The 106,029-nt window shown below is 38.1% G+C and overlaps 2 protein-coding genes and 2 pseudogenes across 3 annotated transcripts; 1 reads left to right on the forward strand and 3 right to left on the reverse strand.

The window, feature by feature from the left end:
* Positions 1 to 12,117: 12,117 nt before the first annotated feature.
* Positions 12,118 to 36,438, reverse strand: LOC122144562 (annotated as a pseudogene).
* Positions 36,439 to 44,752: 8,314 nt separating this feature from the next.
* On the reverse strand, positions 44,753 to 56,953 carry LOC109105911 (annotated as a pseudogene).
* A 118-nt stretch (positions 56,954 to 57,071) lies between these two features.
* Positions 57,072 to 64,006, forward strand: LOC109105912 (NADH dehydrogenase (ubiquinone) complex I, assembly factor 6-like). Of its 2 annotated transcripts, XM_042755573.1 has the most exons (9): positions 57,072 to 57,320; positions 57,979 to 58,078; positions 58,253 to 58,375; positions 58,873 to 58,929; positions 59,113 to 59,215; positions 59,603 to 59,736; positions 61,300 to 61,401; positions 62,130 to 62,186; positions 63,657 to 64,006. In XM_042755573.1, the coding sequence occupies exons 1-9, from the start codon at positions 57,145 to 57,147 to the stop codon at positions 63,783 to 63,785; spliced, it is 981 nt and encodes a 326-aa protein (XP_042611507.1). In that variant the 5' UTR covers positions 57,072 to 57,144; the 3' UTR covers positions 63,786 to 64,006. The 2 variants fall into 2 exon arrangements, with proteins under 2 accessions (XP_042611507.1, XP_042611508.1); XM_042755574.1 differs by lacking the exon at positions 57,072 to 57,320 and having other exon boundaries at positions 57,979 to 58,082.
* Positions 64,007 to 69,198: 5,192 nt separating this feature from the next.
* On the reverse strand, positions 69,199 to 72,599 carry LOC109105914 (beta-2 adrenergic receptor-like). Its single transcript, XM_019119200.2, has 2 exons — positions 72,132 to 72,599; positions 69,199 to 71,434 (listed from the first exon to the last, which is right to left on the reverse strand). The coding sequence occupies exon 2, from the start codon at positions 71,314 to 71,316 to the stop codon at positions 70,255 to 70,257; it is 1,062 nt and encodes a 353-aa protein (XP_018974745.1). The 5' UTR covers positions 71,317 to 71,434; positions 72,132 to 72,599; the 3' UTR covers positions 69,199 to 70,254.
* Positions 72,600 to 106,029: the final 33,430 nt, after the last annotated feature.

Consider the following 106,029-nt stretch of genomic DNA (forward strand, 5'->3'; position numbering starts at 1 on the left):
GTAGCTTCGATCCAAGCAGGTTTTGTTTTCGTCATTTGGTTAACTGACAGTTAAGTGTACCTAAATTTGGGGCACCGTTAGCGGAAGGTTACCATCGAGGTGGAACTCTAGTTTTTCTGTTATTGTTATGAACATGAATGAATTAATTTGAGCAGTGTGACTACTGTGAGTTTAGCAGACCTTGCTGCCACAATGTTTGAAGTTTACAGGGCCAAACGATAGGTTCATAGCAAACCCACCCTGTTAAGAGCCAATAAAACCAGTGGTGCTGTAATAGATGGTGTCATTTTACATTGTTGTGTGCCTTGTCCTTTTAGTTCATGCTACAGAAGACAGAAGCCTCGTTCACGTCACCACATAGTCTGTACTCCCACAGATGCTTACAATATAATTTGAAATCTGGTTTTCAAGAGAGAGAACAGTGAGGCACAGCGCGCAATGACCATTGGGAGTCGTTGTACCTTCCAGATTATTTTCAGCTTGCTGCAGGAAAACATTCCAAAAAATGGGACCAACAGATCCCCTAAAATTCAACTCTTGCATGTAATATGTGCTTAGGTTTAGTGTGAGAAAACGCAAATTCAGGATAGGGGATATCGTGGTCAGGGAGGATTTGTGCTTATCAGTATTTTTGTGGAAAAGTTCAAAAGTACAGCATTTCATTTGAAATAGATTTTTAATGTATAACAAAAAAAAGACTGGCATACTATGCCATACTTGTGCTAATTGAAACTTATTATATTTCTTTTATAAAAAAAAATGAAACCACGGAAGTGGGTACTGTGATTTTTTCTTTTTAAGCATAAAATTTTAAAAAACAATTTAGTGATGGTTTATACTTAAAAGCAAGAGATAAAAAATGTTTGCACAAGATGGAGCGATCTTAAAAATGCAGAGAAGATAATACCCACTGTGACCTAGACAGAGAAGAAGTGTATCCATACAGAGAAGAGATAAGAACGTGAATAAAGAGAGGGATTGGTTTGCAGTCCAGATGTTCCTGGGAATCTCTTATCAGAAGTAATACAGCAGAAGTGTCCCTGTTCATGGGTCATCACATCAATGGAGACGGAGATCAGCAGTTGACATAAGTGCTTTCACTGATATCCACACACTTGCCGTAATAATACAGCTTGTAGTGGCATCTTACAGCATCAATTGCTGCTCTCTCATGTGTGAAGAGCAGGAATGAAACTTGGACATGAATCTTCAGTTACTGTTTGTCTAAGTTTGAAAGGGATTAAGTTCCACCACAAAAATGGAATATATTCTGTAGCACACATTTTGTCAACGTCAGTGTTGGTCCAAACCCATATGATTTTTCTACCATCAAACACAGAGTTGTCAGACAGAGAATGTTGACATTGCTCTTGGTGCTGTTGAACTCCAGCATAAACAAAAAAGCAACATTTAAATAATTAAAAAAGGCTTGCTTCGTATGTTCTTATACACTATATTCCATGTTTTCTTCCTAAAAAGAAACATCGCAATTTGTTTGCATTGAGTGAATGATAAAATTCAGTTTAAGTCCTCCATTATTATAAAATATGTTAAAGGTAGTTAATTGAGATGATTCATAAAAAATACACAAGTATGCATCCTTTTTGTAATTGGTCATCCTTTTGCCCCAGTGAACATTGCAACAACAACCCCACAAGGCATGGTTCAGCTTGGGAACCAAAAAAAACACAACGGTCAGCTGAGCACCTAGGAGGGAAAACACCAAGCTGGATTATACAGCCTGGGTGAGGGTATGGCAGATAAGAGGCTGGCCCTGACGCAAACCCTCATCGGGCCGAGGGGTCACGGTGGATGAAGCTGGAGGAGGACGCGCTGAAGGGAATGCTGGGTCAATCAGACTGGCCAGTGAGTGGACTCTGCCTTTTCCAAAAACTAATATATGAATAATATAGACGCGAGCCTTCATTTTTGTTTTGATTTTATTAATCTATTAATTCCTACTCATCCAAAAACTTACATTCGTGTAATAGATTGTCACGTTGTTGATGTTGTAACCGGGATGTTGCCCTGGTTGTCAAGTAATAAGGAATGGCCTTCATAAAGAAGAAACATGCTGATAATTGACTTTCTTCTGCTTAAGGTTCGTCACCACCTGGTTGGGATTTCCAAGATTTTTTTTTTTTATAAATTAGCTTTTATTCCCTCAGTTAAGTCATTACGTTTGGTATTTCTTTTTGTAACGGATTGGTCCTAGGCCAAATTGATCTGAGCTTAATGGATTTCTGGTGTTTTTTTCCCTCCCCCCAGACACTGGCGGTGTCTATGCCTCCGACCCGAAGAAGCCTCCCAGGCCACGTGGGGTCAGTTGACAACCCCGAACCAAGCAAACGCCTTGGCTAAGCGACGGAAAAACAAGTGCTCACGAACGGTTGAATTTTTTTTTTGCAATCCTTCTGAAATCAATTGACTTCCTGATATTATGAAAAAAAAACCCACACTGCCTTTCCAACACTGGCAGATAGGTATTTGTATCCCTGTATTGCCATTTTCAAAAACATTGGGCCTATGTTTTATGTCCCAGGTCATTTTTTGGTTTGGACGCGCTTAAAAAGTTTGGGCTTTTCACAGGTTCGAAGTGCAGATTGTTGTAAATCTGTCACATGGACATGTGGAGGCTGAATATTGATGAAGTGGGATAGAAAATTGGCAATCCCACAGCTTGGAGTATTGTATTGAAGTGGCTCTTACTCATTTTCACATTTGCATAGAAGTCTTAGCAGTAGAAGAGGGGACAGCATGAAAAAGAAATCTTACAAAAATAGGGTCAGAGGAGGAAAATCCATATGGGCTAAAATAAATTTCTGGAACAAGGAACATTTTAAATTGTTAAAAAAAATGTTAAGGAACAGATGTGACCATATTAATAAATATGCTTCAATTTTACATTGAAAGTCAAGTTGCTTGTATGTGTTTTTGTTGTTATGACGCAGACCTGGACGGCAAATGAGTTTTTCGGAGCATCAACACACTGAGGAGAGACCGATACGTGCGTCTCCCGGCCGCGCTCTTGTGCCGACCTCTTCCAGACTGATATGGCAGAATGGTGACATCTTTCAGCCTGGGCTGTAGTGTGTGGCAGCCAGCCAGTTCAGAGCATGTCACCTCAGAATGTGGTTTGTCGCCGGCCATGGCTCACCATACCTACAAGAAGCTGAGAAACTCCCCGGCTACGTGGCAATGCACAAAGCTAAGGTGAACAAAGACAAGTGCACAAAAACTCACACTTCACACCAAATCCACGTCTCCTGTGTTTCTCACATAGGCACAGACATGGAGTCCTATGAAGCCTTTACATTTTACATGCACTCTCACACCTGCACACAAGGGTCAATAAATATTTCAATTCCATGTAAGGTAATGAGGGTGGTGGGCTGTCGCTTTGGGCCAGGGAGGCAAGCAGGATTTCTGAAAGGGAATGAGGGGAGGATTGGAGATAGGAGAAGAACATGGGTTGCTCTGTGCCTGTGCAGCAATACACCAGTCTATAAATCAGGGGTAGAGTGTGGGGGCGCGCTTCTGCACAGCCCAACGTAGTGCTAATGCTCTCACCGAGATGATGTTGATGCATGACACAGGGGGAAGCTGCTCTGACATTTTTTAAAGCCGCTGTTGAGGGGATGTGATGGACTCTGTCTTTGAGTCCAGAGAACAAAACAACCAATCAACACTCAAACTTAACAACAGACATGTACAGAAATGATTATGGTGAATCACTTGTGTTCGCTTGTGCTCCTCTTGTGAAATTGTTTTGGATAATAAGTGTATTGGATTATAGACAAAACACTGTATGCTAAAGAAGCAAAATTAGTGTTCAACCAAAAACAAAATGGAAAGGGAAAGAAATGGCGTGGCCTCCAAACCTTTAGGCTTCTTTTGTTGTTCCGAAACACCTGTATGGCGACATTTTACTGTTTAATATGTTTCGCAAGGTGCGTGTTCAACAGAACCAATTAGTATTGTTAGTTATATTCGTTTCATTGTTCTCAATTTTTATTGGCTTCAGTAGAGGCTGACCAAGGGGGTGGTTTTTTTTTATATTAAATTTAGTGTATACGGGAATGGTCAAAAAAATAGAAAAGGAAAATAACAACGGGGGGTAAAAATGGTGGGGAACAACACTATTAAAAGGGGTCAATGAAATTTTTTTAACAGTAAACGTATGGGACATGTCCTTGAATGTTATTTTGTATTTTTATCTGTTCATTTTAAATTCATTTAATTTGCTAATTAGTTGTAAAGTTAATGTTGGAGTGGCCGGGGGAGGTTTCAAGAATGTTTGTTGCAGGTTTTGCTTATGTATAGAAAAAATCATCTTTAACACAGTGTATAAATCAAAACAAAGTATAGAGTAACAAAAAAGGAACAGTTGTGGACACAGTACAACATTAACATTAGATAAAGTTCAATAAAGTAGTTCAATTAAGGATTTGTTGTTCTATTTTCAGGGATGGTTGCTGCTGAGGGTGGGGACCATTATAAGGTAGGGGTGGAAGAGTGCGCCGATCGCAGCCTTTGGTTCAGATCCCAGGGGGGATGCTCTAGCCAATGGTGACATTTTCAGGTGGGACGAACTCCTCTAAAACACGTGTGGAACGACTGGGAATCGTCTCTTGGGTGTCGTGTCTCCAGCCAAAACGCGAGCGAGCTCAGTGTGTGGCTGCACCGCTGTCGATGAGGCGCGTTCCAGGCTGCAAGGGCTCTTGATACTGTCAACAGCAGTAGCGCCCTTTGCCTGGAGCGGAGGGGGTGGACTGTGTGGAGGACAGTAGGGGGGTAACAGTAAGCTATAAAGATAGCATTTCTAGCCAATCAGGACTTGTTAAATTAAATTGATTGTTTTTTTATATGATTAGGGATGATTATAAAAAAAACATTGTAGTCTTGTCTATAATTGGATGTTCAACTATTGGGGAGAGCAAAAGATGGGCAGTTGATCGATTACGCTTCTGTTGCAGGGTACATGTCCCCCTGATTGTTTGGAGGGACCACGAATGCCCATGGCCAAAGCCAACGGCATGACATTTTCGCTTGGAGTAATGGTGGTTTTATTGATGGTTCCCATAAGGCCTGGTCAGAGCACACCTTCTCTGGAGTTTCACACAGAAGCAGGAATGGGCCTGTGGTCTTACAAATGGGCCCGAATGGGGGAACACAGCCTCAGGGCCCGGAGTAAAAAGAGGAAGAGAGCTCTTCATGGCACTGGGTGGTTATGGTATGCATGATGTCCGCCGTTTCAGTTTTTGGTTTTTTTTTTTTTGCCATGGTGCCTAGTTTTAAGAGTAGGTTAAAGAAATGGTTTTTGTTCTGTGCTGGGTGTCAATTTTGTATGCAACTGATTTGATGTAGATTTATTTAAATTAGATTTATTTTTTGATTTCAAGTCATATGAGTTTTAAGAGTATACTAGTTTGTTAAGAAGCGTCGAAACTTTGTAGTACGTAAGGGGAGCTACTTAAACTTGCTGTTGCATAACGAGTGCCTAGTAAAGCTTTGAAATTGTGTACGGTTAATGTTTTAAAGGTTGTGAGAAGCTAAAATGTTAAATGTTCTATTAGATTGAGGTGGTGTCAGATGTGTATTCAATGGTCATAAAATGAATTTCTTTTCAGAGTAAGGTTAACCAATTACCATATGGGAACCACATTGCGTAAGGATGGGAAAAAAAACGAGTGTATGCGATTTGTTACACTTTTTGCTGTTCAGCTGTGTTGGGGTGGGGGGGGTGCCCTGGAACAAAGCCTGTATAAAAAAACAACTCTCAAATAATAGAGGACAAAAAAAAAGCTGTCTGAGTGGCCATCATTCATAAAATGGAAGTTGGCGATTTCGTATAGGGCATGAAAGTAATGTCCTCTAAGTACAATGAATTGGGGGGCTAAAATCGATTAATTGGAAAAAAGCGAAAAACACAAGCTAGAAAGTGGAGCCATTAATTAAGATGTTGTTAAATGTGGGGTGGTCAGGCAGTGGTGGGTATGGGGCTTGGGGCGGGTCAGTATATCTTTGACCCCCAGAAAGTCACTGGTGAAAAGGTCACTATTTCCAGATTCTGGTGGCCACCAGTCCCAATACTGTAGTTGGGCAAAATGGTCGGAGTGGAAGTGCAGGGAAGAAATATGGGACCTCCGCCTTTGGCTTTGGCGCTGCAGTACATCATCATGGTTTCCGTACATGTTTTTAGTGACAGAGAAAAACTGGTTGGGCCAAAAACCCTCCACTGGCGTGGACAGGCAATTTCAAATATATGACGCACAAATGGGATATAAGAAATCAAGCATTTTTGTTGTACTGGCTGGTGTGTGGTTCAGAAACATATCTTAGGGGGGGCATTAAGAACAGCACTTAGACTGTCAGTGTCAAATATGGTTTTGCGCGGTTTTTACCCGTTGTCATTAGTTGCTTTTCCTATGATGGAGTTTTGAAGGAACTTGGTTAAAAGGGAAGTATGTAACTAGGTGGCACCAACATAGCATCAGATGGGGTCAAAATCTATGTGAATTGTTTGTGTCGCCTATGTTATCGCATTCCTCCTGGACAAAAGAAATCTTTATGTTTTTGAGGTTTTATTATTCTTTGGTGTGGGTAACAAAAACCAGGACAAGTTACCACAAAGTCTGCAGGGCCCGCGACAAAACGTGCCACTGTTTTAAATGGTTTATTCCTAGTTTCGCAACGAAAATTTCATGAAGGCACAAATGTTTTCAGCCCTGTGTTACAAAATCATGGAAAAAAAAAAAAAAATGGAGGCACAAAAATAAGTCTGACAATTTCAAACTTATTTCTAATGGGATGCCAGTGTGCCACGGTGAGGTCTAGGAGTAATGGCATACTTGAGGGTAATTCATCGTTGAAGTAACAGTAATTATAACATACATATGAAAACCTATTAAATGTGTGAGATGTAACTATTTCAATACAATGTACCTCTTTCTAAAGATACTTTATTGCAATATAAATACAGACTGGGGTGAGCATACAGGGGAGGGGTACTTTTTTCAAGATAAAAGCAGTAAAAAAGTTTACCCACCCCAAGACGTTGTCTTTTGTGAATTAGTAATGTTGTCACCTGCGTGGGCCAACTCAGATTAATATTCTGTGGTGTTTCAATAGAGCTGACAATATTGAGTTCCTGTTCGCTGAGTGTGAAGATCACGTGTTTCGGGGGGACCCTAAAACAGCAGGTCGTCCAGTAGAGAGCCCCAACTGGCCACAGGACGCGCGCGCTGGCTTTGTTCACCTGGACATCATTCAGCTGATGGAGAAGGTAAACAGGGCGTCGATTGACAAAGAAGAAGGCCCAATGTGGACCAGAATGGAGACCCCCCACTGGGGACTTTGCCGCATTTTCCTGGAGGGGAATTTTTGTTTTGGGATATTTTAATGTCCTGTAACCTCGACTCTAAATTTCATTTGAGATACACATGAAAACAAGCTGGGTTGCGAGGTAGTCCAGATCTATCTCACATAAGCTTTGAGGTTCACACTGGGTAAAGCCTGATGTGTGAGCTTTAGCGCCTCTAGGATTGGGTGTCTAACAGTATTTGTCTCATTATTTGGAAACTTGACCTTATCGTGCACTCAGAGGGTTAATACTTCCTTTCGCCTTGATGTAAAATCCTTTGTGTGTTGTGTGTTGTGTAGACGGCTGCAGTTGGGATTCTGGGGGGACCTGTGCTCTGGGGGCATGTGGTGGACCGAATTGGAAGGCTTTTGGGTAGGCTTGAGTGGCTGAGAAGTCTGTGGCGTCAATTTCGGGTGTGTAATAAGGTCGCTCCGGAGAGAGCACCACCAGGTCAGGAAATGGGGGTACAATTAGATTTTTTGTATTTGTTACACAAAAAATTACTCTGCTGAAAAAAGATCCGCGCACTTAGACCATTTGAGAGCGGGTTCCTAGGATTCAAAATTTTAAATTTACAAGTCCAGTTTAGAAAGACCCCATGTAAATAAGAAACTAGAGGTTTTGTTGATTTGATGGCCTCAAGAATGTTCAACAGCCTGTTGAACTTTAGTACAGCTTATCTGGGTTAGGTGTCTTTCTTTTTACAGGGACAACACACAAATGTGTTAAAATTAGATTCTTCCACTCAGGGCCATAGTTGCAAAGTATTTGCTTGTGCTAATGGGCTCTCTAGAATGTGTGTGTGTGTGCCTTTGACTAGGGCATGTTAGAAGTGAGCACAAGAATCATCATGTTCTGGGCTGTGATGGTGTAAAAACTACAAAATGCCCGGCTTTGCTGTTTATATTCTGCTGCAGGGGTTTTGGTATGTCTTACAAGGCTATCCAGGCGGGGTGGGTGGTTTTTGCAATGAGGACAACCACGTCACTTCCGTTGGGTGCCACACCCCCAGATTACATAATGATTGTGGGGTCAAGAACATTTGTTCAAGTTTCAAGATGCGTGAGGAAAACATTTGGGTGGTGGCACATGTAGTAAGGTAATGTTATAAACATATCAGTCTAAAAATAATGTCTGTATTGTTTCTAGGTGCCTATCTTTGGTTGTGTATAGTGATAGTCTTATCTGGGATGAGGAGCAGTATTTGGGACAGCAGAACAATACTAAATCCGTAACAACGATAGCAAAGTTAAGTTAAAAGGGGGAGATATTTCTTGGAAATTCGTTTGTATTAAATTGCTTGGGAAGGAAGTATGTACCTTCACGCTGACCAAAGTGGGAAACTGGTTGAGAGCTTTGTTACGATGTGTGCCTCACATCATAAGAAAATGAAAAAATGCCATAAACTTGTATCATTTATGTGCCAGATGGTTTGCGATTTTGGCCTTTGGAAGCGGTTAAGGCTGAAGTAATCGATATAGCCTTAAAGACAGTGATACTATTATAACGATTACTTTGCTTGCTAAAAGGTTCTTGTGGTAGATTAAGCGATGACATATGCAATTCCTCTGGCTATTTTTATTTCCCTCATACTGGAGAAAGAGGACTCACAGGACTCTGGTTATTGTTCATGTGCAAAGGAGAGGGTGGGCCGGTGTGTGTGATTTGAAACAAATAAGAAAAAATAATGCACACATACTCCCAAAAAAAAGAAAAAAATACAAGGGGGTGTGTGTGTAATTTATGCAGTTTGTGGTGGCGTAACTATTTTCAGTTGGATAGTTTGGTAGGGAACTAAATAGATGTGGAGGGATTATTTGTAACGGATGTACCTGTTGTTTTTAAAGTGTTAACTAGAATTGCCAGTTGATTAAGAGAAAAGGGTATCACCCACTTTAGTATCGTGGGACAATTGTCTCCATTTCAGGTAGTAACGTAGTGGCGCTATTTAGCAGTTGCCTATTTATGGAACAATAGTGTTCAACATAGTTATTTCGGCCAATGACCATTATTCATAAAGTACATAATTCCTATGCCCAATAACTTAAACTTAAACAACTAACAAGTCTACCTTAAGTATTTTAATAAATAACAGAAAAATTGGAGAAATTCATAGTTAGAATGATTTGTTTTTAATGGTATAGAAAGTGAACCACTTACAAAATAAGAGTGTGTGACCCAAGAGGATTATGCTTTCTAGTTTATTGACAATGGGCCTCCATTCATTTTGAGAAAAACGGATGAACCACAAATGAAATTCTGCTTAAAAAACTGATTCATAAGAAATGAAACCGACACTGCCAAAATTGTTACATAGGGAGCCACTGATCTTTGTTACATATGAAATGGCAGAAAAACTTAATTATACTCAAGCATTTCAATGGAATGAGAATACCGCGAATCTGTAAGTTGGTTCTGAGTACACACTGAAATGAGTGTTTCGACGGTATCGTAACGATCTTTAATTTGGACGGAAACAGACGTTTACCTGATGAAGCATACTTGTCGGTAACAGGCCAGTCGATACGGATCAATGATTGTTCATGGGATTTTTGTGTCTGACTTCAGGCCCTTTTTTCATGTGTGTGTGGTGTCGTGTGTTTCTGGTTCAGTGGTGGTACTGACTGCAGGTTACGACCTGGGCCAGCGCCAGCAGAGAGTGAGAACAGTGGTACAGACCCGGGGATGGCATGCTCTGGTGCCGTTAACAGATGGTGGTGTGTGTCTGGACCGCTCAGGGGGCTGGAGGACCCTCCTGTGTTGGTGGGGGTCCATGGGAGAAGTGTCTGGGGGGGAATGGGGAGGAGTGCTCCTTCAGTTGGACTGTCCCGGTCCTGGATATTAGTGGTTTTGTTGTACAACAGTGTGACAAAGCCCTTCCTGAGTGGTCGTATTTGAGGAAAGGGGACAGTGTGCTGATTTTTTTTTTTTTTTTTTTTTTTTGAGGTTACCAAGCTGTAGAGGGAGGGGCAGGAAAAGTCCACGCAAAAACCCCAAGCTCACTTCCTACTGAGAACCCGCCTCCTTTCGTGGGGCAGTCTTGCTCAGCCAATGGGCTCTCAAGTGACGCCAAAAAAAAGGATGTGGTCGAGTTATTATATTGGTAGTTGAGTGAGTGATTTTGTTTGGTCATGGGAATTGCCGTATTGAACATCACTCTAACAACTGCATCGCGAATCATTAGGTGGGTTTTTGAAATTTTTAGGTTTCATTGAAGAATGATTTTTTAAAGCTGTTAATGCTGTGCCTACTGTGCTTGTCTCTCAGGCTAGTAGATGGGTTTCCTCAATGTCCGTTTGCTCAACCTTGGGGGATAGTGGCGCGCGCTGCTTGCTCTGAAGCGGCTTGTGACAGGGGGTCAGGTCATCGCGTGAAACGTTGGCAGAAGTGGGTTTCTTCGTCACGACCCTTCACTAGCCATGACAACATAGTTCACCCTGCGACAGGGAGCCGGGCGGGGGTATCACTGATGCCGAGGTCAGGGGGGGGTCCTGGGCCAGAAGAGAGGTAGAAGTGTATTGAAGGTGTTTATTAGTTCACCCCTTCCAGGTCCGGTGTTTTGCTGGGAAAACAGCGCTGCTCCAAAACCCACAGGGAGCACTGTTCAGAAGGTGGGATGTTTATCTTCCCTTTCTGCCTCACAGCTGTTAAATTCAAATCAGTTTTTTCTCTGTTTGCTTTGTTGAAAAACTCCTGAAAGAGTGTGAATTTTGTTTTGCTCTCCTGTTTTATTTAGTTCATGCTTTTAAGAATAAAAGTCTTAATTTTTATTTTAACTTGGTTACCACAACGCTCTCTGGGAATGCTTGATTCTAATTGGTTAGTCTCAGCATTTTAAGGTATTAAAATATTGTTTTGTATAATTACCTCTAGACTATATAAGTAGACTTTGTCACAAACAATCTCCTACAATGTGCCACGTGTATATATAATTATGTTTTATGAATATTATTGTAATATTACCCCAATGTTCAAAAGTGTACCATTTTTTATTAATTTTAATTTTAATACTTTTATTTTGCAAGGACACAATAAATTGACTGTAAATACAATTATAATGTTACAAAAGATTTCCATTTCAAATAAAAGCTGTTCTTCTGAACTTTTTTCCACAAAAATATTAAGAGGTTCGACTGTTTTCCAACACTGAGGATTAAAGTTGGTTAAAAAAGAGTTATGTAAAATAAACTGTTTCTTGAGCACAAAAAGTTGTGATTCTGTGATTTAGGAATGATTTCTAAAGGATTTGTGTGAGACTGATGACTGGGAGTCCGACGGCAGTAATGGGTGCTGACAATTCAGCTTTGTCTATCATAGGACATAGATTGCAATTTAAAATTATATTAAAAACAGACAACTGTTATTTTGAAAAAACAGTTTCAAAACATATCAGTGGTTTTTACTGTAATTTAGCTGAAATAAATACAGCCTCGCTAAAGCATTTAGCTATTAAACATACCTTACACTTTTCAAAACATTTTGGAACAGTATTGTAAAATTGAATATATTTTTAAAAAAAATAATATGTTACAATACCTTTAAAATGTTCGTTTTATTTATTTAGGAAGTACAGTATAGGTGTAAATTGTTTGATGAGATTTATTATGCACAGTCAGGTGGTCATTATGCAAAATAAACCAGAGTGTTCAAAATTACAGTCATTATAAAGGTCCAAGATCAGGTGTATTATATTGCAAAATAAAAGTACACTAGTAACAAATACAAATCCTATAGCATTTTCACCATGTTTTTTTTTATACTAGGCTGTATGCCGGGGAGGTGTAAGAGTTGCTATGCAACGATACGGTCACTCTAGCTGCCATCTGGATGGTCAGGGCACAGACTGTTCTCAGTACTGTGCTGGAGCGCCGAGGGAGTCGTGCCATGGATACACTGCCAATCTGACGCCTCGCTGCAGTTGCCAAACCCTGACGGAGTTTAGGCGTACTGATACTGCGGTTGACCTGTGGAAGGAAACACCACGAGTGCAGGTGAACCACTCTAGTATGCACTCCCAACATGGTTTCCCACCTGTTCAGTCCTGTCAAATTGCTTTTCTTTCTGTTCATCTCAAACGTTTTTTTTCACGCTATAGTGTCTCACTCCAGGTGATGGTTCCAAGTCAATCAGTTTTTTTTTTTTGTTGCGGTGTGGGTTTGTTTAATGAGGTTTTTGTCACAGATCTTTTGCATTGCGCCCCGTTCCCCCTGCGGCCCCACCACGTGTCGTAACGGTGGGCACTGCCTGGCTCGCAGCTCCACTGCTAAGCTACACCAGTTGAAGTGATCGTGCTGTGTACGCAGTTGCCGCTGTGTTGGTAGGGTCTGTGCGTATGGAGGTTTCGCGCGCGCTGGTTGTGTGAGATTAGGAGAAAGTGTTTTGGAATTTTGTTGTTCTCACAGTCTCGCCTACGCTTCCCCATGCGCCCTTCTTTTCCTGAGCACACACGGTATCTATGCCCACCAGCCGATTGTGTTCTGACTCGATATGTGTCACAGCGCAAACTAGCAGTATGCCACAATCATCATGAAGACACTTTGTTCTTGAAACAAGAACGGAGCACACCGGTGTTTGTTCGATGTGTGTCCAGGTGGGATTATGTCCACCCTGTGAATGTGACAGGATTGCGAGTGCCCTCAAGGATTCCTGCTTCTGCAGCTCCCTCAGACCCACTTCCTTCGTCAGCCTACCATTCAGCAATTTTTGCTATGTAGTCGCTTAGATTTTATATCAAACCTTTTTGTAATTTTAGCATATGATTGCAGCCACGGAGAGAATTACGCAACTCATGCATTTACTGAAAGCAACAGACTCAAAAAGTGATGAACAACGTTGCTGCCAGTGTGTTTGGGTTATTGGTGGGCTTTGAGGTTCAGAAGATCACATTTGGCGATTAATTAGTTGATGGTTCTTTCTGGTGCATTAGTATTTTTTTGTGTTTTGCTTGTGTTTTAAAAGCAGGCTGTTACCTTAGGGAATCCATGAATGGCAGGACGTTATGTGTCAGTTTGAGTGTTTAGAATTTTGGATGCATTTGTAGTTGGATTTGTGTTGTTGTGGGAGTTTTTTTTGTGTTCGCTTAGATCGTAGGGTCTTTTTTGCAGACGAGACAGTCAAGATATAAAAATCAAAAACGACCCTGTTTACTTCTTGTTGTTATTGAGCTGGTTCGTCTGGTGGTTAGTATTGACTGATTGTGCATGTTATTCTCAGTTGTAAGTCACTAATGGGATTAAACTAGTGTCTGCTGTATGCATATTTTTTTTTTTTATCGTTTTTGTTTTTGTTTTTCTTATTTTTTTTTTTGTTTTTTTTTCCTGTTTTTTTTTTTTTGTTTTTTTGGATGATGTTAAATGTTATGCCAAAGAGCACAAAATGGATGTGTCCTTTGAACTGTTCATAAAAATAGAACTATTTTGTCAACAAACTGTCTTTCTGATCACGCAATCTAACTGATGCTGCGCAAAAATGCATTATTTAAAACCTGAAACTATATATTATTATATAGAATACTATAAATTATTTGTAAAATATAAAATACTTGTATTGAGATATCACGGTGTCTGAGTAAAGAAAATGGTGAATTTAAAATAGTTTGTTAGTGGAAATTACACCCTGTCATGCATTGACTTTGATCAAAAAGATACAGTAAAATAAAGACAACGAAAAGCGAATATGTGTGAATGATTATTAAAATTTCAAAATAGAGCTGTTTGTAATGTTTTATAGATTTGTTAGTAAATGTCATGATATCTCCGATAATAGCCAGAGCTAATCGGAATATTTTGTAGGCGTGCTTCCAGTCCTCAGTTACTCCTTTTTTAACACACGCCGCAACACGAGTGCCTTCAGATTATACATGATCTAAGTGTAGTGACATGATTTCTGATCAAGAAGACTGTGTTTGTGTCTTGTCAATGTTGGATGTACGCGGTGCGTTGCTTAATTCCATCAAGAATTCAAACGACCAGCATTTTTGTGAGTGTTGTTTCACATATAAGTGTTATAGTAGACATTATAGTTGTTCATTGTGGTGTTAAATGAATTTTTTTGTAGTGTCATTGCTTGGTTAATCAAGTATTAATTTCTTTTAAAATAAAACTAAGAACGATTTAGATAATGATTTGTTACTGACCCATAAACTGTGTCACGTTGTTGAACAGTTGATAACAGGTAAAAAAAGAGAATTAAAAAGAAAAATAAGAATCGGAATGTTGAGCCTTTGTTTTGTTGGTTTTTTTGAGAGTTTTTGTTGTTGTGTGTCTCGGCGTTTTTACCTTATTTATTTTCGTTCTCAGGAAACCCACTTTGCATGTTACTGATTATGGAAGTGTATGAAAGGACTGTTGCAGAGTATATTACCATATCATTTTAAGACATCCACACACTCCACCAACTAAAAATATTGCGTTTGTGTTAGAACGTTGGGTCTCATTATGATTGCTGTCTGAATAGTTATTTACCTCAAGTTGTGCGTTGCTTGTTTGTTTCTCGTTCTCCAATGAGCTGGTTGTTGGGTTGCTTCCGTGGGCAAAAGGACCTGTACTGGACTCAGCATGGAATCACGTATAGTTTTTAGTGTGGTTGTATTGGTTGTGCTGGCGCTATAGTATGTAGTGGTTTTTTTGTAATCGTATCGAGAGGAGCTCTCTATGCGGTTGAGCACTGACGAGTTGGGTTTTTGGTTAAGGAACATCCAGGGGAGGGGGAAAATATCTCTTCAATCTACACCGAGGGGAGGGAGGTAGGAGAGGCAGGAGCAGGATATTCCATTAACATCAGGGCAGCCGGGGGAGACTTTGACTTTACGTTCACATTCTACGACTCAGGTCAGGGGACTTAAGGACCTACGCCCGCGGCAGCTTACCAGACCTGGTACGCAGCCATCATCTTCTACGGTGGCGCAGCTTACAGCACTTATGAAAATGCTCAAGCATCTGGCACGAACAATTGATACACACTAAGAGCCAACAATGCTTAATAGCTCAGCAGGTGGCAATACTAGCATGCGCCACTGCGACACGATGACTATGTTGGTGTGACAACTGACGACATATTGTGTGGAGTTGTTTTTAGGGGACTTATTGGATGGAATGTCCGTAAGATTGTATGTAAAATGTATGGATGTTTTTAGCACCAAGCGCGTTTCACGGCAGAATTGTAAGAAATTGGGAAAGGTTAAATAGGGTCCGCACCAGAATACGCCCACAGAGACAGCCTCAGTACCACGAGCGATTTTTTTTGGACCGCTGTTGTTCCAGCTTTGTTTCCCAGTCGCCTCCTTTGACTGAACCCACCGCCCACCGCGTCTTTCTTATTTATTTAGTAGGTCACGAAGGTCTTTTCTATGTTAGGGAGGTGCAATGCGCCTCAACTCGCGGATTGTTCCCACTCGTTGCCTTTTTGATCGAGCACATACCACGCCAGCTGTAGGCGGTTTTGTCGAACTGCTCCGATGCGAACTGAGACGGATAGCGTAGTTTTTTTGAGAGAGTCTGGACTCAGGCTGGGAGGCCGGGATCAATGTTCGTAAATTGCCTAGGCCGTTCCAGCCATGAGACAACTTACCACCGAATGTAGCTGCAAGAGGGACATGGGCAGATGTGCTCCAGCTTGCAAAGGCAGAGGGAACCGGCATGACAACGACGTAATGTACTGGGATGAGCGCGCCACACGTTATCCAGATTGGCAGGCCTTCCCCACCACGCACTCCCTGCGGCTTCTGACGGACAGTTCACATATGGTCGAACACATATGTTTGCTACCTCAGCGGCTTTTTAGATTTTTTGTTTGTTTTTTTCTTTGTGTATCCAGCCGACACGTAGAGCTGGCCGTCCACCTACCATGGACACGGTTGGCAAAGCCAATAAGCAGAAGGTTGGAGCAAACGTATACAATATATAACGGAAACAAACTTCAAGCCCAAAGCGTTGTTTTTGGTGTTATGTGTTTTATGTATTGGTTAGCGGTTTGTTCTAAGTGTGTGTTTGACAGTCTTGAGTTTTTTTGGATTGAATATATATTTTTGTATTATAATTTATTTTTTTGTAGATCACCGGCGATAGCAGATAGTAAAACGGTGGTGACTAAGAAACGTTTTCTGTTGATTCAGTTGATATACGATCGGGACAGCGTTAAGGGCGTAAGGATTCTGTACGTGTTTTAGGTTGATGTGAGGTGTGAATACTTAGTAAATATAGCTAACTGTATTTAATTTGGTGTGCTGGACTGATCGGCGACAGCAACAATCAGGAGCCAGCACAATCCATAAGGACCAACTGTCCACATGATGAAACATGTGCTATTGCGGGTTCATCATCCAGCGCTTTTGCTCGGTCACAACTAGGAGGTGTTGTTAGAGGTGTGAAACAGACACCTGACGGTAATGATCGCGTTCATTCACCGGGGGGAAAAAAAAATTATAAAACAATCCCAGGCTTTCTTTCTTGGAAATTAGTGGCGTTTTTTTGTATAGGAATGCCACTTTATGTAAGAGTATTTTCAATCTTGTGATAGAAGGCTCAGCGCGGAACTATGATTTTGTCAGGTTATGTGGAGGTTCGCTACCACTTATGCGTATTTCGCAATGAGGTTTAGTCTTGGCTCTGTAAAGTATTTGCTTTTTGTTGTTTAAAAAATAAAGTAAAACATTCATATTGTGAAGTTAAAATAACACATTGTTTTATATCTTTAATGTGTGTATTTTTTTTTTTATCTGTGTAGACTTGATAATTTATTCCTTTAATGCAACTGCTGAATGTTCTAGGTGTTTTTTTTTGATGAAAAGAATAAGTTAAAATAGAACCAGCTTTAGCGACAACAAACTGCGATTGTTGTTTTTGAGCAGCTGTTCGAGAAGGTGTTGATCCAAGTTTAATGTGTTATTGATAGAATTGCTGGAATGTAGTATTATTTTGCTTTGTTAGAAATGATTTATATTTATATTGTTTGATTTTTTTTTTTCAATAACATGTTAAACATAACTAAAATGATATAGATTGTAATTAGCTGCCTCCATACTTTAAACCTTTAAACAGGGAACACTATAGGTTACGGAAAACCTAAACAAAAATTAATAACTAAAATAGTAATTTAAAATGTTTATAGTTGATGGAGTTTTTGTGCTTTGTTTTCTAAGAATGTAAGCAACAATACATTAATTACATTAAAGAAAATTATACATTCATGTTCCAAACCTTTGATTTAACCAGGATAAAAAAGGTTTTGTGAATTGAACTAGAATTGTAAGGAGATGAGAAGTATTTATCTATAAGAATCTCCCGAAAAATCACCAGTTTTTTTTTTGTTTACAATATTTATTTTTATTAGTTCTGTACTGCATCATATGACGACATACTTTGCCTACTTTTATTACAAAGTGATTGAAACCTGTTCAGTTGCACTGTGAAACTCAGCCAGGTGATAAAACACGTAATGATCTTCTCCGGATCAGCATACACCAGCTTGTTGTTAGCCTATTTAGTATCTTTGTTTTTTTCTTTGTCAATGAGAATCAGACCACAAAACATGGTTGAAATTCCTGGAATTCCCACATTCGAATTTGACTGGAAGCAAATCATTATTGCCATTGCAGTTTATCTGATCAGGGCCGTCAGGTTTTTTAGTTTTTAGAGATCTGCACTTGACCAAAACTCTTGTTTTAAATGCGACCCAGCTTCAATTGCAAAAAAGACCACTTCGCATGGAGACACCGAATGCATAAATTGCCCAAGAAAGCCGAGCGTCATGAAGTGTGTGAAGGATTTTTTGTTGGGTGATTACTTTTGCAAAAGAACTCACAAATCAGTTGCATGCAACAAGAGCATAAGTTACATTACTTTTAGGCCAATGCGCGTTGTTGGTGTAATCTGCAATTTCTGCCGGAGAGTGTGTGTGTGGAATATTGCCAGTGCTGTAGTTGTTTTTTTCGTTTCTTACTTTGTCTTTTTTATAACTTATGGGACGTGAGGTCCCTGGTCTGAGATGCCAATTCTTCTCTGGATGCTTGGGTGTGCGGATAACTGTGGCGACACTATCATCTGTCTACAACAACACTTATGCATGTCGTCTGTACTGAGTAGCACGATATGATTAATGATTGTAATAACTGAACAGTGAAAAAAGTTCTGTTAGTTTAAAAGTTTCCAAATGTAGGTCGAATGACACAGCGCAAATACAATCATTAAAAAATATTATATGGCTATTTTAAGATGTTTGTTTCGAATTTTTATGTATACTTACTGTAAGGTGTTACTCGATGTGTATAGTCATATTTTTTGTGTTGTGAAAAACGGAATCTGTGTTATATGCTCAACTTGAAGGCTGGATTTTGTCAAGAGACAATGAGGCCATTAAGATTGGGTTTTCAGTTAGGTTTATTCCTTTTCGTAGTTAGAAATGTTCCAAAAGAAACCTGATATCAGAAAAAGTAACTTCTGAGTTGACGACACATGGCCATTGGTTCTATTTTTGGAATAAAGGTCCTATGGCTCACTGAGGTGTGGCGGTCAATCTCCAATAGCGCTCGTGGTTCGTTGTTAAACGAGCTTATCTAACCAAGAGCAGTGATGAGTCATTGGCACAATAGGCATTATGGTGTTAGATGGGATAGTTCCTTTTAGCTCGTCACAGGACCTGTGCTGCCTCGTTTGAACCATGTATATAATTGTAAAATTTTCCAGAAAATAATTTTCTAGGGCCTGGCACTACACACTTTCCTTTGTGTATATGAATTTTAATAACTGTTCGTGTTTTGACATTGAGCAAACGTTAGGCATGAGCGTTGTGTTTATTTTGTCGTGTTAGTGGTCCTCATGTCTACATGTGCACTTTACTGTTGAAGAGCACGTGCTCGTAATGTCACGTTTGTTTTTGTTGTTTTACTGACACCCAGCGGGTGATGTTACAAGCAACTCACATGGCTGTTTTATTTTTCTTTCTCAATATGTGTTCATCAGCTGCCTTGTGATCTTTACGATTCATGTTGATTTTTAGGTCTTCCAAGAATTACAGGTCGGTTTCATCATAATAATTTCCATGAGTTTTTTAATTAGGTACTTTTAGTCTGATATGTGAAACGAGTGAGAAGTCGTTGCGCTGTGACATTCGGTTACACTGGTTTTCTAGAAATCTAAGTTATTAGGTTGGGTTAAGTTAGTCAAAAGGTAAAGTAGAATATGTTGTGGATGATCGCGCAATGCACATTGACTCATTACTTACATGTTATGTATTTTATAATAACTGTTTTGTTTAGCTGTGTTTGGAGGTTGCTTTTATACATACACGCGTGTGTGTAATATATATTATTTTTTGATTAATTTATTATTTTATTGATACTCTCCATCTCTGCTCTAAAGAGTTCTCCAATTTGTCGCTACAACAGTATAGCAATTTTTTGTGTTTGGGTGTTATGTTTTGTGGTTTGTTACAAGCGCGCATTTTTTTTTGCTATGTTACAGATTTTGAGTGTTGTTAAAAGATGTGTAGTGTTGTGGGTTTTTTTGTGTTGTGTTTTGTGTTTTGGTCCTTTGTATTCAGATTTGTGTGTGGTGTCTTTTTTTTTTGCAGTGTTTGGGTTGGGAGCTTCATGGGTAGGAAGCCCACAGAGGAGGTGGGGGCGACACTCTTTCCCAGAGTGCCTACACGCTATATTTGTAGAAGTTTTCTTGTTTGCGCCTGAGTCAGATGTTTTTCATTTTTGTACATTTTTTTGTTTTTTGGCTATTGTTTTGTTTTTTTTTTTTTTTATTTAATGTTTTTTGTTTTTAAGTCTGTGTCTTCAGCGCCAGGCCCCAATGTCTGGCAGACCACTCTCTTTTAGTGTGATCAATTGACCTGAGCGCGCTGACCACTGAATAAAACACCGTGCTTCCGTCTTTGCAGTGGAGGAACTGTTTGTTATATGTACCAAAAGGGGACTTTAGAGAGACGAATTAGATTTTTTAGATGAAAAAAAAAACAAAAACAAGCTTTCAAAAAAAAAAACAAAAATTAAAAAAAAAATAAAAAACAAACTATGAGCTCTTTACTGTGTAGCCAGTACATGAGCCCAGTGCCTTCTGCAAAGATGCTGCTTTAAGGAGAGTTTCCATAGAGTCGAAGTGTCAAAGACGCTCCACAAACTGTGATCCAAATGGTTGTGTCTTCATCTGTCTAAGTCCTACTCTCAGGTTTATATGGAGTATTGGAACTTTGTTTATTGCGCTAGCGCCCTGTTAGGCGAGATGTGGAGGAAACTTAGCAACAATTCTTACGTTGGGACTGATCAGGGAACGGGGGATTTTAGGGGATTGCGAATTTGAGGATAAAACTCCTTCTTGCAGACTGCTAACAAGGACACCTCCCACTCAACACCCTAGTCGGGGACCACTTTGGTCACAATTTGTCTTGTGTTTTTTTGGTCGTTTGTTTTTTGTTTTTTGCTTTTGTCCTCCATCACTTTTTTTTAACAGGACATCAACTCCGTACTACATCATACTTTCTTTTGATTTGCAGTTTTTTTGTGATTTATCGCTTTATGTGTTACCAGCAAATAGGAAGACTGCCAAATTACCATGGCTTTCCTATTTCGAGGTTTCGTAGTTGTACGCGGCAAATGGTATCTGATGCAGTTTCTCGCGCTGATAAACCGGTCGTTATCGAGCGAGTTTTATTATATTTTGTTTTCAAAGGGTTCCGTTTTTAGTCGGTATGTAAAATTGCAAGTTCCAAGTTTTCAAAGTTCTAAATGGTTGCGTGTGGTTTGACGAGTAAAAAACTTGCTTATTTGAAATTTATGCTGTTCTTATTAACTTATATTTAATTAGTATCCTTCGGGGGAACAATTCAGCTGATTGACAAAAACAACAAATAAAATTTTACAAATTATATTTTATTAAGACGGCAAAGCCATAGAAATCCCACAGCAATAGAACGACATTAGGTAAGCACAATGTTGCAAACAACAAATGATTCTGTTGGATCTAGCAGCAAGCAGGGGTATCAAATTGACAGTTCTAGAAGCAGTTTATAGTTTGTGTTCAGGGATCAGGTTTTAGTGTGAGCATATTACTCGAGATGAACCTCCCTTCTGCGAGGATGCATGTTTGGACGTAAGACTACTCTGAGGATGGCTTTTTAAATAGTTTTTATTAACGTAACATAAGTAATAGTGAGCGGGGTAAAGGTCAGGAAGGAGAGTAAGCCTGATCGATATCAGGACAAACCATACACAGAATAGGAATATGAGTCGTTCAACTCTTTTTTACTAACCCTTACATTGGTAAACCTTACAGCAGCCATTAACAACGCTCTGTTTATGAATGGTTTGTATTTGTACAACCACATACATCCTATAGTACAAATTCATAGACCGCGGGTTTGTAATATTTGTTACCATCTGCTTTTTTTAAAGCACACCTCTTTCGCAATTTGGGGCTCGCGTGGACGACGCATCAACTTTCAGACAAGTTCTTCAAACAGACTGGCTCAAAGCCCCAGTTTTTTTTTGTCAAATTTATTCAAGCTATGCTACAAACAAAAGGCATTTTTTAAAATTCAGAAATAGCAAGCACCTCAAATTATTTACTATAGCATTTGGCATTATATGAGGCAACACATAAATTTGCAATGCCAAATATTTAAAACAGAAAAACTTAATCACAAATGAATGAAATATACAGACGCATTGGACTTAAAGTCAGTGTGGTGTTTAAAGTCCACCTTCTGAGGGGGGTGATTGAGCCAGTGTGAAATATTGAAATTGGAAACGGGTCGGAGGGGAAACGAAAATATGCACGTCGTACAGAAGGCCTATATCCTAATAACCCAAGCGGAAATGATCAATATCCTGCGCGATCGGACGAAAAAACATGAGAATAAAATATGCCTAATAATGAAATAAGTGATTCTGAATGGTTTGTGGCTGACAAGGCGAGCTTCCGGGTCCTGATTTAACTGTAAAAGACAACCATGCTATAGACACCACGCCACCGTGTTTACACGCGCCAATATTTAGGAACTATGAAAAAGTCATTGCTGAATCATTCCGGTGTCAAATCGCACGGCACAATCACAAATAAGAACTTAAAGTGTATTGTACATTTACATAACCTACTACAAATACCACGCCTGGTTAAAAATAGTGCATCTTGCTCTTAACATGGGACCCACGCACGCTCGTCAGCCATACTCCTGTGAAGAACGTAGAATTTGAAACTGGGCAAAACAAGAGCACAAGAAGGCTTCTAAGCAAGGTTTCAGCTGTATGATAATCTAAGTATTACCAATTCCTATAGCTTAAGGAAAATATGGAGATAATCCCATTCTATGATTGAAGGCAACGTTGCGAGTGCTTCAAAGACTGCTCTGGGAAACCAAACTCAAAGTTCTCCCTACAATTGCCAAAGTTCAGCAATGGTGTTTCCTCAGCTTGCTTCTTAGGAGGGGGTCAGTATTCCAAGCGACAGCCCAGGAAGACATCCGGGTGCCCAGCTGTACCCCGCCTGCCGCCGATCAGAGCGCTGTCACTCTGAAAGCGACCGCACACACCAAAAAAAAATAAATGTTTTATGATAGACTTGTCAAATCATTGGAAGGCAAACCTGGATTTGAGGAGGACAATAAAAAAGAGAACTCACCAGCCATGGGCCAGAATAGTCCCAACGTTGGGGTCCGGTAGGTTGTGTCGAACCTTCAGCCTGCCCACCATTTTTGAAGTCATTCAGCTGTTGGTCTGGGCCCGTATTCATGTAACCGCTAGAAGCAATCGGTTTTCATCCCCCGCGACCACACAGGCAGCCTGCACAAGATGCGCCGAGTCCCATGTGAGGCCTGGTCGTAGAAGAAGACAAGAAACATAATGAACTCACAAATCAAAGCAAAATGATTCCAAACTGTTTGTAGCACCGAGAGGAGAAAGAAACTTGAAACAAACAAAAGATTTAAACCATTAAATATTAATTCTAGAACAAATAATGAAACTCTCAGTAATGTAAATTATTGGAACACAATACAACAATATAGTCTCTAAATGTAAATGTCTACAGAGCATATAATTCATTCATCAAAAAAAAAAAAAAAAAAAAAAAAAAAAAAGAGATATAATGAGTGTCACCAACAAAAAGCAGCGTTCCTTCCCTCAGTATTTTGTCTTGTTTTTTGCAGTAGGCAACGCTCTAAACATTCAATAAAATCAAACTTACATTGCGTAAAAGCAAAGTGACAAGGAGTATTCCTTTCTAGTGAAATTGATCAAATGCGACTGAGTTTTTACAGTTTAAAACAGAGACAAGATTCTCCTGATCGGAGGTCAGACAAAATATACTTAATTCAAAGGGAAAACAAGTTTTCACGTCATACCCCAGAGGCCCGATCATTTTTGTTCTTTGTTTTTAAGCATAGTACACTCATCTTCATGTTGAAAAAAACAAAAGTCTAGATTCACTTTGCATCTCAGGTGAATTCTCACTCTGATTTTAAGGACTGATAGAATTTAAACCTGTGAAATCGAAGAGAAAGAAATACCTGTGGAAAGATGTTCGTATCTACACAGTGCACGTTACCTTTTATGCCATGGACTTTCATGAATTTAAGACCTTTTTAGGCGTTAATTGTAGAAAGAGCGTAATTTGAAGACTTATAAAGACCTTCTTTAAGAGCTGCAGAAACCCTGAAAAATCTTAAAGGAATATCCGAAGATCAGAAGGCTCACCTGATACTTTATGGACACGTTTCAAAAGTACATAAAGTGACAAAACGCAGTCAGTAGCAGCGAGGCACTCCATACTGGAAATCCAAACAATCTCATGTCCCACAAACTGCAAAGATCCAACAACTGCCGAGAAGATCTCAAGAGTCAGAAGAGGCATCAAGATAACAAAACAGCTATATACACGTTTACTTCTCAAAGGAGCTGAAGCCTCCCTCGCTCTCATTCGCGCCGGCCCTGTGTGATCTGGATGTTAGGTCTTTCCTGCGAGAAACTGAGCGAATGAGAAATTAGCATCTGCTCCTTTGAAGAGTCCACTTGTGAGTAGAGAGCTTCAACGCCATGAGGTATGACGGTCCTCGGGGACAGAGCTCCCCCTTCTAACGCCTATCAATATCACAAGCTCTTTAGCAAGAATCTCCTCCTCCATCGCAGGCCCCGTCCCGTTCCCACATAAGCAAACTCCTGGAGCTTTGGCGGCGTAAATTCTTCCTGTCAAACAAAGGGACATTTTTATGAAAAAAAAAAATCGGCACCATGGACTTCTGTGATGTGTCCTTCAGATGACATTGTAATATCATTAACAAATCTTACAGAAAAAAACCCTAGTTTCTGGCACACTCAATATTCAGCTGATGTCAAAGTTTAGAGCCCCGTCGATCTTTGACGGCGATGAAAGAGTGACGTTAGTTATGCCGATTGAGCTGCAGCTGATTCTTGCCGATGTTCTTTTCATTGATATGAAGGAGCATGAAGCGATCAAAGAGTGTCCTGAGTACCAAAGTAAAATGTTTCCCGAGGGTGGACGAGTATAACACTATCACGTGACTCGACACTGCAGATAACGAAACAGAAATTTAATATCAGCGAATTAACATCACACAACTGATCAATCAGGAGTACAAGACCATAAACCCTTTATCAAATTTGGAAAAGAAAGACAAACGACCTACCTCCATGAGCCAGGTCCAGCGACAATGGTACCCTCCATTTTAGCTGGCGCAGGGGTTGGGATGCTGCTGGATGAGACTCATGTCGTGTACATACTTAGCTCCATTGTTGCCCATCTTCTATCACACACATCATCTGAAACGTCCCGCCGCAACTGACATGATCTCCGATGGATAATTAGTTACGGAATGATTCATGAAACAACTCAACGAAACTTGTTTCATAGACTTGATATATGCATTGCTATATTGCAACACACATAGTGATAAAAAGCTTAGCCAAAACTAGACATGACATAACTCAGGAGGGTTGTTTGATAGTGGTTGCAATAATTAAGCCAAGCGTTTTCACTATGAGTCTGTATTGTGCCCTATCGGAAGCGAACAATCGGCGAACCATACGGGACCTGTGTTTTATAAACTACATTTGAGTTTCGAGTAGTTCTGAATCACCTGACGGTCCTGATTTTTCATGTACCAAATTCGGACGGGACTAAACATCTCTGTGGTTATTACACAGAGGTGGGGATGGGTCTGTTTTGTACATCTGGGCGTCACAGAGGTCATTGCAGGTATATCATACAGATGATTACCATTAGTATAATCACACAAATTCACGCAGGAAACTAAACTGGCTAGGTAAAACAAAACCATGTTAATGTGTGGTTGACATTAGTTCTACACTTCATTGGTGGGGTAGGTTGTAGTAAACCCAGGTTTCGGGGACACATACAAGGTACATATGCAATTAAAACATTATGTAATGAATGCGAGTAATCTTACCCGACGCGCGGATATTTACAATAGACCTCCACTCGGGGTTTTAGGATGTGTTATGTTTGGTATTAGGAGGTCTTTGCCCAGGAGGACAAAGTAATCAAACTAACGTGCGGCTGGTAAGAGCTCTATGTTAATGCAGGGGTGGCCAAACCACACAAAAAACAAATTAAAAAATTAAAATAATAAAAAAGCGCCGGCTGCCCCGAAAAAAAATCACAGGACATTCACATTCAGACGGAACGGGAGTTTTTCTCAGAGGGATCACTGAGAGGGCTGAATAACAGTAGGTACAATTGTTCTGGAATTAGTACAGCGGTGTGTGTGAGAAAAAAACATAGACGTGGCCAGATTCAGACAGGATTTTTAAAATCACCAAGTACGTCTGTGAAACACAGATTTCTCTAACGACACCCTGTTAAACGAGGGCCCATCCGAATTATGGTGCCTTTAGGGGTCTCAAAGAAACAACAAAAAAGGGGAGAGGTAATCAATGTGTCAAGGCGGAAAAAAAAAAAAAAAAAGGTGTTGATTGAAGCGCTTCGGTGGGGAAGATAAGACGGGAGGTTCTTAGCAATGTGTGCGGCGACGGTCTATAAAGGATAGAACACTGGAGGCTGGGTGTGACCGGAGGCACCGGGCAAGTGATCGTGTGTAGGGGGGCACAAAGAGGCTGGAAGTCTGAACGCGGTGAAACCAGGACACGATTTGACCGGTACTCCTGCTGATGAACCTCTTTCTGAGGAGCATCTCGATCAACACACTGGGACTAAGATCACCTGCAAAACACTCGGGTTCTAGAAAGAGAACAGCAGTGTTCGCGTTTAGATTTCGCCATTAACAGGACTTAGCCAACTAAATTACTACAGTAGGCATGAATAAAACAGAGTGCGGGAGGACGCAGCAGAGGGGTCGGTAGAAACCGGGGGAGGTACATGAGAAGAGGGCACGGTCCGTATATTGCCGCAAGGCAGCAAAAAACAGGGGAGCGGATGAACGTTTAGCAAAAAGCAGCTGGCACAACAAAACGGTGAAGAAGACGAAAGAGCTTCACAAAAGACGAAACGGGTGGTGGTGCCAGGAAGCCGAAGGAAAGAAAAATGGGGGGGGGTGGGCGCGGGCTGCTGAAGAAAGAAATAAACGCGGGGGGTGGCGCGACGGCCCCGTCACAGCGCGATGAGTATCGCGGTGGACAAGCAAGACTGCGCGTGACCGAAGGACTGACCCTAAATACGGAACCAGACTGCCGAGGGAAAAACGAGTTAGTGGGACAGCAAACCAGGAGACTTATTACACAGCCTTGGGCGCGTATAACAACCGTGGAAAAGTAATACGAAGAACTGTAGCACATATAGATGTAATACTAAATAAGAATACATTATCATCAGCTGACACTGAAAGGGCCAGATTGTTTGTGTCTGAGCGGGTGAAAGGCGACTACTTCTGGGCCGGGGCTGACGAACAAAAAAGGAAGTTGACGAAAGGGAAAGTAGGGGCGGAGATTGATTAAGAAAATGAGAAACGGCAGGGGCAGTAACGGAATATTCAAAATAAATCGAAATATCTCACCCTCGCCGTTTCTATTTCCTCTGCGGTTTTATTTTGTTCTGGTGCATTTCATCATCGCTCTTTCTTGTATGTGTTGCCGACTACTAGTAAAACACAAACGTTATGAGGAAATAAGTAACCTTATTGGGGTTTCTAAGGGTTCGCCTGGTAAAATCAAACATGTCGACGAACAAATTCAACGAAAATAAACTAATAATTCTTACCTGCGTCTTGACATGGGGCTAAACAAATGGTAGTGCTTTTCTCCTGTTTTGAAACAGAAACATAACGTTAAAACTATATTAACCAGCACATTTTCAGACTAAAGTAAGAATAGTGTTACAGTTACTACATATCTAAAACGTATTTATAAAAATATAAAAGCATTTAAGAGAAATCACTTACGAGCAAAAAGGCTGTGAACAATAAACCCGTTCAAGCCATTTGACCAAGAGAGAAGTTTACATACTGACAACGAATTTTTATAATTCAGGGACGAATTAAAAATAAATTTAAAGTCGAAAGGAACTGGGAGTAAATGCTAAGTTTACACAAGCAGGCAATATGATCGTCTGATGTGTTGTACTGAGTGAACCAGAAATACATGATAACCAGGTTTTGTAGGTGTATTATGAAAGGACAGTCCGCGCGCCAATTTACATGAAGCGGGAGACTACAGCTGCCGCACCCACAAAAACCCATCGAAGATGTATTTAAAGCGGCATTAAGCACCAGGTTAAAAAAAAACCCGAAATACAGTTAAGGGTAACTCTTTTGGTGTGCCCATAACGTTACCACTTTTCACCAATAGTCAGTTATTTTCACAATTTCAGAGGTAGTGACAACGCAACGTCCACGTAGCTACAAGGAGTCTAATCTGGCGCCTAACGTTAGACAGAGCTATGGCTAACTTTCAAGCAACATCCCCCCTCCGAGATCGACATTACATTAAACTTTTGCCTATGAGATACTTTGTAAACACAGTTCATTGCGCTTTCTGCCTAAATAATCTAGCTAAAAACAGCTGCGTTTAAGGGGTCGTTTCGACTTACTTAGGTCGTACATGACCAAGTTAAAAAGGCACAAAACTTCCGTTTTATAAAAAGCAAAGCAAGATAAGAAAAAAACAACAGCACTGTGGGCCTGGCTAAAACAGGTTTTTGCGACACGGATTTTACAAAACGATGTAAAATTAAAATAAAAAGAATACAGGTGAAAGAAGACTAAAGTGAGTGTCCCTTACCAGAGGCAGTGTTCAGATCGAATGAATGAATGGAGGCGCCAAAGCGTTATATAGGTCCAGCGGTTCTCGGCTTACTGCGCAGTGCGTGGGACTGCTCAGCCTTTCAAAACAACCTAAAAAACTATATAATAGCATTTGTGTTGTGTTTGGGGCTAAAAAATGACCAACGGCAAGTCGCACTGATGTGTGATGGTTTTTAAAATCTGCATGGAATTAGAAACGAAAATATTAATTGTCTGTGAGAAACCTACGGGTCTGTTTGTGGTTTGTATGGACTTGCGTCGAGCCGTTTGGTTTAAATATGTAAAAACGCGGTAGCCTCTTGTCCCTGCTTTCCCGGTTTAACGAATCCGGGGCTCGAGGACCTAATGCATCAATGCGAGTAGGTCTGTGTGTTAAAAGTCGGCAGTTGTAATGAAATAATTAAGGCTTTTTACTGACTTTGAGGAGACGCTGTCCTAGTGTTGACAGCTTCTAGTGGGCGGGGATTTGAATCGGTCTGACCAATCAGCGTTATTCGATTCTGCGAGAAACAAACGTCTCTCTGTTGGTAAACAAAACCCCTGAGAGGATTCTTATTTCTGACAGTGCAGTGATAAGCGTAGCCTTGAAAATGATACTTACCATTAATCTTATCATAATATTATTTGCATGTTCACAAGCATAGATGTCAATTTATCAAACCAAAAGACGTGTTTGTTTGTTGTTCTTAAAGAAACTTCTCTTATGTAATTATCATGTACAATTTTTTTGGACAAAAGGCGTGTGTATGTCCGTCCCTAACCACGGGGTACATTTTGATTCTTGATCTGAGCATTAAAAACAAAAATGACAGGAACAGGATAACAGACAGTTGACCGGCTGGGGCACCCGGCAATACATACAAGGGAAATAAACGTTAACAGTGCTTGTCGAGACATTACAAAAAAAAGCTTGTGGGGTGCCCGGAACCCCCCAGCTCTACTTACACACGTAATCAAACAAAATTGTATGGGGTTGGAAAAAACGTGCGAAAAACTGCAAAACGCCAGAAAGAGTTGGGGGAGGGAGGTGAAAGCGGCGCGAAGGCTTCCAAACAGTAATCCCCGCTCCACCCTTTGTGTTTGTGTATGTTTAAAGAACGTTCACAGCCGGGGTGAGGGAAAGAGGCTGGGGCGTGCAATAGAGAATAAATAACTTCTTGGGCAAGTAGGCGACACATGTCTTCCAAAGCAGGACATCCCCAACAGTCTGGGTGTGCATGAACATTTACAAAAGTTATGAAAAGGGCTGAGGAAGTTCCAGGACCTTTACAAACAATTCGTTCAATGACAAAAGCTACTGCCACAGGCAAGAATGGAACTTTCTTGATAAGAATGGAGCAAAAAATTGCAGTTTAACTGGTGAGGAAATAACAGTAACAGTGTTGCCATGGTCATAGAAACACAGTGTTGTAACCCAAGGACGACTTAAAATTATATGTATAGATCAGAATCAAGTGCTAAAGTTAAAGTCAGAAAAGCCAATATGGTATATTCTGATTTATAGATAATATTATATATATATATAATATAAGATATATATAGATATAGATATATATATATATATATAGATATATTAGATCTGATTGGGTAGGCAGTAATCAAAGCCACCGTAATGAGCTGCTCAGGTCAGCATTGTCGAGAGACTATAAGCGATACATGCTACAGGTCACTAGGCACAAGAGGAGTAGGAGTCAATATCAAAAAATACATCAAATGGTCCATAACAGAAAAAAACAAAATGTATTTAACTGACAGTTTTACCCTGAATGTTTAAAAAAGAAGTGGGCTGTTGTGACCGATCATAAACATCGAAAAGCACCAGCAGTAAAGGAGGAGGAACGAGGAGTGCAGGATGAAACGGGTACAGGTAGCAAATCTACTTTATTAATGTTAGAACCCACCAATGTACAATAGAAGACTAGGCTTGCCGGAATCATGGTGGGGGGAGGCTGTAGAGTATGAGCTGGGGGGAGTGACAGTTTTTGGGAGGGGGGCTGGGAGGAGAAAATGGGTTAGGTAAAAATGGGGGGGGTGGATGAAGTTCACAGGGGGAGAACTGACACATGATGCATGAACATGCAAACACCTACCTAGTCGAGAAGATGTATGTCCTTGATATTTTGACGTGTCGGGGGACGAACAGAAAAGGCAGAAACCGCCAAGTGGGGGAGGAAACGTTTATTTTTGTTCGAGAGGGAGCGGTCACATAAGGACAAATGGGGGGGGGGGGGAAGACGGGGAAATGGAAATGATGGGCACAGGATACATACTCATATAAACAGGACAGTCTGGTAGACAAGTATCCCAAAACATATCAGTTTTTTCAAGAAAAAGATAAATAAACAATGCGAAATAATGCTAAAACCCGAAAAACCTTTTGGCAAAGTGCGGGGGATTATTTCCAGTCCACTAAACAGTAAACGAAAAAAAAAAAAAAATGCAACCAAAGCATAGTCTAAATGCCACAGAGAAATTTTTCTTCACACATTAAACACAGAAAACAATTGCTAAATTTTGTGGTAAACAGTGTGACAGAGCAAGTGGCTCACAGAGACAAGGTAATCCTCCTGTGCATAGTAAAATTACATTTGTTTGTGTCCCTTTGGACAAATTTCAAGTTCTTCACGGATGCATTGTCATACTGTTCACCTGGAAGGCACATGATCCCCAAATGCAATTCAAGGGCAAAATTAAATCCCTGGTATGAATACCAAATATCAGGCGGTCTTCTGACATAGGGAAAGAGGGCCTCTCCCAGTATTACTCAAGGAATATGAAGAGAACCATACGTCCCCTTCCATTCCCTTCGTCCACCGAGAGAGAAAATGTCAGAAAATACAATATACGCTCAACACAGACGGCAGAAAGCAAAAGAAAGAAAGCTGTAGGTGTTTTCCCTTGAGTTGCTCCAGGCATGTAATATGCATTCGACTGAATGTCAAGAGTTTTACGGAATTCAGTTTTTCATTCGTATTAGGGAGACCATTTACCTTGGCAGTGTCACCGGCAAATTTCTAACACCAGGTCGCACGAGATGAAAGGAAAATAAAGAGTAACAAACATAACCTAAGAAGAATTTTAAGTTCATTGCTACTTTAATATTTCGCTCAGCATTACAATGTGTAACTAATCAAATAAAACATAAAAAAGGCATATACACAAAAAGTCACTACATTGAGAGAACTAAAAAAATGCTAACAGAGTCACTCCATCGTCAAAGACTTTAACAGTCAGTTAAGAGAAAGAGTTTGTGTTTCACATGTCCTTGGAGGAGCAAGCTTCATTCAAAGTGTGAGACACACGTTATGTTAAAGATGTACATCAATTACAAATATTTCCACAAGGTAACATACACAGGTTAGAGGTTCTCCAGTATGTACAGAGAACCATTTTACCGTCGCAAGTAATCTGCATGTTTTAGCAAAGAGCAAAGATGAACAGTGATGACCCTGAGACATGTACTGCAGATATAGAGCAAACACTTGAAATTAGCATTGCAACAACTTGATGTCTTTTTTTTGTTGTTTTTTACAACCTGTTGGAAAATTAGCACTACACAGTCATACATCAGATCACTCACTAAAAAACTGCTTACATACACATCCTATGCAGATAGCATACACTCTTATCAACTTCATACTGATATGTAATATATTCAATTTTTTTTTTTTTGAAAATAGTTTGGGAATTTTTTTTTTTTTAAAATATATTTTACATATTTTGAAATCTTACTGTGGAAACAATTGGGCTTTGAGTGATAATAACCCAGAGAAAAAACTAAGAGGAAGAAAAGCATTGATCTACAGAATCACAGGCAGTTCCTTCCTAACCAGAAAAGTGCTGCTGATGATTTCATCACTGATGTGATTGAACTTAGTATGGCTTAAAAAAAAAATTGCTAAGACAAGTTAAAGGCATTGAAAGTGCCAAGCTGCCTACACATGCTCCAACAGAGCACTACCAACATTGTGCTCACTATAAACAAAACACTTGGTTATTCAACCTTCATCACATATAACATAAGACTCGAAACAAACCAGAAATGGACTTATAAAGGAAAAACGATGCAGACACATTCAGGTCAAGCAGATCCTGCCGTGAAGTTAAAGTGACACTATGGGCATTGATTCTAAAAGGACACCAGTTCCTTCTGGCGAAAGACCAATTCTCCCAGTGTGTGAAGGGGGGCTTGCAGGGGAGGACGGGGAGTGCAGTGGGGACCGTCGCAGTAGTTGGACTGCCTTTTGGGCCCGGCTGGTGAACGTAGCCTCCAGTGGCTTTGGCCTGTCTGGCTCCGCCATCGCGCAGCAAGTTGAGGCCGGCGGAGGGCGTGCGGGACAGCTGCTGGTGCTTTCCATGTTTTTCAACGGATGCGCTGGGGCCAAGCATCCGTTCTTGGTCTGTTCCAGAAAACCCAGCGTGAGCCGCAACCGAGCAGCTGTGTAGCAGCCAGAAGGGTGACTGGGCCGGCGCGATGAACGTCAGATCTGCAAAGCCAGACAGAATCTGTGAGATTCAACTATTTCAGATTGTTTATATAACATTTTACACGGCCCTCTGACAGTTTTGATTCTGATGGGTGCAGACGCCAACATTTTGAGGTCTGGTGGTTTTGAGGATGTTTTTTTTTTTTTTTTTTTTTTTTTTTTGTAGATTGTAATGCATTATAACACAAACAGTTCCAATTGACATCAATACTTTTCAGTGTCCACATAATTATTTATTTGGTGAAATGCCATGTAATAAGTTATATGATTCTACATGACCCCCACATTTTTTTGTCTTGGCTCTATAAACTCGAACTAATCTATGAACTAATTTGTTACCATTTATTTATTTATATGGCAAGTAGCCGTGTAATAAGCAAGATAATGTACATCCAAACAGTAAACCCATTCAGAGTGATACACTTAAAAAAAAAAAGGGGCACAACGCTTTTACAGGGGTGGTACCCCCTAAAGGTACAAAGCTAAAAGGTACACCCTTTTACATTAATTTTCCCTAAATAAGACACGTTTATTTCAGTTTTGTACCATTTTCTGAGAGGGGTACAGTGGAATAATCTCCTGAACGGGTTTTATTCTGTGTAACCAGCTGGATCCTACATTAACACTCACAAACAAAGCTCTCAATCTGCCCTTTACCTTAAAATCGACTGGCTCACGGGTGCCCCGTCCTTGGCAGGTCGTTGACGGAGGGCTGTGAAAGGCATACACGGACATGCTGGGCAATGCTCGATCAGAAGGTTTTCTCCAGAGGACTGGTCTCCAGCAGGACCGGAGCTCTGCCTCCAGCCATGAAACACACGGCGGAGGGGTGATGAACCAGCTCTCTTCCAGCCCACATTGTCGCCTCTAGACGCAAGAAGTTGCCATCCTCTGCATCAGTGTTCTGCCGCCGAATCCAGAGAGGAGCAGGAGGAGCATCGCAGGGAAGAGAGTCCCAGGGGAGCGACCATCATCAGAGCACCACCTCCACCAATATCATCTCCACACGCACTGGAGTCCAGGCCTTCGCTACAGGAGCAGAGAGCAGAGGAGGATGTTATTGCAGTTAAAAAACGGCTTCCTCTAGTAAATCAGTTTTCATTAGATTTTACCCAAACTTCTGTCTGTAACATTGTAAACATCATGTGTTTAACTTGTTTTGCACTGTTCACCCACACTTTCAGAAAACCCCAAGTTTAGCATGAAATGGAAATTGTGATCAATTATTTTTCCATATTGGTCATGTTTATGGGGTGAAAGGCTTCTTGAGCAAGAAAAATGATGGCGAGGGCACATGGAAAGGAAGAATAATGTGCCCAGATACATGTTTTACTATAAACACGGCAATACTCCATAAAAGTGGTGAAATTGTGTTTTAGGTGTCATGGTGACTTCAAACTTTTCAAAGCAATCTCACTCTGGAAGACGATACAATAGGGAAAAAAAAATACCATTGACATTGAAGAAACTACTAGGCTTATAATTTCACTCTCCAAGTCCTTATGTAGAGCAGTAGAATCCACACACAAAGTAATTTGGAATGCTGAGAAATAATTCATCACTGGTTTAACACTGAAAAACATCTGAACACTTTTGAGATATCTGCATCTATATAATTTACGTATCACCAGTTCTATCGAAACAACTCATATATGTAGACAGAACTGAGAGAGTAGAATATTTTGCACACACTCCACTTCCGTTTGTACTCTTCGTGGCTCCTGGCAGGAACCAGAAATGGTGTAAACAGCTGGCTTTTGTGAGACGCTACACATTTAGTGTCCTCCCTAGAGGGCAGTGCAATCGAACTTGAAAGTGAACAAACATTGCAGAAACTTGACAGCCTACACATGAAGTTTAAGTGGACAAATTTGAACTTAGTGATAACACCCTTATAGTTTACACTAAATGTAACACAAGACCAACTAGTGATTGGAGGGGAAACCCACACCCATAACATGGTGTTATAGAACACACAGAACTTCCTTGCACAGAGCCACACCTTGTTTATCTGTAGCCTTGCAGCGTCCAGCCAGATGACATCAAACATATTCTCAACTCAGCTGCTTAAGAAGGCTTTTAACCCTCTTACAGCACTCTTCAATGTCCCTGAGAAGCCAGTTAACCCTTTGATCCTCTGACCATGATTCCGTCAAGCTATATAGTTAAGAAACAAGAAAATGTTTTTTAATCTCTATCCCTTCCTGTCTACCTCAGCCTTCAGGCAACGACTGATGCTTGTAATCGTTCCGTGTTCAAGGCCGACACACTTTATGCTCATAAAAGGTAACTTAATCTGTTCTATTTTTATCGTAGACCCTACCATAGACACTTTTGTCTGACAGGCTAAAAGCGTTGTTGCCCATAACATGTCCTGTCGCCCCCTGTCCTAAAACAGGGAACTGGACCATCTCGATTGCCTTGCACCTGAAATATTCACACACATAACACAATATGAGAAGAAGGCCCGTATTTTGGGCAGGCAGCTTATGAGAGGCATCATATAATGAGGGCATCGCGTCTGTGCCAGGGGGGGTTACAGAACCTGTAATATGGCTCCTGCAGACCCAGTCATCAGTATCAACCGAGCGTGATCTAGGGTCCGTTTTTTTTTGGGGGAAAATAAGTGGAATTCTGTTCAATGCATGTACAAAGTTGATGCAAAATGCAGTGTGCAGCAACCCCTTTTTTATGTACACCAGTGAACAAAATTGAGAGTAAAATGGGGATATTCTATGTATGGCAAAACTTCAATTTCATGCAGACTTTTATTTTCATTTCATGCTGACTTCAACATTATTTAATAGATGAATGGTATGGCCTAAGCAACAATCAGTAGAAAAAGAAAGTTGATTCAGAGTAAGAGCAAGTACATTTTAATTAAAGATTTCTGAAGACACTGGTAAAGGACAATTAGAACAGCATGTTTCACAAATGCGGAGAGAGACTGAAACACCCTCATTCTTTTGATACAAACTTCCTATTCATTTCTGCATTTAGGGCACAGCTCTTACACAAGATCCATATTTCAGTTCACTAATAGGAAAATTTTTTGTTTCACAAAAACAGTAAATGCAAAAAAGATCTCTCACCTAGATAATCGACCAGAATCCACTCATCGTCTTCCTCCTTCTCGTTGAAGTCTGGATCCACAGGACATCCATTGTCCTCTTCCAGGGAGTCTCCAAACAAGATGCTGGTGAACCTATGGAACATGATATTGTCTGGGGCAGAGGCGCGAGGCTGGATAGTCCTGCTGGGAGTGGGCGAGGGCCGGGCTCTTTGGTCATCAGCTGCGGGAGCCGCTCACTGAGATCTTGGTAAAGGTGCTGAAGTGCATTAGTTTACTCCTTCTCAGCCGAGGAACACCCTGATGAAAATCAGCCATAGCTCTTGCTGACTGTGCAAAAACAGGCCCTGGAGGACAAGCAAGCAGATAACAGTGTTGTTAACGAAAATGTACACAAAAACTGACCAGCCTTCAAGTACAGAACATTTCCTGGTTCTGTCATGTTCAGTTGCGATTATGTATAAATTACAGGTCATAAAATACAGATGGATATTCCTGAGAACAGACCAGCCAAAACAAAGCGGTCTAAAGTGTCTCTGCTGTCACAGACACTCTTCACACGAAGCTGATGCCTATGAAAAGTGATCTTTGTGCAGAGACACCTAGTCTCATTCAGGACTATGACTCATGAGGGTACCCTTATCCGTTGTTTTGCTTGCGACAACAAAGAGAGACAGCTGTGAAGTGAAGGGCTACAAGCTGTTCTTCACCCCACTACATCATTAAAACAAGACAAACAATTCATACTCCCTTCCACCTGCTCATATAGTCATGGCAGCACTCTTTGTTTGTGTGTTTAGGGGGATGGGGGCTATTATTGGGTCACATACATATAATAAGCACCCTTCAGAACCCCAAAAAGAGGATTATAGACTGACAAGCAGAGATAAGCAGGACTGGGATGGCCTTTGTGTCAACAGCCCAGAGGAAAACTGTATTGCTGAGAGGTCACTGTTTTATAGCTAAGGAGATATAAAAATTAAATACACCAAGAACTCCATTATGTATCAACTTGTTTTTTCATTATATAAGAGATCTTCACTACATACACATTTCTCAAAGAAAAAGCAGTGGAGTACCATTTAATCTCTCTGTTACTGTAAACAAAACAAAAAAGCTTGATTAAAAATTAATAATAAATGAATACAATTAATGCAGAATATATTGGAACTGCACTTCCTTTTGAAAATCATCTTAAACCAGACCAAGCCTGGTGTTAAGTTGGGATCCTACCCTGACCAAGATTGTCTTCAGCTGATTTAGCTGGTTTCCCCACCAGACCTGGTGAAAAACTGGCCAAAATCTTCTGAAACCAGTGAAAACCAGCAAACCATCTTAGACTACTGGTTTAAGCAGTTAATTTAAGCAGCTGTGCTTTTTTTTCAGGCCCAAAACTGACCACTGCCTGCACACATTTCAATGTTCATTCACTGATATTGTTCAGATTGCTGGTCCAAAATGGATAAAAATGGGAATAACATTTAATGTGGAAGCACAGAACAAAACAAGGTACCTTACACTTTAGTTAACTATCTTAGACTGTTTAAAATAATATTAATAACGCACCCATGCAATAAGAAAGCATGCACCGTCGTGATTATTACAATCTGAATAACTGTACAGGTGCAAACATAAACGAAAGCTGTATTTGCTCGTCATATATGATGGTTTATTGACCCGCACACAGAGCCTGTCCGGGGGAGGGATGAGCGTAACCCTACACCGAGCGACACTTGGGCGGACCTTACAATACGAACATGCTCACATTGCAGAAACAGCAAACAATGAACATATCAAAATCGCCTGCAGGCTTTGACATGTTGTGCTATGCAGAATGTCGATATATGTAAATATTTTTTTTCTTCCATTTTTAACATTTAGCCTACATGTTGACGAAAAATTCGCCTTTTTCACAACCTATATTGAGTAAATTTTGATAATACATTCTTACTATTCTTTAAGTCCAGGACGTTTCTATAAGGTATTAATGCAGAATGTCGGTCGATCCACAACAGAGGTTTTAACTCACCTGCGGCAAAAGTAATGTAAACAGGAAGAGGGTTGACTTCAAGAACAAAAACAGATCGCTTCAAGTGCTTGAGGTAGATTATTTGCCGTGCGATGTATAAAAATATATAAATACAGTTCTTCCCGGAAGAAATTAAAAAGTTTCTGGACCCTTTAGTTCGGAGTTCTGCAGTCGGTTCTTTTTTCGTTTCTTCTCCGAGGTCTCAACTGCTCCCTTTGTTATTGTTGTGGAAAAATTAACAGCTGATCGCTCGTTACGTAGCTGAGGACAGCCTATGGGCGGGGCTTGTCAGAACCCCCTCAGCCAATGAAAAGGCGCCCCTGACTATGACTGACTGTCACCAACCCACGTGACCTCATCCCGGGAAAGGCAAGACCGGGCAGAGCACTCCATGTTAAGGAGTGTCACTTTGTTGAGTTGTACAAAGTTTTTTGAAAATATTCTTTAAACATATAATGATTCAATAAGCCTTACATATTGTCATCTTAACTTTTATACCATTATTGACAGAGCAGGATCAGGTAAGTGATAAACTACTTATCTATAAAAACATTTGGAATAAACTACTCACATTACATAACTGAGATGACTGGAATTTTTTCATAAAGTTTATCTTCAACCAGACAGTGCTAAAAACATCCTGATGGCTCTTAAAACTTTTAACTATGTTAATGTGTACCTTACACAGTTTTCATCCAACTAAACAAACTGTTAAAAGAAAACAGCATGATATTATGTAGGCCTACAGTCAGCTGGTCACCATGACCCATAACATAGCATCCTAAAAGTGTATTTATTTACTTACCAAATAAATAAATGGACATAAAATATAGATTTGATTATTGGAAAAGAACATGATTACACAGCTTCAAAAATAGACCTATCTAACCACAGAACGCCATGACTGACCAATCAGAATCAAGTGCATCTAATAATTATTAAAAGACTTAAGTAAAACTGTCATTTTGGGGGTAAATTGTAAATGGTTTATTCTTTTAAGCTCTTTATTGAGTGAAAATGTCTAGAACAAAAACATTTAAATCCTCCCTATTATAGATGTAGGTCACCCCGGTTTTTGGGAACAAAGCACTCCACCCCCCTCAACACAGCTCAGATGGATGTATTCAAGAAGACTGTTTTGCTAAGAGAGGCCTGTTAAGATTCAGCTATGGCCCATTTTCTACCCTCGCTAAGACACCTATAGTTTGAACAAAAGGACTTACCCTGGTGAGTCAGCAGATCTAATAAAGCAAACTAAACATGTTATTGCATCATCCATATATTCAGATAGCTACATTAATCTATATAGATAATATATGATTATTATTAATAGCTAGTGATACACATTTTTAGGCATAATGTTAGAAATGTGCATTGTGCAATAAGAAACACTCAAAATATGAGTGATATGTGTCAGTGTTACAGGATTTGAGTATACTTAGTATGAATGTATTTAAAATAAATTATGGCATAGTTTTTTTTTTATATTACTGTATATACTGCATAAATTTAGGATATAAATTTCAGTGCTGCTTTAGAATAGCATTTGTACCCTTTTGTCCCGTCTTCCCTCGAAATGAGACAAATGACCTTTTCATCAGGATGGAAAAAAATTTATTTCCTGGTTTGGAATTATGTTTCTGACACTTTTTCTAGTTTTCATTCTAATCAGTCCACTTCTGCTATTTCAGACCACAACACGTGTCCCGTTTATGTACAGGAGGGACAATTTTCCTGTTGGATAAATATGTTCTAACCCTCCATTTTCCCCCTGTAGGATGACACGAGAGTGAATCAGCATTTCTTTCTTCTTCTGTTTCTGGATATTTCCTTTATTTACTCTCCAAAAACAAGGCCCACACCTGCTCACTCTGGGTTAAACCATAAAGATAAGCCACAACCCACCCTGACCTCGACAGGCCTTGTCTGAAGTGCTGTCAGAACATCCAGTCATTTAACTAACTGATTAAAATGTCAGTCAAGAGTTTGTTGACTATTTGGAAAAGTAACTTTTTGGAAGATTTTTTTGCACGCTATTTAATATTTGAGCATTTTTTGTATTATAATGAATTATTTAAAAAAAGCTAATAAAATCTGAACAAAACACACATGCCTAATTTCCACAACTAGTCTTAAGATTTCTAATCTGTTGTCTGAACTGATTCTTATCAAGCCCTGCCATAACAGAACATATTGTCCATTATGTGCATTGTTTTCACAGCCCACCATCCACCGTTCAGAGGTACATTCTGATGTAATTCTGTTAATGTTTAGGGCATGTACCAAACCTGTTGCGCAATAAACCATAGTCAAGTTATTTAATTTGACGTAAAATGAGCAAATGAAAACAAGGCTGTGAGGGATGGCAACACAATATAATCTCACAAATGGATGGGAGTTTTTGTGGTGGTCTTTATACAGGTCCATACACATATTCTCAGTGGTAACCTTTTTGTGAGTCATTCTTTGATGTGTGATACAAGTGTCCATGGATGACGAAACTCATATGTCATTGAATCCTTGTGGCATTTCCAGAGCCTCTTTTTCTGACGCAACTAAATGTCAAAAGAGGAGTGTGACGGAGAGTTTATTCACAAAAAGCACTACGTACACAGACATGATCTCTGAAATGACCTGGTTTACTACCTGACACTTAGGTTAAACAAAGCAGACTGAAAAATCAAAAACATTTCATAAACTTACAATGGCCCCAAAATGTATTTGGAGGATATGTGGACGCATGCATTAAATATCAAATTGTCAAACGAAATGACATTTAGTTTCAAGAAATACTATCACCATCACACCCATTGCATTTCAAATAATAATAAACCAAAATGGAAAACCAGATTTGGGACACGTCAAATGCTATGAGCTACACCTGTGAACTTGCATTGAACTCAAAATGTACATGACTTAAAGTGTGCCTTGAAAATTGTATCTAAAATTTTTAGTATATATCAATTTGAAGTTCTAATGCCATCCATATAGTCACAAATGTTACAAGAAAGCACTACAGTGAAGGAAAAATCATCTGGAATGCATTTGTAATTGTAAACATACTTGCATGGTCACAAATGTCAATCGTTTGACTCCATTAACAAAGTTCACTTGAAAGCAAACTGGTCTTATACCATCTGTAATCACATTGCAACACATTAGATTTATATAATATTAAAAAGCCGGAGTGAAACTTAATGCACCGAAGTCCCATGTGTGACTGTTAGGGTCGGGGGAGATCAGGAGTACGGATGATGATGCAAAGAAGCTTAGTGTGACATCTGTGTAGAGGACTGCATCATGTGAAGAGGACACACAGGCAGGTGGAGGCACGAGCGTGTGTGAGTCAGTGATCTGTCAGCCATGGCATCCTGTCAGTCAGAACCGGTAGGTCTTGTGGTTGTGTGAGACTGCTTTAATGTTGAGGCTTGTAAAGAAACTGCAGTTAAAATGTCGTAGGAATCTTGTGCCTCTAGAAATATTCCTCTGCATACCAACACCTTAAAGCATTTAGTAAAAAAGTGGCAGCATCAAGTTAAGGCCTGAAACACTGACTGAAAAGCCCTGAACAATTTTTTAAAATGTCAAATGAGGAAAGATATACTTTAAGTTATTATTGCCTTAAGGTGTACAGTATTGCACTTTTACTGTTGTTAAGATGGTGTCATTTTTTAGAGCTTGAGAGGAATACAATATAAACGCTTTTTAGACGATGGATGACCCCATCCTTAACCTTGTCAGATATGCAAAATATAACAAACAGATGAGTTTTGAGTAATGTAGTCATGGAAAAGTGAGTGTTAATTACAGTAAATAAAAAAATGATGAAGAAGAAATATTGTTTTTTTTATTAGTTTTTTTGTTTGTTAAATGTGACCTGATTTGGGACCCATGGATGCTATTTAACAACTTTTGAAAAGACAGTCTTGCATTTGCATAATGTTAACCATGATGTTCCAAACATATTGCCATTAAGTTTAATGGAATAGCAAGTGACAAACAATGCTACTGGCATGGTATTTAAATATTACTGACAAACCAGCACAAAATTAAATGAAACATGAAGAAGCACAAATATGTTCTTTGTTGAAATGATCTAGTCAGAACAACCACTTTTTAACAAAAATTTAACAGCACAATAAAATCCATATCTTCATGTTCTGCGACACACATCTGTTCCTGAACACAATTTTCTATTGAACACACCCAGGAGAAAACAGGCTTTTAACTTTTCTTTGGAAGTACACACCTTTCATTTGCAGTCTGTGCAATGACAACCAATTGTGTCCTTTAATGACCTGACAAATTAATTATCAAGTCTATCTCAAAACAGATAAATCAGCAGTGTTATTTGATTTCACAGCCTGACATGTATGCAGCAGTACATTAACAATCTTTATAAACCTATTAAGTTCAATAAGCTAAATTTTAGAAACTAATCCAATGTATGGGAAAATAGACATTTGGATTGTGAATGTATTTTGGAAGGGTGCTCAGTGGAAAACCAGCCCATTTAATGCAAACAAACAGATATACAATATGAAAAAATAATTGTCATTTCATATAGAAAAACCTCATAGTTCATATTATTTTGTAATCATTCTGTTTCATATATTCATTACATTCAAAAGGCTATCCAGCAATGATCCTGCATGAACCCAAGAACATAAACGGGTGAAAGTAATTAACAGGTCAAGCACATAGGTTAGGCTGTAACTAACCTCAATGTCAAGCCAATCTGAGAGCAACCAGACAATCTGAATTAGAGAGATCCAGCATAACTTTAAATCAATCAAATCCTTAATCGCACAAGGAATTGTGCAAACAAATGAAATGCAACATTATTTATAATGCATGTTTTCTTGATAGCAATTTCTATTGTTTAACAAAAGGACACGCAACATAAAATCGCTCACATCAAAAATGAGAGTCAGCAGCCTCTGATTAGCATCATGACTGAACCTTGGACAAACAAGTACCCTCTTTAACCTGTGCGGTATCTGCCTTGATTAGAAATAAAAAAATGCATCAAAAACCTGGATTGAAGTCTTTGTCCCTGTCAAGGCGATCAGCATAGAGGTCGCTTGCAGTGAAAAACATATGCAGAGCAGGCAGTGAGCTAGGTGGAAGTTAATAAACAGTCAAATGTTTCACACTGCTGACAAACACCTTTCACTATTGTATATGACATGATATTTCTGTAACTTTCTAATTAAAGACATCACTTTATGTGCGAAACGATGTACAAGCTAAATTTCACCTCAAAATAACAACAACAAGAAAAGAAATATTTTGCATCATAACATTATTTTTAAAGACAAGTAAACAAATTTCCCCCAAAATTCTCATTATCGTAATGTATCTAGGTGATTTGCTTTCACTGTATTTTATTTAAATTAGAATATACTGTATTAAATAAAGTGCAAGCACTACCAAGATGTTTATTTATTTATATCTGATTTAACGCCATTTCAGCAGCAGTGGCTATATTCAGCTATATTCACAATTCAGTCATATATCACTACCAAGATGTATAAATAATTTAATTTTTAAGGGGGAAAATATGATTATTTATTCAGTTGATTTGGGGGTTTAATATGATCTGGAATGTTTTGACACGTTTAATGATGTTCATGCTTCCACATGTCTCTGTGTTTGCCTGTGACACATTTTAAACTCTTAAAACAAGACAAGCCTAAATCTTTTTGAATGCTAAACAGGAAACAACACAGGAACTACACACTCGAATAGATGTTCCTCTTCCATAATATTCGTGTCATGCTTCAGAGCTAAAACAGAACCTGACAAAACACTTAATCTCAAACCTCTTCCCAAACTTGGATTCACTGCTTTAGAACAGAGAGAAAAAAAAAAAGAGCAACTTTGAGCTAAGCACAAAAGAAATGTCCTTCTCTTGCTTTCCTAGAGAGTGTGAAAACAATCCAGGCCTTGAATTTTTTTTTTCTTCATATCGTGTTTCTATGGCTGGTTCTAAGTGTCTAAGACAACACACAAAACTGGCAGGAGTTGGCAAGGCATTTACAGAAACAAAAGCGCTGGAATCAAAATAAACTGAATGACCTCTAGAGCCACAGGAGGAAGAAAAATCATTCAATAAAACGGTTTCAAAATAGCAGTTTGGCAAGTTCCTGCAGGAAGGATTTCTCAAAAAGAGTTCATAGTTCACAACACATCTGTTGCTATGGCAACAGGTGGAACAACTGGGCCATTCTGATCGGGTCGATAAAAAAGGCTTTTGTGGTGATATTGCTTCTCTTCTCATTTTAAGACTAAAATAAAAGTCTTCACTGAGGTCAATGAAATAGTATTTTAAACTATGAATGAGGTCACTTGAGGAACTGGTTCTTACATTGCTAGCAGCTACTATGAAAAGTGTACTAAAAACCCAACAAACAAGAAAATGTGCAAAATGCACGCAAACTGCACGATCAGGGCACTTGGCATGTGTTGAACTGGCGTCTACATGTGAACATGTGGAACTGAGCCCGTGCAGACAGCTGTTTGGATGCTAACGCCAATAATGGGGGCCCCAATCCAAAGACGAAGAGGGCCCTTCCAAAAGCTCACAGCAGGAAAAAAACAAACCCTTTCCTCATCCTCAGACTAATGAGGGCTTGTTCTGGCTAGCTAGCTCGCTTGCTCTCTGCTGAATGGCACACTTGCATAACCCTGCACAAATGCATACATTTTGAAACATGGTTATGAGGAGTCTTGGGAGTCAGAGTCTTCTTGCTGAAAAGGAACTTTCCCAGACTTCATCCCCTGTCCTCTGCTTCGCTCCACGGACCCGTTGATCTCTCCCAGCGGCAAGTAGGAGTACTGCCTTCTGCCCCCGTGCTTTGCCCCTCCTCCCGCACGTCTGGAATAAGGTTACCAGCGAGGCTGGCCAGCAGCGACGTTGCCAGGATAGCGCAGAAAACCAGCCAGCTTTGTCTGCACACATAAACATGACACTCTCAGGGGAACAGTTGCACTTTGACCTCTGACTCCACCTCTGCTGCCCACAGCCTCCACAAAGCACTTGACTGCAACCAAGGCCACACTGCACAATCCCTTACTTGCATTTGAAAGGCTGAGCTGACTATTAATTCATCTGTGCCACTCCACTGCTGCAGAGTTGTTTACCCAGTACAGGCGGGGGAACTTGGTTCAGATTTGTCCAAAAGCCCGTTCTGCTAAACTAGGGCCTGGAATTTGTCAAAGTGAATTTCCATGCAAATAATCAAGTTACTCAAACACGCAGATAGGGAATGGTATAAAAGACAAGTTGTTTGAGATAACAGATTTTTTTCTCATGTTGTGGAAACTGTGGCTTTAAAGAGTTACTCCACCACAAAATGAAACTTTTGTCATTAATCACTTACCCCCATGTCGTTCCAAACCCATAAAAGCTGATTCGTCTCCGGAACACAATTGAAGATATTTTGGATGAAAATCGGGAGGCTTGAGACTGTCCCATAGACTGCCAAATAAATAACACTGTCAAGGTCCAGGAAAGTATGAAAAGCATCATCAGAATAGTCCATCTGCCATCAGTGACTTACTGTAACGTTATGAAGTGACGAGAATACTTTTTGACTTTTTGAACAATTCCTCTCCTCTGTGTCTCTCCAAATCAGCGTAGCGCCATTTTGGCGAATCTGAGCAGTACACAAATGGTGTACGCTCTTCTGTGTCAGCCGCGTTGAGTCGATGCGCTGTTTGTTTTCAAACCAAAGCATAAATACATGTAAAAAACGTATCCTTGTGGCGCGGCTGACACAGAAGAGCGTAATCCACTTGCATACTAGTAAGATATGTCAAAATGGCGCTACGCTGATTTGGAGAGACACAGAGGAGAGGAATTGTTGAATAAAGTCGTTATTTTTGTTTTCTTCGTGTACAAAAAGTATTCTTGTCGCTTCATAACATTACGGTTGAGATCACTGATGGCAGATGGACTATTCTGATGATGCTTTTCATACTTTCCTGGACCTTAACACTGTTATTTATTTGGCAGTCTATGGGACAGTCTCAAGCCTCCCTGTTTTCATCCAAAATATCTTAAATTGTGTTCCGAAGATGAATAAAGCTTTTACGGGTTTGGAACGAATGGGGGTACGTGAATAATGGCAAAATTTTCATTTTTTTGGGATGGAGTATCCCTTTAAGGCATAGGAAAAACATGTCCTATAGTTGCACCTAACATTTAGTTTTTAAAATATCCTCTATGAAAATGAACCAGAGATGATCACTAGAATGTTCTAAACACAAATGCACCACTGTGATTTTATCAAAACCACCTGTCCTCAGTCCACAATTCAATATATTTCACATAGATTAAAATATCTATATTAAAGTATATATTTTTATAATATAAAATATATATTATTTCTTATTATATAATGTATAGTAACAATGTTATATATTACTAAATATAATATTGTTTTGATAAATATTTTAGTCTTTATAAAATACTGAGTTATGGTCTTAAAGTATATTTTCTGTGTCATATCATATCAGCTCTATTTCAGAAAATATAAAGAAATTATTTTGGATTTTAGACACATTTTTCCTCATTTAGACTAGGACTGATTATCAACCAGAAAACACCAAAAAAAAAAAAAAAATCTTACTGCATGCTACACTTGTTAATATTCATAAAAAATATTTGACATGAAAGTACAGATGATTTTTGTATTTGAATACTGACACATAGTAAGTAATAAAGGTTGACAAAATGTTATGGTTTTCTCAAGAAGTGGTGAGAGGACACATGTTGGCTGTGTGTGTGTGTGTGTGTGTGTGTGTGTGTGTGTGTGTGTGTGTGTGTGTGTGTTTGGGGTTTTTTTGGAGCACTTACTCAGACAAATAGGGTTTTGGAGCATGAGCGTTCTCCACTTGTCTCCATTCCCTCCACATCTGGTAGCCAGACAGTGACCAGCTGAAAGATTGTGGGAAAAAAAAACAATGTTTTTGAATCAAATCCCTTGTTAGGACAATAAACCCTCCATTACAGGCATATTTCTCCTTTCCCCCCTTTGCTAACTTCAGATGAAATTGTGGGAAACAGAAGCGCAAGTGCAACTGTTTTCTGTTTTTTGTGTGTGTGTGTGTGTGTTGGTAAATCAGTGTAGTGTTTATTACTGTCAATTAAATTACTTTTTATTTTGATGAACACCCAAGAGTAGAGTAGAGTATAGCTGCAGTCACACTGGTGAAAATTCAGAGAAAAAAATTTGCAGACCAAAAAAATGTCCATTGTCTATGATCAATAGTGTAGTGAGTATAAAGCACAGCTCACACAGAAGTTCGTTTCAAAACAATGTTGGTCAACCGCCAAATTTAAGTGACCAACTTACAATAGGTTTCAAAAAATCTGCGAGGGGAAATCTTTTGCACACACATGAGATCACATGGATTCCTGTTGAAATGACTGGATTTTGCCTGTGAAAATTTGCAGAAAGAGGTAAATGTCACCCGCACCTTAATTCATAGTGCACACTGATTTTTAATATATAATATTATTTAGGATCAAGAAAATATTAAGATCTATCAAATATCCTTTTTCTTTTTTCTCTTAAAGTTCAATTATAATATCAGTCAAGCGTTTGTAGCTTTTTACGACCATTTGCAACATACTCTCTGAACCTTGCAATTAAACAGGTTTTCTGCATCCATTACTGTCTAATACAGTTTGCACTGCCCTATTATTCAGTTACAGATTCTGGAAAGCCTGTGTTAGATTGTGCAAGACTGCAAAGATCAGGGACCTTGCTAAAAATAAAGAGTCCTTTTTGCAGTTCCAGATTCCAAAATTTGGATTTACATTTGGAGTTCAGAAAATTACAGTATAGAATGTTTTCAAAGTGCAACATATTTTATAACGAAACATCAAAGAAAGATCCAACTGGATATCAAACCTTTCACATAGAGCAAACAATGGAGAAGGCTATCACCTAGAATACAGAGAAAGATAAGCAGAAAGCTGTTCACGTGCACTGCAGATGGGATCGTAATGAGCCCGTGGTGTCAACGAATGGCCTGTTCCTGAACTCCAGAGAACAGGGGTTTGGGGTTTATTATTTCTCTGCAGGGAAGTCGGAGAATGCATCTTCTTCTCACGTTAAATGACAGAGGTCAGAGAGATGGGATAGAACGAGAGGACAAGGTTTTTTTTTCTGGTCATGACATAAATAGCTTCTCTGTGGCAGGGGTCATCAGTAACACGAGGGGCTGCTGGGTAGACTGTGATTCTGTAAGGTCTCTTTTCTCAACACCCGGCAGCTTTGTTTATCACAGATTGTTTGAGGATGTGTGTGTGCAAGTTTGAGTAGAGGGGTTGCAATCATGTGATAGTGAATGAGCAAAGAGAGAGAGAAATCATGAGATACTTTGGCTGTCAATCCATTATATTTTTAATAAATATAAATACTTGATATTCTGATAAATTAATTGGAAATAACTGCTTATTAATTAAATAAAAAAACCTGAATGATTATAATCTAAAAAAAAAAACTTAAAATGTGACTGTGTGTGCATGTTCCTATATACATGTTCCAAAATACATATATAACCTAAAAAAATCAAACCTAAAAAAATTATATTGGCAATTATATTATGTTATAAAAAATTACACTAGCAATGATATATCAAAACTGCCAATATGTTTTTTCAGGTTTAATTTTTTTGGATTGTAGGAACACTTGGTTTTATGGAATTTGCATAATTAAGATTATTTTATTTTATTTATTTATTTTTTATAAATAATTGTCCTTAATGGATGGGTTAAATGAACAGTCCTAGCAAAAACATTTCCAACAAAATCAGACCAAAGTTAAGTGGAAAAAGGCTGGTGAAAAATTGAGATCCGTTAAGGCTCGTATTTCAGGCAACTTGTGTGCCACGTTCTACAGTAGAGAACTGTGGACAGACACTAGCATACGCACACATATAGAAGGACAATGAGGAATGCTGGTGGCTGAAGCTATAAGCAGACAGGGTTGTGTGCTGAGAAAGTGTGAACATTAAACTGATCTATAGAGACGTCACATGGGGAATGTGGCTCAGTGGTAGAGCATTGCGATAGCAGCACAAAAGGTTGTGGGTTCAATTCCCAGGGAACACACATACTGATAAAACAAATGTATAGCCTGGATGCACTGAAAGTCGCTTTGGATAAAAGCATCTGCTAAATGCATAAATGTAAATGTTTACATGTGGTGTGAGTGCTAATAGGGGGTGTACCGCACCTCTGTGCAGGCTGATGTTTCTTTCTCCTTGGTATGTGGTGTTGCAGCTTCCTGTGACAGCGTCACATGGGCACATATCATGACATTGGCACGGCTGCTTACAGTTCAGTCCATAGAATCCAAGAGGGCATTCTGGGATGACAAAGAGAGCAAAGACACAGTTAAGATAATCTATTCTAAAGCAGCATTTCATGCATTACTCAAGGCAATTCTAGAAGGCATTGCAAGAAAGAAAGGTTGGTTAAAAATATGTTTTATGTTCTGGAAACATCACTTAATACTTGTGTGTGTGAGAAGTATTTTTTGAGTTTATCTGAGTATGTGTTAAGTTTGTGCTAAAGTCAAACTGTTGGACTCAATGAAGAGCATCAGTCAAGTATTTGCTGACATCAAGTTCCTGCCAATGAACAGCGTTTGAAAGCATTACAGCAAAAGCAATAAAATTTGCATTCAACTAACACTTTCGTCCAAATTAATTAATTTTTTTTATGTGTTGTTTGTCTCTGTGTACTGGAAGCTTTTGACACTAAATTCCTTGTATGTGCAAACATTCTTGGCAATAAAGCTCTTTCTGACTTCTGACTCAACTTACGTACATGTTTTATGACATAAGCTTAGGCGTCTCTTAAACATATATCTGGAAATATTTGTTGAGATTAGACTGCATACCTTTCTCACAGAAATCTCCATGGAAACCACCAGGACAGGTGCACTGTCCGTGAACAGAATCACATGAGCCCCCGTTTGTGCATGCACATGTTTGATTGCAGTCATCGCCATAGAAACCTGCTGCACAAACTGCGAGCATGCAGACAGATGTTATTCATTGTAGAAGTATAAGCATTTTGGTTTAAAATATCTAAAATAATCACTGCTGACTTTAATAAACTCTTATGTAAGAGTAAATGACTAAATGTAAATGTAATGTAATGATCTCCCAAGTAAAGAGCCACTCAGATCTTTATTTGATAGTTTGATCATTCAGAATCTGTATGACAAGCTGATTTTGCCCTTACCTTGGCTACAGTTTAAACCCATCCATCCAGCATCGCACACACATCCATCTGTTCAGAGAGAGGGATAAGAAAGGAAAAATAGAGAGAGAATTGAAGTTAACGGGTAAAAAAAAAAAAAAACTTAAATACTACCTTAAATGCAAGATCATTTTCTCTGTTAAAACATTCATTAACTACAAACAATCTGTAAGTTTTTAGCAATAAATTTCCTCTAGTGTAATTGATGTAGTTTAAGCTACATGCCTTATACAAATCAATGTCAAATGTCGGTAACACTTTATTTTACACAAACCTTTATGTATAAATCATTAGAAAGGCATTCATCGTAATGCATTATATTTACTTAACTGTAATCGAAGTTAAAATGCATAATAATATTTGCAGATTCCTTGTTACATTTGAAATATATTGTCTGTCAATATCAAGTTATGTGGCTACTTAGTCATGTATTTAGATAATGAATAATGCTTAAAGGGACCCCAGAATGAAAATTGTGTCATTAATAACTTACCCCCATGTTGTTCCAAACCCGTAAAAGCTTTGTTCGTCTTCAGAACACAATTTAAGATATTTTGGATGAAAACCGGGCGACCTGTGACTGTCCCATAGACTGCCAAGTAAATAACAGTATCAAGGTCCATAAAACGTATGAAAGTCGTCATCAGAATACTCCATCTGCCATCAGACGTGCAGTCTGGGTTATTTGAAGCAACAGGAACACTTTTTGTAAGCGAAGAAAACAAAAATAATGACTTTATTCAACAATTCCTTTGTCAACAGTCTCCTCTGTGTCTCTCCATATCACCGTATGACAGTCACAGGCCTCCCGGTTTTCATCCAAAATATCTTTAATTGTGTTCTGAAGACAAGCGAAGCTTCTACAGGTTTGGAATGACATGGGGGTAAGTGATTAATGACAAAATTTTCATTTTGAGGTGGAGTATCCCTTTAATGCGTTATTTCTTCTCAAGGTGTAACAATGAATAGATGTGTAATGTATTATAACTGTGGTTAGAATTATTAATGAGATCATATAATGCATAATAGGGTGCATTACAGGGCTCAATTAATGTATTAAAAAAAGCTTCAAGGAAAGTGTGACTGTAATGTCCTTTTGTGATATAAAGGAGTGTATGAGAGCAACTCACTCTCAGTGCAGATTCCATGCTCTCCACATTCAGTCTGGCATGTGAGACTGGCGCATCCCGGGCCGTTCCAGCCCTGCTGACACACGCACTGGCCCTCCACGCAGTGCCCATGTCCGCTGCAGTCCTCCGGCTGACACAGCCTCTCATGAACACACAGCACAGTGGAAACCGCCCGTGGGCAGCGCCACTCCGGAGTTTTGCTGGGATTTAGGTGAAAATGTTGTGATAAAATTGCCAAACTCAGCACGCTGTTGTTTGTAAATGTGTAGTTTTGCATTTACACACCAGTGGTCTGAAGGGTAATTGGCCAGGGATCCGTTGAGGATATAAGTGGCCGAGCCGCCTCCATCCAGATTGATGGCGTTAATGACATTCTGTTCCTTCAAAAACTTTGCCACTTGCCAGAGGTTCATACTGCAAAGATAGCAGTTTAGTAAACACGTGTAAAAATAACCTGAACTAAACCGTACCTGAACTTCTGGCATGCCCTAGTATGTATTTGGATTTAGATGGCCCACTTTGGTATAAATAAAGGTTTTAAAACTAAGCTGAAACTTAGCTGCAAAAATAGGTTATTTAGAAATCAGATGCCACAACCATAATAAAGGTACAGATAATTTATATATAAATCTTATGCATGTTTAATTTAATTTAAGGGAAACACTGGTTTAATAAAGGACCAGAGTGACAAGATTTTTCCTTTTCTTTTAAATTTTTTTTCTGAAGTAAAACATTATTCTAATCTCATCTAGAAATAATTGAAATATGCTGATTTGTTGCCCAAGTATTCTTATTTATCAATGCTGAAAACATTTTTTTTGTGGAATCCATGATAGATTTTTTTTCAGGATTCATTAATGAATAAAATGTTCATAAGAACAGCATTAATTTGAAACTGAAATCTTTTGTAACCTTATACAATTCTTTACAGTCAATCAATTGAACATATCTTCACTGCAAAAAGTGTAAAACCTTTCAGACCCCAAACCTTAGAATTCTATTGTATATTATGATGTTTTATTGCAAGAGACCTTGAGTAACATTACAAGTGAACTCAAAGAAACCAAAAAAGCTTATAAAGTCATGAATATACCCTCCCTGAATGAAAAAAAAAAAAAAAAAAAAAAAAAACGCATTCTTTTTAAGCAAGGTTCATTTTGGGTTATTTAGTGTTGTAGCATACACAGACAGACAGACAGAAGGGGAGGAATCAATGTTTACAGTGATAAACAGCTGAGATCGGCTCAGGTTCAAAGTCTATTCTCACCCTCTTTCACCCGTTTGACCATCGACGTGGAAGAGGATGAGTTTGCCCTCTGCATCGTGACCCACCGCTGTACGGGCAGATATCACGTCCACAAAGTACTGGAATTTTCCTGCAATATAAAAGATTAATGAGATACTGAATGTTATATTATAATCTTGGAGCACAGATGTATTCAAAAACAACAGGACAAGTGCCAGAACTACTATTGAAAATACAGTTTTTTATGATATGGGGTGTGTAACACATTAGGGAGCCAGATAATCAAGCTTATTATATGCTCACACTTCAGACAGAATCTTGTCTAATCTTACCGGTCTTCTGTGTTTCGTCACATTCTGCCTGGATGCTCTCACTGATGTAGATCTCACCGTTTCTCAGCAGCCACACCACTCCACTGATCAACTGCACGAAGGGGTTTACCTGATCCAGGATGTCATCCTCAGACAGGTAGCTAAGAAAATACACAACAAAGAGCAAGTGAGACAGATATAGCCTAATAGTTAAAGATCTAAACTGGTAACTGAAAAGGCTGTAGGTTCAAACCACATAATGGGGTTGCCTTTTGAAACACGTTTTAGGCACAATTTTCTTTCCTGTGTTGATGCATCTCCTATTGAAATAGGAAGGCGGGGTGGGATTTTTTTTTTTTTTGTAAATAACCAGTAGCCATTAAAATGTCTCTTGTTTATGCTCACCAAAGCTGCATTTATTTAATCAAAATAAAGAAGAAAAAAAGGTGTGAAATATTGTTTACTTATTAAAATAAGTGTTTTCTATTTAAATATTTTTAAAACATAATTTATTCTTGTGGTGGCCAATTTTTAGCAGCAATTACTCCAGTATTCACGCTCACATGGTCCTTCAGAAATCATATGATTGCTGAAATTATGAGAGTTATGCATAATAGGATTTCATGATACATTGAAGAACATGGATGTGGATTTTTTTGTAACATTATGAATGTATTGTAAATGTAATTATTAATTTTGATAAAAAAAAAAAACACACACCTTACTGACCCAAACTTTTAAACGGTTGTGTTCACCACATTTGACAGACTGCACTATGGACTAAAGCAATAAAATGCACTTTCAAAATAGATTAATTCTAGCAACTTCCTTTACAAAAAAGCTGACTGTTTGGAAAGGTAACAAAGTATAAATATTATCACAACCAAATGCACACCAACCACGATTTGCTATTTACTACTGGTAATCAGATGCTATTTTAGTGTTAGAGAAAAAAGCATTTACTTTGCTACACTGAAAGCTAACAGGCATGAACTAAAAGCCACAAAATGTTCATCTTTAACACCAGGCTGGTCCGGAAGATTTTCCCAATAATACCCGCATTGTATTTCACACTGGATAAAAGTGTGAACTAAATGAAAAACTTAGTAATTAGCAAAAAGCAAACATTTGATTTGATAATGATTACAGTGTCAGCAGAGCAAAACATAAATAATCCCATGCTAACTAGCTGACCAGGTGCACTATTTTATACTCTATTGACTATAGGCTGTTTTGAATTCCTTAAAGTTCATCCAGGTGAATGTCCAAATATGCTATATAAACACCTTATCTAACGTCAGAATATACCGGTTAAAGGCCCTTAACGTCATAATGAATGACAGACCGAAACACTCTGAGTACATAGCGTTCCAAAGTACTGCCTATTATTAAGCACACTGGCACGTTATGCAATATTGCCATGTTTTTGTAAAGTTTCTATTTTAGGAAACAGATGTTCTAGGGGCCCTGTGTTCCCACGACATACTTCCTCCAAAATCTGCACCCATATTTAGGCTGAGGTTTGTCACAGCACCCTGCAGTGCAGGAAACCACTTTGTGCTTATAGAAGTACGCTAACTGATAATGTGGGAGTTCACTCAAGTACACTTTACTAAATATCTTCTTTTGTGTTCCACAGACGAAAATAAATATCATATGGCTTAAAACAAGACTTTGAGAGAATTTTCATTTTTGGATGACCTATCCCTTTAAGGGTGTGACACAGATATAAAAGCACAGCTTAATTATAGGCAGGTCAAAAGTACACCAGCACCCAAACAGAAAGATTGTTTCTTGACTCTCCACACAAAAACAAACCATGTGGTATTGCAAAACATCACTCCAGCCAGGAGAAAGATTGTAGAGGATGAGACCTTTGGCTGTGTCCTTACCCAAACACTAGCGTCCCATCCTTTCGGATGCCAAACTGAGCATTTTGAATTCCTCCACTGTTCCTCACCAGTTTCTCATCACTTATGACATTCCCCAAACACTGCCCATTTGCAATGTCAAAGAAGCCTCCATTCTGGGCAACGAGGCACTTTCTAGTTTTGGCAGTGAGCTCCACCAGCTCTCTGTGATTCTTCCTGCACCCCCCGGGGCCTCTTGGTTCTAGAACGGACACGGATCTCAATGGGTCATGAACCTCTGTGATGTGGCCGCTCGCCCATCTGTGAACACCAGAGTCATCTGTGATGTCGGAGATGAATATATTTGACTCGAACACTGGAGAGTTAGAGTGTTTGCTTGCTGCCCAGGTTTCGTGGGTTACATTGCCATGAGCGACGGGCTGACAGTCCCTCACATGGCGGTGGGAATGAGATGGGCCGTGGGATTTGGAGTAGGGTAACAAGAGATCGTCATCTGAAGAATGTCTGTGGAAAATGCACACAATTATATCAGAGAAATAAAGAACAAATTGTTTTTGTTAAGCTAGTTAGGTTAATTTGGAGCATGTGTAACTGATTCAGAGAAAATGAATCCCTCTTCTAGAGCCTACATCTCAGAATGTAGATGTGGTTCATTGTTCTGTTGAGTAAGCACATTTTCATGTGTACATGTTACTTTCAGACACCTGTTGTTTTGCATACTTCTCAATCTAAACCCAAGACAACATAATCTGAGAAAAAAAGGAAGTTGAGGAGCAGCAGATGTTTAATTGCGCAATCCTTATGCAAGTCTGGGTTCAGCATGTGGTTGCTGGGATCCTTTTACACTATGCAAATTCAATATGCAAATTAACTGTAGATTCAGTTGGGAGTGCGCTACTGTACTGCAAGTGTGTACACAAAAACTAATAAAAACTCCAGTTAAGACAATAATGCTTAAAAATAACTATTTACTATTTTGAAAATTTATCTCAAAGTTTCTATATTAGGAGAAATTTTATATATATATATATATATACACTTGTACACTTGAATTTATATATATACACTTGTACACATATAATTTAAAAAAATAAGAGGATCAGAAATGAAGGAAATGGTTTATCTTATAGTATGTATAGCATATTATTTCTGCATGTTGATGGCCTGTGTAGATTATTTTCCAGTCAGTTAGCTGCAGTGTCTCCTGCGCCACTAAAGTCATCAAGAATATGGTGACATATAGTGAATTGCAAGAATGTTTCCTAACAAGCTTCCAAATTTTTTATTTTATCTTTTTATTTATTTTATTTTATTTATTTATTGCTGTTTGCAAACACTAGGTCTGTCAAAGAAACAGGTAATATATAATATGTTACATAAGACATTTTATGAATGCCACTCTAAAAATTACACCATCTTTAAGAGAAGAAGCAACCATATATTTTTCTTCCTTGTGCAAAAATTAGGCAACTAATGAGGGATGAAACTGAAACCTAATTATAAAGTGTTTTATAATAAAAAGCTCATTGCAAGAGATTTTCAAAATAAGTCAAAACTGCTAAATACATCAGTTGAAGAAGATGAGGGCACAGAATTGTAATTCTAAATCTCCATCCCAGCCAGGGGTTTGCAAACATTCAACTTCAAGAGTTTTGATCATCAACATAATACTCGTCCTTACCGGAGGTCTTTGCATTGGGACAAACATACTCCTAGGTATATAAGGACGAAATTCACATACGATTTTGCCATAAGACATACGTATGATACAATAAAGTTGCTGTCCCGTTTATATCCGTCTTCTTCGATGAAAGGACTTTACACATGTGCTGGTCATATGATGCTATTCACGTGATCAACAGATTTTAGCTGTCATTCATTTTTTCGCTCGTTGTAAGCGCAAACAACTGTGCAAAAACATTTAATGTATGTAAATTGCATTTAAATAAAAAAATTATTAAATTTTAAGTGCGATGAAAGTAATATGGTTCACTCCGAAACGAAACTTAATTCGATTTACCTTTGAGCGGAACGTACTATCAGAAGTGCTTGCTTACAGGGGAGTTGTAATATGACGCACACGCAAGAGGAGGTAACGTTACAGCTCAAGGATACCCAGATGCATGAGGGTTGCAATGGCATCCAGCATAAACCTAAAGAATGGACTTTTAACCACCAAAAATTCTCTCCACATAAAGATTCCCTATCCCACATTTATACAGAGGCCAACAGAGATCAAATGCTCAAGAGCACTGACAACAGGACAGCACAATGAACAGTACTGTATTGATATTGTAAGGTAAGTTATTAGTTTAAAACGTAGATTTACGTTTAATAGTTTTATATGTATCATGTTTATCCTGTATCCCAGAATACCTTTATTTTTCTCTGTCTATGTCAAATTGAATAAGAATACGGTGTGACACTTTTTAAATAATAATGTAAAATGCAATATATACAAACATTACATTTTTTTGTGTGTGTGCTTAAAGTTCATGTTTAAAATTGATGCTAGAAGTGTCTAGGTAATGTATCTGTCCAGAGATTGAAAAAAGAGAAAACTTTTCATTAAAAATCTGAAATGCATAATGCATAATGTATGTATATATGTTCTGGGACTTTTTAAAATGAGGAAAGCGATTAATTTATGACATAAGTGTGTAAATTCAGTGAACAAGGAAATCATTTCAGTACTTTTTATTTGATGGTTTCAGTACTTTTTAGACACTAAATCATTTGAAACTTTAAAAACTTGGCAAATATGCTTTAGGCTAGATATTCTCTTTTTTTATCATTTGAGAAATCTTTATTTGTCATTGACCCTTATAAAGTGGTCTATATGTAATGATTGTCATGCCTACAAAAATTTCAGTCTCTATTTAGGCTTAGTTTTGTAAATGTAGGTTACTGACACTACAGGTCACACTGAGTGAATAACACTGTACTGTCATCAATAGGAAGAGGGACTATGAGGGATTTCTGTGTTCATTGCTTTTTCCTGAGGCTGTTCGTCGATCTGCACTGGCACTAAGGGCATTCAATGTAGAACTGGCACAGGCAGGTATTCCAGCTAATGAGTGCAGCAATGCACAAACTCATTTAGTCAGTTTGGTTTAAGCTAATTTACTATTTGTACCGATATAAGTATCATAGTTTGAAAACCAACTCTTGAGACATAAAAGTGCCTGAAACTCTCATATATGCTCATATATTTGCTGCTTCGTTTTTTAGATTAAGGACTCTGTTTCTCAGAAAACCATTGGTTTAATGCGAATGCAGTTCTGGAAGAGTGCTGTAGAGGATATTTACAGAGATGACCATTCAGCCCAGCCCATCAGTGCAGAACTGTGGAGGGTGGGTCTTCTTTCTATAAAAGAAAGATTCTGGCATAATTTATGTTAAAACTACCATTCAAAAGTTTGGAGTCATTAAGTTTTTTTTCCCAAGACTTTAATGCATTAAATGGCTCAAAATAGACAGTAAAGACATTTCTAATGTTACAAAAGATTTGTAATAATGCTTCAAATTAATGTTGTTTTTTAACTCCCTTTTTATCAAAGATTTGTGGAAAAAAAACTGTATTTGTATTACTGTATCTTATGTCAAGTAAATGCAGTCTTGTTGCATAAGAGACATCTTTCAAAAAAAAAATAAAAAAAAAAAAAGATTGACAATAAAAATTGTTGGTAACAATTATTGTTACCTTTGAACTTGTATGACTTTCTTTTTTTCTGTCTAACACATTTTTGACAAATGTATCTATACAATGACAGTCAGTCAAATGTTGTTTGGATCAAAGCATTCTTCAAAATATTGGGCACTGATATACTATAACTGTTGTGTGTTCTCAGGCAGTGAGGAAGCACACATTAACAAGGAGGTGGATGTTAAGAATCATATCTGAAAGAGTAAGTAATTAGATTTGTCCTAATATATGAGTAAAGAAAATACTGGAAAGTTATCTTTAAATAAATGTGATAGCTGTCCGAGAGACATGCATGGCTAATTCTAGACATTAATCTGTCTTTCAGTGAGTTGGCATATTATACTGTCCTCTGGCAATTGTATTAAAAACATTATGTTTTGAAAAGGAGAAAGATCTGGAGGACAAAGCGTACAGGAACCTTCAGGAGCTGGAGGACTATGGCGAAAACACACAATCCTCTCTTCTTTACCTTCTTCTGGAGACACTTGGTGAGCAGACTTTTCTTGAACTCCAACTTAAATCAATAGTTCTTTCAAAAATGAAACTTTTATCATTTTATTGCATTCTTGCTTAATAAAACTCTTTTTTTTCCCCTTTTTTTTTAAATTTTGACCCCATACATTTAAACTGTTGTGTAGTTTACATTACCCCATCCTTCAAAAAGTCATAATAAGAAATTAGTCCACTGGGAATATGCTGCAGAAATTAAATTAAATTTAAAGGTGGGATATTAGATTTTTCATGATATGACATAATATAATCTGATAACGCTGTTTTTGATTAGCAAGACAGTATTGAAAATTCACTTTTTTACGCAAATCTGTTTAAAACTGGTCTCATAAAGTTGTATGCATTGTGTATCTTTTTTAACGTAGGTGTGAAAAATGTCCATGCAGACCATGCCGCAAGCCACATTGGCAAAGCCCAGGGCATCCTGACCTGCCTTCGGGCAACTCCCTACAACAGCAGCAGACGCAAGGTCTACCTGCCCATGGACATCTGCATGCTGGTGGGTAAATCTGCTATCAACCTGTCATCTATGTTCCTGTCTGTAATTCCTTGCTTTTCTAACATCAGAGGCACTAGTGAAGGACTAAAGACAATCCATGTGCCAGTCAGCATATACTGTATGTGGGTGAAGCTGTCCACTCCAGTGCCCTCTCATCTGCTAAGCCCAAACCCATTGGCTTTGTTTCAGCCATCTGTCGCCATTTCAGCATGAACAAGTCATTAGAACTGGGATTTAGAAGATCTTGCCCTTAATGTAACAAAAGAAAAGAATATCATCTGTCGTTTATCCTCAAATAATCTCAGATAGAACCAGTGTACAGTATTAAAATCAAATTATGTTATGTAGATTGTTTGCTCTGTGATTGCACATTCACCAAAAGGGGGCACTGTTGCTTCACCATAAACAACGTGGACATATTTGGTTTCTGAGATTATTGAATGCTCACTAAAACATAATGCATTTTAAATAAATACTTCTTTATTTGTAGGTTTTAAATGTTTTGCTACTTCATAGGTAATTATTTGATTGTAGCATGAGGAAATTCCTTAATAATTGTCTTTACTTATTGTTTTGAAATGTCCTTTCTTGAGGCAATAATGTACATATAAGCTTTAAACCTGTAATTGATGTTTTTAATAATGCATTGGATTATGTTGAATTAAAAGAGACAGCAAAACTTTGAAGGTTTATCTACATTGCAGTTGTGTAGAGAATGTTTGCTCTGGGAATTGTAAACAATATTAATGTGCAAAATGTCTAGATTAGCCAAATATGTTTGTTAAATTATGCAAGGTGTATGTGTGGGTGTTTCTTTGTTAAGTAGACCGTAAATACAAGCCTCTGGGTGCCATTTTTGTCAGTTTAAGGGCTCTGTTTGACGTGAAACCCCTGTTCAAGAATCAGAACAGATCAATGATAGCCTCCCGCCAGTTACACTGCCTGGTTATTCACAATGCTGATTGTCTTGCCAATGCTTTATTCTGCCATACTGCTTTTGTTTGAGGAACAATTGGCTTTTAAATCAAAGCTTCTGCAGTATGTGTTTATTGATCACTTGCTATCATAGATTTATTTGTGTTTGTTCAGATGATCACAGTTGAGGCAGTGCAATCACAGGGGACACTTGAGTGATGCAAGTATTTCACACTTGTTTGTTTATGTCATCGTTTGAATCAGTAGTTTCTCACATATAACTAAGTGCAATTTCAGTAAATATTTCTTCTGTAGAAGTCTTGGGATGCCGAGTCGTAAACACATCACCTCATGTTCTGCATACAGATTGTCACATTTTCATCCAGCAGACTAATCTCTTCTGCTGTTCAAGTATTTTTGTTGAATGCTGGAAAATCTATAAAGATGAATCTCATGAAAACTCAAGAAATGCCTGGGTCGTATTTCAATCATTTTTTCTTTATGTTTTTTGTGTAAAATATAGGTGTATTGTTGTGATGGTGCCTGAAATATGGAGAGATGAAGAAAATATTGTGGTATCATCAAGCTAATTTTTCTCTCTATCAGGATAGGGTTACTGATAATGCATTTTCACTGTTTCTCACCCAGCATGGAGCATCTCAAGAGGACTTCATCCGTGGCAGCAGGGAGCAAAATGTCAGGGATGTCATTTATGACATTGCCAGCCAAGCCCATGTCCACCTCCAGCACGTATGCAAAGCCCTTTACTTTAATATCCATTGCTAGATGGGAGATTTCGATGTGTTGTGTGTTCCCCAGTAATTTTCAATTTGCATACTAACTTCATTAGATTTCTTAAGCGATATCACCCCTCCTCCACCAGCAGCTCTGATGACCCTTGATTGTTGCCCTCTCCGCATTACTGAATTTATTAAAAGTCCAGTGTAACCACAGGGAATATCTCGAGGAAATGCTAATCAGAGAATTCGTCAGATATTGCTCACCCCACTTTGCATACTTAGTCAGGTGGTATGAGTCAAGGTTAGCGCCAAATGTCCTCGGTGAGGAATCACAAACAAGGGCCAAACTGAAATTTTATACTTTTAATCTAACTTTTGAGTTAAGCATGTTTCCCAGTAATACAGAAATGCATTCAGATGTTTAACTGTTTTTTGCGATTCCTATCATTTTCTGTGGTGATTCTTGTTACTATACTACAGTAAAAAAACAACTATGAGAAAGTAATGTAAAATACTGTATTTTAATAGAACATTTATCCAGATTCAGATAAGAAAATGTACAGCATATACCACCATTGGGAGTGATTATGAAATATGAAGTGGTAAAATATGATCTGGACATGTCCAGGTTTGTTTGACCTAATTTGATTCAACTAGTAAGGTTTGTGTGAATTTGAAGCTGTGAGAATTTGATATCTTGTTTTTGATATCTTGATGTGTTACTACACTGTCTTCCAGGCTAGATCATTCAGCGAGAACGTTCCACATGCGGCCATGCCTGCCTTCCTGCAAACGGTGAGTAATTTCATCTCTTTCAGCCCTTCTCCCATCCTTACGCCTCACTAATGTGATGTGACACAGAGAAGCTCATGGCTTATCCTCATTCTGCCTCCAAAAGAGGCGGAGCCCCATCGAGCCACATGACTCCTGCCCCTAGAGGCAGCACTACCAGCTCATGGTCTGATTACACATCTTAAGCCTTTTTTACTCTTTTACAGTCACTTCTCTTTAAGGGAGCCCGCCTCGGAGGAGCTGAGGGAATAACTCTTAGTGTATTACGAGGCAAAGCATAGGGAGGCAGGCTGTAATTTTCAGTCCAATTTCAGCCTGTTTGCCAACTCTTCAGTGTTTCAATTGCTTCGGCCAATGAAACGCTTTCTGTGAACTAAATGGCCTGTAAAGCATTTTTATATTACTTTATATTACTGTAATGTTCTGCTCTTACTTTCCATTTCCACATCCCTGTGTTTAACTGTCAGTCGCATTCTTTAAAGCCATCGTTTCCCTGCAGGCCATTTAGTGACACATTGCGCTCCACTTGCTTTGGCTGGTGTTAATCGTAACTGTGTTCTCACGAAAGGACTTTACTGTAAGGTTTGGCATTTACAGTCGCAGGAGAAAGTATGTGAACACTTAGGTATATTTTTATTTAGCTGGTCGATTAAGTCAGTAGCCTAGGGATTCAGATGCAGTTTTTTCACATGTGAATTTTTGTTTTGTTTTTGAAAGAAATTGAATGCTTTTATTCAGCATTTTAGCAAGTAACGATAAAATTACTTTTAAAGAAATGCTGTCCTGTTGAACTTTCTATTTATTCAAGAATCCTGGAAAAACATTATTTCAAATAAAATATTAAGCAGCGTAAATGTTTGCAACATTAATAATAATAAGACAAACTTCTTGATCACCAAATAATCATATTATTACGATTTCTGAAGGATCATGTGACACTGAAGACTGGAGTAATGGCTGCTGAAAATTCAGCTTGTCGTCACAGGAATAAATTACATTTTAATGTTTATTAAAATAGAATATGGTTATTTTAAATTGTAATAATATTTGACTAATATTTCACTACTGTTTTACTGTATTACAGTTTTAGTTAGCATAAGAGACTCAAAAACATTAAAAAGTCTTACTGACCCAAATTTTTTGAACAGTTATTTATGTTCAATGAAGACAAGAAAAGTAAATAAATTCTGTATATATTGTTATGACTTTTTATTTATTGCATAATTTTTCCTGCAGCTGTGTCTTAACCCCACAATATCAAGATCATTTAAATTATTTTTTGTTGTTAGATCTGAAAAATGCATGGCTGTGTTGTGTCACTGTGTTACTTGCAAAATGACCAGCTGTATCATTTTTGCTTTTGGTTCTTTTTCTTTATACTTTTATGTTCTTTCAATAATGTTTTATCCTCCAGGCTTGCACAAAAGTAATTAAATGAATAGTTTCTGATCTTCTTTGTGTTCGGTCCCTCAGGTTGTTTTGGAGGACTACCTGCAGAGAGTGAGGAAAGCAGACTTTGATGTGTTTCACCCCAGCCTACAAAAGAGGAATCCAATGCTGCCCCTTCAGCTATATATACGATCATGGAGGAAGATCTATTAATTTGCTTGATTAAATCATCATCTGACTGTTGACAGATGAGTCAAACAAACCAAGCAGTTGTAATATATGATCTAGCTTCTATATTTTGGGAGATAGTAGAAACTATGTCAAACTGTTCTGAATTTGTTGAAGTATCTGCATTGTGTTGGTGGCACGAATCAAACAAATATTTTCCCAACTTGGTCTATGGAACACGTTTCATAATAAATTCAATTGTTTAAGTCATTTGCAAACAAATTGGCATCAATTTTACATATTTATAGGAGAGGAATGTGTCACATGCCCTTTCTGATAAGCAAGGTCAATCAATTCCTTTTCACGCTGCAAGTGTGATGCAAGGTGGCATATTTTTTTGTATTTTTTATGGTTTTAGTTTGTTGTGTTTGGTTATTCAGTCCTCCCACTGCCACAAAAGCTCTTATCTGATCGACAAGAAAACAACTCCTGGCTGTTTGTGACTGCTCTTGAAATGCAGAGAATATTTTGCTGGGAGCGAGGTCCTCTGTGTTGCTTTGCTTAACTCATTCAGTGGCTTTGATAAAGGACTGAGGGCAATACAGTGACATGCGAAAGTTTGGGAACCCCTTGCAGAATCTGAAAATGTGAATAATTTTAACAAAATAAAAGAGATCATACAAAATGCATGCTATTTTTTATTTAGTTCTATCCTGAGTAGAAAAATTTACATAAAAGATGTTAACATATAGTTCATAGTCACTGCTGGAAAGGGTTCAAATATGCAAAAGATGCTGGAAAACTGAAGAATCTGCAGGACATGGGGGATTTTTTCTAAAGAACAGTGCTCAGTTTAACTGTTCAGAACAAACAAGGGACTCACGAACAACCATCACAAAACAAAAAAACAGTCGTGGATCATCCAGGTTACCACACACTTTTGAAGGGGGTTATTTTAATCATTTCAGCCTTTTTTCTTTCTTTTGTCTTGTGGACTATATGTAAAAATGTTACTCTTACTCAGGACAGCACTAAATAAAAAAAATAACATGCATTTTGTATGATCTCTCTTATTTTGTTAAAATTATTCACAGATTCAAAAAGGGTTCCCAAACTTTTGTGTAAGCATTGTTTTTTTGTTGTTGTTGTTGTTTTTCCTCCAGTAATTTGTGTATTCATAGCTAAATATATGTGCTTGTTGACTAGCTAAAGCAGTTTGTCCAGGCTGAGAGACCAGCTTAGACTGGTTTAGGATACTTTTTTTTAAAGGTTCATTTAAGTTATTTTCAACAAGTTTTCCAGATGAGTTTAGTTTCAGAAATAACACATATGTGACAAGACTATTAAAATTCGCTCATTAATTAAACATAGAGACTAGAAAAGCTTTTCAATCGCACTTATATAAACATAATTAGACAATATGCATAGATAATATTCATTATAGCATTCATTTGGTAAAATGTATAAATGATTATTGAGCTCCTATAGGGTTCAAATGATTTGGTTTAAAGCACATACTTTTAAGACAATGAATCTTCACATATTGTAAAGCACACACACATACACAAAAGGTATCTGGAGCTAGTTAATATACTTCTTATAGATAATAAGCACATTTAAAGCTAATTTCTGTTCCCAAATCTTATCTAGTCAGTTGGGGGTCAGTGATTCATTTCTGTCCCTTTGGAGGTGCTGAAATGAAAGGAGAAAAATTACAAGTAATTATCATGGAAATACTTGCAAATAATTGCCTCCTTCACTGAGATATGTTAAGGTCACACCAGATCTTTTTTTATTATTAAAAGTGAGCCGAGACGTTCTGATCCTGACATGTACTTTTAAGGGCTGGAATTCTACACTTCTTTATGGCCAATTTAGGGATCTCATCCAATGCTTTATAGCATTATATACTGTTTTTCCACGTTTAGATGTTAAGCATCACATTTGTATAGAAGCCTGTTTTCACTACACAATAAAAAATATAAATGTGCACTTCTGAGAAATTTTTTGCAATATAAACTGAGAAACAGAAATTCTAAGAAAAATCAGAATTGAGATATAAACTCACAACTGTAAGAAAATATCAGAATTTTCAAAGAATAAAAAGTCATACGTACTGCTTTTATTTATTTATTTTATTCTGTGGCAGAAACAAACAAACAAAAAAACCACACAGAATTACAAGATGTAAACTCAGAATTCTGAGGTGAGGTGGGAGAAAAAAAAAAAAAAAAAACTATCTAAATTGCAAGAAAAAAGCCAGAATTCTCATGTTATATTTTGCAATTCTGAACCTGAACTGTGATATATAAATTCAGCATTATGAGAAAAACGATTCACAATTTTTTATTTTTTTTTATTCTGTGGCATAAATGGTCTTATATATTTCCCTCTAAGGGTGAATTAGGAGAGGATGGAGAGATTGTTTTCAGAAAGTTAGAACAGGTTTACCTTTCATTTGTTTAGATTGTTCTTTCTGGCCGGTGGAGATGTGATGCATTTTGAAAACAGTTTCTAATTGCTGCACTGCACCTCTAAAATGGAACTGACAGCTTCTGTTGGCCCATCACGATCCTCGTATTCACATTCGAATCTTGGTTGCTAAGGTGAATTGATTTTCATTTCTTGACCCGAAGCTAATACCATGTCTATTATTTATAAAGTGACAACTACAATTCATCAAATTAGAAGATAATTGACAAAAAATTAAACACCTGTCATTACAAAACATGTCCAAATTCTTAAATACCCATCCATACCTGTTTACCGCTGATTGCCAGTATGATCTCTGTTCAAATTGTGATCTCAGTGTTTCATTGAGACCAATATAATTGGATGAAATTCCATTTATCCCTTTGAAATATTGGCTACAAGTGAACACCACACTTTTTGGATGAATGGAAACACATTTCTTTATCCTCTGATTTGCTTCATTGTTGGTCTTCAAGAACAACAGTGCATGGAGTTAGAAGCGATTTTGATTGTGTGAAGTCTTTCTGCTCTGAAAAACCACAAACATGAAAAGAACAAATTATAATTAGCATCTAAGCTCTCGTTGGCCGTTTGAATACTATAGAATTATATAGCACAGTGGACGAAGATTTGAGTAGCAATAGCACCAGATCTGCTAGATAAAACCTCTTATCTATAATTTCTGAAGACACTTATAAGACAGGGAATCTTAGGACAGATACTGAGAGCTATCTGAAAAGCCTGAAGTGTTTTCCCACAGGTTTTTATCTGCACGTTTTTTTTTTTTTTTTTAAATCACAATGTATTGGAAGTCCATGTGTTGTCATGAGGATGAGTAAACAATTTCAGAATTTTATTTTATTTATGGCTGAATCATCTCTTTAAAGTGTAAAGGAACAGTTTATTAAGAAATGAAAGAAATTGACATTTTTTCATCAGCAAAAGGAGAATCTTTTAAAATTCTGGCCACTCTTTTCCACATAATGAAAGTGAATAAGAATTACAAAAGGACAAAAAAGCACCATAAAAGGTTGTTCAAATGGATCGAAGTCTTCTGAAGTCATATGTGTGAGGAAATTAAGGAAAACAGAAGAATAATGTAAATACATTTTGAATTTTGGATTAATTATTTCTGTAAGAAATTAATTTTAAGACTGTATGAAGTTTAAATGCACTAAAACTATCTCCTACCCATACTTAAAACATTTTTTTTTTTTTTGTCATTTAAATGCTTTAAGTAATTATACAGCACACAAAAGCCTGAAATTTCTTCATGAAAGTACAATTATGAACTCTCTGAGCCTATCTACATTATTACCAGCCTGAATCAGCACTGAATATCATCACTTTAGGTCTTTTATTCTTTCAGAGACCATTATCATGTTAGATCACTGGCATATGAAGTCACTGAATGCATTTCATTCTTTGCATCTCTGCCATATAATGAGGGGTATTGTGTCTCTGATCAACTGTTCTGCCATTTCTCATTTTCGCATGGATTCCACCAAAGTGATATATTTAGGGTCATTTTCTTTAACCACAGACAGACCTGTAAAAACGGCATACTGATTGCCAAATAGAGCAGTTATGGAATCTGAAGTGGAGTAAAATAACTGCCTAAAATGCTGCTGGATTTGGTCATTGGTCATTAGTACACAATACATGTATAACTTTTTCTCCCTTATGTTTCCTAAGGTTTTAATTTATATACTTTAATGAATGAAACCGTCACAAATTAAACCAACACATCATATGTGACTTTCACATGTTCCATGCAAGTAAACAGCCACCAGCAAAGGCAAATTAGAGTAATGCGTCCTTCCTCCTAGTATGATGTGCCAGTTTTTATGGAGGCAATTCCGGGTCATATTTGTTATGGATGCCAGACACGCATCCTTCATTATGACCTCATAAATGTCAGATTAAATTGGCTTGTTTTGCAGGGCATAAATGGACAAACAAGAACTCTGGATTAATGAAAACCACTTCGCCCAAACACTTCTAGAAATGCAGCATTTCATCAACTCTATTAGGATAAAATATGGGATGAGTAAGATGAAATATAGTGCTACAATACCAGCACTAAATTCAATTACATTTATGGCACAGAGTAGTGTATTTTAGATATTCTATGACCTTAAAGTGAGGTGAACATATATATACATATGTTCTGTCCTCCTGCACATACGCGTGACTGGCACACTCTCCAAAAGGTTTCTCTCTGTTACAACGTGTAGTGAACAAAAAGAAAATGAAACATTGTTTACCAGAGGTCCTATGAGTAAGCAGCTGCCATATTTTGTTGTGATAAATAATCTTGCTATTGCTCCACTGAAATGACATTGAAAAAATAATGATAAATTGAAAAAAAAAAAAAAGCTAAAGCCAAACCATCTGCCCTCCTCCCAAGGTCTTATGGGAATTGGACAGCCCCTGGGTTCAAAACTGGACCCTCCAGGCTTGTCACATCTATGAGGGGACAAATGATTGGAGATTCACCAGACAGCAATCTCTGAAACAAGATTAAAGATGGCTTAGCAAAATTCTGATTTAAGATTAACATGGCTAACATTTGCCTACTCTGCTGGATCTTCAGATGCATCATGTAGTTGCATCACATTTGTGTGAGAGTATGTGCACGAAGAGGGATAAGAGGCTTTGATGGGTATGTTGTCCATTTGAGCCGTTAAGGCACGTGTAAAGCACTGAGTTTGAGCTGTTAGATATATTGCATAATTTTGATAAAATATGTATAGTATAGTTAGAGGGATTGTCCACCCAAAAATGAAAATTACCACCCTCAATCTCATGTCTTACTTTCTTTAGTGGAACATAATAGAAGATAATTTGAAGAATGTTGGTAATCAGACAGGTTTGTTTCTCATTGACTTCTTTTGTATTTTTGAACATACAGTGGAAGCCCATGGTCACTGAAATTGGTTACCAATATCTTCAAGTTCCACAGATGAAAGAAAGTCATACAGGATTGGAAATAACTGAGAGTGAGTAAATGATGACAGATTTTTGGGGTGGACTATTTCTGTGATTAGTATAGTCTATTTAGATATTAGAAGATAAGTTGCTTAGAAAATTTTAAAAGTAAATGGTTTAAAAACAGTCAATGTCAGATGTACTTTAAAAATCACATACTTTATTGTATATAGTACAAAACTGTGCAAAAGAATAATGGCCTAAATAAATAATAAACATCAACCATGGTGTTTTTGGTATAATGTCTTGGCCCTTGTATGATAAGAGTTACAAATTACACATTTGATATGAATACACTGATGAGAAAATGCACTTGTCTTTTATGACACAGCCTTCTAACACTAACCTAGGTTTTTATTATAAAAAATTACAAGCTAATAAACAATTAACCCTATAATAATGTGTACTTTAACACTCTCAAGTGTTTATATTAATCCTTATAAGTATCAGTTCTTGACCAATGTATATACACACATTTTATTAAAGCCACAATGTCTCAAAATATCAGTTCTCCACAATGGAAAAAAAAGATGCCAAATTAAAATTCTAGAGAAGCATCCATGTAATATCTATGAAGACCCCTTTTTTTGTTTTTTTTTGGTGGGACTGTCATGATCCATGCTTATGGATATATTCAAAAACAAGGTGAAATTGTGTGACATAATGCAATCAGTCATGCAAAGTTTAGAATAAATCAAAAGAGGTGACCTGAGAATAGTGACATATGCCACTTAACAGGTGGTTATGAAGGCCTTCACACTGGCATCAATAGGCATCTTGTGTATGATAATCAAAACATTTGATTACAAGGAATGACCCATGTCCCCAATGTGTCTTGAAGAGAGCCAGTTAGCCTCAAGCTGGCAGGTTAAGCTAGCAGCTATGTTTCTAGCTGGTCTGGTAGACCTTGGAGCAGCAACAAACCAGCTATAAGCCATTTTAACCAGCTTGGTCCATCTAATGTCCAGCTAGAAACCAGATACTAGCTCAAGGGGTCTGTAATAAATATAAGCACCACCTGAATCAGGCTACTGCTCAGTAATATCATTAATTAGGTTTGCTTGACTACTTCCTCATTTTCTTTCCCTCCATTTACAGTGTTTTCATACTCAGTCTTTTTAGGCGCAGTGTTCAATTGAGCGGATATGAGCAGCTGATATGCGCGACTTCTAAACTTCTGATCTCTCACGCCATATATAATAACATTACAGCAGCTGTTCGAGGTCAAAATCCAAAAGGCAAAAAACGCAAAATTGCACCATTCGTTTCCCAGCACATTTCCAACTACAAACACGGCGATGGGAGTGAAAGAAGCAGTGAAAGCCAACGTCAGAGTGCCTATTGTCTTGGCAGCCTTGATGTCAGAGAAGGTTGGTTTCGTTGAGCTTTGACTCTCGGTCTCTGCGAGATGTTTTCGTCTTTTTGAATGCTGGCGGATCGTGGTGAGGGATATGATATTGATGACAATAGTACCTCCGAGCAGCGTAAAGTCAAAGGCAGGGAAGAGTAAGAGAATGTTCCAAGCTTGGGAAGGGAATTCTGCGCTTCCAAGCGCGTAATTGCACATGCGGCTGCAAGGATTGTACTCCAGCGCGATTTCATCGCTGAAAACCAATGGCGATATTGCCAGGAAAAAACTGCCCATCCAGGAAAAGACTATTAGTATGCTTGTTCTTTTTTTAGTTATGACTGATTCCTTGTGCAGTGGCCTCAGAACGGCAATGCTCCTTTCAATGGTCAGGAGGAAAATTGTTGTAATGGAAACTAAAGTGCATCCCGCAAACACAGGTCCGATGAAATTGCACGGGTGGAGAGGTGTGCTTTGGGAATTGCGCGCTGTCCACTCTGGCATTGAATTGTAGATCATGAGAGATACTTCTGCGTAAACGGAGACGGGCACCACAAAAATTCCCACAGCCAGGTCTGCCACAGCCAGTGAGGCTTTTAAATAACCCTGTGGAGTGTGGAAGTGTTTAGTTCCAACGACCACCGCTAATGTCAGGAGGTTTCCGAAGAGTATAGCAAGTATCAGTGATATCATGAAGACCACCATGAATATCTTACTGGTCGTGGTACAGCAACACACACTGCAGTTTGCGAGCTCCTCTGGCATCCTTGTTCAGCTGCGCGTAAAATTCCTGTCAGTAGCACAGTGGTATTTCTCCGTTTTGCTCGGAGGCAAGGCACGGCAACCTGCGCATGGTGGTCTGTCCAAACTGAGAAATTCACTCCTGCCAAGAATGATATAATGATGAATATGACTTTGTGAGTAATGGTCACACTTTTTCAGGAAAAGGATATTCTACGAAAATGGTGCCTTAATATTTGTACCCAAAGATATCAAGCACGAAATACTGACACCAAACACAATCAGTGGCATTAATTGGCATTTTGGGCACATCGCAAAAAAAGTGCATTAGCAACAATGCACATTGTGACTGAAACCAAACAAACTATATTGTATTTTTTCAGTCTAGATTAAAAACAAAATTAGAGTACATTTTATTAGAACGAACTGTAGTAGCACATATGTTATGGATCAGATCCATCAACCCTTGTACCACTATAACTAACCAATATTAAAGCACAATTCCATAAAATAAATAAATATTTTAAGCATGTTAACTTTTCATGGATAAAGCTATCACACACAATTTTTATGCATTTAATTTAAACATTTACCTGTGAGAATGTTTAAAATCTTTAATAACTTTACTTTAAAACCACGTTTTCAAAATGGAAAAGCCACTAATTTAGCGAAATGACACAAAAACGCTCACAAAATTATACTGGGAAATGTCAGAAAATAACAATATTAGAACAAAAGGCTAAAGCAAACCCGTTTGAGGTACCAATTAGGCTACTATATACATGTGGATAGTGCATATATCATCTAATTGTAATGCGGTACAACTGATGTGAACGTACCTTAAAATGAAAATCCATTATCTCCAACTTCTCGGCGCCTTCCAGCACATCTGAGAAAATTTTATGTACGAGTCCGAAATATTCTGCCAAAATGTATATATATACAGTTTATAAGCAAACCCATTGACTAACTTTGCACTAGTTATGCATTTGGCGGAATGGGGAAATGCCTACTACAAGCTCCTGTGTCTGCCTGCTCTTGACATTACGCGTGTGCACGAGCAGCCTTGAGCGCGAGGAGTGATGCCAGTCTGACGTGCGCTGCTGCAGTCACTGGATTCCCCAGTGGCTATTGTTTACTTTTCCCTCAATTACTACACAGGCATAATCATTAAATAAGCTATAAAATGACCAATCACGAGTAATCAACCAGTGGCTCCGTTATAAGAGCACTGCAACATGCTCAAAAGCAATTGTGTATATCATTGATATGCAACATGCAACGAACAAAGTCAAAGCTAAAATACCCCTTGATTTTTTTTTTTTTTGCAGTTGTCTGAATACTGTGTGTGTGTGTGTGTGTGTGTGTGTGTGTGTGTGTGTGTGTGTGCACATACAGGCACCTGGGGGCAGCAGAGAGTTATACAGTTAACATATTCGTCTCACAATTTCTAACCAGAAAGTAGAATAAAGCAATTTAAAATAGCATATTGCATTAAGCATATTTATATGTATTAAATTTATATGTGTTAAAATATAATTAATATATTATTAATGTTAATAATAAATCAAATAATAAATAAATCAATAATCAATTAATAATAAATCAAAACAAAGAGCTGTGAGGTCCTCAGAAGCTAGGCTCCTCCATGACATCCAATCTGCTGTCAACATTGTAATTAGAAAACATTTACAGTTTTAGTTTTAGTTTTAGTGGGGTGCATGGGTATCATGTTTAGATGACAAGGCTATTCTCTGCAGAAACAAGAAATACAGTTAGTGAGCCAAATATACATGTGCTGAATCACCAATGGGGACTTCCTTTACACAACAGGAAAACATTCTTAGGATTCTTTGGAACTACGAAAACAGTGAAATGCTGACCCTTTTAGTATTTACTAGAGTACTTACCTGAAGTGCCACACGATATAATATTTTATACAACACTTATGCTTTTCAGTCTTTTTTTTAAAAACAAAAAAACTAAATAAGAAGCAATATGGCAACAGCTAGATAAGAGGCTCATATTTACGGGATAGGATGGGGTCTTTATATGTCAGTGTGTATCATTAAAATTATGCTGATAGGCCAAAGGTGAAAGGTTACTGCTTCCTCAGATTTGATAATGTGATATTCATAACCTATCCTCTACAAAGATAATCCGAAAACAACAGAATATTTGATTGCAGAATTACCCACTTGTTGTGTTATGCATAGTCATCATAACTATGCGTCAATTTACCTGAGAAAGACAAAGGTCATTTGTGTTGGCTGCAAACCTAAATCATTGACATCACAACCCAGTAAATCGAAAGATTATGTCTTTATAACTACTCTAACCCTTTAACTACTCAATCGGGTTATTAAACCTGTTGAATAACCACACACACATTAACTCTGATGACTCAGGCAGTTATAAAGGCGGTTTTAAATCTGTGGTTTTTTCCAAGAAACATGCAAGTGCATGTTTCCAACGAGAAGGAAAAGCGAAAGGCCCTAACTTCGATGAACACTAGTCTACGATAAATACAAGGATCAGTGTTTATCCAGATTAGTCCCTGCCCCTACTCCCACACCACCCCGAGCCAGAGTCACGCCAGTGACGCTTACATTCCCTGCTCCTGCCCTCAGCCATATTGAAAGTGCAGTTTCCGAGTTTGGCTGCCCGGGAAAGTGGCAAAAGAACTTCCATCGGACGCTTTTTGAATTTTGAATTGAAGTATTTTGCACGTTGGAAAATTTACCAGAGATTGTGGCTTCGCGTCTACAGCCGTCGATCGGTAAGTGCGCGCGTGCCTGTGTCTAAACTTACCAAGCGCTGGTGTCCATTCGCGCCTGTCAGAGCAAGTTTGTGTTGTAATTGTTTAACTACTACGTGTTTATCGTGGTTCGCGTTATTATTTTGCTACATTAGTGTAAGTGAAATGTGTTTCAGTCAGGTAAGTTTGAAAGCTGTAGGAAGACGTCAAGGAACTAACGTTATTAGTGCGCTATGGGACAGTCCAAGCGCCTTGTTAGCTTGTAGCATGCTAACGTGAGGAAAAACTTTGTCAACGATGAAATGTAAAACCAACTTCACAACAGGAACATATGTAGTTTGTTCTTTAGATATGTTCTTTTAATTCATAACTCGTTTTAGCCAGCCAGTACCAAGTTATTGTGCAAGCTCTGTGAACGTAGCTAACGTTACGCTTTAAGTCCAGTTGTCAGTGTCAAAACAACAAAGCCAAAAAAGTTTTAAGTTAGAGCTATATGACAAAGTAACGTTACCTTAAATCAGTCTGGTTTGCGTTTTTGACCTGACAAAACATCAGAACTTTTACTATCAACTTCGCCTGTGTGACAGCCAGTGCTCGGTGACTCATCGAAACTACATACAGTTAGTGCAACTCACCCAAACCTGCTCCTTGCTACACAGCATGGTATCAGTCATATAATGATGGGAAAATCGAGGAGTAGCAGATTTTCTTCTCTCAAATCAATTGTCAACGAGGATATTTGCAACTGCTTTAGATTTAAGGTCACGTCAGTTCACTAGTTACAAGTTGTGGTGGTTAGGAAATACTAGATTGACATGCCATGAGTAATATTATACACAGCATGCAACTGTGCATGATCAGGATGAAATGAAATAAACACATGGATCCAAACATATTTTAGCAGTAGAGGCATTCTGAAACTTTTATTTAGTTGCTGTTAAACCATGAATTAAGGAAGCAGTCTTAGTCTGATACTTTTGCTTCCCCTACAAACTACATAAAGATACATATACATACTATTTATGAATGGTTTTTTTTTTAATGACCTTACACTTAGCATTAATTTTATAATTATTTAAGATGAGGTCTTCAGAAATGGTTCATATATTCTATCATCACAGTTTCACTTCTGCATTCATATGGCTGTTTGATTCACACCTGCACTTCTAAAAAGGGCACTGCAGTTGAGCGTTTTTATTTGTGAAGATGAGTGCTGTCATTCATGGATGTATTTTAATGTACTCCTCTTGTAAATTTGGCTCTTGTCTGTTCCTTCCTTTTTGGACTGTGTGACTTTGTGCACAGTTCTTGAAAGTAGAGACTGATCTCTCTCTCTCAATTCAAATTCAATTGAAAATTGCTTTCTTGGCAAGACAGTAAATGATACAATATTGCAATCTCTCTCTTTCTCTCTCTCTTTCTCTCTCTCTCTCTGTGTGTATACATTCATGCATGCGTTTATGTATGGTCAGTACTAATAAAAAAAATATTTTCAACGTTTTAGTGTATGACACCTGATATGCAGAAGGAGAATCTATTCTAAAATGTTCATTTCTGCTTTTCAGTGCAGAAATAATAATTGGACTGCATAAATAATAACATTGTGTTATGAATGTTTTAATTATTTTAAATGTGTTATTGTTAATTATGATTATTATCCATATGTTTAAAATTAATAGTTTAATATGTATATTAACCGTTTCACTTGTTAACACTTGATGTTTCCTATTGAATACAGTGGTGTTGTTGGATGCTGTTCTCTAGAGAGATATTTATTGGTAGGCCACCTGACACTGAAGAACCAAAAACAAAATGAGTAGAAATGTGAGAATATCAGTATCAAAAAAACAAAACAAAACAAAAACTTTGCCTATCGCAGAGCATTTGCTGAACGTGTATGTTTTCAGAATGAAGGAAACAGATGTTGTCATGGTGCATTCCTTCATTTAGCTGTATGTCTTAACTTTAGTGCTACTGTCCAACCAGACATGAAAAGTAAGTTAGTGGTTCAAAATAACCATCTTTAGCTTTGCTTAATACTTCCACTTCTTTACTTGATGCTCACATTGAATACAATTGGTCTCATTTTCCTAATAAAGTAAAAATAGTCTTTCTTCAGAAAAATTATATATTATTAATGGACAGGTCAAGAGCAGCTCATTCTGTTAGACTTTGAGTTGATTTTGTTTCTGCATTCTAGTCATTACTCTGCCATTGATCTCAGCATGTTTGCTGTGATTTTGTGCAATTATTATTTTAAGCAAACATCTTAATTGTGCGATATGTCTCTTGAAGAGCTTAAAGGGTTAGTTCACCCAAATATTAAAATTATGTCATTAATGACTCACCCTCATGTCATTCCAAACCCGTAAGACCTCCGTTCATCTTCGGAACACAGTTTAAGATATTTTAGATTTAGTCCGAGAGCTTTCTGTCCATCCATTGAAAATGTATGTACGGTATACTGTCCACGTCCAGAAAGGTAATAAAAAACATCATCAAAGTAGTCCATGTGACATCAGAGGGTCTGTTAGAATTTGTTGAAGCATCGAAAATACATTTTGGTCCAAAAATAACAAAAATTACAACTTTATTCAGGATTGTCTTCTCTTCCGGGTCTGTTGTGAACGCGACTGCTGTGACTGTTGACGTACGATGCTGCTGACGTGTTTTTTGGTGCGTCCAATAACAAAGATAACATGTCAGCAGAATGTTTCGTAGGATGGTACGTCAGCGCGTCACTGCAGTGCTGTGAACGGGCTCGGAAGAGAAGAGGATGATGAGTAAATTCGTAATTTTTTTTTATTTTTGGACCAAAATGTATTTTCGATGCTTCAACAAATTCTAACTGACCCTTTGATGTCACATGGACTACTTTGATGATGTTTTTATTACCTTTCTGGACGTGGACAGTATACCGTACATACATTTTCAATGGAGGGACAGAAAGCTCTCGGACTAAATCTAAAATATCTTAAACTGTGTTTTCCGAAGATGAACGGAGTTCTTACGGGTTGGGAACGACATGAGGGTGAGTAATTAATGACATAATTTTAATATTTGGGTGAACTAACCCTTTAAGTCAACAAATAATAATGCTTTAAATGAATCTTATGTAGTAATAATAATATGTAATAATATGATTTTCATATTACATCCAAGAAGTCTGTGCTCATGCAAGTCTGTCTTAAGCCGAGTTCAGACTGCACAATTTTCAAAGTAGTCGGGTCACTGTTCTTTTCACGCTGCATGACTATCTTGGCCAGCATTCAGTCGCTGCTGTGTTCACACTGCACGATGGATCGGCGACAGAAGGTTTACCACTGCATGACTTTACAATTGGAAGAATCGCAGACAACTCTGTCTGGCACGCAAACTATGTTTCACAACCAAACACACGCGAGATGTGACAAGGAAACAATGCGATATCACGTGTGCAAGACCGGAGTTCTCACGTGAGACTGGGATTATTATTAAAAATGGGTGCTCCTGCCAAATTTCTACTAATTTTTCTTCCATTTTTTGGGCCCAAATAGACTGAGAAGAAGCCTTTTTCTGAAACGAAGCGATGCTTTCTGATATTGTGGTCTATAACTCCTCCCCGTACTCCCCGCTGCTCTGTATCTTGCTCTCTCTCATTGGCTGTCGGTCATCGCTGATGTAGTTTTCAGTCAGAACACTTTTCACACAGCAGGATTTTGAATCACCGTCAGGTCCAGATATTTAGCATGCCAAATATCTCACGGGCGTCGGCGAACGAGCACATATTTGCCTGCGATTTCAGGCATTTGTTTGCGATTTCCCAAAACCTGTCGGTGAGCCAAAATCGGGGCTAAAATCGTGCAGTCTGAACTCTGCTTTAGTTGTCGAAGTAGAGGCTGTTGAAATTGTGCTTTCTTCCTCATGTCTGTAATGATGGGTATAGACATATGGCCAAGCAGTGTCAGCAAGACAGACAGCAGGGTCAAACTGAAATGTTGTCCAGTGTAATGAGGGAAAAGCTAGTCAGTGATTTTTGTTTTGTTATATGCAGTTATTCACCAAAGATAATGTCCTCTTAAGAGGTCCTTGAATGACCTGTTTGAATCCCTCTTGTCTTAAAAGCTGTTCACAGTTTAAAGCAGTGGTCTCAAACTCAATTCCTGGAGGGCCACAGCTCTGCAGAGTTTAGCTCCAACCAGCTCCAAATCACACCTGCTTGGAAGCTTATAGTAATCGTGAAGACTTTGATTAGCTGGATCAGGTGTGTTTGATTAGGGTTGGTGCTAAACTGTGCAGAGCTGTGGCCCTCCAGGAATTGAGTTTGAGACCAATGGTTTAAAGGGTTAGTTCACCCCAAAATTATGTATTTAATTACTCACCCTAATGTCGTTCCAAACCCGTAAGACCTTCGTTCATCTTTGGAACACAAATGAAGATATTTTTGATGAAATCTGAGAGCTATCTGACCCTTCATAGAAAGCAACACAACTGAAATGTTCCCAGGTGCAGAAACGCAGTAAATACATCAGTGGCTCAACTTCAGTTTTGCGATGCTACGAGAATACTTTTTTTTTTTTGGGAGAGAAGAAAAAAATAATATAATTTTTTAATCAATTCTTCTCCCCGGAGTTACATCTTCCGCCATTTTAGAGAGCATTACACTGGATACACAGGCTTTCCCCTAAGCGTAAACAACGCTTATTACGCAAATTACGTTCATGTGTGTGCTTTCTCCCCGAACGTAAACAACGCTGATTATGTCCAGCAATTCTTGGGTACTCTCCAAAATGGCGGAATACGTAACTCGGGGAGAAGAATGGTTGAGTAAATTATTTTTGTTTTCTTTACGCAAAAAAAAAAAAAAAAGGATTCTCGTAGCATTGCAAAACTGAAGTTGAGCCACTGATGTCACACGGACTGTTTTACCGATGAGTTTACTACGTTTCTGGACCTGGGAACATTTCAGTTGCTTTGCTGTCTATGGAGGGTCATACATCATTGAAGCTGAATCACTTTTGCATCATATTTTTGTAAACAATTCTGGAATTTGAAACTAATTAAACATTTTGGTTTGATGTAAAATTATTTGAACAACACTGATAAAAATAGCACAATGGGTGCATTTATTGTCTTTATATTATAACTTGCCATAGGTGATTGAAAGAGTGCATATTTTCTTTTCAGTCTGTGAAGTGCCAGGGGCACAGTCCCTTTTTTAATAGTTAAAAATAATGCAGTTGTCTTTGTTTTTCTTGTTATTTTCATATATAGGAATTTTTGGTTGCACAAATTTCTTATTTTTTGTACATGAACTGCACATTTAATATATTGGTTCAGTGACTGATAATTAATAATTGGCTTTTGCCCCCCACTTTATTGTCAGTATCAACTATTTATCAGCCAGTGAAGAATGTGGAATCAAATTGTGACTCCCAGGTCACAATTAAATTGAATCAAGAGATGCCTAAATATCCCCTCCCCTTGCCATGCCATCAAAAACAACCTTAAACAGACACAAAAATTTTCTGTTGTTTAATCCAGAGAACAGATCCAGCTGTGATTATTAGAAAATTGGCTTACGTCTTCAACCTAGTACTTGGAAATAGTGATGGACACTGGACAGCATATTGAGATGTCTTTTGAGCACACAGTGCAAGTTGGGCTAGATTCCAAAACACTTCAGTAAACCTTGTGTAAGGCGCACAAGGCTGTGAACTTTACCCTTTAGTAGTCTGAACATGTTTTTACTCAGAGATAATCTGTGGCTTATTACCATGCAGGTTGCTTGAGTTATAACACTAAGCAGCACATGCTTTATGTTCTGTAGGTTTAAAATAAAAGATTTCATTCAGATTAACAGACGGACACACTGACGTTTCTGTCAATTTAAGGCAAAGTCACTGATTTCATGTACAGACCGTGCTGAGTGGTTTAATGATGCTGGATGATGTTTTGACATTGTTAGCATGAGAATTTGTTTTTTAACCTATACTGCAGAAGGCAAAATGTTTTTAAATGCATATTTACTCATAGTTGTGAAGCGCAAGACCTTAAATTATGATCTTATCTGATCTGTTACCTGTGGCTTATTTATGCATACTGATGTGACAGGATGTATGGTTAGATTGGTAGTCACAAAATCAAGTTTTGTGGGCTGAAATGTTTGAGAAGTTTAAAAAGTGTTCACTTTGAAGATCTTGTTTGTCTTGAGTTGATGGAGAAACCAAAAGATCTGAATGTAGTTAAGGTTTAACGGTTAAAAATATCCTATGGTGTTGCTGAGAATAGTTCTGCTGTACTTCCTTAATCTTGATTTACCGGAAGGCACTGTGCTGCCATCAGTAAACTGTGTTTAATTTGCCCTGAATGGTTTATTGGCTGCATTAAGGTCAGACATTTACTGTACAAAACTGCTGGTTACAGGTACTTTTGACAGATTTGTTGTGTTATCTTGCTCTAGGACAAATCCAGAAGTGCAGTCATGCAAGCTTACAAGTCATCACCTACTTCTCTTTTACAGTGCTGACTTCTCAGAATAATAAAAAAAATGATTTTATCACAAAAATGTAAACTGCAGTAGGGGTCAGTATGTTTTACCCTTTCCACTTCAAGGACATAATATTGAATAGCTTCAGTTAGGACTGCACGATTAATTGAAATAAAACTGGAACTGTGATATGGCTCAGTGAGATTGGTAAATCGAAAAGACTGCTTTTTAACGAAATATGTGCTGCTTGTTTTAGAGTGAAGTGTGGCACTGTGTTCTTAAACGTGAGCTGCTTTTACTCGGAGTGTCTCGATTCACAATAAATGCTTCTCACAAACTCCATCTTTGCAGCTGAGTGCATTTGGAAATGATGCCGAAAACATTGACAATCACAGAATCTGGCCATTGAGAATTTACTGTTTAATGTGTAATGTCATGGAATTTGACAAATTTTGGTTGATTACTTTAAATAGAGGGCTGAAATTCTTAAAAGGTCTTCACTTCAACCCACCAAAATAAAAGTTTAACTTGAAGAAATTATGACAGAAATATATTTTTCATCTCTATGTTTTAATTTAAACAGTAGACTAAAACTTTGTTGTGCAGCAAACAACCATAAATGTTAGTATCGTAATTTTACAGATGTGCTAATATAAAATAAGAATTTTTCTAAAAAACACGTTTGAAATGTTACAATAGTAGACTAGTATTTCTCATTTTCTTATATTTTTATTTAGTAATGATAATAAACATAATAAAAATAATTGCAGATTTAACAAAATGTTAGGCTGAATTGTGCAGACCTAAACAAGCACAGCAAACCTGGAGTATTTTAAATCACATTTTAAACTGCAATTTTTATCAGAGAAATCACAATTTGTTTTTATCCTTAAAGTGTGCAGCACTAGCTTCAGTCCTCTTTGGAATGTTGTCATACAAGTCTTGAGTGAGCAGTGAAATATTTGCCATTTTGTATGAAGAAAAGCTTTCTTTCTTTCTTTCTTTCTTCAGGTCTTTTCTTTCTTTCTTTCTTGTCTTTCTTTCTTTCTTTCTTTCTTTCTTTCTTTCTTTCTTTCTTTCTTTCTTTCTTTCTTTCTTTCTTTCTTTCAGTGTTTTTGCATGTCCTTCTTATGAGAATATCATTACTGGGAGGTATTTGCAGCATACAATGTGTCTGGTCTTGTGAACTGCCCTTTATGTGATCATTAAATCATTTGATTTGATGATTCCCATGAGATGGCTGTCTATACAATAACAAATACTTTTTAAAAAGCTGACAGCAGACATTGTGGTTTAAAAGGGATTCTTTGGTTTTCTAAATTTAAACATCCTTATTTTGGCAGTAAGGTTGTTTTGGAAATAATACTTTTAAGGACCATTTTACTGCTTTTCATTTCTCAAGGGGTCAGGTTTTGTGCTTCTTGTAGTGGGTTTTCTTTTTAATGCGCTTTGGACTTGGGGACATATGGTTTCTATAGCCCTGCTATAAATTCCAGATTTATTAAGCACATAATATGCAGGTTTTGTTGAGACTTGGTGACTTTCTTGGGCTCTTTCTTTGTCTTAGATATACTGTTAAAGTTGCTCTCTATACCAGGTGATGCACATAAAGCATTACATAATTCAATCACTTAGTTTTTATTTGCTGTGCTTGATAACTCACTCACAGTGAAATGTCACTGGTTGCAAATTCAGCTTTGTACATCTTTATATTAAACACTGGATAAAAATGAAAAATTGACATGTTGCATGATGCAGCGTTTTCACTTTCAGTGTGAACAGTCTGGAAAGATCAGAGGCGAACTGTGTTTGTATAAAAACTTTCAACATATAGCCTAACTTTAGCATAGCCGATATGCTGATGGTTTTCAGTGCATCTCTATTTAGTATGCAAGGTATTAGACTGTTTTACAGCATACTTTCATTGTTATTAGTATGCTCCAGACGTGCTTGAATAAACGTGGAAACTAAGCACATCATTAATTAGATGGTGTAGTCTGAGCCTTCAGTTTTCTTCTCATCTCTGAGCTGTTAATCTTTAAAAAGACGATTTCGTCTTTCACGGCTTCTCCCATCTCTTTCCCACCTTATGTCACTTTCTTGAGGAGGCTTGAGACTGAGGTCATACCAAGCTGCTTCACTCTCATGATACATTGAGCTCATATTTCATATCATCTTGTGATTTTGCCACTAAGCTGACTCAGTCAGTGAGTACTGACTCACACCTCTCACAATCACATAATTCTGCATCCAAAGAAAGCAGTTAATTCCTATTATGACCATTTTGTGCATTGTGTTTGCTGTTGATTGACGTGTCTGACAGCTCCTGCTCTCCTCCGGCAGATGGACTATCAAGTTGCTTGGCTTCTGGGAGGGCCAGGTGCTGGCTGTTAGACCTGCAATGTGTTTAGCGTTCTGCAGAGAAAGAGAGAGGTCTGGTCTGCACTGCCTGCTGCTTTCTCTCTCCACCTGCAGCTGTCTCTGATGTCCCATATAAGTGTCCAAAAGTGCCAAGATGACTGGAGTAATGGCTGATGAAAATTCAGCTTTGCTATCACAGAAATACGTTTGTTTAAAATAGGAAACAGTTTATTATAAATTTGTAGTAATGTTTCACAATATCACTGTTACTGTATTTCTGATCAAAGAAATGCAGACTTGCATTTGCAGACAGTATGCATAAGATATTTCTTTTAAAAATCTTACATTAATAAAATATTAACATCCCGAAACAAACACACGTAATGTAATATATAACTACAGTACATATGTGCATGTACATGTAAGGCAATATGATATTTCAGCCATTTCAGCTGCACAAGTATAAAAATTTATTTTATAATTTTGTAGTATTTAAGAAATCAAACTCGAAAACAATTTACATGTAATCAGTTTCTGGGGAGAAAAAAAAGTGTATTTTAGTGAATTAGTTAAACTTAATGGCCAGATAGAAGCACATTACAATCATGATTTGTAACATTGCCTACGGTGTGCCTAATTTTATACTTACGTAATTTATCATTTTATAAATTGCAACATCCCTGATGATAAGATTCTCTTGGGTTCCTGCCGTGTTGCATGATAAAAGAGCCTTTGGAGGTTTTGAGAAACTGGTGCAATAGATGGCTTGTGGCTAATGCTGTAGTGAGTACATGCCGGAGAGAGTCTAAATATGGAGACAGGCCCACCCATCCATCAGCCTTTGTCATGAAGGCTGGCAGAATATAGGATGACATCTCTCCTGCATGGCCAGTGTGTGTCCAGTGCAGGGCCTTCTAGGCCCCTTTTCCAGATCAGATACACTTAGTCATTGCCAGCAGCCCATCTAAGCAAATTTGGTCAGGGACTTAATAGCTAGACCCATACGCTTCAGCAAAGGGAAATTAGCGTTTGTGCAATCTAGGTGAAGCAGGCAAGAAATATGGCTCTTTATTGTTGTGCTTTGAGGGTGATACAGTGATTAATATGCACTTCCAAGCATGTTTGTTTGTATTTATTGATATCTGCAACTACAGTTTTGTAGCGATGCACATTCAAATTAGTATTAATATTAATAACCACAGCTGGGCCTCATCTGACTGTCTTTACAACTCTTGTATGTTTTTTCCTTTAAACTTGATGTTATGTAGAGTGTTGGATATCAAGAAAAATCATTGCTTGATTAGAGCTTAGAGTCTCAAACATCTGGGTATATCATTCATCTAGTGATTTCACAGTCGTGACAGTGATATGCCTCATCATCTTTTGCTGTTTTTTCTGATCCTACCAATTTCTGATTTGTAATTATTTTTTTTTTGTATCAAGATGGAGAATTTTTCTGCTTTATCTCATAAATCCCTGAAAGAAATGAGCTTGAGTTGCTAAGTGTGTCATTGCTAAGAGTTGCTAAGTGCTCATCATGAACCGTTTGGTCACTCAGCAAAACGAGAGAGCGAATCTTTTACAAAGGCAAGCTATTTAGGCACTGTGTGCTTCTCAGTTTGTTTAAACCACTCGCTGTATTAGGGAAACCTCATGAAAGGAGTTTTTTTTTTTCATGTACATAGCAGGAAGTCAATGGGGACAGTGTTGTTCGAAGTGCACGAGTTAAGATATCTTCTTTTGTGTTTCTTTGCAGAAGAAATTTATACAGGTTTGGAACAACAAAGGCATGAGTAAAGGACTATCCCTTTAAAACCACTGAAACGGCATATTCTCAACAGAGAAAGTGAAAGGTTTTAGGGTTTTGTCTACAATATTTACATTTTATGAGTATGGTTATGATTAAGGTGCATTTTTGTTTGCATTTTTTGTGGGCCAAAATTCTTGCTTTCATGTGTATTGCCATGAAGTTGTGGGCTGATTCTGTTAGAGCTAGGGCTGCCCACAATATATTGAAATTGAAAATAGGCAGAAGCTGCGATTGTCATGCATATCTTTCAGGGAAGCACAGTTCTGTGATCAGTAGGTAAATCTCACCATGCGAAGGCACAGAGCTGCACTCTCGCACAAAAACCCCATAAATATACGCCTCAGAAGAAGAAAGGTAAACCCAGGAAATCCCTCATAAAGGTTTGCTGAATAAACTGATTTAAATGCTTTCATTTGATCTCAACGCATCTAATATACACACCTATTCTAGGGCAATAATATATGGTTTATCATGAGTTAGTTATTATTATAATTTTCATTATTATAAAGTACATCTGCAAGTGCAATGATAATCGACATAGGGCCTTTATCATATGCTTATGAATTTATGAAATACATTGATGTGCCTTAATTCTTTGTAAAGAAGCCACATCATCTCACGGAAGTATTTATTTTGCAACACTCAGCTGACAATGACAGAGTGAGTTGGAGTAAAAAACATGTTATTAAATGTTTGTATTGTTTTTGTACGTGCTTTCAGAGGGAGCAGCAATTTACACTACACAGAGCCATAGTTCAATGAGAAGCTACGCAAACCAGATGTAGATTATCATGACCCAACAATTTCTAGTGATTTGTCATAATCGTTATAGATTATATCCGCGGCTGACCGGGTTATTTGTTTTTTTTCGGGAGGGCATAGCTTGTCAGAGAATTATGGCTCTTGTGTAGTAAATGTTTGCTCCACCTGAAACAGTTGATGGAGAGATTTACCGTACTAATCACAGAACCAGCTTTACTGGACTAGACTGTGCATGAAAATCGCATTGCGCATTAATTGTGCAGCCCTAGTCTAGACTTTGTATTTGTCTGTTGCATTGTTGTACCGTACTGGACTGTACAAGGTTAATGTTGAGAATACTGCAGAAACATGTAGCTAGCACATGCTTCTAATACTCAAAGCACCACTGAGGTTTTACTGTATAACTTAATGCTAACTAAAATGGAAACATGTTTAGCTATTCTGAACATGTAGTAGTTGCCCACAGCATGTGTGGTTTTTGGATAGAATACCCTTGCATCAGTTTTCATTTTTTATAAGAAGGAGGAAGTGAGTCAGGAAAGTGCTTCTGTGGTAGGAGGCCATGGTGTCCTTCACTGAGTTTCAGTTACACAGAGCTTTTCTATGGCCATCGTGTTACTTCAAAATGATTGCTGAGCTTCTCTGAGGGTGACCACGTTGAAAGACTGTGTAAAATTGTTCACATTTTTGCCTTTCCTTTTTTGGTTTGATGTCATTAACCAAACATTCTGCTGTTGTTTCCCGATAGATACCAACCGCTCTGTGCCCTGTGGGTGTTGAACATAAAAAGCACAAAAGGTTTTAATGTTTCATTAGTTGTACCTACAGCTGACTAGTCGATTAGGGAGTTGTGTTAAAACCCTCTCAAGAGGAAATTCATCTTCTTTAAATAAATTTCAGACCAAATGTCTTTGGCTGCGTGTGTAAGGTCTGTTTCTAGTTATTTGGGCATTTCCACCACAAGCGAGTGTATTAAAGACACTTTAAGAACACAACCTTTGAAAATGTGTCTTGAGACCCATGCATGAGTTACAGGTGACTTCTTCTTTTTGGCGACTTGGCGGGATATATTGTCTGATATGGTGGTCACTGCGTAGCATTTGGTAAGATTTGCTGACATTAAAGGAATAGTTCACCCAAAAAAAATATCATTCTGTCACGTTTTAATTATTCACTGTTCCTTGATACTGTAAAGCACAAAATACTTCTGTGGTATTTTGTAGAATTCTTTTTATTAATTTTTGATCTTACAATTAAAACCCAATGTTGTTTGGACCCACATTAAGTATGCAATGGACACAAAAACACTTTTGTGTAGCATCTTTTGCAGAAAGAAGTCATAACAGGTTTGAGGAAGCAAGACACCACCTTTCATTTATGACCGGGAATTATCCATAGGTCGTTTGGTTAGTAGTATTAACTCTAGTTGAGGAAGATTAGTTGTGTGATGAAGTTCCTGCTCAGGCGGTGGTGCGATTGGAGGAGATTGCATTAGATAAATAGTGTGGTTTGTGTAAGAAGTTTGAAGTTGTACATGGGCAAGCTTGCTTTTTCAACATTGAGGTCAACGTGTAGGATGTATTAAAATGTCATGGCTTTCCTCATCTTTTTTTTTTTTTTTTCCTTCTTGGTGAAGGGGCTCGTTTGGTGTCTCTAGTCATCGGAGTACAATATTGATCAGTCTGACAGAAACTGGGGTTTACCTTATACATTGGCATCATGGATATATGACCCAGAATTGTAGTCTGGTCTCTTAAGCCTCTACATCTTCAAGTGACTTGTGAGTTCACCAAGCTTAACACTTATAAACGTTTTTTACCTGTTAGGCGTCTACAGACTCAGATTTCTCTTTTTCAAACATCTGTAATCTTAGAAACCCAGCTGGGCATGACACTGAGACTTGTGTTTGCTATCATTTCTAATTTACAAAAGAGGACGAATGAGTTGATACCAAAGATGTGAAAAGTAGCTTTTGCATGAGACCCCTAAAACCAGTGTGTGTTTTTCATGATCTGCTCTACCATCTGAAGCAGCCTGGGTAAACTCTGGATTATGTCATTTGTTTACGTCGAAAAGGCAAGCTGAATAAAACAAGGGGTGACACTGCAGTATTACCCACTTGCAAGATTTAGAACCTGCTATTAAAGAATCAGTAGCATTATGAGATGTGTTTGTCATGTTGCTTGCCACAGGTGTATTTATATTTTGTGCAGCTCATTTCTTAGACTTTGCAACAGATGCGACTGAACGAGTCGGGCAGACGGGATGTAATATGAGAATGATCAGATCCTGTTGTCCTGTCTTGAAAAGGTCATGTAGCTCTGTTTCTCTCCAGATCCTGTGAAAAAGAAAGATAATCTCTGTGATAATGTGGTGATCCAAAAATGCAGTTTGATTGGAAGATTACTGTTAGAGCTGCAACGAATTTGATGATCTGTGATTTCCTGGATAAACTGGAAAAAAATACTTTTAAATTTATAATTTATGTGAAAGCATGTCACTTATACATTGACCCATCATCTCGTCAAACAATCGACAGATGAAGGCATTTAAAAAAAAAAAAAAAAAAAAAAAAAAAAAAAAAGTAGCCCTCAATGATGAATATTGTTCTGCAGGAACCACATTTTTTCTTTGTAACCAGGACTTGTCTTTATGCTGATTGTATGAGACACTATTTATAGAATCCTAGATTAGTCAATATTGTCACAAAAATATCTTTCTGCACAATACTTTGTACATTTCGCCAGCAACAGTTCAACATCCTTGTACCACAGAAAACAAACGAAATATACTGTCTGGATGTTGTTTGTACTATTTTTTTATATATATTGTTATTAAATATTAAAAGATAATTATATAAAAATTTTAAATTTTAAACATAATTTCAGAATCAGTACTTGTCTTTCAGCGATGATCCTTACGGGGAAATCATTCTAATAGCAGATTTTTTTAAAAATTGATTATCAATTTGAAAATAGCTGTGACTGCCTGAATAATTTTTTTGGAACATCCTGGTGATGCATTTTGCGGATTCTTGAATGCAGTGTGTTGGAGAATAGAATATTTTGTAAATTATTATGTCTTTGTCACTTTGATCAATCTTATGCATCCTGCTGAATCAAGGTGTTATTTTGTCAAAATAAATGAAAAAAAATAAATTTCTTAGCCCAACTTAAATGGTGGTTTGTAAAATAAGCGTATGTTTGCTTCAAGTGTTGTCAACTAAGTAATTATTGAAACAATATGGTCGTAACATGGGAACAAAATTAGGGGTGCACGATAATTATCCAGCAATATATCGTTTGCACCCTAAACAAATGTTTGGACACATTATTTTGCGTTAAGTTATAATGATATCAGGGTTACATCAGTACATGCATTAATATAATTACAATTTTAATAATAAAATGTATTCTAATGAATTAGCATTTGGCTTGGGCGATTTCTTGGAGGAATTGAATATAGGAAAAATTAAAAATGGATAATTTGAATTAAAATGCAAAACAGAAGCTTTTACACTAGCAGTGTATGCTTCCAGACCTCTTGTGTGTATAAAACAAAGGCATTTGCTTATATCAGGCCTACGTCGCTGTGGCTCAAAATTAACTAGATACTGGGAACTATTTAAAGGCACAAAGAATTGGCAAAGAAGTGTTCCGTCCTTAAGTCAGTGGGGCTGATCTCTATAGTGTGCTGACTTATTGTATGAGCCTGATATTCGGTTTCTGCGTTTGCTGCTCCAGTCGTAACCTCTTATATTTTCTCCTGTCATCTTTCTTCAGGGCGTGTGAAAAGAAATGGGTTGGGAAACCGCTGTGGCGACAGTGAGGCCCAACTCTAAGCGCATCGGTGAGTCGTGAGAGGCACTGCTTGTTGCACATGCAGGTTCAACCCTTGGCCATCCCCCCAGGTCGAGTGGGCTGAGTTCGAGAGGGCGTTCTCACAAGCTGGCCCGCAATAAGGCCCAAAGACCCGGCAGTTCTTCCTCTTCCAATGCATCCTCCTGGTTTTTAACGGGCAACATTGTCATCCAAGCAATGAAACAACGTACAATACAGCATCCCCTCCATCCCGTGGAGGGAGGAGGCGGTCGACATAGACACTGTAGAATGACGTAGGGCGCCCTGCGCGACGGCTTGGCTCAATGTTTAACACCCACCACACCTCCTCCCGCCGTTCTACGCATGCCACAGCTATCGAGAAGAAGTCCGGGACGTGCGATACACACCCTCACGCGTTTACCCCTAGTTTGGCGTCTCGGGAGCACTACTGGAAACAAGCGGGACATCTCCCCACCGGTGAGCACGCGCGGGCCCCGTCTGGGTGCCCGACATCTGAGGGCGCACGGTGTGCTATTGCGCTGCCAGAAGATTTCACATCAACCCCGTTCCACCGCCGGCCACCACTGCCGGAAATGCGGCTTGTGTCGTGTGCGGCCCTGTTTTTTTCAGAGACGAAATTCCTATGCTAAACCGCAGTTCAGGTCGTGCCAAAACCGGTGCGGCGTGTGCGAGTTCTGTTTATCAATCAGCTCTCCATACGGGCGGGCAACCCTCCCAGAGGCCCGCTTCAGGCACTCCCTCCCGTTTCCTTTCAGAGTTTTCCAGCAACAATATATCAGACGATTGACGACGATGCTGACAGCCGATGACTGTATGTCACTTTTTTAGGTACTTTGCCCACAAACAGATCATAGTTCCGCATAATTTTTGTCTTATTTTCATGCAGGTTTGCAAATGGTTTCCTGTGGCAACTACTCACCTTCCCACCACGATTTAAAGGCCCCTGTGCATATGAACAACAGGTGTTGATGGGTAATCGTTCCTGTTTGTATGACAGAACACTAACTCTGTTCGTGCCGTGCCTTCACTTAACCCGTCGACGTCCTCTGCTTATATTACATTCGTCCCCTCTTTCCTATCACTCATTTCTTCGGCAATGGTGCTCCTTTCATCTCTTTTTCCCCCCTTACCTTTTTAGCTCCCGTATTCTTACTGAGCCATTGCTGCTATCCGCTGCGCCGGCCGATATTGTGTGGGTACTGTGCTTTCGTGCTGTTTCCTAGGCAAACGACTCCCTCGAGTTGACCACCGTTTGTGGGTGCACTTTATTAACTATGTGTGGTTTTACAATATGAGAGCTGATCATTTAGTGCTATTGAACAACCCCCCCCCTACACAATCCGTGAAAGTGTGGCGTTCAGGTGAAGGGTCTTCTGTTTCCACTGTTGCTCACTGTTTTCGGGAGTAATTGCAAATGACATATCAGATATGTGCTTGTCTACTAAGCTTGTAAATCGCGCGTCATTATAATGCCTGTGTGGTTAGGGTTGTCTGTTTGGAATTTAAATCTGACAAGGTCGTCACTCGGCCTTAGTTCCTTCTTATTTATCCTCAAGGATCCTCGAAATGAGAAACTATTATATGCTTTGGGCTCTTGATCCTTTTTCTTACAACTTTGAGACAGTTCCTTGCCTTCATATTTGATGGCACATCACATGACGTATTCTGTTTAGAGGGGTTTTGCCCAGGTACCCTTTCAGTGAGCATATTTTTTTCAATCATGTGTCACTCGGAGAGTTTACTTTTGATCTATTACCCTCCCGAGACCCCAGTTTCAGTTGAGGACCGCCACTTATATTCCCTCAGTCCGAATAGCTTTTGGCCCTTCCCATGATCCAGCTGAAGTATTTTCTGACATCTTGTGTCCTGTCGGTCCCATGGCCCTAAACTATTGTTGGCATTCTCTCCAGCCCTGATTTCAACTCTATAAACATACATACACCACAAGCATATGCATCCCACAAGGAATTGCAATGTCACCTAAGCGAAGGGACGCACTCCAATTCCTGTTGGCCCGGCACCTATCTCTCATTGGGGTCTGTTTTGTTAGAGGAGTCACATGTCAGGCCTTGACCAGTCAATGCAACGGAATAGAAGCATTATGAGGAAGCGACTGTCACACAGCCACCTTGTTTCCAAAGAAGCTGCTAAGCGGGTAATTCGAAAAGTTTTTTTTTTTACTTCTACACAAGTCAAGCTGGTGGAAGAATCAACAGCTATACTGCTTGAGAACTGTACTGTCTCAGTACTGAATACTTGATCACCTGTGAAGATGGCATATTTTGTTTGTGTCAGAATAACCAAATGACATTGAAAAGGGATATTTAATTAACCTAACTCTGGCTAAAGAGCCCACTCATACTGTTTAGTTCATTTGCATTGACAGATACACTTAAGTCAAAAGTAGTTTTTTTGCTTTTTACACATTTATGGGAGACTTATTTGAGATTTAAAAATAGGTTTTACAGTGATTTGACTCAAGGTACTTATCTAATCTTGCTTTTAGAACCTAATGTTAGATTCCAGGATAGTTTTATATTTGGCATAATTTTTGATTTAATGAATTGTTTTAATTGTTCCAAATCTAACCTGAGATGATTTTGTTATGATTTTACTTATATGTTGTAATATTCTGAGATGACTGTTTAGAATTTCCATGTTGTAAACTTTGTACGTTGTTTTTTTTTTTTTTTTTGATTATTTACTCTTTAGGTTGGGCTTGCTGCGTTTTTTTTTTTTTTTTTTCTTCTTTCATAGCGTTTTCGTGTGGTTCATGTGTGCGTTTCCTGAACACCTCTGGATCAGCTACCAGCACTTTACTCTCTCTGCAAACCACAAGAGAAGGGGCGGGGCCTGGTTGGGGGAGGGGCTTTGGTAGGATGCGGGTGGGGACTACATGTCTTTTCAAATCTGGCCTGCAAATACAAGAGAATAGATCTGAGTAGAGGATAAACTGGCATTTACTTTCCATTTGTTATCTTTTGTGATTTCTTGAACATGTAATTTTTCTGATTCTTTGTTCTTGGATGGATTTTGGGAGATTTTTCTGTTTCTTGTACACATTTTTTTTTTGCCATTTTTAATTCTCATTTAAAAATTCTGAAAGGGCTGAAAACTGAATGTAATCCTCATATCATCATTATTAGATACTAATTTTGAGGAAAATATATATTATTGCTTAAAACTCTTGTGTCTTGTCTTCTGTAATTAATTCCCAAATACAAGTACCAGCGGCTCCGCATATGCAACAGAGAGTATTAATGTCACTAGAAGTAGGACTCTTGCACACCGCCTGGTTAGCCTGTCATTGTGATGGATAATCTGTCTGCTGCAGTTTGTCTATTTGTGTCAGCCTTTATATGGTAATCCATGCCACGTGCGGCAGTATGGTAAGGGGATTGCTCTGTCACTGGGATTAATGTGCCATTTAACTTCTTTATTTGACATGATTCTTAGTTTATGTTTGATTAGCTTTTGTTCTGAAACTTTTGGCCTCTAATGGTCACAGGGGGTCCTATATTTAGAATAATCATCTTTAAGGAGTCTGACTTTTATGGTGTTAATGGCACGCTCTTGGAACAAACCACTGAAGCCTGAAATACAAAAATCACTCATTTCTATGAAGCTGATGGACAAGCATGGAAATAAATGGGTTGTTTAATCCCATTCATTTGCTGTGTGCTGTGGTGTGGTGTGACATGTCTGTCAGTAAATATTCAGGGTCACTTTGCCAGAATTGACAGTCTGGGTTTTTTAATAGGTGTTAGAGGTGTGGTGCGCGCGGTAATCCCTGAAACCTTGTCAGATTTGTGGGGAAATTTTTAAATTACTCTGACCCCAGGCGCATCAACAGGAATATTTGGGTGTGGTCTATAGTAGATTCTAGAAGGGTTTCACTGCAGATCATTTTGCTTGTTAGTAACCTGTTGGGGACTGTTCGTTTCTCGAGGGCCCTCGCTGCAGATTGTTGAACCCTTCTCGGCTCTGCACAGTGTGGATTATACTGCTGATGCTAAGCGATTAAATATCACGTGTCAATGTCACGATGCAAGAAAAATCTCACATAAATACCAGTTTACCAGTACTTGGTAGATATAGGGTTAAAACCCAGTTCAATCAAGACATTTTAAACATGCTAAATTGACTCTTTAAACTTTTGGAAAACACAAATCAATGGTTTAATCGACATAGTCCTGCACACTTTACAACTTGACCATAACTCGAGTGCGCTACTATCTTTGGTCTTCTGTGCTAATAAATACCACAAAATAAATTTACCATCATTCTAATCCCATAAGAAACAAGATATGCACACTTTGCGGTGTTGACACATAATTTAAAGGATCATTAAGATTATTTTCTAAGAACTTCTAGTTAGCATGACTAGTTGTGGGGAATGTTGTATCTGTATGCTGCAGTCACGTGGTCGTCTCCTAATAAATCTTTTGTTCCCTTTTCCTTTCAGTCATGGTGATTACAATCGCTTTCAGCCTTATGCTCAGAGAAAGTGCCACTTGTTAAAGTAAAAAGTTAATTTAACTGTAATATTCTCTGTTTCGAGAGTAGCTTAAATGGAGATAGTTTGCCATATAATGAAAATTCTCTCATTATAGAACAGAACTCCAAGGCAACCAAAACATTTTGGTTTCCAACATGCCATCAAATTATCATCATTTGTGTTCCACAGGAAGAAGCGTCAGTCATATAGGTTTGAAATGACCATTACGTGATGGGGTGTTGTAAACGCTGCCAAAATCAGTTTTTGGTGAACTGATCCTCGAAAAAACAGCGTTTACCGTAAAATTTAAAATCTTGTGTCTGTTGTTTACAGCTCGCGCTCCACATATGTAAGACCTGCTTTCATCCATATCAAATGACTTTTCTGTTCCGTTATATAACTTTTCTTTGTTATGACTTTCTTAACATCAAACATAAAAGATGTTTTGAGCGTCAATGGTCACATTTCTAATCATGTTTCAAGAGGACAAAAAGTATTAGACAAAGTTTCTTTTTTTCTTCTGCCTGCGGGAAAATAGTTCATTTGTGACTACATTGATATGATAGGCTATGGTCCAAATTTTGAGATGGACCGAAATTTAATACGTTTTCAAAATCCCAGCGGTGTTTTTGTGTATTCAGAAGTGTCCTTGTGTTCTGACGTCATGGCGACAGAAGTTTGGAGTCCATATGCGACTGCTTTTTATGATACTGTTTTTGGCCTGTTTGTGGGCAAGGCTTGCAAAGGCACGGTCTGGTTTCAATATATTTTGTTTTTAAAGAAGCATGAACATTCTTTAAAAATGTGAGGTTTTTTGTTCCATCGGAAGAAAGTGATACAGAATTGAATTAGCTTGAAGGATGGAGTATGGCCCTAAAAACGATGGTGAACTGTCTCTTTAAGGACTTAATGCCTGGTAGGAGTAAAATTGGTGTAGGCCTATATGCAATTCAAGCAGCTTACAAAATTGTGTAGTGCACACAGGGCAAAATTATGCAGTGATCTATCATGATATTTCCAACGTCGAAGTTTCAAAAGGTGAAATTGAAATTGTACAAGCGTCCTTGCAGCTGGAAACAGTCCACAATTGAACAATTTTTGAATACGCCCCTGCCACAGGTTTTTATCGGAGCATCAGAGTAGGATGGAATGGAGGATAGAGGGAGGGAGGATTTTGGTTAGGAAGGGAGATGGGGATGGAAGAACAAGTGGATTTGAGGACGATGGTGGCAGGGGGATGGATGGGAGGATGGATCCGTTTACTAAATTGACAGGTATACAGTGAATGTCAGAATGTCAGGAAAACGCCGGATTTTGTGAGGAGGCTGTGAGAGTTCAGATGTGAGAGACCCTGCTTAGAGAGGCTGAGCTTACTCCTGGTTGGGGTGGGAGGATGACTGAAACTGAGTCGTACAGAATGTCAGAACTATGGCTTGCTGAGATTCATCATGACAATTTTACAGTTGTTGGCTCATAAAATGACAGCTAAAGTGCGCCCCGTGCGCCTGCCCCCTGCTGGCAGAGACCGGGACAAACACAGCGATGTTCTGCGTGTTTCTGGTCATAAACTTCAATACGCCTCGTTTATTTTGTTTGCTGTTTTTTTTGGTTTGGGCGTTTTTTTTCAAAAACAATCGTAACAGAAAAAAAACAGAAAAAAAAAAAAACATAAACATAGACAGTAAAATGTGGTATAGACATTTTTGTAATCATATTTTCTGCGTTTTCAACATAAAAAAGTTATAGAAACAGACTATGCCCATGAGGAGAGAACAGCAGAGTATAAATACTTGGTCATGTTCAGGGATATCTTAAACTTTAAAATAAAAAAAAGAAAGTTCCCAACGGATAAGGATTTCTACAGTTTTGTGTCATAGAAGAAACGTTTTAGGGTTTCCTAAAGCACCTTTTAAGTGAAAAGTTCTCAACCAAGTGGCTGAATGAAGTTTGTCTGCACACTGGAAAAATACAATTAGACCAAAAAAGGGTCTCTATTATAAATATCTATAATATCAATATGTCTTTTAAAAACAGTAGATGTTTTCAAGCCCGTGCTTTCTTCAGTGCTCATGAGCACTGTGATGATTATACTGGAAAAAATTTCCCACTATAAAGAAAACGTATTGTGCAATGAAAAGTTCTCAAGGATGGTTAAAGATTCTTTATGGAATCACAGATGCCAATAAGAACCTTTATTTTTAGGAGTGTGTTGGTTGTGATGGAGATATTGCTTTTTCCACTAGGTACAACAACAAAAAATTGCCTCATTTAATTTTACTTTACCTACTTCTGTTTTTTATTTTCTCATTGAATATGTTATCTTGGTAGTAGCCAACTGGATGTAGGTGCAATTTTAAAGCAACATCAGTCCTTATAAGGGGAGTGGAGCCCTTTGCTTTAAAAACTACGCTCGATAATGATCAGAAGGAAAGCACCCACACACTGCAGGCATATGAGGCTTTCATCTGTGTGTTCTTGTTTAAAAATGTCTGGACGTCGTGTTTGTGCCCCTTTGTGTTCTGATAGCATAAATGCGTGAGAGTAAGGAGGAAGATTCTACTTTCCATTCCTTAACAGCCATCATCACTATGCCACCATGGTCTGCGGTTTGTGACGCCAGTACAAGGAGCTAGAAACTGGCTGCTGGGCGTTCAGAATATTACTTTGCTTTGCTGTAACACACGACCCCCTACAGCACTGCACAGGAGGCGTCATTTTTGAATTTTGATTGTTCTTTATAGTGGGGTTTTTGGCCCTTTTTGGAGCATGACAGCGCTTTGTTGAACCGTTATTATATGGCAAAAGCCAGGGTAACGATTGTTCAAAAAATGTCTACTTTTGTGGTCCACAGAAAATGAAACAGGGCATATAGCCCCTTAGAGGGACTATTTAAAACTATTTCCTATACCTACACTCCTTAGTGAAGGACAGCGGTTAGGCAAGGGCAAATTTTTCTAACAGATAATGTTAATTAGAATGCGAAAAATGTCAATTCATTTGCTGAGCTCTAGAAAATATAAGGCCCATTTTAAATATTCATGTGTTTTTCTGAAGAAAAATAAGTGCTTGATTGCAAACGCTTTAACCATTTTCCTGAAACATACTTCATAAAAGTATTTGTATGAGTTTAATAAATGCGTATTAATGGAATTATACTCGAGCCACCTATATATTATGCAATTTGATGTACATATTCAATGCAGTATGCAAAAAACAATAATCTTATTACTATGTGTCTTCTCATTCACCATCCACCACAAGTAATCACTCAAGTTATTCCATTTCCAAAAACCAAATTGCCATATTTTGAAAAGAACAAACACAATTTTAAAGCAATTAACTTTCATGTAAAGCAGAAAACCACTGAAACCTGTGGATAATGGTGTGGAAATTGCTTTCCTCAAGAAAATGTTGATTGAGTGTGTCACCAGCGTGGCCCTGCTGTGTGGCTTTTTTTTTTTTTTTTTTTTTTAAGAGATGAAGTCTGAAAAAAGGAATTAATGAAAAGAAAAAAAAAAGCTCCACAGCTGCGGCTTGATGAATGCCATCTTATCAAAGGCAACACGTCTTGTGTAAGAGAAATTACAACAATATTACTTTACACAGAAATCCAAGGACTGAATGTGTGAGAAGTGTGTGCACAGCTGTCATTTCTCATGCATTACGCATCCTAACTCTGGCTTTACAATTGTGCACCTGTTACCTTTCTGATCTCCAACCTCTCTGCACTTTGAACCAACAAAATAATGAAAATGTATTATTCCACAAAGTGGGCTTGATTTGAAGGAGCCATGCTGTGATGTTACTCACCTGTCATTTTGTCAGGTTGCACTGTTCATATTGGGCACAATGCATCACTTATTTTTTAAAGACAAAAGTCTGCTTTAGACGGGGTTAAATGGAGAATCCCTCCAAAGAGGCGGCTAAATCAAAACTGACAGTGTCATATGTTGACAAAAGGTTTTCGCAGCACTTGTCAGTTCACCAATCCATGCTTAACAGTTAAGGCCTAAAGCTACGCTGGGAGCTTAGACTTGTATGGTAATTAGTAGGTGCAGGAGATGCGCTGTATGCGACAGGCTAGAAGAGGACATCTGATGCGTTGACTGGTATAATGTGCGTGGTTCTGGAAGAGTGCAAAAGATGTACTTCATATCAGCTCGAGCGATGTCAGGTGGTGGGTTGGGACGATCTCACTCTCTGTCTAAAATCTGTGAGATAACACCTAATTAGTGGTTACGAACATTAACACATACCTCCTCTATAGACTACACAGAGCAGCTGGGGATGTTTACATTCACTTAAACAAACAGATCAGTCATGAAAAAAAATCCCTATTCTCATTACATTTTATTGTATTGGTATAGGAATGATCAAAAATCCTTGTTTGGATATCTGAAAGCGTGTAAAAATACCCCACTAAACTGCAACTCTGTCATTACAACTGCACAATTACCTTTACACATACTCACGCCAGCAAACTCAACAATAAGTGCACATCCATCTCTTCACAGAATCGTGCAAAAGCTTTCAGGAGATACAGCTAACAGCCTTGCCATTTTGAGAATACAAATTATTGTCATTTGTTTCCTTCATATTATCTGTCCCCGTCTGTGGTCTAATGCACTGACCGGAGCCTTGGATGATAAACAGTTTTTTCCTCCTGTTTCTTTTACTTTCGTTTTCCACTTCTGGTCTCTTTAAAATCAAGGTTGTCTACTAATCTAGCGTCTATTGACTGCTGCAATTTGCTAGTGAATTCTTTTCTCCTTTTAATTCTGTTGCACTTGGCTGACAGTGATGTTCTGTTTCCACTGTTCAGAAAACATAAAAGGCAAAAGCTGCTATTATAATGAACCAAATGAAAATCGTTTTTTTTGCATATCCCATAGTTCATCTGTTTTCCAAATTTCTCTGCCATTGCGGGGGAGGTTTTGTGAGGAAAACAGCCATTGTGATGTGAGCCTGTCCAAAAGAGATAATGGTGCAGCTGACATTGCTGTGGCTGGGTGAAGTTGGATATCCTCTGCAGTGAATGGGGGGTGCCATCAAAATGAGAGTCCAAACAGCTCATAAAAAACAGCACAATAATCCACAAGTAATTGTTGACTCTTGTGAGCAAAGAGAGGCTCTAGTGGTTTACTTGTGGATTATTGTGATGTTTTTATCAACTGTTTGGACTCTCATTTCTGATGGCACCCATTTACTGTGAGGATCCACTGGTGAGCAATTGATGTAATGCTTAATTCCTCCATGTCTCTTGTGAATGAAAAAAACAAAATCATCTACAACTCGGATGGCCTGATTGTTGAGTACATTTCCAGCAAATGTTCCTTTTTGGGGAAACTATTCATTTAAAGACAGAGGGAGTTCAGTCTCACATATGTGACAGGGTCTGAAAGCAAGAAGAAATTTTCTTTGATGCATCATACAGGGTTGCCAGGGGAACTGTGTCAGTACTATAAGAATTTACTGAACAAAAAGTAAATGCATTATTTAGTTTAAAAGCTAGAAAGAAAGTGGGGCACAGAAATGCCGACGTTGTTACTCATAAAGTGCCCTTGAACAAAAAAAAACAGAGACTCAACAATTACTGGTGTTGTACCATTCATCTTCATCTCCCTGAAAACACCAGGGGTAATAAAAACAGTAATTACAGTCTAAATTGAACAACAATGCAAGGTAAGGAAAAGCAAATTAATTAATTCAATTATTTTAAGGAGTCTGCTGTGCTTCTTTTCGCATTGTGTAGGTAATGTATTATTTTTTTCTTTTGAGTCAGTATATAACAGAAGAAAATCAAAAAGAAGCAAAACCTTTGAATACATTAGACACTAAGTCAAAACTGTACTTTCGATGCATTAACAAGATTCTCCAATATCTAGCTTTTTTTCTGACACTGATGCCAGTTGATCTTTCTTATAACAAGGTCATTCAGGCATTTCTTGTTTTTAATTGCTGTGCTTTATATGCCAGTTCCAGTTGTGATAGACCTTTTTGAAACTCATTTCTAGTGCTTTAAGTTCACAGCCTTCTACCTATGGGTCACGTTGCAAGTTGGTTAAACAGACAATTTTTTTGCACCATGATGCAATGCGTAACAACTGCAAAAAACATGGCAATTGACAGTACAGTGCATCTACCATTAAAATGCTGAACTACAAATGATAGATCAATAAGAGCGATAGGAAAATGGACAGTGCAGTGTTGTTGCCAGCTGGTGGTGAAATAGATGATTGTGCAACAAATTGGAGCATAAGTGCATGATGGGAAGGTAGGTTGTGCAAAGCAGACTGCATATGCGTAGGATGTCAAAAAGAAGCTGTTAGATCTGACAGCATTCAGAAAACCGACAGTTCCTTAACCCATTTCACTTCTCAGTCTTTAGTTCAGCTTAGTGTGGAACTTAATTTGGAATGATGTCATTCTAGTGTGGTATTCATACTATTTGTGTGGAAAATATTTTACAGAAATAATAAAAGTAGTTTGGTTGTGTGCTATTCCTAATTCAGCGAATTATTCACTCAACTGATTCATTCAACAAGTGATTTGTTCATGTGACAGAGTGCATTATTAAAACATTCACTAAACCGATTCAATGAAAACTCATCTTCCCTTCCAGGAAGGAAACCTTAAGGCATATACATGTGCAGATAATGCAAGATAGGAATTAAGAATAAATAGAAAATAGATTTAAAGGGGTCATCTGATGCTACATGCACTTTTACAAGTTGTTTGAACTGAAATGTGTGTTGGCAGTGTGTGTCCATAACAACCCTATAGTGATAAAAATCCACCCAGTGTTTCTTTTACCTCTTCACCCCTTTCTCAAATCGAGCCGATCTGTGTGTGATGTCCAAAGACAGGCCCTTCCATGATAGTTTGATTGACAGTAGTGTTTTCAGCACAGACTGTACTGGTGTCTTACCTTAGCCCCGCCCTGAGTGAGCTGTCATCAGTCCGCCATTGTTTCACTGCCGGTGTTCTGAAATATTCGGTGTCTGAGATATTTGGTGTCACTGGGAGGAGCATACATGAATATTCATGTGTTTCCTGTTTCATGTCAAGACTATGAAAATATTAGTGCATTTTCAACGGATCATAAAAATCTTTTGCTACTTGCACTGTTGCCTGTTATTTTTTTCCTAGTTTGCAGAAGCTCTTCTAATGGGGAAGACTTTAATTTTCTCATGTTATATATGAGGCCACTATTGCGTACATGAAGACATGGGTTAACATCCTCAGAATTATTATTATTATTATTATTTTTATATCCGATGCAGTGGATGGTAGATTGTGTGTACTGTATGATTACCAAAAGAATGTGTACTTTATCACTGTAATAGTTAAATCAAATGCAAAAAATAAATAACACCTATACTATATGATGCAAATGTTACATTATTTGGCCAGTTTTAAAGTTTTACTACATTTTGTTCCTGAAATCCACACTTTTGGAATCAAGTTAATCAAAGGTAATCAAACCAAGCACAACCTAATAAAACATGTTTCATGGATGAAGGGTTTTGGCAAAAATAACATGTTGGTGGATATTCTACTCATATTAAAAAAATGTGGGTAATCCTTGAATGGCATATTCTGCAATGGGTATAAACAATATGGTCCCAATGATTTGGAAGTATGTTTCTTCTCCCAACATTTAGACTGCTTTCACTGAGTTTGTTCGTGGTGTATAAATCTCTATTTGCCATTTGTTGTTCATATAGGAATTTATAACAGGTTTTAGAGGAATGAATGAATAAATGAATGAATGATGCATTTTATATAGCACTTGTTTATTGTGTATTGTTGTACACCCAAAGCGCTTTACAATCATGTGGAGTGTGTGTGTGTCTTTCCTCAACCACCACCAGTGTGCAGCATCCACCTGGATGATGCGACGGCAGCCACAGGACAACGGCAGCAGGGCGCTCACCCACACACCAGCTACAGGTGGAGAGGAGAAAAGAAAGAGTTATAGAGCCAAATCAAGTGGTTGGGGATTAGATCCATAAGAGATATTACTTACCACAGAAATCTTATGACGTGCTTGCTTGTGTTGATCAAGTAGACCAGGGATAGGCAACTCCGGTCCTGGAGGGTTTAGCTTCAGCCCTCATAAAAACTCACCTGCCTGTATCTATCTAGTAATCCCGAAAACACTGATTGCCTTGTTCAGGTGTGTTTAATTAGGGTTGGAGCTAAACTCTGCAGGACAGTGGCCCTCCAGGACCGAAGTTGCCTATCCCTGAAGTAGACACTTGTGTATTTTTCACCCGTTTTTTTTTTTTTTTTTTTAAACATGACCATGAATTTTATATTAAAACAGGTGGGCTGTAAATGTCATTTATGTAATGACTTCACCACATCTGTTAATAAAATTTTAACACAGAATCAGTCGCTGTCTTTAATCAGCAAAAGCAATCTACTTTTATCTTTGAAATGAAAATATGCAAATTACTCTACGGTTTGATTTAGCCATTTCTTATTAAAATGTAAAATGTTTTAATTGTTATAAGTTTGTAGAATATAAGTAAAACATTTTTAAAGTACTGCAAGGTTGCGGATTTCACAACTTGAACAACACACCTTTGAGTGAAAATGATTTTCATCTGAATCACAGTGCACCACAATGCAGTAGCCTATAGGTTGTAAAGACAAAAATCACGTGGTTAAATTTTTAAAAATCTTGCCCTTTTTCTGTCTTTAACTATATAGTGCATTTCATTCACTAAATGTATCATTTTGGGCTAAAACATTGATTTGGATTGTTTATATTCCAGTTTATGTGTGTAAAAAACATTACATTATGGCTTTGTTTAAAAACTATTTGGAACGAGTGAGCAAACGATTAGGAATGGCACAGAATAATCATCATAACAAACTTTATTATGGCACAACCAGATACAATTTGGCAAAGTTATTAAACGACACATTTTAGGCACTCTCAATGTAAAATAAGAATATTATAAAAATGCTTAATAATGTAAGCTCATTTACTTGGAGCATAGCCTACCTCTGGTAAATCATTAGGACAGTCACTAACCATGACACAATCTATAAATTATTTAGCAAATTAACAATTATACTCGAAACATAATGTCATTCTACGCTGAAACATACCTTTTTAAAACCTTTTGTGATCCAGTGACAACGCACTATTTACAGAGTCGCTTTAAACGCGAAACAGGAAAACTCATGAATATTCATGTATGCTCCGCCCAGTGACACCAAATATCTCAGACACGGATTATTTCAGAACACCGGAGCAGATGTAGACCAGAATGTCTCCTAAGCGAATTAAGGTGTTCTGTTGTTGGATGTAATAATGGACATAGCAGTCGCGAATCATTAGTGATCCATCTTCACCAACAGAAGAAGTGAGTATAAGGTTTTTAAATTAATCTTTGCAAATTGTCTTTCCTAATAATGTGCTAATCAGCAAGTTTCATGATGAATGCGGCTAAAGTAAAACAGTCCCTCAGAGAGAAGCTCGGAAGAGAGGGCGGGGTCAGCAGAGGGACTCATTTAACATTTAAAGGAAAATGCTACAAAATGGCTTGCTCTTAAAAAGAGGTTTTTGACAGGTTAAAAAAGCTTGTTTTTTTTACACTACCCTTGAGAAATTTTAAACCAAACTATGTAACAGGCTTTTCTTAAAAGACCCTAAGAATCATATCAACTTGTGGAAAATGGGGCGTCCGAAAATGGGCGTACGATGAACACTTTAAGAAAGATGATTCTAATTGACTTTAAGATAAAAAAGAAGGTGGCAGTAATGCAACAATTTGGATTCCAGCTGCCGTAAAACCTCAAAAAAGAAGAAGGAGGAAAGAAACCTGTCAATGAATCATTCACTCAACCGATTTATTTAAACACCCTAATTAATTCAGAAAGAGGCAAATGTTGATTCTGTTATGGCTTCGTTTGTCATAATTTCTGCTGGCAGGCAAAAACAGACAAAGAAGCAGTGTAAAACATAAGTTACTCAATATTAACTCAATATTAATTACTCAATATTAACTAGCTAGATTTTGTAGAAGAGCAATGTCACGCCATTAATCATGCTTGTGTAACTAGCTGACAAATACATACGTAGAGCTTGCAAGTGAGCTTCCATCTGCACCATTTTTGAGGGTAAGAACAGTGCAGGGCTCTCACTGACACATTTTTGAAAGAATGTTTGATTCTAACTTGCAATTCACTGCCAACAAACACTTGTTTCTGTGCAAGCTCAAGCTGTTCATTTCTTGCCTTAAACTTGTTTAAGGAAAATAAAATGTAGCAACAGTAGGCTTTTTGTTTGGTGGTACAGAATCACTTATATAGATATAGGCTATACACCTTATTATGATGAGGATGATGATGTGGGACTCTTGTGTCTTTACATAAATTTCTAATTGTACTTTATTTGAAGATGCTTATTTTTGACATTCAGCAAAAGTGTGTTTGGTTACACCAGGTCATCTGATTGTCATGTAACATCGAGTTGTCAGAAAAAAAACCTTATAACTTAAAAAGTGAAATGACTTTGATCAAATAACACTTAATGTGTAAGAATAAGACTGAAATATTTTCCTGTGTGTATCCTCAATGGAAAAGAGGACAAAGATCTAATGACATATTTGCCTGTTCACCGTTCAATGAAATTAAGGTAAAAAAAAAATATGAGCATTGATGTCTGATCCCTCAAATATTGGTCAGGGACTTTCTCTCTCTATACACTTGTGTATGAATCATTTATTAAATTATTCATTTTAATGAATGCTTTGTGGTAGGCAGCTCTTTGGCATGTGAGTGTTGGAGGAACTCTTGAGGAATCTCAAGAGCCTTTTACATTTATAATGTGTTCTGTTTTAATTACTGCCACCAACATGCTAATTGTCATGATAACTAAGAGTGAAGCATTACAGTTTGCATTAGTCATGGACTGTCCATGGAGAGGCAGACATCACCAGCTCTAAAAAGTCTCTAGGGGCCAGTTCACATGGACAGTTTTTAAATGACACACAAAAATATTATCCCACCGGATAGTGGCTGATTTGATTTGTGGTTAATTTTAATTTAGAGTTTTAAGGATTAAATAAGCTGGTTGCAAAGTGATATAATAGCCAAACATAATGTGGTATAGATGGTGTATGGCACAAACCAAAACATTGTATCATTTCATATGCCAAATATGGTCTAAATTAGAGATTATTATATCATTTAATAAATATAGATTTGTGGGGGTTAAAGCTGCAAAAATCAGTTATATTTTTGCAGCATTAAGCCACCATGGTGACACTAATGAAAGCATTTTGTTTGTTGGAATATTGAATGATGTTTCAGTAGATATTTTACTTTATTTAGATATGATCTTATCTATTTACAAGAGTTTGAACAGCTGTTTGTCTCATGCACACACATGTAAACACAAAACTCTTCGGGATATTTTGTAGAAATGTTGATTCTAGTACTACAGGTCAAGGTGTATTTCCTGACTCACTCGGATCTCACAAAGTAGTAGCAAGACTATAGCGGTTGCCTGTGAAAAGAAACATGATTGAACTCTGCATTTTGTCTCAGCTGAGGTCAGAGAACTGAAGAGTGTAAAATGACACATGCTGTCTTTATGAATTATTGTGAATTGGTTTGGTCTGTGAGGGGGTCTGAGTAGAAATAATAGTCTGTTAATAAAATGTCACCTGAATGACCTGAGCTGTACCTGTATTGAAAAAAAATAATAAAATGAAATAAGCTACTGCCAACCACTGATTTTCACAAAGTTTAAGTGGAAAAGGTTTTTTTTCCAAAAGCAAGTGAAGTGTTGAGCTTTACTCAGAAAAAGTAGATTTCTGCATTTCTAACAAAATGTTCTGTTTCTTTGGCTTATCCTGCAGCAGATTTTATTTAAACTGCAAATTTTCTTTTTGTTTCGTGTGGCGTGTGGAATATGTTGTTGCTTGTTAATTAATTATAGATTGGAGATTTCCAGATAATGTATTTGAGGTTTGTTGTATGCTTTAGAGACTATTTATACAAGAGATTCATAAGTCAGTCAAATCATTTTCCAGTCAGCCGTTAACCTATGATCCTTAATTTGTTGATGAAAATAACCTGTAATTTCAGCTCAGTCAGTGTGGCAATAAATGTTTCACACCACGAAAATAATTTGTTGTTTGGTAGCTGTACTGTGAATGGTCAGGTCTGCTTGTTGCCTGATGTCTCTTCTAAAATAAACAATGGAAATTAATG

This window comes from Cyprinus carpio, unplaced genomic scaffold, assembly GCF_018340385.1.
Source record: "Cyprinus carpio isolate SPL01 unplaced genomic scaffold, ASM1834038v1 S000006725, whole genome shotgun sequence".
NCBI lineage: Eukaryota > Metazoa > Chordata > Actinopteri > Cypriniformes > Cyprinidae > Cyprinus > Cyprinus carpio.

Coding starts and splice junctions, on each gene's coding strand:
- LOC109105912 (XM_042755573.1), top strand. CDS start 57,145: ATGAGGGTTGCAATGGCATCCAGCATAAACCTAAAGAATGGACTTTTA. Junction 59,737..61,299: donor CCATGGACATCTGCATGCTG/GTGGGTAAATCT, acceptor TTTCTCACCCAG/CATGGAGCATCTCAAGAGGA. Junction 61,402..62,129: donor CCCATGTCCACCTCCAGCAC/GTATGCAAAGCC, acceptor ACTGTCTTCCAG/GCTAGATCATTCAGCGAGAA.
- LOC109105914 (XM_019119200.2), bottom strand. CDS start 71,316: ATGCCAGAGGAGCTCGCAAACTGCAGTGTGTGTTGCTGTACCACGACC.